The sequence below is a fragment of the Doryrhamphus excisus genome, linkage group LG1 (assembly GCF_037039965.1).
Source record: "Doryrhamphus excisus strain RoL-2023G ecotype Guam linkage group LG1, RoL_Dexc_Guam_v1.1, whole genome shotgun sequence".
NCBI lineage: Eukaryota > Metazoa > Chordata > Actinopteri > Syngnathiformes > Syngnathidae > Doryrhamphus > Doryrhamphus excisus.
In genome coordinates, this window is record NC_136357.1 from 25438118 (window position 1) to 25544511 (window position 106394).

At 43.7% G+C, this 106394-nt stretch overlaps 3 protein-coding genes across 8 annotated transcripts; 1 reads left to right on the top strand and 2 right to left on the bottom strand.

Annotated features, from left to right (window-relative positions):
* Positions 1-460: 460 nt before the first annotated feature.
* On the bottom strand, positions 461-1296 carry LOC131132341 (uncharacterized). The gene is made up of 2 exons (XM_058077879.2): positions 604-1296; positions 461-514 (listed from the first exon to the last, which is right to left on the bottom strand). The coding sequence occupies exons 1-2, from the start codon at positions 1294-1296 to the stop codon at positions 461-463; spliced, it is 747 nt and encodes a 248-aa protein (XP_057933862.2).
* Positions 1297-7077: 5781 nt separating this feature from the next.
* sv2ba (synaptic vesicle glycoprotein 2Ba) lies at positions 7078-23931 on the bottom strand. 3 transcript variants are annotated; one of them, XM_078792742.1, is made up of 14 exons: positions 23632-23778; positions 23469-23552; positions 21304-21914; positions 15212-15392; positions 13748-13899; positions 13484-13617; positions 12140-12229; positions 11816-11929; positions 11647-11735; positions 11418-11582; positions 11206-11339; positions 9686-9886; positions 9437-9596; positions 7078-8430 (listed from the first exon to the last, which is right to left on the bottom strand). In XM_078792742.1, exons 3-14 carry the CDS (start codon positions 21797-21799, stop codon positions 8247-8249), a joined length of 2100 nt encoding a protein of 699 aa, XP_078648868.1. In that variant the 5' UTR covers positions 21800-21914; positions 23469-23552; positions 23632-23778; the 3' UTR covers positions 7078-8246. The 3 variants fall into 3 exon arrangements, with proteins under 3 accessions (XP_078648868.1, XP_057934808.2, XP_078648866.1); XM_058078825.2 differs by lacking the exons at positions 23469-23552; positions 23632-23778 and adding an exon at positions 23795-23931; XM_078792740.1 differs by having other exon boundaries at positions 23469-23781.
* Positions 23932-43220: 19289 nt separating this feature from the next.
* On the top strand, positions 43221-102536 carry akap13a (A-kinase anchoring protein 13a). 4 transcript variants are annotated; one of them, XM_078792720.1, is made up of 37 exons: positions 43221-43405; positions 45367-45530; positions 45592-45751; positions 47877-48060; positions 49319-49514; positions 49733-50900; positions 51323-51396; positions 63369-63429; positions 67089-67237; positions 69679-70040; positions 75349-75523; positions 75588-75690; positions 76090-76215; positions 76860-76902; positions 76981-77092; positions 80331-80493; positions 83655-83722; positions 83798-83864; positions 83954-84104; positions 84186-84298; positions 84367-84513; positions 84621-84883; positions 85060-85185; positions 85272-85389; positions 86294-86542; positions 86628-86704; positions 88408-88589; positions 90483-90565; positions 90674-90862; positions 94991-95143; positions 97044-97117; positions 97763-97807; positions 99023-99073; positions 99165-99437; positions 100794-100973; positions 101047-101311; positions 101430-102536. In XM_078792720.1, exons 1-37 carry the CDS (start codon positions 43261-43263, stop codon positions 101474-101476), a joined length of 6306 nt encoding a protein of 2101 aa, XP_078648846.1. In that variant the 5' UTR covers positions 43221-43260; the 3' UTR covers positions 101477-102536. The 4 variants fall into 4 exon arrangements, with proteins under 4 accessions (XP_078648846.1, XP_078648848.1, XP_078648852.1 ...); XM_078792722.1 differs by having other exon boundaries at positions 101047-101299; XM_078792726.1 differs by having other exon boundaries at positions 67089-67210.
* Positions 102537-106394: the final 3858 nt, after the last annotated feature.

The following is a 106394-nucleotide window of genomic DNA, read 5'->3' on the forward strand; positions in this document are numbered from 1 at the left end:
TCTTTTTGTGTTGTTTTTTCTCCATCCATAGGTTTGAATGTGAGCGTGGTTGTAGAGGTATTATTGTGGTTGTGTACTGATGGAGGTGTACAAGTACACTGCAGTGCTAATATTTAGCTAGCATTATACACTTTTATAATATATGTAACATGTACGATTCCATTCTATCAGCCAAATGGCAGCATTCTAATCATGGGACCCCAAACAAAACTAGTTTTGCACATTTTTATTATAAATAGTGTCATTTGAAGAAGTATATAAAAATAAGCTGTTGGTATTTACAAGACAGGACAGCAATAAATACACGAAAACAAATAAATTAGTCCTTTCACAGTGAGGCGCTTTAAGACAGGAAGTAGCCTGCTCAGGTGGCGGCGGCCATGTTTTGAAGACAGGAAGTAGTATGTTGTTGGATGACGGCGAGACCTGGGTTGGGGTGGCGGCGGTGGTGGCCATGTTTTTAAGCCCAGTAGTGTCTCGGCACCAACGGGATGCAGTAGTCGTTGGCGTCCATCTGTATGGAATATACAAACAGGATGTTGAGTCAAAAGACAGGAAGTAGCTGATGTTTGCTGTTCAAAAGTTGACCTGGTGAGGACGTACCTGAGAAGATGATCCCGCAGGCACCATGGGTTCCCTCTGAGGGGCGCTGCTCAGTCCAAAAGTACAGTTCCCAGAATGCAACACTCCAGGCTGACCCTCAGAGGAGTACAGGATTTGGCTCTGGTTCAGGTTCTGGCCTTGCAGCGGGCTAGACTGGACCACGGGGGGTCCACGCTGGAAGTAGGCAAGGATGTCCGGTGAGGAGGCGCCGCTGGCCGAGGTGTCTCCTTGCTCCCTCCTCTGGAACAGGACCTCCTCGCTGAGGCCCAGCTGGGCGGACAGGAAGGAGATGTAGCGGATGGCCAGACGCAGGGTCTCGATCTTGGTCAGTGTCTGACCCGTGGGGGCCACCGAGGGCGGCAGGTAGGAGCGCAGGTGGTGGAGCGCTTTGGTTAGATCCCTCATCCTCAGCTTCTCCTTCTCGCTGGCGCTCTCCCGCTGTTTGCTGCGGGTTCTCGTGGCCCGGCCCGTCTTCCGCCCCGACCCGGAGCGGGAAGAAGCCTTGATCGCCGGGGAGTATCCGGACTTGGTGGTTTTGGGGGCGGACTGAGGCGGCTGCCGGTAGGTCGGAGACAAGCTGGAGTCCATGGAGTGAACCGGGGACAAAGTGTCCGGGGAGGAGATGCCGGAGAGGTCCGAGTCGGAGAACCACTGGTACTGAATGCCGTAGTTGAGGACAGGAGAGGCGTCCATGTTGGCTGGGCGGACTGAGGCTGCGAGTGCTGCTCGGCTCCCAACTCCTGCTCTTTAAGTCCAGGCTGGGCCCACGAGGTGCCAAGTGACACCTCCGCACATTCTCCACTACACGCGCGCACACACACACACACACACACACACTGAAGGGGGCTGCAGGGTCTCAGGCTGGGAAAGAGGAGCTGCAGAAGCAGAGGTGTGAATTTTGACTCCTCCTCATAACAATAAACACTTTTTATTATTTTTGAGATGTCTTTGGCACATGTCCCTAGTTTGGGGGTGTTCCGGATTCCGCTTGCATTCACTTCTTTTTTTGACTTTTTTTGTGTGTGTGTGTGGGGGGGTAAAACAGTGAACAGAGGGTCACAACAGGAGACAGTGGCGGGAAAGTGGACGCTTCATTGGGTACACCTGTTGCTGCGGACACGACCGGTTAAGTTTACACACTTTGTGACGGACTGCCAATAATCACGTACTGTACCTTTAAGGCCAGTGGTTATTTACCCCTCTTCATATGCCCAGGTTAGGTCGGATCAACCTGCTTGGCATCATCAGATGTGGAAATGTGGTCTGATGGCGGACGAGTGAGTGATGGAGGTGCCGGGCTTTCATGCTGATGAGAAGGTGTCGTTTCACACCTCAGCTGTGAGAACGCTCAGGAACCTCCGCTAACCTCCTCTAAACCTTGCCGCCTCCTCTCGTTGTGACGAGGCTGCATCCCGCGTGCGCGTACATGGAGATGATGAAATTCATTCATTTTCTACCGGGGGTGTTGGAGCCTATCCCAGCTGTCTTCGGACGTGAGGCGGGGTACACCCTGGACTGGTGGCCAGCCAATCACAGTGCACATATAGACAAACAACCATTCACACTCACATTCATACCTATGGACAATTTGGAGTCGCTAATTAACCTAGCATGTTTTCGGAATGTGGGAAGAAGAGTACCCGTAGAAAACCCACGCATGCACGGGGAGAACATGCAAAACTCCACACAGAGATTAGCCGAGGGTGGAATTGAACCCTGGTCTCCTAGCTGTGAGGTCTGCGCGCCAACCACTAGACTGCCGTGCCGCCCCGAGATGATGAAATAATTATATAAAACAATGATAACTTATTAAATAATGATATTAAATATTCAATAGTAGCGTGCAAATAGACTAGAATTATTTAAAATGACTATACATTATTGTTTATTACTATTATATTTTAAAAATGAGTGCTTTTCCTCAATCAAATAATTCTGTATAGTATACTGTATACCGTATGATAAGATGCTAACTGTATAGTATAATGTATGATAAGATGGTAACTGTGTATACTATACTGTATAGAGATGGTAACCATGATGGTAACTGGAAAGTATACTGTATAGCAGGGGTCTCAAACATGCGGCTCGTGGGCCAAATGTGGCCCACAGGACACTGGTTTGAGGCCCCCACCTTGATATGAAAGTTTAATGTTAGTGCGACCCGCGCAAGTTTGATATGGATGCTGTATGGTATCATGTACCCAGAAAAAATTATTACGTTTGATTAATGTTCATGTTAAAGGTTAAATAACTGTTAATAGTTATCCTCCCTATCCGTGTGGAAGTGGTACGTTTTTGGCTGTTTAAGTTTAAAGGAAATAACTTGGAGGCTACCGTTTAGGTCGCTAGCTCTCTAGTTTGCGAGTTAGCATGTGTCTCAAGACCCTGCAGTTGCGCAATATGTTGTAAATAAAAAGAGTATAAATGTGACTATAGTCGTGTTTTGTCATGTCTACAGGGCTCTAATAATGCTTTGTTCATTTTAATCTGAAAAAAATCATTTGTCTACCCACCAACTATATGTGGTTTCTTAAGTTTTTATTATTATTATATTTATTTATTACTGATTGATTGATTTTCTTTATTTTTGATTTGTTTATTTATCTTTTATCTTATTTTGTGTAGAAAAATAAAAATTAAGATATTTGAGAACAGTGGAATGTTTTATCAGAGCTTTTCTTGTAGAAAATCGTAACCAAAGCAAAGTTGATTCATTTTTCTGTTTTTAATAAATGTGTTTTTTTTGGGGTGCGGCCCAGCCTCGCCCAGACCCTAGCTCCAGTGGCCCCCAGGTAAATTGAGTTTGAGACCCCTGCTGTATAGTGTATGGTAATATGGTAACCGTGTATGATATAATGTATGTTATATCGCATGATGCCAACCTGCAGTATGAAGTTGGCCAACAAGTACATCGAAATATGAAGTATGCTTGGAAGTACTATCTAGTTAAGGACGCTACGACGCTCGGCTGCTGTGTCAAGTGGAGGGCAGAGCCAACCGGGCTTGAACCCGCAGAGCGACCCCGGCCGTCCGCCCAGCCGGAGGTGAGGCTGTGGGAGTTTGGCGGACAGTTTGGCACCTCTCGGGGGTGAACGCCCACCCACAGCAGGCTCTGAGGCCGGGCTGCCTGCCACCTGTCTGGACCTCCACACACAGACCTCCAGCCAGCCCCCATGTGACCTCCAGGGGCGGCCCGGGGAGGGAGTGGAAAGGGGGGGGTGAAAACATTCTTGGAATGATCTGGAAGGATGGGAATTGCTGGGATTTCTGAGTTGAATATAGTTGGAATGATATATGGTATATACTGTATAATATGTATTCATTATTCCCAAAATATGCCTCACTATTCTTTGCAGTTAAAGTGGAAATAATGCAAGAAAGAACAATAAGAAAATGTTATTATAATTAAATAAAATTAAAAATAAACAACAAATATATGATTAAAAATGTATGTAAAAATATCAGGTTTTCCCCCCAAAAAAACAAAACGCATTTATTAAAAACAGAAAAATATACAAACTTTTTCAGTGCTTTGGTTCTGATTTTCTACAATAAAAGCTCTGATAAAACATATATAATATTTTAATATATATATATAATATTTTAATTTTTATTTTTCTGCACAAAATAAGATGAAAAATAAATAAACAAATCAAGAATAAAGAAAATCAATCAATCAGTAATATAGTACTATTAAAGCCCTGTAGACATGACAAAACACAACATAACAACAATTTATACTTTTTTATTTACAACATATTGCGCAACTGCAGGGTCTTGAGACACATGCTAACTCGCAAACTAGAGAGCTAGCGACCTAAACGGTAGCCTTCAAGTTATTTCCTTTAAACTTAAATAGCCAAAAACTTACCACTTCCACACGGATAGGGAGGATAACTATTAACAGATATTTAACCTTTAACATGAACATTAATCAAGCGTAATAATTTTTTCTGGGTACATGATACCATACAGCATCCATATCAAACTTGCGCGGGCCGCACTAACATTAAACTTTCATATCAAGGCGGGGGCCTCAAACTAATGTCCTGCGGGCCACATTTGGTCCGCGGGCCGCGTGTTTGAGACCCCTGTTCTAAACTTTTGATCAGCTAACAGCTAACCCCCCCTTCTTGCCTTAAATATCATAGCTCAACTTAAAGCCTTGTTAAGATCCTAACCTGCACAAGCTACATTCTAGCTATTGTCATTTTATACCGCAGTCCTTGCCTCAATATGTTTCATACACGTTGGAAAAATAGGTATAAAACATAAAGCAGAAATAATCATATTTTTACAGTAACCTATATTTATGTTTTCATGATATCATTTATTGTGATGGTTGCAGGCATGCTGTTGTTTGTAATGGGGTGCAGGGGGTGGTGTGGGGGCTTGCTGTGAATGAAGGGGTGATATTAGGCACCTTAGGTGTGAAGGGGGGGGGGTAGCTGGAGATGGGCAATAAACTTCATTGTTGCACATGCTCAGTTTAAATTTCTTAAAACATACCAATGGAAGCAAAAAATACCACACGTCGATGATGGGGCGGATATCCTAGCAACAATACCACACGTTGATGATGGGATGGATATTCTAGCAGTCAAATGTTGATAAAGATGGTGGTCACATCATCATCATCATCATCATCATCAGTGTGTTTTTTGGCACCTGAGCCAAAGTCAACATGTCCTCCTTTTAGCACCACTAACTCACACCTGCATGTTATGTTAGCATATGATGTTCACGTCAACATAATGACATCGTGCGGGTCACATGTGACTTTCTTTATATTCATGTAGAAGTGGCCGTCATCAAGCTTGTACATGGGGTGCACCAGGGATGGCTTATATCATATTTTATGTTCTACACCAGGGGTCTCAAACTCAATTTACTTGGGGGCCACTGGAGCTCTTGTCTGGGTGAGACTGGGCCACATCAGGTTTTCCAAAAAAAAAAAACAAAAACAAATGAAGAATAAAGAAAATCAATCAATCAGTAATAAATAAATATAATAATAACAATAAAACGGCAAATAATAAAAACTCAAGAAACCACATATAGTTGGTGGGTAGACAGATTATTTTTTTCAGATTAAAATGAACAAAGCATTATTAGAGCCCTGTAGACATGACAAAACACGACTATAGTCACATTTATACTTTTTTTACTTACAACATATTGCGCAACTGCAGGGTCTTGAGACACATGCTAACTCGCAAACTAGAGAGCTAGCGACCTAAACAGTAGCCTTCAAGTGATTTCCTTTAAACTTAAAAAGCCAAAAACTTACCACTTCCACACGGATAGGGAGGATAACTATTAACAATATTTAACCTTTAACATGAACATTAATCCAACGTAATAATTTTTTCTGGGTACATGATACCATACAGCATCCATATCAAACTTGCGCGGGCCGCGCTAACATTAAACTTTCATATCAAGGCGGGGGCCTCAAACTAGTGTCCGTGGGCCGCGTGTTTGAAACCCCTGGTCTACACTATCAAGAATGATTTATTATACATGCTCTCTCTTGGATGTTGACAAATACCTGAGCTGTACTTTGAAATATATTTACTGTATTTATTTATTCTATTTTCTTATTTGTCTTATATCTCCTATCTGGGTTTGTTTTATTTTCATGATGACATTTTTGCAGAGGTTCTCTGAGATGAATGAAATATCTATCCAGTATGAGGTGGCAAACCCCCGGCTCTCCAGCCACATGCGGCTCTTATGAAGGCATGAAAGCATATCAAAGTTTAGTTTATGACGGTATTTGCGCATTGTATGAAAATAGCTCAAAGTGCCCCAGTCGGATCGTGATCTTTTGAGAAAATTATTTGTCAAATTTGCCATCAAAATTGTATGGGAAAATGAAATTAAACAAAAATGTGGATGAACTAGGGCTGGGCGATATGGACCCCCATATTTTTAGGTTGAATATCATCCACAAAGTTTACACAAAAGTTTTATTAAAATGTAAACAATCTTATAGAAAACCAGCTGCTGAAATAAAGTAGTATATTATCTTTATTAAATAAATATAGAAAAGGTTATATCTAATGTCTAATCTTCAGTGCAATCTTGCTGCAGTCACGGTTGTCTCCGTTGCCTGGTTAGCGCTTAGCGTTAGCGACGGTAAACATACTCGATACCGTCTTTTTCTCTGTTCACTCGCGCTACGCAGCCTCTCCTCCTTCATATCGCCGCGGGGATGCCCGGTCGCTCTGCGTAGCGAAGGGGTGCTCAATGCTAACAGCTGCTCCCGAGTGTAAACAATAGAGCAAGACTAAGGGGTCGGTATGGCACCAACAACAATAAGAAAGTCATAAATAAAGCACTACTAAACACTAAAAACAGAGCTGTTGTAACTAGCTTGCACACAAGGCGGCGCCATCTTGAAACATGACACCTACGCACCAAATCCAGTCTATATTATATGAACCATAAGAAGACGACACAGAAAGCTGGGATCCCTGGCCTTTATTCAAGTCATGACAGCGCTACTAGCATACAGCTAAGTCACACCACGCTACGGCATGTACAAGCACAAACAGCACGTATATCACACTCACACTATTGTGTTGAACACGCACACACACACACACACACACACACACACGGTCATGCCAAGAAAGTAACACACGCCTTAGAAATGTTGACACATGTTGTCAGAAGAAGAAGAAGGTTGTGTGAGAACGAGCATCATAGCAAAAACAACCAACACACTCGTTCCCATTAAAAAAAAACCAAACAACAACAAGAGAAACACAGAAAAGAAAGAGAAAGTACTAGATAGCACGACAAGGCTACACGACACAACTACCTCCGCTCAGGACCAGCAGGAAGGAGAAAAGGGACGTTTCCTTAGAGTGACCTTGAAGTCCATGGAAAAGATGCTAGGGTATTCATAAGTGCAGGCTTTTCATTTAGGAAAAGACGCATTCATGTGGTTTGCGTTTTTTGCTAGCTAACGTTCCACCAAGCGGTACACTTCCATTGACGTATTACTACACGCTACTACTTTCAATTTCCTCACGTCACAAAGGAAAAAGCTGAAAAAAACCCAACAAAAACCGTCTTCGCTACACAACTTAAACTAAAGCACTGCCTTGAGTCAGCTGGAAGTTTGATCCTTCAGCAAACAGGCTAACCTAGCTTGATGTTGCTGTGAATGTTAGCTCACATTGCTATGCTAGCGTCAGGAAAGCCAAAGAGATTAGCGTAACAGTGTTAGCAGCCAGCGAACAAAGGCCACAAATGGACGACTCGGTTTTTCGTATCGAACGTAAAAGTGGCCCCAAATCCTGGTCTGGATAATTCTCGACAATGGAAGCGTACCGCTTGGTGTTTACTTGTTGAAGCCAAGCTATTGCATGTAAACTGGAAAACAGGACAAGTAAAAAGACAAAACACTAGTTTCTTGTTCACGTATGATCCGGGCGGCAGCAGGAACAGGAAGTCAAAGTCCACGCAGGCAACCAGACATCTTGTAAAACATATCAATCCTCTAACCAACACCTTCTCCACGCCGTTCCTCCTCCTCTCCGTTAATGTTCCGCTTCTTGAAATGACTCACGGCCGTGGTTGGCGACCCGGCCTTTTTTTTTTTTGCGGTGGCGGGACTTTTTGGCTTTTCAAGAGAGGATCTTCTCCCGGGTCTCGGGCAGCTTGAGCGCCAGAAGACCTCCGCAGACGAGCGCAGAGAAGGCCAAGAAAATAGGGATGATCTTTGTGACACCCACAAACGCGGCGAAGATGAAGCTGGCGATAATGGCCGCCAGCTTGCAGACGGCGTTCAGGATGCCAAACGCTGTTCCCCTGCCGCAGAATTACAAAACGTGCATAAAAAGTTGTCTCTTTTTGTTTTTGAAATATTGCTCTAGTAGTGAAAATTAGCTCCTAGCTAGCTTTTCATTCATTTACTGGTATCATGCTAATAGATTTTCTCAGGCTAACATGGTCCCACCGGTCACCGGCCCAGGAATGATTCAGCACTTCTGTGGATACTAGCAGGTAAGCTAACACCAGCAATAGCTCTTATTTTTTTCCTTTTGTCTTATGTTTATTCCTTTAATTATTCTCCTGTTATTTTTTTTCCTGTTATTCCGACGTTTATTGCTTTAAAGGGGATAAGAATCCCATTGAAAATGCTATCGACTCAAGCTTCGCAAGCTACCATCTGTCAGCTAGCATTACCATGAATCTCACCAGTAAATGAATAATAATAATAGTAATGGTCATTGACAAAATGCTATTGACTCTGTCTGCTAGCATGAAGAATAATGGTTATTAAAATGAACCATCCGACAAGCATTTGTATAACTTTATATGGACGCTAGCAAGGAAGCTAACGCTTATGAAAGCTACCAAAATTGCGAAAATAAATAAATATAATAATAACAACAAAACGGCAAATAATAAAAACTTAAGAAACCACATAGTTGGTGGGTAGGCAAATTATTTTTTTCAGATTAAAATTAACAAAGCTAGCATGACCAAGATGCTTCTTTATTTTACAGCTGAGTAAATGAAGAATAATGGTTATTAAAATGAACCATCCGACAAGCATTTGTATAACTTTATATGGACGCTAGCAAAGGAAGCTAACGCTTATGAAAGCTACCAAAATTGTAACTGCTAGATTTTACTCTCTTATGTTTGTCTTTCAGGTGACGTTTGAGTATTTGTCTGCGTATGACGTAATTTTGCTAGAATGACAACAAGAATGGAAAACACGCTGGTCGTCGGCCATTTTGTGTTTCTGTGTCTTGGTGTTGTTTTCATACCTGCCAACATTTGCATGTGGAAATGAGTGAAATTGTACCTTTTAGAGGAGGGGTAGAGTTCCACAGAAATGACCTCTAATCCGTTCCAGGCCGCCACGCTGGCGCCGTAGAAGAGACACTGCCAGCATATCACGGCTCCTTGGCTGAAGCTCAGCAGGAGCAGGAAGGTACAAGCGGACGACGCTAGCATGGAACCACCTGTACACACACACATACACACACACACGTCACAGTTCAATTCCACTCACGTTTCCACCAACAGGTCCCGCCGGCGTCCAGGAACTGACCTATGATTCGAATTCTACCGATCTTGTCCATGAAGAGCGCGGAGATGATGTTGCCGGGCAACACGGCTAAGCTACCCAGGAAGCTGACCATGTAGATGACGATGTCGTTCTCCTCCTGGAAGTTGAGATGGCAGCCTTTCTTGGGATGCAGGAAGGTGGCGTTCTCCATGCGGCAGTTCTTGAACTTCTCCTGCCACAGGTCTGGTGAGTGACAACATTGCACACCACTTATGATTAATCGTGGTGCCTTCAGGGACCGCAGAACAAAGTGAAAAATATCCACGATTGACAACAAAGACACAATCATGTCAAAATTGAGACCTTTCTCAGACTTTATGTTGCACTTTTAGTGCAGGAGGAACTTTTGTTGTGTGCAGGGTTGTGTCGGGCCAAAGATGATGTGAGACACGCTTGGCCTCTGCAACCACTTCTGACTCCATGTTGGCTGGGCGTCAGTCTAGAAACGTCCTAATAGCCAGTAGTACATGTCAACATTTACACTTGGGGGCCACTGGAGCTAGGGTCTGGGCGAGACTGGGCCGCATCAGGTTTTCCAAAAAAAAAACGCATTTATTAAAAACAGAAAAATGAATAAACTTTGCTTTGGTTTCGATTTTCGACAATAAAAGCTCTGATAAAACATTCCACTGTTCTCAAATATCTTACTTTTTATTTTTCTACACAAAATAAGATGAAAAATAAATAAACAAATCAAGAATAAAGAAAATCAATCAGTAATAAATAAATAAATAAATACAATAATAACAATAAAACGGCAAATAATAATTTGCATATAGTTGGTGGGTAGACAATTATTTTTTTCAGATTAAAATGAACAAAGCATTATTAGAGCCCTGTAGACATGACAAAACACGACTATAGTCACATTTATACTCTTTTTACTTACAACATATTGCGCAACTGCAGGGTCTTGAGACACATGCTAACTCGCAAACTAGAGAGCTAGCGACCTAAACGGTAGCCTTCAAGTTATTTCCTTTCAACTTAAATAGCCAAAAACTTACCACTTCCACACGGATCGGGAGGATAACTATTAACAGTTATTTAACCTTTAACATGAACATTAATCAAAAGTAATAATTTTTTCTGGGTACATGATACCATACAGCATCCATATCAAACTTGCGCGGGCCGCACTAACATTAAACTTTCATATCAAGGCGGGGGCTTCAAACACGCGGCCCGCGGGCCAAATGTGACCCTTGTTCTAAACTTTTGATCAGGTAACAGCTAACTCCCCCTTCTTGTTTTAAATATCGTAGCTCGACTTAAAGCCTTGTTAAGATCCTAACGCGGCCCGCGGGCCAAATGTGGCCCGTAGGACACAAGTTTGAGACCCCTGATGTATGTGATCCCTGTTGGTATTGGTATCGGCCGATTTCACTCATGGATGATCGGGATCGGCAGCATGAAACCTGATGGGATCATCGCTGATAATAACAATGCTTATTTATTTTCCAAGGCAATTTGACAGGTGAAAAAAAGTGGGCGGGGCGTACCTGTGTTGTAGAAGACAGTGTTTTTGATGGTGCAGTTCTCAAAGAAGGTGTTGGTGGACTTGATGTCTTCAAAGTAGCAGTTCTCGAACAACGACTCTTCAAACTTCACCGACTTAATCTCGATGTTTTCAAACCTGAAACAAAAACGGTGCACACCTCAATTCCCGTTCCGCCTGGATGTCAAGCAAATGGGCGAAGGTTCGGCGACGTACTTGTCATGAATGTACTCGCCCTCGCGGTGCACCTGGTTGACCAGCGAGAAATTGAAGTGGAAACGTTCCACGCGTTCCCGATGGAAAACGCGTACTTTGGACTCGTACTCCTCGTACTGCATGTACTTGATCATGTCAGGGAACCACACTCCTAGTCCGTGGTAGCTGACACAGACCAACAAAGATGTTTGTCACGCTTCCAACGACAATGAGCTTCTGAGTGGAGTACCTGAAAGCCAGACAGAACCAAACGATCACCAGGAAGAGGCCTTGCAGTCGCAGCTCCGCCGCCGACAACGACATCACGTTCGCCATCACCTGAACGGGAAAGCCCACAAGGCGTGAGGCGGGAATTCAGCCGACCCCCGGGCAAAGGGCGGCGTGTTGCGTGTGTCCACCTGCTGCAGCATGGTCAGGTGTCTGACGGTCCAGCGCTGGAAGGCGGTGCCCGTGTCGCTCTGGATCTCGATGAACTCATCCTCCTGCGTCTGCGGCGTCTTGATGTTGGTCACCTGCGTCGCAACAGCGGCTTTCAGAGCTGACACGACTTTTCATGCACTCCATATCATGAAGGAAGTGTTTGTGTAGAGTCAAAGCTAAGGGAAAAGTTGCCTCAGTCTTCATACGGGTTCAAATTTTTATAGAGAAATGTGAAAATGAAAGTGATGCTGCCCCCTGCTGGTATGGAGTGGACTATGTTCTACGTCCACAACTGAACTCACAGTGAAGACTCTTTCCGGCTCGCCTTTGGCCTTCCAGTTGGTGTCGTGGACCTGACGCAGGATCATCCATGCCTCGTCGTGTCGAGCGCTCTTAAAAAAAAACATTTTTATCATTAATTTTTTCTACTTATTCATGCTTTATACACTGCTTATTCATGACTTATTAAGCCTTAATTAGCTGCCACTAAGTCATATATGTTGCCTATATTGAGAAGGTTGTAAACAGGTTTTCTGTGGTCTAAGTAGCAAAATATTCGGCTGCACAGTGGTCTAGTGGTTAGCGCGCAGACCTCACAGCTCGGAGACCTGAGTTCAATCCCACCCTCGGACATCTCTGTGTGGAGTTTGCATGTTTTGTTTTCGGTACTCCGGTTTCCTCCCACATTCCAAAAACATGCTAGGTTAATTAGCCACTCCAAATTGTCCATAGGTATGAATGTGAGTGTGAATGGTTGTTTGTCTATATGTGCCCTGTGATTGGCTGGCCACCAGTCCAGGGTGGACACCGCCTCTTGCTCGAAGACAGGGATAGGCTCCAGCCATCCAGCGGAAGAAAATGAATGAATGAATAAATAAGGAATGCTATTTTGAGGAAGTTCACTTATCACTGTGATAAACGAGGGACCGCTCCAGCTTAGTTTCTTTCAATTGCATTTTTGGAGAAACACGGCCCAAACTTAAGCAGTTAAGCCCCCCCTCCCCCACTTAGCAGCAAGGAAATAGAAGAATTGAGTGCAGTGGTCTATTTTTGTGCGCCTGGGTGCAGCCAGGTATGCAGTTGTGTAAGCGTGTTTGTCTTTGTCACACGTATCCAATACCGCATGTGGTGAGAGGCCTGACAATGTGCTGCATGGGCCCCGCCACGGCCGCGTGGTGTTCCGCTGACTGCTTAGCAAGCCTTCGCTACCTTGGCATCGCCATGGGGACGTTGCTGTGACGGAGCATGGCTGAAAGGAAGTGCTAAGTATGTTGGTGGCGAGGCAGAGCACGCCAGGCGACGCCACACATGAGCAGATACGCCGTAGATCAGAGGTCTCAAACACGCAGCCTGCGGGCCAAATGTGGCCCGCAAGACACTAGTTTGAGGCCCCCGCCTTGATATGAAAGTTTAATGTTAGTGCGGCCCGTGCAAGTTTGATATGGATGCTGTATGGTATCATGTACCCAGAAAAAATTTGATTAATGTTCATGTTAAAGGTTAAATAACTGTTAATAGTTATCCTCCCTATCCGTGTGGAAGTGGTAAGTTTTTGGCTATTTAAGTTTGAAGGAAATAATTTGAAGGCTACCATTTAGGTTGCTAGCTCTCTAGTTTGCGAGTTAGCATGTGTCTCAAGGTCTGACCTCCAGAAGGAATCGAGGGCTTTCAGGCATGAAGACGACTCCGACGAGGGCGGCCATGGCGGGAAGGAGACACACCAGGATGAAGAGCCTCCAGCTGTGCATCTGGAACTCCGTGCCGATGGCGAAGCCCCAGCCTGCAAAGACGGAAGGCGTCTGATGGACCAAAGTCTACTCGAGGTAAGATTTTTTCCAGGGTTTTCTATTTCATGTAGGGCGGGGCCGGTCCAGAGCGTAGCTCGGTCTATCTACGTGCGCGGTGCCAACCGTAGTGCGGGATGATTCCCCAGGCAGTGAAGGAGGCGTACAGGCCCCCCAGCATCCAGAACATGCAGAGCCAGCTCAGATGTTCGCCACGTTTGTCCATCTGCAGGAACTCGGTGAAGTAGGTGTACACGATGGGGATGGCGCCGCCGATTCTGCAAGAGAAGATGATAAGCGTCCATCAGGTACGACCTCACCGCACGTGCCTGCTTTGCTTTTGCTTTGGCTTTGCGTTGGCACTTGCTAACTCATGCAATACCGATAAAAATATTCATGTATGGTCTTATATTGGGGTCAGTAAGCTGGGCATGCCGTCTTATATTCATGTATGGTCTTATATTGGGGTCAGTAAGCTGGGCATGCCGTCTTGTATTCATGTATGGTTGTCTTATATTGAGATCAGTAGGCTGGGCATGGTGTCTTATATTCATGTATGGTTGTCTTATATTGGGGTCAGTAGGCTGGGCATGCCGTTTTATATTCATGTATGGTTGTCTTATATTGGGGTCAGTCGGCTGGGCATGCCGTCTTATATTCATGTATGGTTGTCTTATATTGGGGTCAGTTGGCTGGGCATGCCGTCTTATATTCATGGTTGTCGTATATTGGGATCAGTCGGCTGGGCATGCCGTCTTATATTCATGTATGGTTGTCTTATATTGGGGTCAGCAGGCTGGGCATGGTGTCTTATATTAATGTATGGTTGTCTTATATTGGGGTCAGCAGGCTGGGCATGGTGTCTTATATTCATGTATGGTTGTCTTATATTGGGGTCAGCAGGCTGGGCATGGTGTCTTATATTAATGTATGGTTGTCTTATATTGGGGTCAGCAGGCTGGGCATGGTGTCTTATATTCATGTATGGTTGTCTTATATTGGGGTCAGCAGGCTGGGCATCGTGTCTTATATTCATGTATGGTTGTCTTATATTGGGGTCAGCAGACTGGGCATGGTGTCTTATATTCATGTATGTTTGTCTTATATTGGGGTCAATAGCCTGAATGACTTGGAAGTTCCACTGTCTTGGAAGATGATGTCATAAGGGGTAGATTGTGGTCATCTACAAACGCAAACATTGCATTTATTTGGAGCTTATGATATATTAGGAATATATTATCATCATTATATTGTGCTCCACTCTTCATGCAAAAGATTTATAGTTAATATTCCAATGCTATCTCAACCATAAAGGGAAAAAAATCACATTGTTATATATTTGTTAAAAAAAAAAGATTTGTGGCCTCTCTGCAGTAAAGATGACAATGTGGATGCATTCATGAGCTTCTCATTACTCATCCAAATCAAATGTCAGGGCTCCGCTCATGCTGCAGAAATGCGGCTTCCCGTGCAAATGGAGAAATAGAAGACAATCAGCGACTCGAGCCCGAGCATTACTGACGCTAAAGGTCAGGCAAGTGCGAAAAAGCTGCAAAGAAGAGGAAATGAAATGTACATCTCATCTCTCACCCCAAGCCGGAACAGAACCTGAAGAAGAGGAAGAAGCCGTAGCCCTGAGCGAAGCACGACAGGAAGGAGAAGACCAGGTCGACGCTCAGGACGTAGATCAGGCACTTCCTGCGGCCCATCTTGTCGCACAGACCCCCCCACACGAAGGCGCCCACCATCATGGCCACGTACACCAGCAGGCCTGACGACAAAGCAGGTATTGTGTTGCTCACACATGATACGGCATCGACTGTGCATCACGTGATATCACACCTAGACGGTCCACTGCAATCACACCCAGCACGACACCTCCAGCAAACATCATCATGCTATGCATCATCAGGAAACATCAACATGGGCGCTTTTCATTTCAAAACACCGCCAAGTAGCATCCAATAATAACCATGGAAAATACATTTTTATACATGTTTTGTATCTGTATTGCTACAGTATGAAAACACCACACACTATGACATCTATATATTTTATTTTCTTTATTAAAATATTATTCTTGTTATTTATTATTTAGAACAAAGACATAGTTTTTCTTGTTGGACTAATATATATTTTTATAATTATTATTATGATATTTGTTACTTTACATTCTTTAAAGGGCCCCAATAAATGAATAACTGTTGGTGACTTAGGGACCAACAGACCAAGTGACCAACAAATGAGCGAATAAACTTTTAGGGACTTAGGGACTGACTCAAACTGACTTGAACTGACTTAGGGACGAACAGACCAAGTGACCAACAAATGAGCGAAGAAACTTAGGGACTTAGGGACTGACTTAAACTGACTCAAACTGACTTAGGGACCAACAGACCAAGTGACCAACAAATGAGCGAAGAAACTTTTAGGGACTTAGGGACTGACTCAAACTGACTTGAACTGACTTAGGGACCAACAGACCAAGTGACTAACAAATGAGCGAAGAAACTTTTAGGGACTGACTTAAACTGACTCAAACTGACTTGAACTGACTTAGGGACCAACAGACCAAGTGACCAACAAATGAGCGAAGAAACTTTTAGGGACTTAGGGACTGACTCAAACTGACTTGAACTGACTTAGGGACGAACAGACCAAGTGACCAACAAATGAGCGAAGAAACTTTTAGGGACTGACTTAAACTGACTCAAACTGACTTAGGGACCAACAGACCAAGTATTTTATTTTATTTTATTTATTTTATTTATTTTATTTATTTTATTTATTTTATTTATTTTATTTATTTTATTTATTTTATTTTATTTTATTTTATTTTATTTTATTTTATTTTAATATTATTCTTGTTATTTATTATTTAGAACAAAGACATAGTTTTTCTTGTTGGACTAATATATATTTTTCTAATTATTATTATGATTTTTGTTACTTTACATTCTTTAAAGGGCCCCAATAAATGAATAAAGAAATGACTGTTATTAGTAATATAATATAACAATACGGTTTATTCTTTTCAATATTTTGTTGATTATTTTATTTTGAAGATGGCTTTATTTAGTATTTGTTTTGTTATTTTTTTTGTTTTATTTACATTTAATTCATGCTTAATTTCTGTTAGGGGATTAATAAAGTATATATAATCTATTAATCATTTTTTATTATCATAATTATGGTGTTTTTAATCCTCTGTAGCACTGACAAATTAGCGTGAAATATAAAGTGTTACAAATCAAATCAAATAGAAAATTAATTATTTATAGTTTCTGATTATTTATTATTACTGATGAGTTAGTAAGTGGAAGTAGCTCATCAGTAATTATTCTATTATACTTATTATTATTATTATTATTATTTTTATTATCTTAAAATCCTGTTTGTGAGCTGTGAGTGCACAGCAGCCATGCAATACCTGTGATGTCCACAGGGGGACGTCATTTAGCCATGTATGGTTGCAGAGATGCCCATAATGAAGTTTGATATGGTGTGTTTTATCACAGTAACTTGATGAAGAATGGTGATATTCACGCGGGAACGTGAACAGCGGCGACATTTGCACAAATGTGAGTAGGAAGTAAAGGTCAGAGTCATTTGGAGGTGAAAATATGGAAGTTGGGCTCCCGGCGCTGGTGGAAAATGTGTTTTGCGACGGTTAGCGTTTGTTAATGGCCGGCTCACACGCTTTGGGAATCAGTCAGCAGGTGGTTGAAAGTCGGCCATCACGGCCCCCCAAGCAGCGAGCGGCCGCGTTGGCCGTGATAAAAAGCACGGTGCCAATGAGCGTCCTCTCCAGACCTTTACTTCGCCGTCCGCCCCCGCCTGCACGGTGTTTTACTACACAGCCCTAATTACAGCGGGCCTAAGCGGCTTAGCGGCACGTGGAGCCATAGTGTGCGTCTTCCTGTGGATTAGTGGAGCGTCCAAATGCTGCGACGCTCCACACGCCAAAGCGCCCGTCTCCGTAAGGCCCAGCCCGCTGGGTTCTGGTGTGCACATGGCCCCTGGGATGAATGCTAGAAGATGCGCTCCGTGGGTCGGAATCCAGCCTACACCTGACGTGTCAGCTATGTGAAGCACTACACTTCACATTATGCAGCATTTTATGGCCCATCAGTTCTTCTCTGTAGTTCTTCATGTGACCCGGGTCCAGTCGTTCTAGCCTCAGCTGCGTGGCGAGCTAACCCTTGTTGTCTTAGCTTTCTTGTTTCAACTCGGGGAGCATCGGATCGGAGTTGCTAACGGATATATGTCCAAAGTGTCAATATGTTCTCTTTCATGATGTTCTTGTGGCTTTTGTCACAGAAGGTGTTCGCGAGCGGTCTGAGATGCGTGCCAGCTTGACATCGTGACGTAAGGCTCGGTACGCCTACATTCCAGACCTGCGGGCGGCAGTCGTGTAAAATGAACGTTGCCCAAATGCAAACAAGTCATTGGGTTGGTCGTCTCCAAACCTCCATGGCTGACTGATGTCGTTTCAACCATGAACGAAGGAGTGAACCAAGGAGCCAGTGAAGGAAAGAAGAAGCAAATGAACAAATGAAGGAGCCATGGAAGCAGGGCGGGAACGTACGAGCAAAAGAATGTTCAAGGACGAAGCATTACAGCAAACAAATGGAAGAACAAAACAAAAGAATGCAAAAACGGAGGAACAAATGAGCGAAGAAACTTTTAGGGACTTGGGGACTGACTTAAACTGACTCAAACTGACTTATGGATCAACAGACCAAGTGACCAACAAATGAGCGAAGAAACTTAGGGACTGACTTAAACTGACTTGGGGACCAACAGACCAAGTGACCAACAAATGAGCGAAGAGACTTCGGGACTGACTTAAACTGACTCAAACTGACTTATGGACCAACAGACCAAGTGACCAACAAATGAGCGAAGAAACTTTTAGGAACATAGGGACTGACTTAAACTGACTTATGGACCAACAGACCAAGTGATCAACAAATGAGCGAACAAACTTAGGGACTGACTTAAACTGACTCAAACTGACTTATGGACCAACAGACCAAGTGACCAACAAATGAGCGAAGAAACTTTTAGGAACATAGGGACTGACTTAAACTGACTTATGGACCAACAGACCAAGTGATCAACAAATGAGCGAACAAACTTAGGGACTGACTTAAACTGACTCAAACTGACTTAGGGACCAACAGACCAAGTGACCAACAAATGAGCGCAGAAACTTAGGGACTTGGGGACTGACTTAAACTGACTCAAACAGACTTGGGGACCAACAGACCAAGTGACCAACAATTGAGCAAAGAAACTTAGGGACTTAGGGACTGACTTAAACTGACTCAAACAGACTTAGGGACCAACAGACCAAGTGACCAACAAATGAGCGAAGAAACTTAGGGACTGACTTAAACTGACTCAAACGGACTTAGGGACCAACAGACCAAGTGACCAACAAATGAGTGAAGAAACTTAGGGACTGACTTAAACTGACTCAAACTGACTTAGTGACCAACAAATGAGCAAAGAAACTTTTAGGGACTTAGGGGCTGACTTAAACTGACTCAAACTGACTTAGGGACCAACAGACCAAGTGACCAACAAATGAGCGAAGAGACTTCGGGACTGACTTAAACTGACTCAAACTGACCAACAAATGAGTGAAGAAACTTTTAGGGACTTAGGGACTGACTTAAACTGACTCAAATGGACTTAGGGACCAACAGACCAAGTGACCAACAAATGAGCAAAGGAATGAATGAGTGAATTGGGGAAGGAGCAAATAAGCAAACGAATGGAAGAACAACCTGACTGAGGGACGAACAGCGAAGGAGTGGAGGAAAGAGTGACGTAGGGAAAGAACGGATGCAATGGGGAACAAAGGAGCGAACAAGCAAACAAGGATGAACAAACAAACGGATGAAGGAACGAACCAGCAAAGAAACAAGTCAAGTGGAAAAGGAAGGAATGAGCGAAGGAAAACAACCAGCTGAGAAACGAATGGAAGAACAAACCATTTGTTCTCAGGGACAAACTGGCGAACAACTGAACTAAGGAATGAACGAACCAGCCGTGTGAAGGAAGGAAGGAAGGAAGGAAGGAAGGAAGGAAGGAAGGAAGGAAGGAAGGAAGGAAGGAAGGAAGGAAGGAAGGAAGGAAGGAAGGAAGGAAGGAAGGAAGGAAGGAAGGAAGGAAGGAAGGCGCAAACAAATGCAAGAAGGAACAAACTGATGACGAATGAAGGAGCTAAGTAAATGAATGAGCTGAAGAAGGAACGAGCAAAGGAACGGTAGAACAAAGGAGCTGACCAAAGGAACAAAGGAGCCGAGGAAGGAACCAGCAAACAAATGGAGGAATGAACAAACTGACCCAAGTACGAGCAGACCAAGTGACAAACAGATGAAGGAAGGAAGGAACAAAGGAGCTGAGGAAGGAGGGAGCGTAGAAAGAAGGAATAAGTCTGACGCGGGAACTGACTGAATTGACTGAACAAGGAAGTAACGCATCAACAGACGGACCGACAGCCCAAGCAACACAGGAACAAACCAAAGACATACGTGGATGGGTTTGAATGGGCATTAAAACCAGGGGTGTCCAAGGTGCGGCCTGGGGGCCATTTGCAGACCACGCCGTCTTTTTTTACTGACCTGCACCACATTCTACAAATCTCATTTATCGAGTAAACAAAAACAACAAAAAAACAAAAAACAGCAAGAAAATAAAGCCAAAATATGAAAACATCAGCTTATGTAATATTATGAGGAAAAATTATATAGTAAAGGAAATATTTGTCTTAACAAGTTGTAAGATTTTGAAAATTCAGTTGGACAAAAACTTGATGATAATAATAATAAATAATAATAATAAAAATCAAAAATAAACATACAAATACAAATACATACATACATACAAATAAACAAATACATAATAAAATAATAAAAGTAAAATAAAGTAAAAAAATAGTATTGTAATAATCAGTTGAAAAATTAATTTAAAAAAATCTGTAATTTCCATAGAATTAATAATTACCATGAAATATTACCAAAATGGTCATATGCGAGTCAAAAAGTTGCAATATTATGGGAATAAACTGGTAATGTTATTTTAATGTGAAATAGAAAAGACACTTTTTAAAAAAAAATTGATATTATAACCAAATAAAAAAAAATATTTTTTATTTTTTAAAAAAGAATTATGGGAGGAAAGCCAAATATTATGGAAATAAAGTCATAATATTACCAAAATAAAACTTATAAAGAATGGGAAACTTTTTCATTCATTCATCCATTTTATCCTCACAAGGGTGGGAGGGGCTGGAGGTGCTGGAGCCTATCCCAGCTGTCTTGGGGGCAAGAGGCGGGGTCCACTCTGGACTGGTGGGGAGCCAATCACAGGGCACATATAGACAAACAACCATTCCCACCATATGATGGGACAATTTGTTTTTGGAATGGGGGTGGGGGAGTTGGGGGGGGGGTACCCAAAGAAACGGGGACAACAACCTTGATGCCCGAGGGTGGAATTGAACTCGGATCTCCTAGCTGTGAGGCCTGCACGCTAACCACTTGAACACCATGCAGCCATATGAATAACATGCCAAGGTGAATAGTGAAATAGTACTATATAGTACTTCTATGTAGTATTTCTAGTCAAGTGGAGCGCACATCTGACAATGTTTCCCCCCGCCCACTTACCCAGCAGGCCCTTGTTGGCGTTGGAGATGCACATGTCCTTCTCGGCGCTGGGCAGGACGAAGCCCACCACAAAGCCGTCCACGCCGTCGGCCATGAGCGCCAGCCCCAGCACCAGGAAGAGCATCCACTGGAAGCGTCCGTGGCCGCAGTCCTCCATGATGCTCTCGTACTGCTCGGGTAGGTTGTCCTCCTCCTCCTGCTCCTCCTGCCGGGCGGCCTGCCGGGCCTTCCTCTTGGCCTCCAGTCGGGCCGCCCGCCGGGCCTCCTTGATCTCATCCGGGTGCGGGATACCCTGGTACTCGCCCTCGTACATCTGTTCGTCCTCATCTGCGCCTTCGGTGGCGTCGCTGGCGGCGTCCTCCTCCTGGGGTGGGTAGTCCGTCTGGTAGGGGTACCCGTCCCGCCCGCCGCCGCCGCCGCCGCCATCTTGCCCGTAGGTGTACTCGCCTCCTTCGCTCACCTGCTGGCTCACGTTGTTCTGGTAGGGGTCGTTCATGGTGCCCTCTGGGGGGAGACTCGCCGGTCCCGCTGCGGCTTTGCGATGCTCCCGGGAATCCTCCTGGCGCTCGGCGGCAGAGACCACGAACTATGACCTTCCTGCCACGATCGAGCTGACAACACAAACAGTGTCACAGTCACTTTCATCAACCTGCAGGGGTCAAAGGTTAAGAGGTCTAATCCCGCCCGCCTGTGTCACTTGGAAATATTTCTTATTCCGATTGGATTTATTGGACGCTGTTATGAGTTACAGTATTTTAATGTGGTTTTGGTATGCATGGGTGGATGCCGTCAATCATAATCATGATCATAATAATCATAATAATTGTTTAGTCATGCAGGATTTTTTCTATTTGGACATTTTGACGTCTTCTTTGTGATTTTTGAATCCCTGACGGCAAACACTGCATGTTAATCCGGGACAGGGTGGTCGGTCCACATCTGGCTCTTACGTAACGTCCGGCGGCCGCTCCAAGGTTCTCCTAAACGAACGTAACGACTTCATTGTATCGGACATGCCAGTGATGCTTCGCTTCTTTTTCCACTTGCATGTTGTAGAATTAGTGGAGAGAACACATTTTATTTCTTATTTCTACAATTATGTTGGTTATTTATTATTTATTATTATTATTTATTTTATTTCATTATGTTATTGAATTCATTTGTATTATTAATTATTTATTTCTACTTTTGTCTTCATTATTATTTTATTCTATTTTTTCATATTATTTATTTTAATATTTGTCATTTTTTTATGATTTATGAATTGTTTTATTGATTTATTTGGAATGATTTAATCACGTCAGTCAGGGAAAAACAAGCTTCTTTTTACACTTGCATGTTGTAGAACACATTTTATTTCTTATTTTGTAATTATTTCTTTTGTTATATTTGTTTGTTTTATTTTTCATTCCATTCATTATTTATTTTATTTCAGTCATTATGTTATTGAATTCATTTGTTGAAATTATTTTATTTCTACATCTGTCCTATTATTTTATTATATTTTTTAATATTATTTATTTTAATATTGATGCCATTTTTGATGATTTATTTATTATTTTATTGATTTATTTGGAATGATTTAATCACATCAGTCAGGGAAAAACAAGCTTCTTTTTACACTTGCATGTTGTAGAATTAGTGTAGATCACACATTTTATTTCTTATTTTGTCATTATTTCTTTTGTTATATTTGTTTGTTTTATTTTTCATTCCATTTATTATTTATTTTATTTCAGTCATTATGTTATTGAATTCATTTGTTGAAATTATTTTATTTATACGTTTGTCTTTATTATTATTTTATTCTTTTTTTCATATATTTTTTTTGATGATTTATTAATTATTTTATCGATTTATTTGGAATGATTTAATCACCTTAGTCGGGGAAAAACAAGCTTCTTTTAACACTTGCATGATTGTTTGCATCATATATTTATCATATCATATATTTATGATATGTGGCTGCTAGCACAGCTTAGCTTGCGCGGCCATGTCAGCAAATGTTTACTATCCTTAACATTTCTACGGCTTCTTTTTACACTTCTTTGAGGAGAATATGAAAACAATCCTCCATCTTTGTCACCAGTCAAGTAATGCTTAATATTAGCGTGCAGTTTGACCCTGGAACAGACCATTTCACTCTGGAATTCCAGATGGCGTACCTTTGCCACTTTTAGTGATGGTGGTCCAATAAAAATCTGTCATTGATGATTGACGGCACACATTTAGAAATATGATTTCATAACCTGAAAAAAAAAAACGTAAAGATTTCACAAGTCCGTGACCTTAAGAGGTCAAAGGCCGCCATGGCTGATGTCTGCTCACCTGTCAGGTACGTTTAGGAGATCGTACGTAGCGGTTATTTGACATTTTAACAGGAGCTGGCTCTCACGCCGGCAAGGGCGGTCTAATGACGGCGTTGCTTTGACAGGAAGTCGACGCGTTGCTTCCACCTGTATGCACACACACACACACCTGACGGTCTTACCTGCCGCTGCCGTCCATGAAATCAAGCACAAAAAAGTCCAGGGAGCATTTTGCATTTTCAAAGGTCCAAAGCCGACATGTCCGTGATGATGCAGTCAAGCCTGAAGGATTAGGATCCGACCTCAGCGTACACCCCCCCCCCCCACCACCACCCCGCCCCCATCACCCCTCCCTCGCCCAGGATCATCCCACCCCCTCCCTCCCTCCCTCCTGGGACAAATGGTACGCTCCCAGTTAACACATGCATGGAGGTCAGAGGTCACGGCTAAATGCTAACCATGCAGCTAGCTAGTTTCCTTTTTTTTCACTAGTGTACACATAAGCATCGCTTGTGTTGTCATGGAAACACAACACTCAACATCCTCTGTATGGCTAGTCGAAGATCCTCTATATAACAGGAGCGCTCTGCTGTTTGACTGTAAAAATGCTAGTCAAAGATCCTCCAAATGACAGGAGCGCTTTGCTGTTCGGCTGTAAAAAAAAATGCTATTCAAAGATCCTCTATATGAGGAGTGCAAAGATCATGTGCAAAAAAGCATTTTTGTTGTTTTTTGATGTCTTTGCTAATCAAAGATTAGCCTACTGTATAAAAAAAAATCCTAGTCGAAGATCCTCTATATAACAGGAGTGCTCTGCTGTTTGACTGTAAAAATGCTAGTCAAAGATCCTCCAAATGACAGGAGCGCTTTGCTGTTCGACTGTAAAAAATGCTATTCAAAGATCCTCTATATGAGCAGTGCAAAGATCATGTGCAAAAAAAGCATTTTTGTTGGTTTTTGATGTTTTTGCTAATCAAAGATTAGCCTACTGTCAAAAAAATCCTAGTCGAAGATCCTCTATATTGCAGGAGTGCTCTGCTGTTCCAATCAAAGATTCTCCAAATGACAGGAGTGCTTTGCTATTCGACTGTAAAAAATGCTATTCAAAGATCCTCTATATGAGGAGTGCAAAGATCATATGCAAAAAAGCATTTTTGTTGTTTTTTGATGTTTTTGCTAATCAAAGATTAGCCTACTGTCAAAAAATCCTAGTCGAAGGTCCTCTATATAACAGGAGCGCTTTGCTGTTCGACTGTAAAAATGCTCGTCAAAGATCCTCCAAATGACAGGAGCGCTTTGCTGTTCGACTGTAAAAAAAATGCTATTCAAAGGTCCTCTATATGAGGAGTGCAAATATCATATGCAAAAAAAGCATTTTTTTTGGTTTTTGATGTTTTTGCTAATCAAAGATTAGCCTACTGTCCAAAAAAATCCTAGTCAAAGATCCTCTATATTGCAGGAGTGCTCTGCTGTTCCAATCAAAGATCCTCCAACTGACAGGAGCGCTTTGCTCTTTGACTGTAAAAAAAATGCTATTCAAAGATCCTCTATATGAGGAGTGCAAAGATCATATGCAAAAAAGCATTTTTGTTGGTTTTTGATGTTTTTGCTAATCAAAGATTAGCTTACTGTCAAAAAAAAAAATCCTAGTCGAAGATCCTCTATATAACAGGAGCGCTCTGCTGTTTGACTGTAAAAATGCTAGTCAAAGATCCTCCAAATGACAGGAGCGCTTTGCTGTTCGACTGTAAAAAAAATGCTATTCAAAGATCCTCTATACGAGGAGTGCAAAGATCATGCAAAAAAAGCATTTTTGTTGGTTTTTGATGTTTTTGCTAATCAAAGATTAGCTTACTGTCAAAAAAAAAATCCTAGTCGAAGATCCTCTATATAACAGGAGCGCTCTGCTGTTTGACTGTAAAAATGCTAGTCAAAGATCCTCCAAATGACAGGAGCGCTTTGCTGTTCGACTGTAAAAAATGCTATTCAAAGATCCTCTATATGAGGAGTGCAAAGATCATGTGCAAAAAAAGCATTTTTGTTGGTTTTTGATGTTTTTGCTAATCAAAGATTAGCCTACTGTCAAAAAAATCCTAGTCGAAGATCCTCTATATTGCAGGAGTGCTCTGCTGTTCCAATCAAAGATCCTCCAAATGACAGGAGTGCTTTGCTATTCGACTGTAAAAAAATGCTATTCAAAGATCCTCTATATGAGGAGTGCAAAGATCATATGCAAAAAAGCATTTTTGTTGTTTTTTGATGTTTTTGCTAATCAAAGATTAGCCTACTGTCAAAAAATCCTAGTCGAAGGTCCTCTATATAACAGGAGCGCTTTGCTGTTCGACTGTAAAAATGCTCGTCAAAGATCCTCCAAATGACAGGAGCGCTTTGCTGTTCGACTGTAAAAAAAATGCTATTCAAAGATCCTCTATATGAGGAGTGCAAATATCATATGCAAAAAAAGCATTTTTTTTGGTTTTTGATGTTTTTGCTAATCAAAGATTAGCCTACTGTCCAAAAAAATCCTAGTCAAAGATCCTCTATATTGCAGGAGTGCTCTGCTGTTCCAATCAAAGATCCTCCAACTGACAGGAGCGCTTTGCTCTTTGACTGTAAAAAAAATGCTATTCAAAGATCCTCTATATGAGGAGTGCAAAGATCATATGCAAAAAAGCATTTTTGTTGGTTTTTGATGTTTTTGCTAATCAAAGATTAGCTTACTGTCAAAAAAAAAATCCTAGTCGAAGATCCTCTATATAACAGGAGCGCTCTGCTGTTTGACTGTAAAAATGCTAGTCAAAGATCCTCCAAATGACAGGAGCGCTTTGCTGTTCGACTGTAAAAAAAAATCCTAGTCAAAGATCCTCTATATTGCAGGAGTGCTCTGCTGTTCCAATCAAAGATCCTCCAAATGACAGGAGCGCTTTGCTATTCGACTGTAAAAAAAAAAAATGCTATTCAAAGATCCTCTATATGAGGAGTGCAAAGATCATATGCAAAAAAGCATTTTTTTTGTTTTTTGATGTTTTTGCTAATCAAAGATTAACCTACTGTCAAAAAAAATCCTAGTCAAAGATCCTCTATATTGCGGGGGTGCTCTGCTGTTCCAATCAAAGATCCTCTAAATGACAGGAGCGCTTTGCTATTCGACTGTAAAAAATGCTATTCAAAGATCCTCTATATGAGGAGTGCAAAGATCATATCCAAAAAAAGCATTTTTGTTGGTTTTTGATTTTTTTGCTCATCAAAGATTAGCCTACTGTCAAAAAATTCTAGTCAAAGATCCTTTATATTGCAGGAGTGCTCTGCTGTTCCAATCAAAGATCCTCTATATGACAGGACAGCATGCTTGCGAAACGCACGACTGAAGGATGAATGATGACATAAGAAACTAATCACGCTAATATCCATATCACCGCTCTACAAGTCTTTACTTATTGTGCCCCCCATGCATGAAGTGAGATGGTTGAGTCCTGGGGGGGTTGGGGTGGGGTGGGGGGGTGGTCCATCATTCCAGAGAGTAGATGTCTTGCGTAGAAGCAAAGCTCTCTAATCCCAAAACCAGATAATTCCAGCGCAAAGAGGATTAGCTCCACCCCAGCAGCAAAGCCATTGGCTAAATTTAGCCTGCCCCCCCCCCCACACTCTGTCTTCATAGACTTCATTTGACCCCTCCCCCTGCCAACCCAAAAGACACGCCCTCACTTCCTGTCTCGCCATTTTGACCACCACTGCCTCACAAGGCAGATAAAGGACAGGGAAATACGGCAGGAAAATTCACATATCAGCAGAAAATCCCCATGTTTATTCGCCCATTCTATTCTATCTTCATGTTTTAATGTCTGGGGGGGGGGGTCTGGACGAGGTGGGGCGCTGCCCCGTCAGGCCCGATTGCAAGGAAAGCTCGTCACGGATGAATGACGCCGCCATGGCGCCCTTGCAACATTTTAATCCCTCGTCCTCTCGTGAATGGATGCAGAACAGGTGAGTGGGCGGGATCAAGTGGCCCAACGCAAACCCCATTCTGATTGGGCGACTGGTCTATCAGTCACCTGACTTTGATTTGTGTGTATGTGTATGTGTGTGTGTGTGTGTGTGCTGGCTGACGTGCACGCACACACACACACACACACATCATGATGACTTAGTGACAGCTGTGTAGCGTGAGTGTTTCCACGCAAGGTCAATAAATCCCAGCTGATGGGATCAGCAACACGCTCAGGACGGGCAGGAACACACACTGCCCTCCTGTGGTCATCACCGGAACTGTTCTAAGGACGCTGGGCAGGACGTCATTCCATTTATTATTTATTTGATTTCAGTCATTATGTTATTGAATTAATTTGTTGAAATTATTTTATTTACACCTTTGTCTTTATTATTATTTTATTCTATTTTTTCATATTATTTATTTTAATATTTATGTCATTTTTGATGATTTAGTAATTATTTTATTGCTTTATTTGGAATGATTTAATCACCTTAGTCAGGGAAAAACAAGCTTCTTTTTACACTTGCATGTTGTAGAATTAGTGTAGATCACACATTTTATTTCTTATTTCGTCATTAATTCTTAAATTATGTTTTATTTTTCATTCCATTTATTATTTATTTTATTTCAGTCATGTTATTGAATTCATTTGTTGAAATTATTTTATTTACATGTTTGTCTTTATTATTATTTTATTCTTTTTTTTCATATTATTTATTTTAATATTTATGTCATTTTTGATGATTTATTAATTATTTTATTGATTTATTTTGAATGATTTAATCATCTTAGTCAGGGAAAAACAAGCTTCTTTTTACACTTGCATGATTGTTTGCATCATATATGTCATATATTTATCATATCATATATTTATCATATGTGGCTGCTAGCACAGCTTAGCTAGGATCCGACCTCAGCGTACACCCCCCCCCCCCCGGTTTAGATACAACAAAGTTCATACATTTGTTAGTCGGACACACCCAATGAATAAATTACTTGTAATAAACTTGTACGTGTACATATAATTAGCATATAATTATAATTATTTTAGTATGATTATTTGTGAGTAGTGCCATTATCGTTGGTTTTTTCAATGGGAGGGTGAGTGGGCGGAGCCTGGCAGTGACCTTATGAGAAAGTCAATAAAACCACTTCATCTTCTTGATATCCACCCCCCCCCCCCCCCCATCTTGAAAGTCCAATCTGGAGTGTTTACTCTTGTCTATTAAGGGAGGGAGGGGGGGCACTATCTCTTCCGCCCTCTGCAGAGTAACAAAACCTGCTTTTGTAGTCCGCACAAAGGCATCTGTGTACTTCTTTGTGTCTCACTTGTTTGCCCCCCCCCCCCTCAAGTTTAACATTCAGGCCACGTTTAACGACGCTAACCCCCTCCCGGGGTGCTGAAGTGCAGATCATGATGTTGAAAAAAAGCCTGCGTTGTTGTTATCCTGTTAGCATGCTAATTGCTACACGCCTGCTGCTTGTGATTATGCTATTGATCACATGACCTGGAACCAACTTTTACCAACTTTCAACCCCCCCCCCCCAACTCCAATAATTGACTTCTTAAAAAAATATTTTCATCGGTTTATTCTAAAAGCCTGTAACCAAAGTCAAAGATTCTCAAAAGGACAGGAGCGTGCAACTGTTTTTTTTAGTGATCAAACACAAAAACACAAAGATCCTCTACTCGGCAGAAGCACTCTTCTCCTTTTAAGGACTTGCTGCAAAAGGCCACAGTCAAAGATCTTCTATATAACAGGAGTTTTTTTTAGGACCTAATGTAAGAACACTGTATAAGAAGAGCTAGTGAAAAAAACAAACAACACCGGTCAAAGATCCTTTATATGACAAGAGTGCACTGCTGTTTTAAGAGCCAACCGCCAAAATGTCAGTCAAAGGTCGTGTATTTGACAGGAGCACTTAGCTGTTGTTTTTAAGAACTTATAAAACCCGAGCTGCAGTTTCTCGGGACTATGTGGTCAAAAAACACTAGTCAAAGATCCTCTACATAACAGAAGAGCTAGTCAAAGATGTTCTATTTGGGAGGAACATTCTGTTGTTTTGGACGATAAGATCTATTCTATGTATTCGGAATAAAGTAAATGCTTTATTATGTTTGTGCTGTTGTTTGACCAGGCTGCAGGAGGCGTTCTCCACCAGCAGAGGGCAGCATAAACCACAAATCACAACAATAAAAACATTTATATTGCCGTGTACCTGATGTTAAGACCATTGTACATACATACATACATACATTGGTTAAAGACGGAGTACAATAATACTCTGACGATATTATTTTCAGCACATTTTTGTACGACAAAGGGAACTTTTATTGAAGTTTATTTACAGATTCGAATGTCTTTAGCAGGAAACGCCAGTGGCGCAGTTGATTTCGACTTTTATTGTTAAAATATATCGCCGGATGTGACGTTTTGATTAGGGGAACTCATTGAATTGCGGTAAGTTCAACCAATGCACGCGACAAAATAAGATGCAAACCTTCTTAAAAACAAGACTACGATACCAAATGACTTATTTGCACATTTAAACTTACTGTAAGCCATTTTGATCGCAATACTTGTAAAACGCTTTCTTATGTTGACTTAATCGTGAAAGTCAATTAGCGGAAGTGACTCTTGTGACTGATTATTGTGAAAACCCCTGAGCGGATATGTTGTAAATTCAACTCTCGAGGTTTACAAAAGGAACGGCAAACTTTAAACGCAAACATTTACACTGCTGAAAACGACGGACATCATTGCGCATCGCTAACCACATAAGCGTTATTAAACATTTAAATTACGAAGAAGTTGAGAGAGGTGATGACTGACTTCCGGTGTTAGCCTCCTGGTGGCTCCGCCCCCTAAGTTCTCCTGGGAGACGCGAACAACTGCGTGTAAAAAGTGCAGTCGACACTTGGGACACTTTTCTTTTAGTCCCGGACACCCGTTTAAAGGGACAACTTTCAAGCAAGAAAGGAGCGGCTTCATCCAACCGGATTATTATGTGCCAAAAACGCTTCTAAGTATCATCTTGTTCGAGGTAAGAAACGCAAACGCTGCAGTTTGAACTTCCTCGCCTCCTCGCCGCTACTGCTCTTTTTAAGCTAGCTTCCGTTCCGGTCCGGTGCAAGAACCTAAATTTAAAAAAACGCACTTTATTGTCTTCGAACTCGAAGATTCTTCTCACTTTTGTGCTTGGGGTTTAAGTTTATTTGAAGGTAAGGCGTTGGTCGCGTGATAGGAAGTGAACCGCAAAGTCGGTTTGTGTTCAGAGGTTAGGGACAGAATATTAGGAACACACCTAGCACCGTTAAACAGGTGCAATAATAGCCACAAGCTAACTACTACTGCGTCTAATAAATTAATATAGCAGTAACTATTTTTGTAGCCTAGCTACAAGACTTCAATTTAGCCATGCGTATATGTTCTATTACCTCAATCACAGTATGCAATATGAACGTTAATGTATGTTAATATAAGCAAGCTTGGTTGCAGTGACAGGATGTGCGCACGTGAAAGAGGAAACAATCTCGCGCTAATTCATTTGACCTCGCTTGACCTGACACATTGAAAGACACGCAGCTCTTCCGACCCCTCCCACTGGATGAAGCCCATATTCATATTCAGAAGACACAGTCGCCACTTATCAGCGTATCATCTCAGGTGCAACGTGTGTTTACAGCTGCCAAAAATTGAGAGCGTTTGGGCCCCCGCCTTCCGAGCCCTGTAAATTACCGCCAGGATTCCAGAGGCTCCGCTCGGAACCCGACCGAATTTCTCATCCCCGCCAACCCCCTAATTTAACCATGATGGAGGTACGGCGGTGCAGCGTCAGCCTTGTAATTACGTCCCGTTCGCCGTAGAATGAGTTACACGCTCCAGCCTCGCCGGTTCCTCTGCGTGGTGTCGAAACGCCGTCATGTGCAGACATCTCTCCGGGGTCATGAGCCCATTATGACGGGACTGTGAACGGAGCGTTGTTATTGCTTTGTACAGCAGCAGGTGGCGAAGGAAGTACTCTTCATTGGCGGGTGTCCGATTATCAAAATAAAGTTATACACGTGAACAAACAGGCAAAATGACACCTCACTACACACAGCAAGGTATGCTGGGTAACCAGGAGGTTGCTTACAGCCACAGCTATTAATGCATTGTTTTTTTTATATACAATGTTATGAGGGTAAGCCAAAATATTATGGGAAAGGTAAATAAAATAAATACAAGAATTTAAATTTAGCAAAAAAGTAAATAAACTACCAGAATAAAGCCAAAATATAGGAGAATAAAGGGGTCATATTATGACTAAAATAATCTATCTGTCCACGCGTCGGACTTCCCGGCAGACACCTGACCAGCGGGGCTCTCAGGCTCCGCCCCACCACCCCCTCCCCCACTTGGTGACAGCGGCCCGTGTTGGCGCAAGGCCATATTTAGCTCCAGCGAGAGCTGACACGCCTCGGCCAGCGCCGAGGACACCCGCCGCGTAAACACACCCGCTCCGCTCCCGCTAACGGACTTAAGACGGAGGCCGCGTGCGTGAAGGAGTCGGACGTCGTCGCTTGGCCCGTGCGGGTAAGGTCCCAGCCGTGGCGTATGCTCGCATCTTAACTTTTCGTACCGCCTGAAGTCCTAACAAAGGCCGAGGCTTTCTCTCTCTGACGTGGTAGTCCACAGGATAAAGTCCCAACTGGTCGCCTAGCAACGCTGATAACACTCCTGCTGGGTTTCACAACACATCGACTTGTAAATTGTCTCCGCTCACGTGACCCGATGCTGCTTTCAGACGGTTACGTAAGCGTGCGGGAACGCCGGAGAAAGACACAGCTCGGTCTTCCGTGACATGATACACCTTCATGATCAACATGAGTGATCGTTCTAGCAGCTGTCATAAAGCTGCCGCTCCTTTTGTCACAAACGCTGTGTCATGCTTTCCTGTTTGACGAAAGGCCGTGTGCTTCCTGATGGCGCCCTGGCGTTGGGCCGAGCACAGGAAGTGAGCCGCTGGAGCACGAGACGGGCGGTTCTCTTCCCAGAAAAGGCCGCTCTGCATCTGTGGCGGGTTTCCACGGTGACGGAGAGTGACGCCCCTGGCCGTACCCGCGCTCTAACAAACGCCCGTTGCTTTTCGTTTACCGTCAGGTGCGACGGGGGTGATATTAATCTGATCAGGCTCGCTGCACCCGAGAAGGCGGGTTAGCGCTCGCCACGCTAAACCTCTTAGCTCCCAAATGGGACTAGCCCGCACTTTCTCCTGCTGAGATACCGCTCTGCCGTCTCCTCCGACGTCTCCCACGTCTACGTCACTGACAGGAAGTCACGTGTCAGCTGCTGCTGCTGCTGCGGGCTCACGTGATGGAGTGGCTAATCAATATATTGCCATGTGCGCGCGTGTCAGGCAGGAGGAGAGTTCACTCTGTGCATCGCTTCCATGGACGAAGTGAGCCCTTCCTTCAGTCATACAGGCTCTTTGTCTGGGTGGGTGGAGGCGGGGCCGCTAGCATACACACACAGTGCAGAAGAGATTTACCTCGTAGAAGTGAAATGAGTAAATTGCAGTATATTGGCATGTATTTTTTTTATTTGTGTTGCTTTTTTCTTTCTTACCTTGCCTTTTTCCTGTGCTAATATTCCAAAAATATGAGAAAAATGTAATTGAATCCTGACTATGCACATGCTACATGCTACACAAAGATTCCAGTGATGATGGAGGAGCTTCTCTAGCCTCCAAACATCAATAACTCATTACTGTTTTTGTTACATTTGCAATATTATTGAAATGATCCTTGAATATCCAAACGAAGGCGGATCCTTTTGGGCTCTTTTTTTTTTTGCATCGCAAACTGCTTGCAAACTTTTTGCAGTGTGGCCCTCATCGCCCTTCGTAGTCTTTCGATGCACCTTTTTTTTTAATGTTATTTGCCCCCCCCCTCCTCCCCCATGGTCCACATGATTGGTATCCATGTCTAAAAACGTAGCTTGTGTTTGCTTAGCAACGTCTACAAAGTGCCTACATGGCTGAATGAATGGCGTGGAAACAAGAAGGGGGGGGGGGCACAGATCAAGGCCCCGGTCCTGGTTCCAGGCCGGCCCCCGTTGTGCCTCTCACAAGAAGATAGCGCTATCTGGGCCAGCGGGTATTTGGTTTCAGCGGTGAGGGTAATAACTGTCACCAAACACGGAGGAGACCTTTCATCCCGTAGCCCCCCCCCCTTCGCACACAGGACGCTTTTGTCAGGTCGCCACACCGGCGCGCCCCATATCCCCCGTCCCCAAGTACACGTATGTTGAGGGACAATGGGCGGGTTTGCTGAAATCAAAACAGCCGTGACTATCTCAACTCACACAGAAGGGGGGCGGGGTCAACCATCCCCAATGTAGCTTGAAGGCGGCGCCGATGGCCGCAAAAGTGAGAACAAGCTCTCGCGACTTCGGCGCTCCGCCTCCTCTGGAGTGTTTTGCGCGACGGCGAAACTGAGGGCAGGATTTGCGGGAGGTTAAACAAACGGCGAGTTAAACATCAAACCCCGCGCAGAGCCACGCCGGTTCCCCTTATCGCCCCCTTCTTCACACATAGCTGATGCCGTGTCCCACTGTGGGACTGGCCTGTACTCAGGAATTCACACTACGGATGCTTTCCACAGTGAGTCACGCTCCATCTTTGGAAGTGAACTCACCGCTTTGGGACAAACACAAACGTTAGCATCCAATCACTGGAAATGACCCCGCCACCCCATCCTGCTAAGATGCTTAGCTTGATGGCGGCCATGTCTTACCACCATTTTTGTACACAAGCGATTGATGCAGACGTACAGTTCGTTGACTATGGCGTCTTATTATTTGACTAAAAATATCGACTAATATTGTGGTCGCTAGGCACCAGGATGATGTCATGCACATTTTGGCCCAATCAAAGCCTGAAAAAGCACCCACGGCTGATTTGGTGGCACATAGTAACACCCCTGTTCATCAGCATCGTGATAGGTTGGGCGTACAAGGACGTGCACTTCATCCTTAAAGCCAGGAGTACATCCGTGCATGTCAATAACTTTGTTCTAACAAGGTTTGTAAACACGAGCTAACCTTGCTCATTTGCACAAACCAAAAAGCTAAGTTTCGTCTCGTCCACGCGGAAGCCGCACTTTTTGGAAAAACCTGCTCTGGCGGGACTTCACCAACGGCTACATATTATAGGATAAAAACGTACATTTACGAATATAAATCAAATCAATAAGCCTCACATGACATAGCCCAGGATAGAATAGCATAGTTAGCATCGCATAGCGTAGCATAAGGTAACATAGCATAGTGTAGCGAAACATAGCCCAGCATAGCATAATGTAGCATAGTGTAATGTAGCATAGCATAATGTAGCATAGGATAGCGAAGGATAGCTTAGTGAAACATAACATATCCCAGCATAGCATAGAATAGCATAGCACAGCATAACATGGCACACTGCAACATAACAGCATAGCCCAGCATAGCGTAACGTACCATAGCATAATGTAGCATAGTGTAACGTAGCATCGCGTAGTGTAGCATAGGATAGCGAAGGATAGCGAAGGATAGCTTAGTGAAACATAACATATCCCAGCATAGCATAGAGTAGCATAGCTTAGCATAGCACACTGTAACATAACAGCATAGCCCAGCATAGCATAACGTAGCATAGCATAATGTAGCATAGTGTAACGTAGCATAGCGTAGTGTAGCATAGGATAGCGAAGGATAGCTTAGTGAAACATAACATATCCCAGCATAGCATAGAATAGCTTAGCTTAGCATAGCACAGCATAGCATAGCACACTGTAACATAACAGCATAGCCCAGCATAGTGTAACGTAGCATAGTGTAGTGTAGCGTAGGATAGCTTAGTGAAACATAACATATCCCAGCATAGCATAGCATAGCATAGCAATCATCCAATTCTATCAAGTGTATTTGTCATAGTTTTTGTATAAAGCTGCTATTTATTATCAGTGTGTGGTGGCAACACACGTCCGCCATGTGACCTATGACCTTTTACCTCGGTTGGTTTGTTTTTTTCCATTGCACCTCTTAGTAGTTGTAGTCACTCATCCCATAGCATTTGAATGCAACACCCACCCACCCGCCCAGCATGCTCAGGTGTTATTTTATACAACATGTGCAATCGTGGTTGATGGTCCCTCCTTATCTCCACGAGTCGTGTTAGCCGGCACGTGGCCGCAGGGACTCGTCCAGGAGGCCGGGTTGCTAGAAGTGGGCGATGCTCATGAAGCCATGGTCGTGGATGCGCACGCCAGGTGTGCTTCTCACGGCCTTTTGGACGTCCGGATGCTGACGGTCCAGATGGTCTTGATACCGTTCCGGGCTGCTGTGTTGTTACCCACTGAGGAGCTTATCGCCGTTCCTATGCCAGGTCTTATCTTCCCTTCTTTAATGTTGCTTTGGTCTCCATGGAGTATTTATTTATCTTGGTGGTCATACGCCTCCCTACGCCCCGCCTCTTTATAGCCCTTTTTTCTTTTTGCTCACCTGCGGGCGTGTGAGTGCAGGTCAAAGTTCGAAGGATGACATCATTGCAGCTTCTTTTCCATCCTTGTTTTATTGTTGCTAAAGAAAGGTAGTTTTAGAGCAGCAATGTTCAAAGGGTTTCAATAATAAAATGTTATAAAAATTGAGAAAAAGTAGTCCTATTCTTACAAAAATAAGAAAATAATTTTAATCCCATTATTTGGAAATACTAAGGAAAAAAGATGCATTTTTTTAAAACCATACTTTTATGAGAAATAAACAAAACAGTCAAGTTGTCGTCCTTGGGAAAAGAGTTGTGATATTATGGGAATAATTTCACAATAATGATTTTCACTATATGCGTTAACATTAACGCCCAGTTTGGACTCTTAGGAAAAACAATCAGACTGCACTTCCGGATTAACAAACAAAAAACAGACTGTGTACATACATTTATACTGTGTATTCTGTATATTTTGTATTTTTCATTCTTTTTTTAATTCCCAGTATGTGTTGATCATACCTGGCAATAAACCATTGCTGATTCTGATAAATTCAAAACATGAACAGAATAAGTTGTAATCAAGCAAAAGTCATAATTTTACAAGGATGACGAAATATTAAAGAAACAAGAATTAGTTTTTAAAAGCCGTCATAAAAAAAAAACCCCAGAAGAAAGTCATTTTTGGAAAAAGTTACATATGTAGACAAAATAAAGCCTAATTACTATGGAAATAAAGTCATAATTATGACAAGGTTGTTATCAGGAAGCTGAAGTTGAAATAATTGGACAAAAAAACACAAACAGAAATTAAAAAAAAACAGCTGTAATTTTTTGAGAATAAAGTCAGGAAATAATGCAATTGTACAAGACTAAATTAATATTCTCAAGCAATATAATGTCAGTAGCATAGAGTTGCAATATTAACAATTTGTTTTTAAAAAGCTGTCGTGTTATGTAAAACAAAATAAAGGTGTCATTTTTTGGAAAATTACGTCGGTAAAAAGTTAGAATATTCTGGGAATGAAGTATGAATATGACCAAAAGAACATTTTGGAAGATTATTATGTAGGGAATGTAAAAATTCAGACATCCTGCTTGTTGATACGAGATGAACCATGACTAAGGAACGCCAGCAAGGACCTCCCACTCCTCGAAGGACTCACCGCTGCAAGGGAAAGGCTCTAAAGGACCCGCATGGCTGCAGCCGCCCTTCAAGCGGGTGTCGGGTGGCCAGCGGCCTTGCCCCGTTCCCATACGTCTCCTCTTACCCACGTGCTCTCCCATTACCCGCTTCCACTGTAAGCGTGTGAATCAGGAGCTTGGGACTTAATGTGGTTCATGTGGGATTTCACATCTTCTCTACGACGTCGCTTAGAGCCTTGGTCGTTTCTCTTGGTTCCCCCGTGGGTCCTTACTAGTGCTGCACCCTAATGATCAATTAGCAGTCACTGTCAGGGAGCTACCACCTCATACCATCCATTTTCTGTACCGCTTATATTGGACGAGAGGTGCAGCCAATGGCAGGGCACATATAGACAGACATTGGTACCCATGGAAGAGTCCAAGACCCGCGGCCACATTGTCTGATCAAAGTTGTGCACGCAGCGAAGAAGCCCATGTCTGTCCCAGTGCACTTAAGGCAAGAGGATTAGACTCCAGAGTATTATTAGAACCACCGATTATCCCCCTTTACCCTGAGCCGTCTAATTCTCACTGGGCCCTTTTCATGATTGGCCACCAAAGTGGGGAGAAATGTTTGCAGAAATGGTGGCGGGGGCCTGGAAGCTCTCATCGGGTCCTCCTTTTCAGCTTCAGGATGATTGGCCACTCCTAGTCTTGCGTCCACAGTGGATGGTCATCTTGACCACCCGGACCCAAGATCCCGCTAGACTCCATGAACAAAAAAAAAATTCATACTAGAGCAACGAGCAATGAAATAGTCATTTATGGAAAACTGGGTTGCAGCAAAAGTACGAGAATGTTGTGGGAGTTGAGTCGGAATTAGGAGTTGAAATAGTTGGAAAATGAAGCTGACGAAATGGGACAAAACAGCTGGAATTTAACGGAAATAAAGTCAAAATATTAGAATTAATAGAATAGAAAAAAAGTCATATTCTAACTTAAACTTCATCTATTAAGACTTGCAGAAATCATAAATAATATACGATTATATCATTTTTAAACATGTGATCATTTTTCTTTCATTCATTCATTTTCTACCGCTTTTTCCTCACGAGGGTCGCGGGGGTGCTGGAGCCTATCCCAGTTGTCTTCGGGCGAGAGGCAAGGTACACCCAGCCAATCACAGGGCACATATAGACAAACAACCATTCACACTCACATTCATACCTATGGACAATTTGGAGTGGCTAATTAACCTAGCATGTTTTTGGAATGTGGGAGGAAACCGGAGTACCCGGAGAAAACCCACGCGTGCACGGGGGAGAACATGCAAACACACACACAGAGATGGCCGAGGGTGGAATTGAACCCTGGTCTCCTAGCTGTGAGGTCTGCGCGCTAACCACTCGACCGCCGTGCCTAATCATTTTTCAATTACAGTAAAAATTTTACCTGTGAAGTTTGTTAAATTAAAAAGTAAAAAAAAATTATCCACTTAAATGCAAAAAATATGAATTGATATTTTAATGAAATTATAATGTTTTTTTATATATATAAAAAAGAAAACAACAAATAAAGTTGTCATTTAAAAAAAAAAAATTGGGTTGCAGAAAAAAAACAAGGGTGTCTGCAAAGGAATGACGGCCTGCTGCAAATATCCCAAAATGTTTTGAGACGTTCCGGCTTGCTCGGTTCCAGGAGATCTTCTGCTGATCCACCTTGTCTTTTGTTTTTGCAGTTCCCGGGGGACATGAGACTCACTCCCCAGCAAGCTCCGCTCTATGTAAGTATCGTTCCGTCATTCCGCCGAATTACGCCGGCCTACTTGGAAAGTCAAACCGCCGTAAATGTTTACACCAGACGCTGGCAGTCAGGAATGTTGTTAAAGATGTTTGGTCATCCTTTTACCTAAAACGTATCATTCCCATGTGCGTATCTTTCCCTGAAAGAAGCCCGTATCAGACTGGAGGAACCCCGGCTGGTTCGGTACCACGCCAGGTTTCTTCCAGGCGGCGTCTCCGGTTATCCCGTGCACACGTTACCGCTGCAAAGCCAAACACGTCACGGGCGAAGTGCAGCGACAAGACGTGGCGGCGGAAGAGTAAACACAAAGAACAATATGGAGCTGATCATAATTGCGTCGACTTCCTGTTTGGTTTGCTTGCACGATGATGTCCAGTCATCGGTACGCTAGCATTGTCTCTCCGTGCTGCTGGCGGCGGCCGCACTGGGCGGGCCAGGAAGGCACGCAGGAAGTCAGATGTGTGTGTTTGTGTGTGTGTGTGTGTGGCTTGACACTTGACAAGTTTATCTCCCATTTCCAGCCCAAGGCTGTGATTTCACGGCCAACTAGTCGGGCCTGATTAGGCCTTTAAGAGCAGCTCTTATCAACGCTTTACAAATGTGCTAACTTGTATGTGTTAGCTCTATGAGGCGATGTGATGTTTGCGTTTACCGACGCGGGGCCGACAGCGGTCACCGTCTTACGTATGTCGTCTACGTTTCACGTCATGTCGCGTCGAGGAGCAGTGGTGTCGGGAGGTGTCGTGGGGGGGCTCTTCTCTGCGCTTGCTAAGAATAAGCGTCCCGCTGGGCTATTGAGCTGCTAATCACGGTGCTGCAAAAGACGGGCGCAGGAAGACTTGAAAAGAACAGCTGGGGGGCTACCAAGCTGACCCCCGCTTCTTTTGGTGCACGTGTGTCAGGAAAACACCCCCGTCATCCACGCGACACTGGGCCCTGTACTCCGGTCACTCTGCTTGAACTGGATGTTGGAAACATACTGTGTATTACTACTCTATAGTACTGCAGTATACAGTACATATAGCCAATGAAATCAACATTATACAGGATGTTTACCCCAGATCCATCCAACAGGAAGGGTACCAGACTCTTTCATGCCCTCATGGAAAGTTATGGGTGGTTACTTTCATTTTCAAACTCAATTTACTTGGGGACCACTGGAGCTCGGGTCTGGGTGAGACCGGGCCGCATCAGGTTTTCAAAAAAAAAAAATAAAAAAAACTTGCTTTGGTTCCAATTTTCTACAATAAAAGCTCTGATAAAACATTCCGCTGTTCTCAAATATCTTAATTTTTATTTTTCTACACAAAATCAGATAAAAAATAAATAAACAAATCAAGAATAAAGAAAATCAATCAGTAATAAATAAATATAATAATAATAATAAAACGGCAAATAATAAAAACTTAAGAAACCACATATAGTTGGTGGGTAGACAAATGATTTTTTTCAGATTAAAATGAACAAAGCATTATTAGAGCCCTGTAGACATGACAAAACACGACTATAGTCACATTTATACTCTTTTTATTTACAACATATTGCGCAACTGCAGGGTCTTGAGACACATGCTAACTCGCAAACTAGAGAGCTAGCGACCTAAACGGTAGCCTTCAAGTTATTTCCTTTAAACTTAAATAGCCAAAAACTTACCACTTCCACACGGATAGGGAGGATAACTATTAACAGTTATTTAACCTTTAACATGAACAGGAATCAAACGTAATAATTTTTTCTGGGTACATGATACCATACAGCATCCATATCAAACTTGCGCGGGCCGCACTAACATTAAACTTTCATATCAAGGCGGGGGCCTCTAACTAGTGTCCTGCAGGGCACATTTGACCCGCGGGCCACGTGTTTGAGACCTCTGCTCTATAGACTACATGACACGAGCACTCTGACGGTCTTAAGGACCGACTACAGAAACGCTAGTCAAGAATCCTCTATGTGGCAGGAGCACTCGACTTTTAGACTTTTGGAGACCAACGTCAAAAACACTTGTCAAAGATCCTCTATGTGATCATATGATGCTGTCACTCTGCCAGTTTCAGGAGCGACTCCATAAACGCTAGTCAAAGATCCTTTATGTGGCACGAACACGCTGCTATATTTAAGGGCCGACGTCAAAAAAACATCTGTCAAAGATCCTCTACATGACAGGAGCTGGTGTAGAAGTGCCGACCAAAGATCCTGTATGTGGAAGAGGAGTCCTGCATGTGTGACAGGTAGAAGGTTGGCCTGGTGGGTGAGTGGTACAGATGGGGTCATCAGATGGGATCCATGGCCGCTGAGGCTGCAGGCGTCCGTTTCCACACGTCTCCGCCTTGTCATGGTGTTTATGATGATGGATTTGGACGTGGAGGCAGGAAGCAAAGAGAACAGAGAATTGTTGCTGTCGGAAATCATTTCAAGCGCCGTTTATTTATTTGCCCGAAAGCGCCTCTGCTTTACTCAACCACCCAGCCACCCACCCAACCACCGCAGGCACTCCCGTGTGGAACTTATTTCCCCGCTAATACCTTTTCATTCCGGCACAGAGTGCCGAGTCACAATTCCGCGGCGGTTTCAATCTGCTCAGCAGCAGCGAAGCCTAATTTCCAATCCGGGCCCGAGATAAGAGATGAGTTTTTAATGGAGAGAATGTCATGGCTGCCGGCCTTCCACCTATCTACATCTCATTTACCGCACTAATCCACCCTCGGCGTGACCAGCAAACACTCTCCCCGCATACCAAGCTCTCCATCCGACACCCTCCTACTCCACCATATCTGTCTTTCTGACCAATACCCGTAACTTCTCAACACCCATATCCTGTCTATAACCCATCTGCTTCCTTAAAATCAGGGGTCTCAAACATGTGGCCTGCGGGCCAAATGTGGCACGCAGGACACTCGTTTTTGGCCCTGCCTTGATATGAAAGTTTAATGTTAGTGCGGCCCGCGCAAGATTCCGTTTGATTCATGTTCATGTTAAAGGTTAAATAACTGTTAATAGTTATCCTCCCTATCCGTGTGGAAGTGGTAAGTTTTGGGCTATTTAAGTTTAAAGGTAATAACTTGAAGGCTACCGTTTAGGTCGTTAGCTCTCTAGTTTGCGAGTTAGCATGTGTCTCAAGACCCTGCAGTTGCGCAATATGTTGTAAATAAAAAGAGTATAAATGTGACTATAGTCGTGTTTTGTCATGTCTACAGGGCTCTAATAATGCTTAGTTCATTTTAATCTGAAAAAAATCATTTGTCTACCCACCAACTATATGTGGTTTTGCCGTTTTATTATTATTATTATATTTATTTATTACTGATTGATTGATTTTCTTTATTCTTGATTTGTTTATTTATTTTTCATCTTATTTTGTGCAGAAAAAATAAAAATTAAGATATTTGAGAACAGTGGAATGTTTTATCAGAGCTTTTATTGTAGAAAATCGGAACCAAAGCACTGAAAAAGTTTGTATATTTTTCTGTTTTTAATAAATGCTTTTTTTTTTTGGAAACACCTGATGCGGCCCAGTCTTGCCCAGACCCTAGCTCCAGTGACCCCCAGGTAAATTGAGTTTGAGACCCCTGCTTTAAATGTAGATGGAGTGCAGCTGGTGGTCACCTGGAGGTAAGAAGGACTGGATGAAATTAGGAGTGTAGCAGAGGGGGAGGGGCCACTTGCTGTGGCCCAGCAAGGTGCACCGTATTCGGGCACATTCGCTGGTGCAGCCCCAGTGACACCACGGAGGTCTCTGGCGAACCTTTTATACTTCTCAAACATTGCGGCGCTGGTGTCTCCGGTGGATACGTTTTTGTGAGTGTTACACAAGAGGAGTAGGAAGCACCCCGAAGCGGTGCTTCCTACTCCGTGCGTGTCGGACGGCGATGGCGACGGGGACATTGTCACATTTGAGGCGCGATGAAGCGTCCCATTATCGTGCCTCCTCCGTCCGTGTCAATAAAGCTGCCGTCCCTCGGCGGAAAGAAGCTGCTTCCAAACAATCGCCCTCTTTCTCTGGGCTCTGCCCTCGGGTGACATCACGCCATTCCACACGCTGCTCAGACACAAGCCGGGCCATTGTGACTTTGGGAAAACAGCCGGCTGCTCAGCGGAGTGTGCACGCGTGTGTTTTGATGTTGCAGCCCTAACAAGTAGCGTGGCATCACCGTAGCAACCTGCCCGGCTGATGTTTCAGTCAGACGTTTGCCTAACCGACCACGTTTCATCCCGCAGGGCCGCTGCATGATCACGGTGCAGCTCGCCGATGAGGAGCTGGCTGTGGACGAGGAGGGTGGCGACTACTTCCTGCTGTTTGCTGGCAGCACGCAGAGGCACCTGACCAGCACCCTGCGGAGCGGCCATGACACCTTGCAGGCGCTCTGTCCTGGTAAAGCTGCTCACTCGCTTTAAACTATAATGGCTCCACTGAAAGGGCAAAAGAATAAAGTTGGACACTGTAAATGCTGAACTTTTTTACATAAAAGGATAAAAAACAGGTGCAGACCTGTTTAGGACACACCTAGAGTCACCTTTACATTCCTAATACTCATTACAGTAGACATAATAACATGTATGACACATAGAAAACCTTTTTAACATCATCAAGGCTGTCTAGACATGGAATAACATCCCTATAGTCACCTTTACTCTCCTATTACCATAATAAGTCATAATACTAAGACATACTAGCATACAAAAAAATGTTCATTACCATCTAAATACACTTTCTAACATTATTAGAGCCCTCTAGACATGGAATAACATCCCTATAGTCACCTTTACTCTCCTATTACCATATTAAGTGATAATACTAAGACATACTAGCATACAAAACATGTTTATTACCATCTAAATACACTTTTTAACATTATTAGAGCCCTCTAGACATGGGATAGCACCCCTATAGTCACATTTACTCTCCTATTACCATAAGTGATAATACTAAGACATACTAGCATACAAAAAAATGTTCATTACCATCTAAATACACTTTCTAACATTATTAGAGCCCTCTAGACATGGGATAACATCCCTATAGTCACCTTCACTCTCCTATTACCATAATAAGTGATAATACTAAGACATACTAGCATACAAAAAAATGTTCATTACCATCTAAATACACTTTCTAACATTATTAGAGCCCTCTAGACATGGGATAACATCCCTATAGTCACCTTCACTCTCCTATTACCATAATAAGTGATAATACTAAGACATACTAGCATACAAAAAAATGTTCATTACCATCTAAATACACTTTCTAACATTATTAGAGCCCTCTAGACATGGGATAACATCCCTATAGTCACCTTCACTCTCCTATTACCATAATAAGTGATAATACTAAGACTTAGTAGCATACAAAACATGTTTATTACCATCTAAATATAGTTGTCAACATTATTAGAGCCCTCTCGACATAAAATAGCATCCCTATAGTCACCTCTACACTCCTATTACCCAATATGGAAGACATAATAAGTGATAATACTAAGACATACTAGCATACAAAACATGTTCATTACCATCTAAATATAGTTTTTAACATTACTAGAGCCTTCTAGACACACAGTAACACCCCTATAGTCACCTTTACACTCATATTAGCCGATAGAATAGAAATAATGAGAGAAAATAAGATATAAGTTAAACATGTTCCTTTTGAAAATGCCTAACTTTAAATACATATGCTATATACATATGTTAATGGAAGTTATGCACGGCATAAGATCCACATTTGCAATAAAAGCGATTGAGCAGGATTTTTGCAACCAAAAAAAAAACGCACACGAAAAAACCTTATCAGCCACCTGAAATGCCGCAACATTAGAAAAGTGCAAAAGCTTTGTCAAAGAACTCTGTGGCGTCGCAGCAGCTATCCGGAACGTGTGCCCGAATACAGTGCACCTTGCTGGGCCACAGCAGGTGGCTCCCTCCCCCTCCATACTCTGCTTCTTCTGGTAGTCCTGGTAGTGGTGATGTGCTAGTAGTCATGTCAGGATGTTTCATGCTCTCTCGCTCTCTCTCTCTCTCTCTCTCTCTCTCTCTCTCCAGTCCAGCGCATATTTGTTGAAAATGGAGGAGAGGTGAAGACGATTAATCATTGATTATGTCTTCTCAGTGTGGCTGAGTCTTTGCTATAATAACGTTGCCGTGCTGTCTGGGTGATGTGAGGCCAGGATAAAGCCTCCTCCAATGTGAGAAGGATATGGAAGACTGAATATATTCTTTTTTTTTTTTTTAACTGTCTCCTCCTGTCCTCACTGAAGTACAGAGCAGCTTATCGTAGCTCAGCACTAAGTCAGCTGTCGTACTTTTAATGAAAAACCTTTTTCCTTCTTCCAGCTCACGACTGCTGCGAGGAGGTGTCTGTCACCCTGTGCTTGGCGTCTCCTGGCGACCGGGAAGCCTCGGAGGATGTGAAGACGGGCCCGGCCAGCGTAGCTCCCGTGGCCGAGGACCGCTTCGGCTTTGTCCAGGACCTGGCTTTCGACATGGCGCAGTTTTTGGTGAGCACGGCACCACACGTCCCAAGTGGACACCTTGTTGACTTTCACGCGCCCCTTCCAGGTGAGCACGGTGGGCCGCAGCGACGGCCTGGATGGGGCGCTGCTCCTGGACGAGTGCCACATCCCCCTGCAGGAATGCGAGCGTCTGGACGAGAGTCTGGCTCTGGCCCTCCACCACATCGCTCTGCCCCCGGGGTGGAGCTTGCTGGGGGGTAACACAGGTAGGACCCATGCTCTCTAGGTTGGATAGACTCCAGCTAAGGAAGGTTGGACATCAGATATGACAACACAACACGACTCCTGCAGAAATCAAACAGCAATAAATGTCATACGTCATTAGAGTATAACTCCACTAATGTTGGCATGAAAATGCGATACCATCTGATAATATCTGGATCATTTTATTGTCATTGTTGCGTGAGCGAGTGTAGCAAAATTATGAAAAATGGAAAAAACCCTACCCAGTTATAAGCATTTTTTAAATATTTGTACTTTATGCCATTAAAATTACATTATTTTTCCTCATAATATTCTGTTATTCTTGTAACATTACAGCTTTTTCTTTTTTTAGATTAATTATCTAATTATTAATTATCTGATTTGCCATTTTTTTCTACAGTTTTCTTAATAAATTCTCCTTTTAGAATCTGCTGCGGGCCAATAAAAACCAACCATGGGCCGCACTTGGGAGGCCCCCCCGCAGTCAGCTGACAAACTTTATTCTTGCATGACTTTATTCCCATAATCATGACTTTATTCCCATAATACTATAACTTTTTCTGCAACCTAATTTTCCAAATTCATTGTTTTGTTTTTTTTCCGTATTAGAACTGTAAAAAAATATCTGAGGTTTATGAGTGTGAATGGTTGTTTGTCTATATGTGCCCTGTGATTGGCTGGCCACCAGTCCAGGGCGTATCCCACGTCCTGCCCGAAGACAGCTGGGATAGGCTCCAGCATGCACGCGTCCCTCGTGAAGATAAACGGTAGAAAATGAATGAATGAATCTGTTTTTGTTAAAATGATGAAAAAAGTCAACTGAATCACATTTTTACAAACGAATCAATCGCCATTTTCACCTATACAGTGAATACAAATATGCATATTTGTGGTATTTTTGGACCAAAAACATGTGAGATATTTGCATGAACTGCAAACAAACGATGCTGGACGATACTACACGTATCTGAGAATCTTAAAGCCCAGTCCCTAGACTCACACTTCAAAGGTGTTACTATGAGCCACGAGGCGTTGCGTTCAAAGACATCACGGAATTTGTCAAGTTGAATTCAGTGTTTTGGCTGTCGATTGTATTTTCGGGGATTTCTGAGCTTCTTCAAAGCAGAAAAGCGTCCTCCCGCAGTGCGAGTCACCATGGTCAGTGATAGGAAGGTCCACTTCCTGTTTCTTCGTGACAATGAGAAGGTGTAGTTCCGAGGAGGACCAGATCGGCGTGTCTGTGAAGTGAACATACTGTACTTACGTACACTGTCCGCTGACAAAGTGTTGAGGCCTGAATTAACTTATGAAGGAGCGTTAGACCCTGTGGGGGCGCTACTGTGCCTCTACGTGGGTGAACAGCTGTTTTTGACAGCCCAATAAATGGCGCCCGCGCCCCCCCTGCAGTAAAAGCAGCACAAGGCGCTAAACTCGGTGCTGGTAATCCTTCAGCCTTAAGGCCTACACTAATTATCATCATAATAATAACGACAACGGTGATGGAGATGCAGTGGTCTGTTGAGGACTCCTCCATGGGCGACGTGTCATGGCGGAGGATGACGGCGGCCCCGGGGGGGGGTGACAATAACGTGTCAGTGGGAGTTAAATGAGGTCTTTTAATGAACTGGAGATGTCTCAGCAAACATGAAAGCCTTGGCACCGTGGACCGGCACGTGGCGCTCTCTCTCAGTTCCACTTCCTGTTGGCGATCGCTGCAGACGCCTTGTTACAGGCGGGCGGCGCTGGCGGTTCTATCACTCAAGCGGTCGTTGATGGTCAACATGGAAAAGCGGAGACGTGTTCATGCTTGGTCAACCTACCTTGCTGTCATTCACACCCAATCTACCTGTGTGTACGCTTGTCATGCTGGTCAACCTACCTTGCTGCCATGTAACATATATTTTTTTGGGCTGCACTTTGTGAGAAATTTCAAGTCCAACTTTGGGCTTTTGGGCTTTGAGCTTCCAGTTAGAAAGAAGAGGAAGTCAGCCATTTTGTCGCATTACCCACAGGTGGTATGTTGACATCAGTTGCCAAAAAAAAAGCAAGGATGTGGGCGGAGCCTTTTGAGTTGCTCTCCATATAACTCCATCTTCATCGTGTTTTAATTCAACCTTGTTTCCGCAGATCTGGATCCCCGCGAGACCCTGCTCCATTTTTCCGCCCGCCGGGGCCTCGTCCGCGTCACCGACTTCCTCCTACGGCAGCCGGGAGCCGGAGAAGCTGCGCGGCTGGCAAACAGGCAAGGTCACACCCCCGCCGCCGTGGCGGCGATGCGGGGCCACGACGGCCTCCACCAGCTCCTCGCACGGTGAGTCCTCCGGATGGACCACGGTGTAGTCCTCATTAATTAAAGTACCCGCAAGTTAGCGTCCGCGTTGGAGTGTGTCTGCGTTGTGGATACGCCACGACTCGGGCGCCGTTGGCCGTGGTGATGATGAAACTGTTTCTAGTCTGCTAAAGGGCAAAGTCAGTCTTTCAGTATTTTTCCATGGGAAACCATAGAGATGGGAAACTATTCCACCCCACAAAAGCCCGGGTTACGACTTGTGTGTCTAATGATGTGTTGTACCACACACACACACACACACACACACACACACTGCAGAGTGAAATGGCAAAAGGACGGCATGTGTTCCCTGACATGGCTTCCTCTCCCCGACTGGCTAATGAGGTCAGACTGTTTTTATTGCGTAATATTAGCGTCTCCGTTGAAACGGGCTGAGCCCTCGGCATTGAACGCCGATCCTCTCGTCGTAAATCTCACCAGCCTCTCCGCCCTCAGGGGTAAAGCGGACTTTGCGTTCTCCCAGGGGCGAGCGGTGTCATTTTCCTCACTAAGGAGTGAGGTCACTGGCGGACCGGCGACGTCCGCTAGCGGTCCACCCAAGTGTTGCGCAAACGCCCGCTGCCTGGCTGGGCGGTGTCCGGACAAAAAGTCTGCAAGTCATGGCCTGCTGCTAGAACACTAGAACAGACGGGAGCCCCTTCAGACCTGAGAGGGGGGGGGCTCGCACTTTCTAACCGACTTGGTTCAATCCAATGGCAGAGCGCCATAGTGATCTGTCGCCATGTCGCCATTCCGTATGTCCAACCAAAACACGCCTGGAGTTTGTTTCCCAGAGAGAAGACGCCCGTAGCCGGGTCTTATGTGCCGAAGTGACAGACGTTTTTCATCTTGTCGGTCACAGCCCGACGGTAACGCACACCAGCTGCATCATGCGGTGTCCAATCATCACTGCTGTTATCGCTCTAGTGAATGTTTATGTTTTTATGACTTGGCGCCGATGGAACAGGATCAGGTCTACGGTGGCTCGTCAGGTGTTTTAATCGAGAGGAAGCCTCGCATTAGCGTCATGTGACAGAAAGCTCGTTTGCATTTCACAAAGGGGTGCCGCTTGGCATTTTTATTGCCTGACGCGGTATCTTCCCCGGCATCTCGCTGTCACCGTAAACGGATTAGGGCAGCAAAAGGGGGGGAGTGCGGATCAGCTGACCTCACTGCTAAAAGCCCTCCAATCAGGGCCGAGGCTGCTTCGGGATGAGCTAAGTGTTTATTTCACAAGCAGGGCCGAGGCGGCCGGCGAGTCGGACGAGGGGCCCGAGCGCGCCCAGCTGGTCCCGGCGGACGCCCGCGTGGCTTGCCACCTCCCACGGCTGCGCACGCACACGCTAACGCAGAGCGTGCGCCCGGGCCGCGACCCGCCGACCCTGTGCCGGAGCGTGGAGCAGCTGCTGCATTTGACGCGTCATCTCCACGCCAAGGTGAGTCACGCCCTCTTTTTTTTTGGCACCCCCCAACTCTCTGCAAGAACTCCACTTGTTGTTTGTCTTTTCCCGGGCCCTCGGCTTTGAACCCCCCCCCCGGGCTTGTTCCGCTGAAGGTTACGCAATCAGGCGGTCGCTGCCGATTGACTGCTGGAGAGCATGTGTGTTTGTTTCCTCTCCAGAAACTCTTATCCAGTTCCCTTGCTTTTCCGCAGAGGCTTTCTGTGCTGGAGCTGCACGCCGACTCTCTGCACACGACGGCCGAGTGCTGTGAGGACGTCGACGCCGAAACAAGCTGCCCCCACGTGGAAACGTCAGAAAACTCCAACGGATCTTGTGGACACGGCGAGGAGGAAGACCAGAGCCTGTCTGTGAGCACCCAGGAGCCCTGCCCTGTCCCCCCGGAGGATCGGGTGTGTCTCCAGTCTGCGAGAGATTATCAGCCCTCGGCGGAGGGAAGGGAACGGCCTGCTAGAGCACACAACTTGAGCGAGAGTGCAGGAGAAGGGGGGAGCCTGCCTCCGGGAGGGTGGGGTGAGCAGGAAACAGACAGAGAGGAAGAACGGGTGGCCACAGAGGGAGAGGAGGTATCTGAGCAGGAAGCGGCAGAAGAAGAAGAAGACGACAGAGAGGAGGAGACGCCCGGTGGAGATTTAGTCATGGGCCAGTCCCCGTCCGCCGACTGCTCTGAGGAGCCTCAGCGAGACGACGAATCGTCGAGTCACACCTCGGAGCTTCCTGACGATGAGGAAGGCTTAGCTAAGTCCTCCCTATCAGCCCAGGAGGACCTCCCACTTCCATCCGGGGTCGCCTGCGATGACGTAACCACAGAGTCAGATGTTCCACCTTTTAGCGCCGTACAGAACTTGGAAGAGGACCAGGAAACAGCTGCCGAGGATTACGCTGCAGAGCAGGAGCGAGACCCTGCTCGGCATGGAGCTTCTCCTATGGCAGAGGAACCCCCTGGAGATGCGTCCATGTCCTCACACTTTGCAGATGAAACTCCGACGGGTCAGGACTCGGCCGAGCGCTCGCCCGAGCCCGCAGCCCGGTCTGAGGCTGACCCGGATTCGGGCCTCACCCACGGTCTCTCCAGCGACGACGATGTCAGCTTCCAGTCGGTCGGAAGTTCCACAACGGACATATTCCACCCCACCGAGGAAAGCGCCTCCCTCGAGGAACACGCCGAGACGCCGCATGACAGCAACACGTGTTCCCCGCCCGAGGAACCGGCTGGTGACGCCCACTTGGGTAGTCCCTCTGAGCCTGAAGAACCGCCCTCACCCGGCGGCCTAATATCTGAGGCGCCGGAGGAGAAAGGTTCCCCAGTAGAACCGTCTGAGGAGGGGATGGTGGAAGATAGAAATGCCGACCAGAATGAAGGTAACCACGAGATTGGCGACTAAGGCTGTCTGTCTTGTAGGGGGCGGGGCTGATTATGAACGAGACTGATGTTTTTGTCAGCCGTAAAAAGCCAGCACGGGATGTTTTTGTTGTGTCGGGTAGTTAGCATACATTGACCCACATTGGATTGCTTTCATGTTTCTCGATGTAGCAACGTAGTCCCGCTTGACCCGCTGCTTTTATGACCACATGATGATAAATCAATGGAGCAGAAAATGAACACATAGATCACATCTCTGCAACAACAAAGTTATTTTAGCCCGAGGCGACCATATACCCGCCGTGTATTTGCAGCCGGGATGAAAATGTCTCACTTGGCTTGTTATTGATTCTTTTCCGTGCGAGGGCTTTGTCATCGTACTTACTGACGCCGTGCTCTTGTGCTCTGCGCATTTCTCCAGAGGGGGAGGCCAGCGTGTCTGAGCACGCCGGGACCGGTGAGGCACAGGAAGGAGATGAGCCCCATTCTTCCACGGTAAGCGTCTCCCTGTTGTTGTTGTTGTTGTTATGATTGATAATGCTAGCTCGGCAAAACTGTATAATGAAGGTGCTATGAACAAAAAAATCACCAACCTGTTGATTCTCAAGACAAAAGTATTGGGACAGTGGTGTTGTTGGGTGGAAGGCCAAGGTCTACACGACAGTCATTCATTCATTTTCTACCGCTTTTCCTCACGAGGGTCGCAGGGGGTGCTGGAGCCTATCCCAGCTGTCTTCAGGCGAGAGGCGGGGTACACCCTGGACTGGTGGCCAGCCAATCACAGGGCACATATAGACAAACAACCATTCACACTCACATTCATACCTATGGACAATTTGGAGTGGCTAATTAACCTAGCATGTTTTTTGGAATGTGGGAGGAAACCGGAGTACCCGGATGCACAGGGAGAACATGCAAAACTCCACACAGAGATGACCGAGGGCGGAATCGAACCCTCGTCTCCTAGCTGTGAGGTCTGCGCGCTAACCACTCGACCACCGTGCCCACATGACAGCCATCTGATCTTAAATGTTAATTGTCCTTGTTAGTGTAGCGGTTCACGTAGAGTAGCTTGGTTTTGACCGGATAACAATGGAATTGAATCCCGGCTCGGGACGTCTGATGTCACTGGATCCACACAGCAACATGCGCAAATTTTAAATATTTGGGCTGCACGGAATTGGGACTCCAATAACCAATCATTTAAAAATATGATTCAGTGTGGTGAGATTACCCGTAATGTGCAGGTGAGCCAATCAAGCGCTCCTTTTTAGATTATAGCTGTGTTTATCGATATCTATATGGGTATGTACTGTATGTGTATGGGTATATATGCATGTATAAGGGTATTTATATGAATATGTATGTACAGCAGGGGTGGGCAAACTTTTTGACTCGCGGGCCGCATTGATATGACAAAATTTACGGGGGGGAGGCAGACTATAGTTCTAATAATTATTATAATAATCTAATAATAATAATAATAATTATTATTATTATTATTATTATTATGTGCTTGTGTCCCTTTTTTCAGGAGCACTAAACAACAGACCATGTCAAAAAACGAAATTGATAAAACCATCAAAAGGTTGGCTCAGGCCATGATGCCAGGTTGTATGTTGAGTTTAAATGAAATACTTTGGAAAGATTGGGCGGGCCGTATTCAAACACTTGGCGGGCCGGATGTGGCCCCCGGGCCGTAGTTTGTAGATTCTACAGTATATGGGTATGTATGTCTATGGGTAATGAATTGCTGGAGAATGTGTCTGCGTAAGAAAGCCCCCCCCCCTCCCTGCCAGGATAAGCGGGCTAGAAAAGATGCTCGATTGATGCAGCCCCCCCCCCCCCGTCCATGAGAGCATGTCACCCAGCAGGGCCTTAATTCCGCTGCGTCAACGTAGGGCTTCTGGCTGGCACACCGGGACCCAGGCATCAGGGATAAATGGGACTTAGTCGGTCTGGGGGAATGTTGTGCGAGAATGTGGGAATCAGGAGGCAACTTTGCTGACGTGCACTTTTCAAGGTGCTCGTTGACGCTTTCTTTCAGCCTTCCTTCCATTCGGTTACGGGAAGAGAGAACTTTTTGGTGGAGTTGACGTGCAACAGGATCCCCCTTCCCTCGGCCGCGGGTTTATTTATGCTCCCCTCCCCAGCCTCGTCGAGCAGGAGGCCATCTTTGACCGAGACGAGCTCCCGATTGTTGCTGACTGACAGATTCCTCAGCAGCCGAGCGCTGGAGCGGCTTTGCATATTCCGGGGCTTGCGGTCCGGATTGGCGGTTTGTGCTGCCGAAAGCCAGATGTTTCACACGCCGCACGCAGGAGGCTGGGCCGACCAGCAGAGGGCAGCGTTGCCTTGTTTGGTGGAGTCACCCCCCCCCCAACCCAACATATGATCCTATTTAAATGTGCTGTGTTTTCAATGAGGGACATGCTGCTGGGTGGGGTGGGGGGGTGTAGTGGCGACGCCTGAGCTGCATGATCTCATGGTGTAGACGCAGTGGAACAAGCATGACGTGCTTCTTCTTATTATTATTATTATGGTTATTATTCTTATTGTGATGTCATGTGTCAAAGCAAGCCAGATAGCAATCTGCATGCTATTAGTTGGCGGCTGAAGCCCTCTCCACGATTCCTAAAAGTCAACATCATCTTCATTAGAATTGATTAGAAAGGTGTTGCTAGCAGCCCTGCAGAGCAACACCTCCGCACTGAATGGAATAAAGGAGGCGCCACAGCGTGCGCTGCATATTGAAATATGCTAATAGCCACGCGGCAACAGCAGCACATGAAGCCCAAGCGCATCAGGACGCTACGGGGGAAAAAAAAAAAAACAAACAGGCGTGGGAAGGAGGCGGGCCAAGCAGGAGCAGGTTGGCCTTTTTTCACTTCAACGCCTGAACGCATCACTCAACCTGCAAGCAAAACTGCTGAGCTGTTCCTTTCCTGGCAAACACCACCGCACGGTGGCGCTCTTATTCAACCCCACACGTTGGACGCACTTAAAATGTTCCACGCAGTTTGACCCACTCGCCCAAAACACCCACTGTAACTCGACGGCGTTATTTACCATGAAGCAGACATATGCCTGTATTATACAGCATCTTAATGATCTTGGTGATTGTTATTTCAGCTATTTTACTATCAAAAGTTGCTATTCAATAATCCCTCGTTTATGGACGTTTATTGGTTCCAGACGTGACCGCGATAAGTGAACTTCTGCAAAGGAGGATTCCTTATTGAAAAAAAACAATATTTTGCCAGTTAGAGCATATAACACAGGTTTCAAACATGATTAGAACCCTCTAGACATGAAATAACACCCCTACAGCCACCTAGACACAAATTCCTATTACCCAATATACAGTAGGAGACATAATCACAGAAAATAAGATGTCTTAGGTATTTTATTTCTTACTTTTTTTTTTTAAATATGGGCCTTAATATGAACCCTCTACACATGAAATAACACCCCTATGGTCAATATAGTGGACATGATTAGAGAAAATAAGATATCTAAGACATAGAAAACCTGTTCACCACCTTCTAAATATGGCTTTTGTCATTATTAGAGCCCTCCGGGCATGAACTAACACCCCTATAGTCAATATAGTGGACATGATCAGAGAAAATAAGATATCTAAGACATAGAAAACCTCTTCACCGCCTTCTAAATATGGCTTTTAGCATTATTACAGCCCTCCAGGCATGAAATAACACCCCTATAGTCAATATAGTGGACATGATTAGAGAAAATAAGACATCTAAGACATAGAAAACCTGTTCACCACCTTCTACTAAATATGGCTTTTGGCATTATTAGAGCCCTCCAGGCATGAAATAACACCCCTATAGTCACTATAGTGGACATGATTAGAGAAAATAAGACATCTAAGACATAGAAAACCTGTTTACCGCCTTCTAAATATGGCTTTTGGCATTATTAGAGCCCTCCAGGCATGAAATAACACCCCTATAGTCACTATAGTGGATATGATTAGAGAAAATAAGACATCTAAGACATAGAAAACCTGTTTACCGCCTTCTAAATATGGCTTTTGGCATTATTAGAGCCCTCCAGGCATGAAATAACACCCCTATAGTCACCTTTACACTCCTAATATAGTAGACATGATCAGACAAAATGAAAGTCAAAGCCGGAGAAAGTAAATGGTCTGAGCGGAGATGCAGTGATCCATCACGGTGATGGTTTGCGTATTTTATTCTTCAGTACCTGGACGGAGCCCAGCCAGGCCTCGTCCAACACCTGTTTTGCTCGCCAGCTTTGCCAGTTTGCGTCTCATTTGTTTGGCGGCCGGATGCCAGCCGGGGAGCGTCCTCGCGCGCCAGCACCTGAGGTCAGACCGACGTGTCGGGGACGGGTCCGTGGGGGCCACGCCACATGTTTGCATGGAATAGAGTCTTGTTTTCTGATGCGTGGCCGCCACCCTTTAGGGAGTCTGAGTGGCCTTGGATGTTTGTCAGATTGTTGCGGTTCGTCTTGTATTTGTGAGGGTGCATCAGTACAGTCCAACATTGTTTATCGTAATATTAGGACTTTATTATGACTCCTAAAAACTTTTTCAAATATTTTCCAAAAATAAAATAACTTTTTTTCCTCATAATATTCTGACTTTTAAAACAAAAACATCTTTATTCTGTAATATTTCATGTTTATGCTACTAAACTGACATTATATTTCTTTAGAAAGTTTATTCTCAAAAAGTACAAAAAAATTATTGTAAGAATACAACTTTTTATAATATTGTGAATATTAATTAAACAAAACAAATATTAATATTTGGACTTTATTTTCTTACTTTAATTTTCTCATAATTATTACCTTATTTCTGTAATATTTTGCCTTTATTTTCATAACATGATAAATTTTATTATTTTGTTATTTGTTGTCTTGTTTGTTTCCCGCAATATTAAGAATTTAACCAAAGTCAGAGATTGTTTTTATTTAATATTTCAGTTTTATGTTTCTGTATTCTAAAAGTTATGTAGAATTAATTTTGTGAATTTCTTTAATTTTACTTAGTAAAATTACGACTAAGTTACTATTAAGTTAAGTTACTATTTGTTTTAAAAATTACTGCTGTTTTTTTTTAGAGTGTGCCGCAGGTAAGTAAGCAAAAAAAGCTTCTGTGGTCCACGAATGGCTCCTGGGCCACATGTTGGAGAGCCCGGTATCAGTCATAGATTACTACGAATTATAATGTCGTTACACGGATTGAGTCTTTGTGGTGGAAACTCGATCACATACGCTTATTTTTCCCAGCGCTCCCTCCGACAGGCAGCACCCCCGGGACCTGCCCCTGGGTCCTCCCCATCCAGTAGGGGGCGCCGAGTGGGAGCAGCTGACCTACATGGGACAGCTGAGCTCACAATACCCATAAGTGTCATCTGTCCCGATTGCAACACGGTGGTGTTGTGGACACAGAGCGACATTCAATCCCTGGCTTTTATAGGCAGAGCCAGAAAGGGGGGCGGGCGGACAGAAGTTTTTCTTTTTTTTTTGCAGGGGGGAGGGAAGGAGAAATCAAGGCGAGGGGAAGGGAGGGTGCACGGGAAGAGGCTTCTGTGTCCAGATGTGAAACTCGGCTATCGCTTTTCCTTGCGTCCTCTCGCTCTGGATATACTGTACATATGTTTTTTTGGGCTCGCGAGGAGGGGACAACATGTACGAACGCCACAAGAAGAGGTACAGCCTCTGTGCCAAGGGGGAGAGACCAGTAAATGTTGTTTTGGTCAAGGTAGGCCACCCTTCTTCTTCCACTTTGGGAAGTGTTAGTCGGATGAAAAGCGGAGGACGAGCTGGGAAGTACTTAAACCTTCCCAGATAAGTCACAAAGTTTAGCATCCCGAGCTCCTACCAGGCTTTGTAAAAGCGGGGGTGTCCCTACACTTTTCCATCCGAAGTCGCCAAGGGCCCCCCCCCAAGGGGGGGGGGGCGCTGTGGCTGATATTCTTCCTACCGTTTGTTTTTTATTTATTGATATCGGCTGTCATCACAGCAGAGCCAGAGGGTGGTTCACGAGAAAATGTTACCTGTATCATAAATGTCAAAATATTCCGGAAGAAGACTCTTTGTTTTGTCCGGATGCGTACCAAACAGCCAAAACTTCATTTTTAGATTGAAAAATCGAGTTGAAAGTCACACGTGTGTATTTAATTAGTCTGTGGTCGACACAGCAGCTGCGATCTCCTTGTTACTTCAACTCAGGCAGCCTCAGCTAAAAGCTATCGTACTGTATGAGTACTGTACGCAGACGTTACACATTACTTGCAGACACGCACTTACTTACAGACAAGTTAACATTAGCATGTTAACATTAAGCATAATAATGTGCACCTATAAAAATGGCGAAAAATGCTAGTGTGCAAAATTAGCATGCTATCAATGCTAACATTAGCATGCTAACATGTAGCATAATAGCGTGCACTTATGAAAATGGCAAAAAAAATGCTAGTGTGCTAAAATCAGCATGCTATCAATGCTAACATCAGCATTCTAACATGTAGCATAATAGCATGCACCTATGAAAATGGCAAAATAAATGCTAGTGTGCTAAAATCAGCATGTTATCAATGCTATCAGCATGCTAACATGTAGCATAATTGCGTGCACCTATGAAAATGGCAAAAAAATGCTAGTGTGCTAAAATCAGCATGTTATCAATGCTAACATCAGCATGCTAACGTGTAGCATAATAGCGTGCACCTATGAAAATGGCAAAAAAATGCTAGTGTGCTAAAATCTGCATGCTATCAATGCTAACATCAACATGCTAACATGTAGCATAATAGCGTGCACCTATTAAAATGGCAAAAATGCTAGTGTGCTAAAATCTGCATGCTATCAATGCTAACATCAACATGCTAACATGTAGCATAATTGCGTGCACCTATGAAAATGGCAAAAAAATGCTAGTGTGCTAAAATTAGCATGCTATCAATGCTAACATCAGCATGCTAATATGTAGCAAAATAGTGTGCACCTATGAAAATGGCAAAAAAAATGTGAGTGTGCTAAAATCTGCATGCTATCAATGCTAACATCAGCATGCTAACATGTAGCATAATTGCGTGCACCTATGAAAATGGCAAAAAATGCTAGTGTGCTAAAATTAGCATGTTATCAATGCTAACATCAGCATGCTAACATGTAGCATAATAGTGTGCACCTATGAAAATGGCGAAAAATGCTAGTGTGCAAAATTAACATGCTATCAATGCTAACAACAGCATGCTAACATGTAGCATAATAGCTCAGTGAATCATTGTGACCACCAGGTGTCAGCAAAAACACCACTGCTTCCCTTGTGTAAAATAGGCTAACCAGACAAGAGAACAAGCAGTCTGCTGGGGGGGTGGGGGGGGGGGTTGTTAGTGGATGTGACCCCTCTCTGGAGGAAGTTTTGAGCGAGAGCCAACGAGGCTTGGAGCGTTTTAGGGGCTTTCTGCGGGGTTATGCGGTCAGGACGGCGTGCCGTTAAAGCCGTTAAGTCTCCCTCTGAGGTGCCGTTACACGGAGCTTCCGTGCGCCACTCTGTGTAATCCCGCTAAATGGAACTTTCATTGCACCCCAAAGTGCTGCTATTTCAAGCCGCCGCTGCCGCCTCTCCGCTCAGCGACACGTGTAGAATCTCTTTCCACCGCGCCTCACATTTTCCTGGTGGCTGGAACGTAGCGGCTTGTTGGGAGCACGGATCCTTTCCAATCACTTCTTTGCCCTCCTTCTTCCTGCTGGTCTTCCTGCTCGTCAGCAGAATTCCACATGACGATACCAGCCTCGTGTTTTCCTTCTTCATAACACGGCGTTGAGCCGCTGACGTTTGAACGTCCACGTGAGCATCTCTATGGAAATGGAGATGATGACCATGATGGTCGCTTCTCACTCACGTCATCTCCGCCTCATCCCTTCTTCCCTCCATCTAGGGCCCATCTATGGTGGCACTTCCATATTGTTGACATCTCAGATGGAAAAACATATTAACTTCATACTCCCCACCCAATTTTCATCATTTCCTAATTCTATTACTTATTCCCATAATATTTAAAAAAATAGTTTTTTTAATATTTCAGTTTTATATACCATAATTCAATATATTTCATTCAATAAAATGCATTTTTCTGCCTTTTTTCTTTTTAGAAAGCAACTTTATTATTTTTTATTTCTACTGTTTTTTTTATATTTCCAACAATTTCCACTTTTTTTCTTGTAGATGTTCTTATAATTATGACATCATCCCCGTCATATTTTGGTTAAATTGTGAGAACTTTTCCCCCAGTGTAATTTTTCAAAAATTAAAATTGTTTTGTTTATTTCTCCTGATTTTACACTTATTAAAAATAACTTTTCTTTAATATTTAAACTGTGTTAAATATGACATTGATGGCATTCCTGTTTATTCTATCAAGTTTATTCTTGTAAAAATAGAGATTTCATTTTTAAGAGGAGAGAGGCGGGGTACACCCTGGACTGGTGGCCAGCCTATCACGGGGCACATATAGACAAACAACCATTCACACTCACGTTCATACCTATGGACAATTTGGAGTGGCTAATTAACCTAGCATGTTTTTGGAATGGTCGAAGAAACCGGAGTACCCGGAGAAAACCCACGGGGAGAACTTGCAAACTCCACACAGAAATGGCTGAGGGTGGGATTTTTTCATGTAGAATTTATTCTTGTAGAATTATTCATTATTATTATTATTTTGTTTGGTTTGGGGGGGGTGTTTTATGCAGTTTTTGCAGAGGCCTGACTTGGACTCAGCTGATGATGAAGGAAAAGTGATAGAAAAGGCCTAAAAGGATGGGAGAGTGAGGGGGGGAGGGGGGTATGGTGTGTGTGTCCACGGCAGTTGGCACGAAAGCTTCTTCACACTCACTAACGACTCCCGCTCAACGACGTGATGATGTGTTTTATGGCCGTGCGTCGTGTCGTGTCGCGGCGCTACGCAGGGAGGGATGCTGGGATGTGAAACCGGCTGGAATGAAGTCATTTGGCCCAGCGCCCGTCTTCTGTCCCGGGCGAGAGGAAGCACTCTGCTTTTTTTCCCACGCTACGATATCCACGCTCAGCCCCCCTCCCTTTTTTTCCCTCGTGGAGCACCAGGGGGTGAAAACGGGAGGGATCAAAAGGATCGTGACAAAAGGGAGGAGGTGCACTTACTTACAGTCAAGTTAACATTAGCATGTTAACATCTAGCATAATAATGTGCACCTATAAAAATGGTGAAAAATGCTAGTGTGCTAAAATTAGCATGCTGTTAATGCTAACATCAGCATGCTAACATGTAGCATAATAGCGTGCACCTATGAAAATGGCAAAAAAAATGCTAGTGTGCTAAAATCAGCATGCTACCAATGCTACATCAGCATGCTAACATGTAGCATAATAGCATGCACCTATGAAAATGGCGAAAAATGCTAGTGTGGTAAAATTAGCATGCTGTTAATGCTAACATCAGTATGCTAACATGTAGCATAATAGTGTGCACCTATGAAAATGGCAAAAAAATGCTAGTGTGCTAAAATCAGCATGCTACCAATGCTACCATCAGCATGCTAACATGTAGCATAATAGCGTGCACCTATGAAAATAGCGAAAAATGCTAGTGTGGTAAAATTGGCATGGTGTTAATGCTAATATCAGCATGCTAACATGTAGCATAATAGCGTGCACCTATGAAAATGGCAAAAAAATGCTACTGTGCTAAAATCAGCATGCTACCAATGCTAACATCAGCATGCTAACACGTAGCATAATAGCGTGCACCTATGAAAATGGTGAAAAATGCTAGTGTGGTAAAATTAGCATGCTGTTAATGCTAACATCAGCATGCTAACATGTAGCATAATACTGTGCACCTATGAAAATGGCAAAAAAATGCTAGTGTGCTAAAATCAGCATGCTACCAATGCTAACATCAGCATGCTAACATGTAGCATAATAGCGTGCACCTATGAAAATGGCAAAAAAATGCTAGTGTGCTAAAATCAGCATGCTACCAATGCTAACATCAGCATGCTAACATGTAGCATAATAGCATGCACCTATGAAAATGGCGAAAAATGCTAGTGTGGTAAAATTAGCATGCTGTTAATGCTAACATCAGCATGCTAACATGTAGCATAATAGCGTGCACCTATGAAAATGGCAAAAAATGCTACTGTGCTAAAATCAGCATGCTACCAATGCTAACATCAGCATGCTAACATGTAGCATAATAGCATGCACCTATGAAAATGGCGAAAAATGCTAGTGTGGTAAAATCAGCATGCTACCAATGCTAACATCAGCATGCTAACATGTAGCATAATAGCGTGCACCTATGAAAATGGCAAAAAAATGCTAGTGTGCTAAAATCAGCATGCTACCAATGCTAACATCAGCATGCTAACATGTAGCATAATAGCGTGCACCTATGAAAATGGCAAAAATGCTAGTGTGCTAAAATCAGCATGCTACCAATGCTGAGTCTCGCCCGAGACTCCTAAAAATATATATGGATTTTCCTGCTGATATTCTTGGAAAATTGCTACATTTTTCTCATTAGAAAACCAACATTCTCCACATAGCTGGCTGTCGTTTGACGCTCCTGCACCATCTGAAGCTCCATTGTTCCACTGAGAGGATTGGTTAGCATTTGTCCTGCAAAAGTTGTCTCATGGCCCCAAACGTACTGCTGCGATAACGTCAGCAACATAACATTTTTCTATAAATATGTTGACTTCATTTCTTTCATATGTCCTGGTCAATGTTCCGACTATTCCAACTTTTTCCCCATAATTATGACTTGAACCCGCGTCGTTATTATTTATTTATTCTCCATTATGGTTGGTCAGGTGGGAAGACAGGAAAACGGCGGTGAGGGGAGGAGCCAACTGTACGCGTGTGATGTTTCAGGCTGTGTGTGCGCGCGCGTGCAAGGTCTCGTGCACGTGGAGCCTCCGAGCGGCGGTGCGGACGGCGGGGCGTTTGAGGGCTGGGTCTCACATGGAAGTCATGGTTTTTGGGGTTTTGCGTCTTGGGTCTGGGTTTAATCAATGACTGCAGTGTCTTGGTCTATTTCTGCTAACCTTTCATGTGACATCACTGCCTTTTCATGACCAGACCTGGCCCGCAAACCTACTTTCTCATGGGAAGAACAGCAAGTGGAGTTTGTGTATGAGGCGTGTTTCCTTAAAATGGCTTGGCTCGTCCCTCGTCGCTGTGGATTATTTCCCACTTTCTTTGATTTCCATCTGGAAAGTGGCGGCTGTCACTCACAAAGCTATGCTTTCATGCACGACGAAGGATATCGAAAATTGAAATAAGAGGATATTAGAATACCAAAATAGTTGTTGATGAACTAATTCAATAGTTTTTAAAAGTTTTTTAATGAACCCGGATTATAAATAGTTGATCAATTTAATGGAACGATAAACAGTCCGGTAATTATTGAAAGAGAGTAAGCATCCTCTCAACTATTAAGCCTCTTTGCGGAGGCGGGGCTACACTGAGTCCTAGCAGTTAGCGAGCAGACGTAAACATGTGGACGTGCAGCACAGCCTATAGACGACAATAATCTGGGGGCCCTGGAAGATCAGTCCAGATGGCCGTCTTTTTTTTAAAAAATGGCTGTGATCAAACGAGTGAATTAGTTAGTTGATTAATCGTCGATTAATCGCTGCAGGAGGCCAGGCTGCCGATCAAAGCCAAAGTCCACAGCAGCCGCCTGACCCACATTCGCCGTCAGAGTTCCTCCAGCCAAAAGTAACGTTCCATGTAGAAGTCCATGACGGGATGGCTACCTAAACGGTAGCCTTCAAGTTATTTCCTTTAAACTTAAATAGCCAAAAAACGTACCACTTCCACACGGATAGGGAGGATAACTATTAACAGTTATTTAACCTTTAACATGAACATGAATCAAACGTAATAATTTTTTCTGGGTACATGATACCATACAGCATCCATATCAAACTTGCGCGGGCCGCACTAACATTAAACTTTCATATCAAGGCGGGGGCCTCAAACTAGTGTCCTCAAACTAGCGGGCCGCTTGTTTGAGACCCCTGATCTACATCATCATCATCACCATCATCGACATCTGACTTGCCTCAGGCTTCACAACCGAACCCGCCACTCGCATCGTGGCACCTCCATGGGGCCCAGGCTGAGGGGGTGGGGGCTTTTTCAGGGACGGGGGGAATGTATGTGCTGTAGCTAAAACCAGCACACACACACACACACACACAAACACACACACAGCTGTCATACAGTATACACGTAGTCCTCGCCACAGAGGAAGCAGAAGTGCGTGTGTTTCCAGCGTCACAGCGAACGCGAGAGCGCAGAGCCCCGTCCCAGCCGTCGCCCCCTCGGTGACACCACGGACTTAGTCACAAGGCCGCCACCAGCGGGTCACATGTCGCCGAGGCTGATTGAGTGTCTTCCTGTTTCTCCTCAGATCCATCGAGACGCCGGCGAGGCTTCCTTCCCGCAGCCCCCACCCAGCGCTCGGCACTCAGGTAAGGGACGCTTTGCTGCCTCGCTCGATGCCTCGATGATGTCGTCTTTGTGTTTGCGGCAGCTGTGACTTCCCACATGAGCAAACGATGGCGCTAAAAGAGCGCACGTGTGTTTGGTCGTAGGCCTCAGGCTGCGTTGTCTTCCTACACACCACCTTTACTCTTCAACGAGTACCAGAGCTTTCCGTATCTGTCACACACGTACGTGTCAGACCCCTCAGTTGGGTTTGGATCCAATACGGGGTAGAGTTCAGGCTGGTATCGGCGATAGGGATACCGATGCCATACATCCCATTTCCACAGACAACCTCAAATGACTGAAGAACGTAAAGGATGGATTTGAGAAGCATGAAGAGCCGGTGTCGCTAGTCTGGATCCGCACATCACATGCAAAGTCAGACTCGCACAAGAGGGCAAGAGGACAAGTCTGCGGTGGCGACCTCGCTAGCAACCCTGCTAGCTAACTCCTGCTTTTAGTGTCTCTCTTGTGTTTGGGACTTGTTGACGTGGAGCTACTACGTATTAAGATTCATTCATTCATTCATTCATTTTCTACCGCTTTTCCTCACGAGGGTCGCGGCGGTGCTGGAGCCTATCCCAGCTGTCTTGGGGCGAGAGGCGGGGTACACCCTGGACTGGTCGCCAGCCAATCACAGGGCACATATAGACAAACAACCATTCACACTCACATTCATACCTATGGACAATTTGGAGTGGCTAATTAACCTAGCATGTTTTTGGAATGTGGGAGGAAACCGGAGGACCCGGAAAACATGCAAACTCCACACAGAGATGGCCGAGGGTGGAATTGAACCATGGTCTCCTAGCTGTGAGGTCTGCGCGCTAACCACTCGACCGCCGTGCCGCCACGTATTAAGATGATTATTATTATTCTTTTCCGCACAGATTGAATTTGTCAAGTCCTGTGAGAAAGCGAGCGGGGTGGGGGGGGCAACAGTCGGGTAGACGGCGGCGAAATAAATGAAGGCTTTATCTGCAAGCCGTGTCTGTCTGAAGAAAACACTTAAGGGGGCGCCTCGGAGGGCATGGAAATGTGCGATGTGGAGCCCCCTCCCTGCGATAGGAGGGCCTCCACAGCTGCTTCATCGGCCGGGTTTTTTTTGCCGCCTTGGGACGTCGTGATTTGTTAGCATCATATCTCGTCAGACATTCGTTTTTCACTCTGCCGCTTTTTTCCCCCTTATTTTTTTGAAAAAGTTAATAAAGTTAATGTTCGGACTAGGAGAACAAGGTGGGGGTGATATGTGGAAAGCTAATATTTCAGTAGCGTAGAGTTGAAATATGAGAGAAAGTGGTAATATTCTAATTCTCGTTTATGAAGATTTATGAAGATTATCCGTAATCAGGAAAAAAGCCAAAAGAAACAAACACAATCTGGAAGAAAGTTTTCACCCATATGATATTTATATTTTATGAATATGTAGTATATAGTGTATAGCTAGCTGGCTAGCATAGCCACTGTACACTGTGCTCCCTTCCAAAATATCATCCTTTCATTTCTGCCGACGTGGCCCTCGCCAGGGGAAGTAGTGTGCCGTAAATGATCGTATGACATGAGCAGAAACCCAACAGCGGAACAGTCTTGTCACCTGTTGTGTGTGTGCGCGTGCACGTGCACGGGATGACGGCTGTGAAAAGTGTGAGCGCCGTGCTAGTTTTGGCAGACGGGCGCGAGAGGGTGGAGACGGCATACGCTCAACCGTCATGGTGATCTTTTTTCACGCCTGGTCTTTATTTGTGGACGTGGTGGCCTTTCGGCCGCACGGGGGTGGCGGCCCATCAGATGATACCCAGATCTCCTTCACGGGTCCCAGAAACTACTGTAAACAATGTCACTTCCTGCTGGTGTCCATTATTCAGCCTTCCCTGCCTGCCACCTCCCCCCACCCCACAGTGGGGGGCTTTCTTTGCTCCTCACAGCAGCTGACTGGCGCTGAAGTCACTTGTTTTCTCCGCCGCTCAACTGCCGCCAGCGTGCCGGTACAACAAATCTTTTCCTTTTTTGGCCTGCATGGCAGAGTTCCAGGACCAAATCCACTGCTGAACAAAAAGGAACATTACAGCTTGTCTGATCCCCGAGACCTTTGATAAAATACCAGAAGACGTGCGTCCCCCATACCATCTGGCATTAGAGAAGAAGAGGGGTCAAACGTGGTGGTGGTAGTGTGATGGTCTGCTGTGAGAAATGGAAGCGGGAATTGTACTGAAGGAGAATGTACGGCCGTCTCGAGCTGAGAGCAACATTAAGGAACATTACGGCTCGTCTGAACCCCGAGACCTTTGATAAAATACCGGAACACGTGCGTCCCCCTTACCATCTGACATTAGAGAAGAAGAGGGGTCAAACGTGGTGGTGGTAGTGTGATGGTCTGCTGTGAGAAATGGAAGCGGGAATTGTACTGAAGGAGAACGTACGGCCGTCTCGAGCTGAGAGCAACATTAAGGAACATTACGGCTCGTCTGATTCCCGAGACATTTGATAAAATACCAGAAGACGTGCGTCCCCCCATACCATCTGGCATTACAGAAGAAGAGGGGTCAAACGTGGTGGTGGTAGTGTGATGGTCTACTGTGAGAAATGGAAGCGGGAATTGTACTGAAGGAGAACGTATGGCCGTCTCGAGCTGAGAGCAACATTAAGGAACATTACGGCTCGTCTAAACCCCGAGACCTTTGATAAAATACCGCAAGACGTGCGTCCCCCATAACATCTGACATTAGAGAAGAAGAGGGGTCAAACGTGGTGGTGGTAGTGTAATGGTAGTGAAATGGAAGCGGGAATTGTACAGAAGGAGAACGTCTGTCTCGAGCTGAGAGCAACTTGGCTTCTACAGCTGGACAACGATCCAAAACACACGAATGAAGACTTTGGAGGGGGCCAGTCCGAATCCTATTGAGATGCTGTGGCATGACCTTCCAAAGGATGGATGCTGGAAAAGCCTCCAATGTGGCTGGATGCCTTTTTCACACAGGGACCGTGTAGCTTTGCCGGTTTTTGCCGGTTTTTCACCCTTCATCCTAAAAGCTTTCATTGAATATTTACATTTATAACATTTGTTTAAATGGTCTGAAACATTGAAGCGGGTTTGAGACCATTTGAGGAGGACCCGGCGCTGTGGAGGTACCAGGGTATGTCATAACGTGGTACGTTAGAAAGCCTCATCCCTACAATACATGGTTGTACACACACACACACACACACACAGGACCTTAAACTTCCTTTCAGGACTGCAAAAATACTCCAGTGGGACGAAGAATAACTTCCCCTTCTGCAAAAATGAAAAACCAAAACACAAATCATGGACGCCGGCTAAAGAAGGCCCGGTGTTCTTCCCCTTTTTTCGGATGTTGTCCTTACATGTCCATAAACGTGCCGCTTCCAAGGAAGGAATCCTGGCCTCGTCCATCAGGTCCCTTCAAGGCAGGCAGCTCCACGCCTTCCATTCCCACAGAAACAAACCCAAGCATGACTTGTTTAAAGTGGGTGGACAGGCGTCCATTGATCCGCTCAGGCCTTTCGCATCTTTCTCACGTTCCCACAACTCGTCCATTGTGTTTGTGTTTCGCAGGTGAGGACGGGTTTTCATGACGGGAAATCCAAGCTGCATTCACGTTGTCGTGCGAATTGTGTCTTTCAGGCTCCTCGCAGGCGTCCACCTTGCCCGCTTCGTTCGGGGGGACCGCCAGTGGCGGCAACAGCTGCTCCCCAGCCTTGCACCGAGACTCGGGCAGCGACGCCGAAAGCTTGCTGAGCGCCGAGGTGGGATATGACAGCGTCTTCGTCAAGGTTTGACCCTTTGCTGGATTTGTTGATGAAATATAATATAAACATGGCCGCCATCAGTCGAGTGGTTAGCGTGCAGTCCTCACAGCTAGGAGACCAGGGTTCAATTCCACCCTCGGCCATCTCTGTGTGGAGTTTGCATGTTCTCCCCGTGCATGCGTGGGTTTTTTCCGGGTATTCCGGGTTCCTCCCACATTCCAAAAAACATGCTAGGTTAATTAGCGACTCCAAATTGTCCATAGGTATGAATGTGAGTGTGAATGGTTGTTTGGGTTGTGAATGTGCCCTGTGATTGGCTGGCGACCAGTCCAGGGTGTACCCCGCCTCTCGCCCGATGACAGCTGGGATAGGCTCCAGCACCCCCGTGACCCTTGTGAGGAAAAAGCAGTAGAAAATGAATGAATGAATGGCTGCCATAATGAATGTACCATAATTGCCAGGGAATGATTAGCACACCAATCAACTACAGCACGGGACTGGTTTCCGTGGTAACAAAGTTAGTCGTCGTCACTGAGCGTGTGACCCGCTCGTGGAGGCTTGAGCGAGACACGTGTTTGAAGATCTACCCCGGTGGTGCTGAGTGAGGATAACAACATTAAGTCCTTAACCGCCACTGATTCCTTCTTTTAGCTAAAGTCATGTGACTCGCCCAAACGCCAACACACACACACACACGCACGCAGTCGTCATGCGATCCCTCTCGTGTCTCCCCTGGCTTTCCAGAGGAAGCAGGGTCGGCTGGCGGGAAGCCGACCTCGGAGTCCAAGCTCCCCCCCAACAGAAGCGTCTCTATGCTGGCCAGCTGGCGGCACAATAGAGCCAGTTACAGCTCACACCTCCGCATGAACCCATCATGGGCATGCATGCAGCGCCTCCTTCCCGCCGGACCCGAGTGACTTTCCCACTAGCGCCACCAGGAGGTGAAAACGTCTCCAAGATATGCGGACTTGTGGAGCATCAGCTTGTCTTTCCAGCATTTCCAAGGCCTATTTTTCATCACCAGCATTGATTTTTGACTTGCAAATGTGCTGGGGACATGCTGACATGCTGGGGAGGTTGATGCTCCAGATTTGGTGATGCCGTGTCTTTGTTTGGGACCGTGCATGATATGCTGCTTGCTCCAGCGCCTCGCCGAACTGTAAAGTCTAATTTCATCGATGCATTGCTTCCTCAGTATAAAGACGTACAACTCTGCATTTTATTGGCGCGCACAAGTAACTACTTTGTTTTGTCATACAGCATTAATCATTAATGGGCGTGCAACATAACAGGATATACCATAAGTTGAAACATTGTATCATGAAACACCATAACTAGGAAAAGTCACCTTGACTGGCTTTTCATGCATGAAATAACATGAAATACCATAACTTGAAACATAATAACATGAAATACCATAACTTGAAACATCATAACCTGAAATACCATAACGTGAAACACCACAACATGACATACCATAACGTGAAACACCACAACATGACATGCCATAACGTGAAACACCACATGACATACCATAACGTGAAACATCATAACATGACATACCATAACTTGAAACATAACATGACATACCATCACTTGAAACATCATAACATGACATACCATCACTTGAAACACCATAACATGACATACCATAACTTGAAACATCATAACCAGAAATGTCATAATGTGAAACATCATAACCTGAAATGCCATAACGTGAAACATCATAACCTGAAATGCCATAACGTGAAACACCACATGACATGCCATAACGTGAAACATCATAACACGGCATACCATAACTTGAAACATCCTAACCTGAAATGCCATAACGTGAAACACCACATGACATACCATAACTTGAAACATCATAACGTGACATGTCATAACTTGACACATCATAACCTGAAATGCCATAACCTGAAACATCATAACCTGAAATGCCATAACGTGAAACATCATAACCTGAAATGCCATAACGTGAAACACCACAACATGACATACCATAACTTGAAACATAACCTGAAATGCCATAACGTGAAACATCATAACCTGAAATGCCATAACGTGAAACATCATAACCCGAAATGCCATAACGTGAAACACCACAACGTGACGTGCCATAACTTGAAACATCATAACGTGACATGCCATAACTTGAAACATCATAACCTGAAATGCCATAACGTGAAACATCATAACCTGAAATGCCATAACGTGAAACATCATAACCTGAAATGCCATAACGTGAAACATCATAACCTGAAATGCCATAACGTGAAACATCATAACCTGAAATGCCATAACGTGAAACATAACACGACATACCATAACTTGAACCATCATAACATGAAATACCATAACGTGAAACACCATAGCACGGAACACCGCAACAAGAACTAACACAACTTGAAAGTTCGTAAGCCAAACATCTTATACCCATGTCTTGTCGGCGGCGTTCGCAGAATGGCGAGCCAGTGACCGGCGGCGACAGCACCAGCGAGGTCTCCATCTCCTGCTCCTCCACGGACGACACGGCCAGCGTGGGCCCGTCCAGCTCCAGTCCCGACGACGGCAGCCAGGGTCTGGGCAGCAGCTGGAGCCCGGAGGAGGTCATCCCACCGCGAGGGTCCTCCGTCTCCACGGACGGAGGCGGTGGAGGAGGACTGGGCGGGGAAGCCGAAGAGGAGGCCAAAGACAGAGTGACGGAGGTGCCGCGCCGTTCCTCTCTCTTCCGGAGCAGCCTGCGCTCCCTGTCGCCTCTTCGCCGCCACAGCTGGGGACCCGGAAAGAACAACGGAGCGGACGGGGCCATGAACCAGAGGAGGTAAAGCATCTATTTAGGAGATTTATTTTTTTTTTTTTAGGTTTTAGTGTAAGTCCAAAGTTATACATACCGTATTTTCTGGACTATAAGTCACTCCGGAGTATAAGTCGCACAAGGCTAATAATGCATAATTAGGTATGGAAAAAACATACATAAGTCGCATTTTTGAGGGTAATTTATTTTGAACAGAAAAGCTGTCCAGTAAACACTTTTACGTACACTAACTTTTGTTTTCTGCTGCTCGATGACTGTTTTCAACTGCTCATAAAATATGATTTTTTGGGGAGGGGGGTATTTGTGTTCTGTCGTTCTCTGTGTGTCTTTGTAAACTAGCTCCTGTTTAAATATAGAATTGTTAAGGAGTAGGAGATATTGGTACAAAAGTCTAGAGTGCCCTCTTGTGGCTGTCTGTGGAATTATGTACCGTATTTTCTGGACTACAAGTCGCACTTTTTTTTCATAGGTTGGCTGTTCCTGCAACTTATACTCCAGAGCGACTTATAAATGAAAAAACTGTTTATGTTACATAAACACTGGACACCTGTTTTTGTTCATGTTTATTTTTGGTGTAGCTGAATAAGCATTGTGTTAGCGTATCTTACACCTATTCAGCCCGTTCTCTATTCTTTTATTGTTAGAACTTGCCTTCCAAGAGGACGTAATGCAGGGATCTCAAAGGAGCTAGGGTCTGGGTGAGGCTGGGCCACATCAGGTTTTCAAAAAAAAAAAAAACTTTTTCAGTGTTTTGATCTCAGTCATGGATGATGAGAGAAAAAGCAAAACAGGCGGGATCGTTCGCTTGCATATGGGCAGGGCAAAATCGCGCCAATTGTGTGCGGTGTGCATGCAGCTTTTAAGCTGTCATTTCTGGGTTCATGAAACCATATGGCATCCATATCAAACTAGGCGGGGGCCTCAAACTAGCATGCTGTGGGCCGCATTTGGCCCGCGGGCCGCGAGTTTGAGACCCCTGAGGTAATGTCTGTTTTGGTCAAGTAGTTTGCAAAATAAATTACCTGCAAAAAATGCGACTTATACTCCAGTGCGACTTATGTTTGATTTTATCGACCTAATTATGCATTTTTGGCCTTGTGCGACTTGAGTGACTGATAGTCTAGAAAATACAGTATATATATATATTTTTTTTTTTCATTTATAAGTCGCTCTGGAGTATTAGTCGCAGGAACAGCCAACCTATGGAGAAAAAAATAACGGGACAACAATCTTCAAATGCCATGACACAAAAAGCTGCAACACAAGAAATGTAACTTGAGGACTTTACTTTTTTCGCTTTTCCTCACGAGGGGTGCAGGAGCCTATCCCAGCTGTCTTTGGGGCGAGAGGCGGGGACTGGTCGCCAGCCGATCACAGGGCACATATAGACAAACAACCATTCACACTCACATCCAATTAACCTAGCATGTTTTTGGAATGTGGGAGGAAACCGGAGTACCCGGAGAAAACCCACACATGCACGGGGAGAACATGCAAACTCCACACAGAGATGTGTGGAGTGGAATTGAACCCTGGTCTCCTAGCTGTGAGGTCTGCGCGCTAACCACTAGACCGCCGTGCCGCCCCTCCAAGCAGCAACTAAAGTATCTAAACGTTGCCACATGAAGCGCCATAACTCGAAATGCCATAACTTGAAAGGCATAACAGGACACCAAATAGCACACAACTCTGCAACCAAGAAACGTAACTGGAAGGCCGCCTATTAGTCCATTTATCAAGCAGGAACGCCATCTGACTTGAAGACTTATAAAAACACCATGTGGGTTTTTGCACTTTGACCCCTCTGGTGATGTACTCAGCTGCCCGTGCGAGACCCCTGATGTAGCTACTAAAGAGGAGGAGGATGCCGGTGGAAGAATCCATGCATTATACACAGATAAGAAGTCCATGCATGCCATGGGTAGCAATGCTGTCGTGCACGTATTAGCCACCGGGATGAGACGGATGAGATGCAGCGGGATGCTGTCAATGCATCAGTTGCTTGTTATCGCCGGCGTTATTAGAGCCCGACGACGCCATTTGTCTGGCGCTGGTCAGGAAAGCCCGCAGGAGTGAGACCGAACTCACGACTCGTGTATAGACACCCCTGTCAGGACTTTGACACGCACGGCAACCCCGACTGCTAGGCTTCCCGTTCGTTGTTGAGTTGAATCATTCATAAGCTGGAGCTCATACACAAGCCTGGAAATTCATTCCAAAGATTGGAAAAAATGACCCATATGATGAACAATGCTTGCCTTTTTCCTTCATGAACAATCACCCTACTGTTTACTCCCGGCAAAGAACTGTCATGCACATCATGGGAATGACTATCCATTAGAATTCACGCATTTCCAGAAGCCAGGCTAGCAGGCTAGCTACCGCCTCCTCGCCATTAAGTACTCATTAATGTAGTAAAACCAGTACTCCACCTCATTGACAGTCATGAAAACAAAACCAAAACCTGTGGTTTCACAGTTGATTGCCAGTGAGAGCAAAGTCCAGGATTTGGACAGTTTACTTCCTGGATTTGCTGCCTAGCAGCCAAGAAAGAACCTTCTGTGGAACAACGGATCCCGGCATCAAGTCAAATCAGTCGGCGGTTGCTCGCCGTCACTTCCTGTCTTTGTCTCACCCGTCAGCTCCGGCTGTTGTGCTGGAGTCGTGTAGGTGTAGCCCAGCTAGCATCCGACTTGATGGTTTAAGTCAGGGGTCTCAAACTCAATTTACCTGGGGGCCACTGGAGCTAGGGTCTGGGCAAGGCTGGGCCGCATCAGGTTTTCCAAAAAAAAACCCAAAATGCATTTATTAAAAACAGAAAAATATACAACATTTTTCAGTGCATTGGTTCCGATTTTCTACAATAAAAGCTCTGATAAAACATTCCACTCAAATATCTTAATTTTATTTTTCTGCACAAAATAAGATGAAAAATAAACAAATCAATAATAAAGAAAATCAATCAGTAATAAATAAATATAATAATAATAATAATAATAAAACGGCAAATAAAGAAACCACGTATAGTTGGTGGGTAGACAAATTATTTTTTTCAGATTAAAATGAACAAAGCATTATGAGAGCCCTGTAGACATGACAAAACACGACTATAGTCACATTTATACTCTTTTTATTTACAACATATTGCGCAACTGCAGGGTCTTGAGACACATGCTAACTCGCAAACTAGAGAGCTAGCGACCTAAACGGTAGCCTTCAAGTTATTTCCTTTAAACTTAAATAGCCAAAAACTTACCACTTCCACACGGATAGGGAGGGTAACTATTAACAGTTATTTAACCTTTAACATGAACATTAATCAAACGTAATAATATTTTCTGGGTACATGATACCATACAGCATCCATATCAAACTTGCGCGGGCCGCACTAACATTAAACTTTCATATCAAGGCGGGGGCCTCAAACTAGTGTCGTCCGGGCCACATTTGGCCCACGGGCCGCGTGTTTGAGACCCCTGGTTTAAGTCATTGTGAGTGGTCAGTATCCAGCATCCCTATCTACCTGTGCATGCGCTTTAGGTTGGTAGTTCCATATCCACGTCCACCCTGCCGGTAGTGCAGTATATACTGTATACTCTGTACTACATATGTATATATGATATGCTGTATGATGTGCTAGCTAGGAACACATTAACTGACTTTGATTTGTTCTTATTTGTGTGAGTGTGGTTGTAAGCCCCGCCTTCTCACTTCCTGAGTCAGCCTGCCAGTCATTTAGCGTTTTCATCCTCTGCTGTGATTCATGTCAGCCGGCGGCCTGGGGGGCCGGGCAGAAAGTCTCGGTCTCGCCGTGATAATAATAATGTCAGGAAGCAGGCCTCAGCGTGACGGATACGTTGGCGGCGCCGCCAACCCGAGGATAGGTGAGCGCTTATCGGGTCTCCGACAATCACAGAGTCACGGGTTCCTCCGGTCCACTTCAGGTTAATTACGTTCCGACGTGACGTGACGATGATTTGCTGGATAATGGGGCTGCCGTGCGAAGCTCAGGGCGGGAGATAAGACAGATTTAGCCGCCGCGCCGCAGTCGGACAGCGTGGATCATCCTGAAATGGAGCTGCAGGTGTTCTTGCTGTTTTTTTTGTTGGTGAAGATAGATGTGTGGAGTTGGCTTTGTAATGGACGGATATCATTAGCATGAGGCTTCAGGGGCCAGTCAGCTAAGTAGCTCCAGGAGAATAAAATGTCTATTTTTATATTCAATAACACACTTGGCAATATATATATATATATATATATATATATATATATATATATATATATATGACCTTTTTGGGAGTTCTTCCACCCTGCAATGGGTTAGGGTTAGGGTTTCCTCCTGGCTCTTTTTGTGTAGACTTTCGTCTTGGAAACACCTTTTATTGATATTTGATTTTTGGGGGGGATTTTTAGAATGTATTTTACAATTGTGTTTTGTATTTATAAATGATTGAAATAATATATAATTTATTTTTAATCATTACTATTCCATTAAATATATTTCATTTTTACTTCACATTTGTATTTAAATGGTTTATATGTAAATGCTTAAAATTTTGTATACATATATAATTATTCTAAATTATATTTACATTTTAATGACTTAAAATGATAATAAAATTAAATATATTAAATATACAAATATTTCAATTTTAATCAAAATGTTAATAATTGTAATTATATATATATATATATATATATAACATGATATAATAAAACATAAAATTAGGGGAGACCAGGGTTCAATTCCACCCTCGGCCATCTCTGTGTGGAGTTTGCATGTTCTCCCCGTTCATGCGTGGGTTTTCTCCGGGTACTCCGGTTTCCTCCCACATTCCAAAAACATGCTAGGTTAATTAGCCACTCCAAATTGTCCATAGGTATGAATGTGAGTGTGAATGGTTGTTTGTCTATATGTGCCCTGTGATTGGCTGGCCACCAGTCCAGGGTGTACCCCGCCTCTCGCCCGAAGACAGCTGGGATAGGCTCCAGCACCCCCGCGACCCTCGTGAGGAAAAAGCGGTAGAAAATGAATGAATGAACATAAAATCATAATTAAAACATTAAAATTTTAGATTTTTTTTAGTTGGATATATTCTGTATGTTTTATAATTTTTTCATTAATATTACATTTAAATCAATTTTATTTTTATTAAAAAAATGTTGAATGAAAAATGTTCTTTATTCAAATATTTTTTTTTCATTTATTCATAGTCATTCTAATAATTATGTCTTTTTGAATGAACGAATGTATTCCGGGTATTTCGAGTGTTCATCTAACAGGGGATGGTTGGTTTCTCCACATGTGCTACAGCTACAGCCTGGAGGGCCTCAGCGGCCAAGAGGAGGTGCGGGGCCTCATGGGTCCGGGTCCCCGCATCCAGGAGCCCTCCGGTGTTCCGCGGCACGACACAGACGATCGGGGCTCCTTGGTGTCGCTCACGGAGGAGCAGGAGGAAACGGCCATGGTCGGCAGCCCGGAGAAGCAGGTGAGAGGACACCGAACCGACGTCACTTGGAACTTAGGTGAACTTTTGGCTCTTTTTGCTGCAGAAGTCCAGGCGCTATCGTCCCCTGAGGAACAGCTGCCCCCCCATGAGCCTGCCCCTCACCAAGTCCGTGTCCATGCTGGCCATCAGCCACAGAGACATTGACGGTGAGTCCCGTCATTTTTTGGTGCTTTTTAAAGTCTATTTGTCCAGAATGAAATCATTTTTATTTATTATTTTTATATGATATGATTTCATTATGAATTAAAGTAGTACAATATGAATATGACTCTTAGCTAATGCCTTGTTTGGCCTTTTAAACACCACACTGGAGGTCCGCTTTACAGATGCCATGTGAGCAGGAAAGTTACATAGCAAAAAGGGCCCCCCCTCCAGCCTATTTGAAGCGTGGTTATGAATTGGGGTGTGGCGTACGTATCCCCCCCCCCCTCTTAATGTTTACAATGCTCCATCACGGACTCTTGTCATCTTGCTGTGCTTGATCTTGTTTGTTGAGGTCTTGCTCTGGTTTCTCTCCCTTCTCCTGCCCTTCCGCCGCCCCTCAGTGGTGGGACGTCTTCGGCGAAGGAGGCGGATTTCCTTCTCCTTCAGTCTGTCCCCCATCCTCACTAAGTCTAAGTCTCAGTTCCTTTACGGGGACTCCTCCACTAGCGATGATGAGGATAGCTACAGTAAGTATGATGGCGGCGTAGAGTTCCCTGTAGAACCCGCAGAAGCAGCCATCCCGGTGGGGTGGGAGGTGGGGGGGGGGGTTGAGGGCGAGTTTAATAATGAATGAAAACATGAATTATGAATTTCTGGGATGTTATGATACACTTGGCAGAAATTCCACAGAGCTCAGCGAAATCTGAATGTGAGCCTCTGACATTTGGCGGTTTGGATTTTTTGGATTTCTCATGAGATGCAGAGGATACGGTAAAGCCGCCAAACCGTCCCGTCGTGGTACTTTACCTGTGAACCCCCATCATGGACCGATGTTTCAGCCTTTTGGTTTCGCCGCCGCCGCCCGCCTCCTCTGCTCCGGAGTCATTTTCAGACTTGCAAACTAGCTTTAGCCGCTCGGGGAGTGGAAGCCATGGATTATCGAATTTCCTTTCCTTACTTTTAGGAGCCAGGACTCCAAAACGTGCCCCCCCCCCCCGATAACACCTAGTACCTCTCAGAGGTCCACTGTACCGTTTGGGACGTGTTCCACTAATAAATCCCGCTCCAAAAAGACGCGCTGTCCATGTTCTCATCCATCCCCACTTCCTGTAGACACAGCGACTTGGGCCCAAGCCCCGCCCACTTACCCTTTGTTTGTCTTTCTACGCAGGTATGAGGTCCTTCTCCAGCACCTCCGGCTCATTAGCATACAGGTCAGTGCTGTGCGTATCCTGTTGTCATGACGGGTGTTTATATGTTTCTTTGGTTTGTTTTTTTTTTTTGCTCCACAGCATATCAGAGGAGGAGCCCGGCCCGCTGCGGAGCGACACCGAGGGGAAGGGCGTCACCAAAGTCAGCCGCACCTTCAGCTACCTCAAGAACAAGATGTACAAGAAGACCAGGGTGAGGAGATTTATGAATATACACGTTTAAGCCATAAATAAAAAATAAATATACAAATATGAACATGAATATAAATATTATATAATATTAATATTAATATAAATATTAATAGTAATATTGATATTAATAATTTAAATGTAAATGTAAATATAAATATTATTTTATATTTATATATTATTTATATATTTTATATTTTATAATATAAATATAAAATAATATAAATAATAATATAATATAAATATAAAATAATATAAATAATAATATAATAGAAATCTAAAATAATATAAGTAATATAAATATAAAATAATATTATTTTATATTTATATTATTTTATATTATAAATATATAATATTTATATTATATTATTTTATATTTATATTATTTATATATTAGTATTTATAATATAAGTATAAAATAATATAAATATAAAATAATATTATTTTATATTTATATATTATTTATGTATTTATATTTATAATATAAGTATAAAATAATATAAATAATAAAATATAAAATAATATGAATAATATAAATAATATATTATTAAAAAATAATATAAGAAAATTTAAAAATAATGATTAAAAAAAAAAAAAAAAATATATATATATATATATATATATAGGGGGTGTTTACAGCATACAGGTGAGAGGTGAGCTTTTAGAGGCAAACAGTGGGTAGGTGTACCTAATGTATTGTCCGCTAAGAAGGCTGTTTCGGTGTGGTCGTTCCTCACATGCAGACAAGCAAGCGAGGCACCGAGGGGTGAAGAGGAAGTAAAAGAGGAAGTGTTTTTTTTATGCTCTCCTAGCGAACCTCGCTCATCGCTTTGCTTTTAAAGGGACAGGCGACATTCTCGAGGCCCCCGAAAACCGTGGCCGCCTTGCATCGGTTGTCCCGCCGCAAGGGCGCTTTAGTGTAGTGGAACTGCCGAAAGTAACCAAATCGGTCGTTCCCACCCGAGCTGCCGGCGTTGCGCAGGAAGGAGTGTGCGACGGTGTCGTCATACCCCGCAGACCGAAGAGTCATTGCAGAAGTGTCAGCCGGACCGCTCGCTTCCTCATTCGTCAGCCCCCGATGGCGTCCGAGTGCTGCCGCTAGTCGCCTCTGCCGCTCAGGGATGTCATGCAGGAGGCTGAAGCGGGGCCACGGCTTCTCGCTGCGGTGGAAAGGGTGGCTGCAGGTAGGACGCGGCGTGGGGGGGGGGGGGTCGTAAGGCGGACCGTGGCGGATGCTGATCTCGTGTTAAATGTGTGTATGTTCATGCTCGTCGTCTTGGACGACGGTCTCAGTGATGTGGCGTTCTCCAGCCTCGTTGGCGTGTTTTCATTGTTAGCTAGGTTGCTAGGACGTACAGTGGAAGCTCCTAAGTATTTTTCCCATAACACATGATGGAAATAAACGGTCTGTTCCGGGGTCAAACTGGAGCCACACTAACAACACAGGCCGTGTTTTAGTACCACAGACTTAAAGTACTCACCCTCGGGTGCCCTGTGATGAAAGCCTAACTTTTAAGGAAGTGCAGAAGATGATGCGTTTGTCTTAGCTCTCTGAGTCTTAAAGTGTAATAAGAAGTTAAGCAGCATAGAAGCGCAAATATGGCATGCCTTATATATATTTATATATTTACAATACAACATTTGTCGACTAATCAATGTGGTGAAAGTGCGTTCACGGCACTCGCCATAACTTCGATGACCCGTGACGGAGACGGGGAATTTCAGGAAGTGCAGTCAGGCATCATGTGTCACTTTTGTTTTTGTATTTACTGTCCATTCCGATGTAAAACTAGCGTGTGTGCTGGGGTGATATTCTTGGTTTTTGGAATTATGAATGTTGTACTTTATTTATATTTACTGTACTTACTGCTGTAAGTATTTATTGTACTTCATTTATCATCATCATCATGATGCTAATAGGTCAAAGCGGTAGCCTTCCATGATGGCATCGCCATTATTTAGTTTCAAAAAGCCAAAGAAAAAGCAAAACCCTCACTCAGCTGATATTGTGGTCCTTTTAGAGGTGTTTTTTTTCCTGAAATTGTTGCTTATTTCCCCAAATGTTGGCGACTTTAGGGTGTTGGAATGTTGGTCTTCCACTCCTGGAGTCCAAAGCATGTGAAGAAAACACGCTCCGTCTTTTCCGAGCTTCGCGGTTCCCCCCTCAAAACCGAGAGGCCCCGGGGGCTCGCCTGTTAAACCCAGCTCGGAAAAACTCTGCCCTAACCCCCCCCCCCCCCCCTCGCCCGCCTTCATTTCCTTTGGGTTTGGGTGGACGTGTGCGTGACGTAAAGGCTGGGAGAACACCAGCTCTGTTCTTCACCTCATCGGAATGGTGATGACCAAACGTCGCCTCGCCACAGCTGCTCAGCGAGGCGGAAAGGAGACGGTTCCCAGACTCCACGTCTCCCGCCGGTCCAGTCGAGTTCGGCGTCACGCTCCCGTGTCATTACCGCCTCATACGCTACTACATGAGTCCTTATCCACGGCGGAAGGCTGCCATGTAGTCCCCAAGTGTAGGCAGCACTCATGTACACTACTACCACCACCATGTATGAATGTCAACGAACGACACGATTGACTTGCCAAAGAGCTGCTGGGCGATGAATCGTCACACTACATGTTGGAATTCATCTCTCTCCATTGTGAACCATAGCTCCCACGATGCCGGCAGCACTCATGCAGGCCCAGACAATGCCGCTATCATGCTTGACTTTAAGCAAGACACGTTTTTTCCTCACTATGAAGACCCAGCTGGCAGCACTCGTGTTTGACTGCAAACAAGACACCCAAATAGCCGCTAGTTGCCAATTTAAGCCGCTTAAAATGTATGAACCAAGTGTTCGAGTCCGATGTCCCTGTCAGGAAGACAGTGCATGATATGCTGCATGCCGCAATGCATCGCTAAAGTGGAGAAGCAACAGTGAGGGGTTGATGCCGTGCTTCAGTGTCACAGCATGTGTTCGTCTTTCCATTTTCGGGGGTGGCGGCACTCGTGCACACCTGACTGCATGTGTTACAATCCTCCTGCCACTGAGTAGTGTTGCCAGTGTAGTGTTGTGGGTAGGAAGGTAGAGTGTTTGGTGTGGCATGGTGAAAAAGGGCAAATGTGCACGAGTCCTTCCTTCCTTGTAAATGTTTCAGGGGTGTTTTTTCTTACCTTTAAAGCCTCCCTCTCCCCAATGGGCCAGTAATAAACACACTATTTGTTTTCTTTTCGCTTCCTTCACGTTCTCCTCCAGGAAAAGGAGCGAGACAAGAAGGAGAAGGAGACCAAGGAGAAGGAGAAGAAGGCGGCGAACGGTCATCACTTCAACGCCGTGGGGTCCGGCCAGGCGCTGGCCTGCTCCCAGTGCTCCCAGTGCAATAAGGCCTTGAGCAGCAAGGAGACGTTCCAGTGCACGTGTAAGTAGCCTCGTGTCTCTCCCGGCCAGATGCCACCACATTAGGTACATTACTATTACTATTACTATTACTATTACTATTACTATTACTATTACTATTACTATTACTATTACTATTACTATTACTATTACTATAAATAACTGTCTTATTTATAGGCATGTCTGATAATGATGGGACATTTCATCCCCCAATAAGAAAATGAACAACAATTACGTAGCGTGGTAATAAACATCCCTAGAAGCCATCCTTCCAAGTGTCTTCATGGTTTGTTTTACGCCGCTAAGCTGCCTCAAGGGACAAACTGAACACCGAAAGAGGATGTAGCTGGTTGCGCAATAGCACCCCCCCCCCCCGCCCCCGCCCGTAAAATTCAGAAAGTAGCTGCCCGTATGAGGACGTCGCTTATGTGTGTTGCTCGCGAGGGTGTTTTCCAGCAGATGTCCTGGAAGACGTTCACGCGTCCAGCACGCCGCACACAGGCGCTCTTTTGTTTGAGGTTGTGGGCTGCCACTGGCGGGGGCCTCCGCAAGACGCCGTAAAAGACCTCGTAAAACACTTTAAGAGGAGAAAATGCCCGCGGGGACTCCGGGATGCTTTTTACCGTGTGGCTTATTATGAGGAACATTGCATCATCTCCCAGGTCGACACTTCACTGACTGACTTACTTATGTACATATGTGTACAGTACATGTATATAGTACATATACATGTATAAATATACATGTATATGTACATTTGAATGAAAAAATGCACAAATTACAGGCTTTCCGCTATTATAGCCTTACTAAATGCCTGGTACTCTCTGCAGTTGAATGTGGAAGGACAGACATAAATAACAGGCAAAAATCTATATATTATTGAAATTAATAATAATTATTTTAATAATAAATAATTCTTTAATACAATAATTTTCTACATAATATATTTTTTCTTGTATATAAATTGTATATTTTATACTAATATACTATACTTTATACGAACATTTATTGATATATAATAATTAATATAATATATATTTAAAAATGTTTTATTGTATATGTTTATATCCAGTATATTTATATAGTACGTATATATGGCGTGTATACATGTATAAATATACATGTATATGTACATTTGAATGAAAATTATGGCCTTACTAAACGCCTGGTACTCTCTGCAGTTGACTGTAAAAGGACAGACATAAATAACAGACAAAAAATTATATATTATTCGAATTAATAATTATTTTAATAATTATTTAATAATAGTTTAATACAATTATTAATATTATATTAACAATAATAAACAAAATTTAATAATTATTTAATACAATAATTTTCTACATAATATATACATAATATATTTTTTCTTGTATATAAATTGTATATTTTATACTAGTATACTATACTTTATACTAACATTTATTGATATATAATAATTAATATAATATATATTTAAAAATGTTTTATTGTATGTTTATATCCAGTATATTTATATAGTACGTATATACGGCGTGTATACATGTATAAATATACATGTATATGTACATTTGAATGAAAATTATGGCCTTACTAAACGCCTGGTACTCTCTGCAGTTGACTGTAAAAGGACAGACATAAATAACAGACAAAAAATTATATATTATTCGAATTAATAATAATTTTAATAATTATTTAATAATAGTTTAATACAATTATTAATATTATATTAACAATAATAAACAAAATTTAATAATTATTTAATACAATAATTTTCTACATAATATATACATAATATTTTTTCTTGTATATAAATTGTATATTTTATACTAATATACTATACTTTATACGAACATTTATTGATATATAATAATTAATATAATATATATTTAAAAATGTTTTATTGTATATTTTTATATCCAGTATATTTATATAGTACGTATATACGGCGTGTATACATGTATAAATATACATGTATATGTACATTTGAATGAAAATTATGGCCTTACTAAACGCCTGGTACTCTTTGCAGTTGACTGTAAAAGGACAGACATAAATAACAGACAAAAAATTATATATTATTCGAATTAATAATTATTATTTTAATAATTATTTAATAATAGTTTAATACAATTATTAATATTATATTAACAATAATAAACAAAATTTAATAATTCTTTAATACAATAATTTTCTACATAATATATACATAATATATTTTTTGTTGTATATAAATTGTATATTTTATACTAGTATACTATACTTTATACTAACATTTATTGATATATAATAATTATAATATATATTTAAAAATGTTTTATTGTATATGTTTATATCCAGTATATTTATATAGTACGTATATACGGCGTGTATACATGTATAAATATACATGTATATGTACATTTGAATGAAAATTATGGCCTTACTAAACGCCTGGTACTCTCTGCAGTTGACTGTAAAAGGACAGACATAAATAACAAAAATGTATATATTATTCGAATTAATAATTATTTTAATAATTATTTGATAATAATAATTTAATACAATTATTAATATTATATTAACAATAATAAACTAAATGTAATAATTATTTAATACAATAATTTTTTACATAATATATACATAATATATTTTTGTTGTATATAAATTGTATATTTTATACTAATATACTATACTAATATACTATACTTTAAACTTGATGTATAATAATTATAATATATATTTTTAAATGTTTTATTGTATATGTTTATATCCAGTATATTTATTTATGATGTAATATCTATGATATTTCTGACATGTTTGTCTGTGCTTTGTAAGGTGCCCTGCTGCCCCCTACAGGCCTGGAGGGAAGCATGCATGTTTATTAGTTGCGTTTATGTTCTGATGTTGAAATGCTACTTTCAAGGAAAGTAGCGTCCCCGGGGGAGGGGGGCCGTGTTTGTTCCCCCGTCACGTCCAGAAGAAATGCTCCATCGGCCATCTCCTCCCATGCAGGCTCGGCCTAATGTGTTTGTCAGCCATCTTGGATAGATTTCTTTCTTCCATGCGGCCAGGCGTATTACTCCCCTGTTGCATCACACGCTCCCAATCTGCTTTCCATTAGCGGGCTGGTGGAGTTTCCTGGCCCCGGCCGCCAGTACCAGTCCCTCGCTTCCTCACCCGCCTCTTCTCATCTCCTCTTTCGCTTTGTCTCCCTCCTGTCAGACTGCAACGCCTGCGTGCACAAAGGCTGCAGGGAGGGCCTGCCCGTCTGCGCCAAGGTGAAGATGAAGGTAAGGTCCCCCCCCCCTTCCCTCAGCATGATCTTGGAATATCACACTGATGGCGCCGTGCTTTCCTTCGCCAAGGTGCCCAGGCAGCAGGTCAGCGTGCCGGACTCCAGCTCCTTCCCCGGAGTCACCATGAGGAACAAATGTGAGTTTGCGCCGTCGTACTGCGCTGCACGGCGGACACGACATTAGGTACACCGTACGAGGTTGGGAACTGACTCTCTTTGGTCGCAGCGGGGGGGACGAGGGAGCGGCCCTGGTCGGCCATCTTGACCCCGGAAGACCACTCCTCGCTGGCCATGCCGCCGTCGCGCAGGCACACCAGCCTCATGCCTTTCCACGGCAACAACCTGTCCAAAAGTCTGTCCATCAGCAACATCGCTGGGTTAGTGCTTTCGGACCGCATCCACGCTGCCCCCAAAGGTCGGCCATGTTTATATATATATATATATATGTGTGTGCGCAGGCCGGTGTTTGACGAGATGCCCATCAAAGGCCTGCGCTACCTGTCCCAGTCCACCGACTCCCTCAACAGGACCAACCAGGTCACCGAGTCCATGGAGTCCCTCACCGACGAAGGTCGCTTACACACCAGGAAGCAGGTGACGAGACGGACGCAGGCGTCCTAACTGTTGCCAATGTCTCAGGGACGGAAATGATGGACGGGCAGCTGATGGGCGAGTTCGAGGGTGACGCCAAGGAGCTGGAGGCCGACTCCTGGAGTTTAGGCGTGGAGCAGCAGTACCTGCAGCAGCTGGACCGCAACCTGGTCAAGAGGCAGGACGTCATCTACGGTACGTGGCGCCCGCACTTCCGAAGTAGTGCTGCAGAGGCGGAGGGGGTGCATGAGGGAAGGAAGCTCACTTCCTGGGTGCTGTAAGTGACAGGAAGTGCTTTGCAGAGCTGATGCAGACGGAGATGCACCACATCCGCACGCTGCGCATCATGTCGGAGGTGTACAGCAAGGGCCTGCAGAAGGAGGCACAGCTGGAGCAGCAGACGCTGGAGAGGCTGTTCCCGGCGCTGGACGAGCTGCTGGAGCTCCACACGCATCACCTCCTCCGCCTCCTGGAGAGGAAGAAGGAGAGCCTGCCGGAGGGCGGCGGGCGCTCCTCGGAGCGGGGCGTCGTCGTGCACAGGATCGGCGACATCCTCCTCAGCCAGGTGGGAAAAGCTAACCTGCCGAAGTAGGACTTTGTGGAGGCGGGGCTTCTAGCGAGTGGACACGGAGTGCTAGCGGTTAGCCTCGCAAGCCCAGCCAGGCCCGCGTTGAACGCTGTTTTGTTTGTTACGCCATGTTGGCGTTGCCTCAGCGTAACATCCGTCCAATCCGTTCCCAGTTCTCGGGGTCCAACGGTGAAAGCATGAAGAGGATCTACGGCAGGTTCTGCAGCCGCCACAATGAAGCCGTCAACTTCTACAAGGACCTGCTGACCAAAGACAAGCGCTTTAAGGCCTTCATCAAAGTAGGTTCCTCCGCGAGCGATGCCGCCTGTGCACGGCGCAGGCGCCGCTTCGTCACCTTCCTGTTTTTTTTTTTTTTTTCCCACAGAAAAAGATGAGCAGCAGCATCGTGCGGCGGCTGGGCATCCCAGAATGCATCTTGCTGGTGACGCAGAGGATCACCAAGTACCCCGTGCTGATCCACAGGATCCTGCAGCACACCATAGGTGGGTCGTCATGGCGACCGCACGTTGTGTGTGTGTGTGGATTTGTGGTCAACTTTTAAGATATATTTTAAAGAATTTAAGATTCTTAATCTGTCAAGTGGAACAAGATATTGATTGATGAGATCGGTGTTCTTCAAATTAATTACTATTCAGTAGTCCGTTCCTCTTCTTTATTGCCATATTGTACTGAGCAGCCAGGACAGCTTTACACAGGCAGTATGACGCAATAGCGTCCATTTTTGCAACTGCCGTCGCCGTCACGGTTTATTGCCCTCTTCCTCTGATGGCAGCAAAAAAGCAAAACAAAGAAGAAGCACAGCACAAATACATAAAAAAAGAAGAAAAGAAATTATAAATATTAATAAATATAATATAATTTTATAATATTAATATAAATAAAATAAATATTACATACACATTTGTATTTTTACAAAAGTCAATGTACAATTTTTAAGAAGCTCATGATAGTATGTACGACTTGTATATTTTATTATTATTATTATTATTATTATTGTTAATCAAAGCCATGCGTTTAATGTTGCAACAAAGAAATACAATTAATGGGAAAAAAATATATATAATACATTCTAAATAAAAATAAAACTAATTTGAATGAAAGAAATTACATAGTTGATCTTTTCAACAACTAAATAAATATCATAGTATTAGTCTTTTTATGAGAAGAACATTAGGAATAATTACTGTAGCTATTATTTATTGTTATTATATGGGTATGATTATTATTGGTAGTAGTATTGAACTAGATGAGTAATAATAATAATAAAAGTGAGGAGTTAGAAAGAAATGAATGAATGAAACAAGAACAGAAAGAAACAATATCATAATTATATAATTACCACATGACCACGTAACGGTCACCAAACTGTGTCCTTGTTCTTGTCAGTGGGTGAGGAGGACTACGAGGACCTGGCCGAGGCGCTACGGCTAGTCAAGCAGGTGATCGCCGCCGTGGACGCCAAGGTGAACGAGCACGACAAGCGGCGGCGCCTGAAGGACTTCCACGGCCGCACGGACAGCAAGTCCATCATGATGATGAAGAGCGGTCAGATCTTCGCCCGCGAGGACCTCCTGCGGCGGCGGCTCATCCACGACGGAGCGCTGCAGCTGAAGAGCAGCCAGGGCCGACTGAAAGGTGACGCTCCCGCCGCACCTTGTTCGAGGAAGACGCCACGTGACCTCACGCGCCAACACACCCAACAACCTTTTCCTTCTCACAGACGTCCACGCTTTGCTCCTCTCCGACGTCCTGGTCTTCCTCCAAGAGAAGGACCAGAAATACGTCTTCGCCATGCTGGTAGGCTTCCTCTCCCCTCAAATGTGCACCTCGTAAACTTGGTGTTGGCTCGGGGGCGTGTGAGCCAGCTGTAATAGATCACCTATGCACGTAGCCATGAGCTGCTTTTTCCACCTTTTTACACACGCACGCACACGGTGGGGGTGGGTGGGCCGGGTGGATGCTCATGCGGGGCGGCCTGGGGAAAGCAACCACACTCATGATGAAATTGCCTCAGCCTGTGTGAGACAAATAAGATGTTTGGACGCCACATTCACGTCATGACCGTTGCAGTACGGGCCTGCGGGGGGTGTGGTGTGGGGGTGGGGTTAAAGTACTCTTCTGTACTCCTATAGTATAAGCGGAATATAGAAGCAATATTCCTGACTTGGATGTATTTATTTGACTCTGCTTTTAGTCCACTCCATCTTTATAGACACATTTTACTCAACGAATCAGAAATATCATAAATTATCATTGGATATATTGTATTGTATTTCATTATGTGTCATGTATATGATATTTAAATTATATTATTAATGGCTCAAATAAGAAATCAACAATGTTATTATCAATAGTTGTTATTTATTCACATATAATACAATATACAGTTACCCGTTTAATTATTTATAATATAAATATTATGCACATTATCCATTTGTATATATTATAATTTATATTTCTAAAATTTCTCTGAAACTTTATATTCAAATATTTTTTCTCATTTTTTTTAAATATTTCTTGTATAAAATATACATTCATTAATTCATTCATTTTCTTCCGCTTTTTCCTCACGAGGGTCGCGGGGGTGCTGGAGCCTATCCCAGCTGTCTTGGGGCGAGAGGCGGGGTACACCCTGGACTGGTGGCCAGCCAATCACAGGGCACATATAGACAAACAACCATTCACACTCACATTCATACCTATGGACAATTTGGAGTTGCTAATTAACCTAGCATGTTTTTGGAATGTGGGAGGAAACCGGAGTACCCGGAGAAAACCCACGCAAACTCCACACAGAGATGGCCGAGGGTGGAATTGAACTCTGGTCTCCTAGCTGTGAGGTCTGCGCGCTAACCACTAGACCGCCTTGCTGCCCCCTGTTTAATTATTTATAATATAAATATTATGCACATTATCCATTTGTATAAATTATAATTTATGTTTATATTTATAAAATCTCTCTGAAACTTTAAATATATTCAAATATTTTTTCAGATTATTTTTTTTATATTTCTTGTATAAAATATACAATTAGATACTATTATTATATATAATATGTATCCTTATATATGATGATTATCAATGATTAAATGCAGGCTGGGTGAGTCAGCAGGCAAACGAGCGTTTGGTCACATGACCCAAAATGAACCAAAGCGGGGGCCTATAAAGCTGCGGTTAGACTGTCCAAGATGGGGAGTGTTAATATTTATCATGGCGGCAAGGAGACCCGACCCCAGACGCCACCCTCAGGCCAAAGATGATGATGATGATGATGAAACATTTTCTTTTCTTTTCATCCATGCGACACCCCCCCCCCCCCCGCTACTATCATCTCCTCCCTGCTTCTTCTCCTCCTCATCACATGTGATGCTTGCCATCATTTCTCCTTTTCCACTCACTGCTTCATCAACTCACCCAATTTCCTGCCTCATCATCACCATTTGTCTTCCTTCCTCCCTTCCTCCCTCTGTCCGCCCCCCCACCCCACCCCACCCAAACAGGACCAGCGCTCCACCGTCATCTCCCTCCAGAAGCTGATCGTCCGCGAGGTCGCCAACGAAGAGCGCGGCCTCTTCCTCATCACGGCCGGCATCGAGAAGCCGGAGATGATGGAGGTGCTGGCCAGCTCCAAGGAGGAGCGCAACGCCTGGATGCAGCTCATACAGGACGCCATGCAGTCCATGTGAGTAGCCGCTGTTTGATTCCCGCTTCCTTCTTCGGCTTTGCCAGGAAGAACATCACGTTTAGTAGTAGCAGCCAGCCCAGGCCGCGTGTCCGGTTTTAAAAATGAATCTGGGTGCTTCGGTCTAAAAAAAAAAAATGACATGAAAAATCTTCAGCGCAACTTTTTCTTCGCACGGCGACATTTGTCTTGGGTCCGGTTAAACTTCCCGCCTCCTAATCGGTCATCAGCGCGTTGATGAATACGCGAATACTCAAGCAGCAGAAGCATCCATCACAGGAGGATGCTTCAGACATAAAAAAAGCCACTTCCTGTGAATTCAATGGAATCTTACATGGATGTCTTTGGAGGTCATCGCCCCAAACACCCCCCCCCCCTCCCCGGTCATTTTGGGGCTAAAACTGAGTCATAAACGTTCTGACAAATAAATGAAGTAGCTTCTTTCCGTGGCTTCGAGGAAGACCACCGCACTGCTTCGTTCTTACGGCGCCCATGTGCTGAAGTATGGTCATCTCATCCCTTTCCCTGGCCGTGCCCCCCCCCCCCCCCCCCCCCACCACCAGCACTAGGGAGACGAAACGAAGCGTGGAAAACTCATAAGCCATAAGCGAGGTCCCGTCTTGACCAACCGATACAAAGTCCGGCGTGAATTTAGGGGGGGGGGGGGGGGTTGTAAACATCCAACACCAGATTTTGACCTTGAGGAAATAATGAAAGTCAGTTTCAAGTGCGTTAAAAAAAACTGCGCAAATGTCAAGTTTCACATGAAGTGGTAATCACCCCGCGATATGATGCATAAACATAGGAAATATACACTTTATGTAAGATTACAGAGATTAAATCAGTGTAATAATTCTAAAACTGGGGTCTCAAACTCAATTTACCTGGGGGCCACTGGAGCTAGGGTCTGGGCAAGGCTGGGCCGCATCAGGTTTTCCAAAAAAACCCCAAAAAAACGCATTTATTAAAAACAGAAAAATATACAAACTTTTTCAGTGCTTTGGTTCCGATTTTCTACAAGAAAAACATTCCACTGTTCTCAAATATCTTAATTTTTATTTTTCTGCACAAAATAAGATGAAAAATAAACAAATCAAGAATAAAGAAAATCAATCAGTAATAAATAAATATAATAATAATAATAAAAACTTAAGAAACCACATATAGTTGGTGGGTAGACAAATGATTTTTTTCAGATTAAAATGAACAAAGCATTATTAGAGCCCTGTAGACATGACAAAACACGACTATAGTCACATTTATACTCTTTTTATTTACAACATATTGCGCAACTGCAGGGTCTTGAGACACATGCTAACTCGCAAACTAGAGAGCTAGCGACCTAAACGGTAGCCTTCAAGTTATTTCCTTTCAACTTAAATAGCCAAAAACTTACCACTTCCACACAGATAGGGAGGATAACTATTAACAGTTATTTAACCTTTAACATGAACATTAATCAAACGTAATAATTTTTTCTGGGTACATGATACCATACAGCATCCATATGAAACATTAAACTTTCATATCAAGGCGGGGGCCTCAAACTAGTGTCCTGCGGGCCACATTTGGCCCGCGGGCCGCGTGTTTGAGACCCCTGTTCTAAAGTATACTGTTATTATCTTACCGTTATTTATTTAACCTAAAAATGAGGAATACATGCCTAAACATATGCTTTGAAATACAGTCCTTCATATTATTATTATATAATTTCTTGAGTAATAAAGACTATGATATGTGATGTCCAGTACAGTATTAGTGTTATTAATATCAACATGTTAGCTTTTTAACATTTTGACACTTTTAGAAAGTGTCTCGGCGCCCAGAAGTCGAAAAAAAAAAAAAAGCCGGGTAAGGTGAGTTAAGCGTGTGAAGACATGCGTGTGTCGGCAGGGAGCGGGACGAGGACGAAGGCATCCCCAGCGAGACGGAAGACGACAAGAGACAACTGGAGAGCAAAGCCAAAGAGATGAGAGGTGAGACCGTCTCCTCCGTGGCCCCGTCAATGAAACACCACAAATGTACTGACAACCCCCCCCCCCCCCTTTCCCCCCCACTCCCACCCCCACTCCCACTCTGCCTAGACCTTCTGAGGCAGAAGGATTCCGAGATCATGTCTCTCCTGGAGGAGAAGGTGCGGCTCTTCAGGGGCATGTGGGAGGGCTCCAGTCCGGCCGAGGAGGCCTGTCGGCAGGCCGAGCCTTTCTTCAGGTCGCACGGCGGCCCGGAGCCCCCCAGGGGGGCCTGCATCATGAAGGATGCCCTGCAGGAAGGTAAGCGGTGGCGTGGGTGCGTTATTATCCAATATCACTTTTTATAATTAACATTTATTAATCATGCAAATATTATGTCAATAGCTATGAATATATGGACCCAAATATTCCAATTGCATTTGGTTTATTTGCTCAAACGGAAAGAATTGAACAGGGGTGGAATATTCCTTTCACCAATCCGATTGAGGTATCTTGTACCCGCTCAAACGGAAAGTTGTCAGACTGCGTTCTTCTTCATGGTGTTTTTCTTCTTCTGTTGTTTATTGGCGGTTGGCAAGCAGCTTTCATATGCATTAGCGCCATCAGTGGAACAGAATCTAAACATTTCTATACTTTATTCACAAGTGCAGTTTTATTAAAAAAGAAAATATATAATTATAGTTTAATTATAAAATATTAGTAAGATTTAATTTGATCTTTTCCTGTTTAAATTGATCCCGGGTTGCGTTCTTTCAGCGCATGCTCAGATGTGACGTAACACGCAGATCCAGACGTTCTTCACTTTTAAAAATGGAGGCCAGCAATCGGCACTGGACTAAGAAAAGTTTGTTTTTGATTCAAACTAAATTTCAAGACTGGACAGACGAAAAAGTGTCAATACGGAGTTATTCCAACAAGTGAAAGAAAAACTCGGGAGAAGCCGGTATCATGTGATGTTGATGTTTACGTTTTACTGGGCATGCCTTATTGACTATTCTGGTTGATTTTCACGGCGCATGTAGACAAGAGATTGGAATATTCCTTTCTATGGATACCATTGTTTTGGGAAAGGTCATTCGGAAAGAGAAAAAGTGGTGATGTAAAAACGTGGCTACTGTGGAGTGTCTGTGGTGTAAAGACTGGCAGAGCAATGTAATATTGGTCCGTGTGGCAACACCTGCCTTGTTCCTCCCATAGACTTATTGATGCACGTGTGAGGTCGTGGTGACATTTTGGAACATTTTTGGTTAGTGGTGTGCCACAAGATTTTTCCAATGTAAAAAAAAAAAAAAAACGTGCCGTGGCTCAAAAAAGGTTGAAAAACACTGCTTTAGGGTATGGCCCCGTCAGCGCTCCTTGCTAACACAATCCCACGGGTTGACACGCTAAAGTGACTTTTAACGTCTTTACAGCAAGCTAACTCTTCTGTCCCGGGCGTTTGTCACTCGGGGAAACGCAGGCGTTCAGCATCCAAGACCGGATGAGTCTTAAATATGCTGCCTCGGCGTCATTAGAGTATTTTTATTTTCAGATGAGCGGAGTACTTCTTTGTACAAACACTGCTCCGTATCACTTCAGCATCTCCTCCGCATGCCGTTATTGTTGCGATGTGCGTATTTTCTATCACATCCGCTGCCTCGTTTTCCTCAAAGCACACTCACAACTCACAAGCAAACAACATGGAAAAATACAGGAAAAAATACCAATCCAAACTCAACTTTTACTCCCTTATGCCTTATCCGTTGTCCACCACACACCTCAACAACTGCAGCGCATGCAGAGGTACATACAGTAGGGATGCTGACCCTTCATCAGACCGCTACTGCCACCTTGTGGACCAGCCAGGTCTTCAATCTTACAGGTCTTATATATATCATACAGATTGTAGCCGCGACAGAACCAATGTTGGAACCGCAGAAAGGAAGAAACTGATCTGTCAGCATTAATGGCGCTCCTTATTTGGGCGTATGAGAAGTAGAACACATGGCATGATAGTAGTGATGAGGTAGTACTCATGTCGTGATAGTAGTAACGAGGTAGTAGTCATGTTGTGATGGTAGTGACAAGGTAGTACTCATGTCGTGATAGTAGTAACGAGGTAGTAGTCATGTTGTGATGGTAGTGACAAGGTAGTAGTCATGTCGTGATAGTAGTAACGAGATAGTACTCGTGTCGTGATAGCAGTGACAAGGTAGTACTCGTGTCGTGATGGTAGTAATGGGGTAGTAGTCATGGCATGATAGTAACGAGGTAGTAGTCATGTTGTGATGGTAGTGACGAGGTAGTACTCATGTCATGATTGTTGTGACGAGGTAGTACTCATGTCGTGATGGTAGTGACGAGGTAGTAGTCATGTCGTGATGGTAGTGACGAGGTAGTACTCATGTCGTGATAACAGTGACGAGGTAGTACTCATGTCGTGATAACATTGATGAGGTAGTACTCATGTCGTGATAACAGTGACGAGGTAGTACTCATGTCGTGATAACATTGATGAGGTAGTACTCATGTCGTGATGGTAGTGACGAGGTAGTAGTCGTGTCGTGATGGCAGTGACGAGGTAGTACTCGTGTCGTGATGATAGTGACGAGTTAGTACTCATGTCATGATAGTAGTGACGAGGTAGTACTCATGTCGTGATAGTAGTGACGAGGTAGTAGTCATGTCGTGATAGCAGTGACGAGGTAGTAGTCATGTCGTGATAGCAGTGACGAGGTAGTAGTCATGTCGTGATGGTAGTGACGAGGTAGTACTCATGTCATGATTGTTGTGACGAGGTAGTACTCATGTCGTGATAGTAGTGACGAGGTAGTAGTTATGTCGTGATAGTAGTGACAAGGTAGTAGTCATGTTGTGATAGTAGTGATGAGGTAGTAGTCATGTTGTGATAACAGTGACGAGGTAGTACTCATGTCGTGATGACAGTGACGAAGTAGTACTCATGTCGTGATGACAGTGACGAAGTAGTACTCATGTCGTGATGACAGTGACGAAGTAGTACTCATGTTGTGATGACAGTGACAAGGTAGTACTCATGGCGTGATGGTAGTGACGAGGTAGTACTCATGGCGTGATGGTAGTGACGACGTAGTACTTGTGTTGTGATGGTAGTGACGACGTAGTACTCGTGTCGTGATGGTAGTGACGAGGTCGTACTCATGTCGTGATAACAGTGACGAGGTAGTACTCATGTCGTGATAACATTGATGAGGTAGTACTCATGTCGTGATAACAGTGACGAGGTAGTACTCATGTCGTGATAACATTGACGAGGTAGTACTCATGTCGTGATGGTAGTGACGAGGTAGTAGTCGTGTCGTGATGGCAGTGACGAGGTAGTACTCGTGTCGTGATGATAGTGACGAGTTAGTACTCATGTCATGATAGTAGTGACGAGGTAGTAGTCATGTCGTGATAGTAGTGACGAGGTAGTAGTCATGTCGTGATAGCAGTGACGAGGTAGTAGTCATGTCGTGATAGCAGTGACGAGGTAGTAGTCATGTCGTGATAGTAGTGACGAGGTAGTAGTCATGTCGTGATAGTAGTGACGAGGTAGTAGTTATGTCGTGATAGTAGTGACGAGGTAGTAGTCATGTTGTGATAGTAGTGATGAGGTAGTAGTCATGTTGTGATAGTAGTGATGAGGTAGTACTCATGTCGTGATAACAGTGACGAGGTAGTACTCATGTCGTGATGACAGTGACGAGGTAGTACTCATGTCGTGATGACAGTGACGAAGTAGTACTCATGTTGTGATGACAGTGACAAGGTAGTACTCATGGCGTGATGGTAGTGACGAGGTAGTACTCGTGTCGTGATGGTAGTGACGACGTAGTACTTGTGTCGTGATGGTAGTGACGACGTAGTACTCGTGTCGTGATGGTAGTGACGAGGTCGTACTCGTGTCGTGATATTTGACAAAGACGCATCAACAGGTACTCGGTCAAAGCGGCATCTCCAAGTCGTGGAGGCGTTGCTGCAGGCATCAATGCTAGTTTCACGCCAAACTGACTTTTGCTTGCTGCTCAAGCGGCGTATAAAAAATGTAAAAATCCAGCAAGCATGAAGATCTACGCTTTAAAAAGTGTCTGAACTGAAGTATTTTTCCACTTGTACGCCCCGAGGCGGAGACCTGATTCTATATGCAGCAGTACTGTGATTACACACACACACACACACACACACACACTGGTAGGGGTGAAGTGGTGCAAACATATTTGAATGTGAAGCAAATGGATGTGTGTGTCGCTCAAACAGGTTGTTGCCTGGCAACCGCAGCCCGGCTGCAGGCTGGATTCACCGGCTCAGCTCTAACTCTGTTAGCCAGATAATTCCTTTACTGACCGCACATCCATCCCCGCTTCTTCCTCTCTCTCTTTGTGTGTGTGTGTGTGTGTGTGTGTGTGTGTGTGTGCACGTGTGCAACAGTGGAGACGCTGCAGGCCCTGGTGAACGGAAGCCTCGGCGGAGCGATGGCCAGCGTGCAAGACGGCGGCGGCGGCGCGGCGGGCCCGGTGTGTTTGCCCCGTCGGGCCGAGACGTTCGGCGGCTTCGATAGCCACCTGATGCACGGCGGCAAAAGTGAGTGTTCGCCGGCGAGGGTCCCCTAGGTGTGAGCTGGAGCCTACCCCAGATGATTCAAAGCAATCAGCAATATCTTGACTAATCACGCTTTGGAAGCACGCAGTCCATGTCACAAAGATCAACACCGGATCGATTGACCCGGCTTGGTTTCCATGGGAACACGTTAATTACACTTCAGCCAAGAGTAGACGTGGAAATCGATGCATTTTCTTTCTTTCTTTCTTTATTTAAATGACTTTATATAAATCCCAGACATCAGAGGGTGGGTGTTTATGACCCTGGAGGCTTCTTTCAGCCCACGGAGTATTTGAAAAATACAAATAACAACCTTTAAAAACGGGACATCGCAATGGAATATTCAAAGAAAATCATTCAAAAGCTGCAAAGTTCATTCATTCATTCATTTTCTACCGCTTATCCTCACGGCCTTTGTATTTGGAAGTACTACCTCGTCACTACCATCACGACATGACTACTACCTTGTCAGTACCATCACATGAGTACTACCTCGTCACTACCATCACGACATGAGTACTACCTCGTCACTACCATCACGACATGACTACTACCTCGTCACTACCATCACGACATGACTACTACCTCGTCACTACCATCACGACATGACTACTACCTCGTCACTACCATCACGACATGACTACTACCTCGTCACTACCATCACGACATGACTACTACCTCGTCACTACCATCACGACATGACTACTACCTCGTCACTACCATCACGACGTGACTACTACCTCGTCAGTACCATCACGACATGAGTACTACCTCGTCACTACCATCACGACATGAGTACTACCTCGTCACTACCATCACGACATGAGTACTACCTCGTCACTACATCACGACATGAGTACTACCTCGTCACTACCATCACGACATGACTACTACCTCGTCAGTACCATCACGACATGAGTACTACCTCGTCACTACCATCACGACATGACTACTACCTCGTCAGTACCATCACGACATGAGTACTACCTCGTCACTACCATCACGACATGAGTACTACCTCGTCACTACTATCACGACATGAGTACTACCTCGTCACTACCATCACGACATGAGTACTACCTCGTCACTACCATCACGACATGACTACTACCCCGTCACTACCATCACGACATGACTACTACCCCGTCACTACCATCACGACATGACTACTACCCCGTCACTACCATCACGACATGACTACTACCCCATTACTACCATCACGACACAAGTACTACTATTCGTCACTGCTATCACGACATGACTACTACCTTGTTACTATCATGCCATGACTACTACCCCATTAGTACCATCACGACACGAGTACTACCCCATTACTACCATCACAACACGAGTACTACCTCGTTACTACCATCACGACACGAGTACTACCTCGTTACTACCATCACGACACGAGTACTACCTCGTTACTACCATCACGACATGACTACTACCTCGTCAATACCATCACGACATGACGACGACCTCTTCACTACTATCATGCTGTGACTACTACCTTGTTACTACTATCATGCCACGAGTACTACCTCGTCACTACTATCATGCCCTGTGTTCTACTTGTCGTACGCTCAAAGGCCAATGAACCTGCATGTTTTTGGAATGGGGGTGTGAAAACTCCACACAGAGATGGCCGAGGGTGGAATTGTGCAGCCCAAAAGTACATCAGTCAGGATTATTGTTCAGCAGAAAAAAAAAAAATCTATTTCCAATTACTATTTACTATTTACTATTTACACGAATACCAACACACAAACTGCGGAGCTTAATCGAGGCTACGTCCTGCTCCGTGCCGCCGCATGCGTGGCGTTGACGTGCATCAATAGCTACATGTTCACATCTGCCGTCTCTACATTCTCCCTTAAAGGTGTCGAGAAGGATGAGAGCGAGGACGCCACAAGAGACCTGCGCAGGACCGAGTCGGACAGCGTGTTAAAGAAGGTCAGCATGGCATCGTTTAGGCGTGGACATTAATTAGCCAACGATATTATATATTAATATATTATATTATTAATTATTATTAGTCATTATTAATTATTATTAGTCATTATTAATTATTATTAGTCATTATTCATTATTATTCATTATTATTCATTATTATTCATTATTATTCATTATTATTCATTATTATTCATTATTATTCATTATTATTCATTATTATTCATTATTATGTCAACATTTATGATAAATCCTGTACTAACCGATGATAAAAAAAAAGGATCCAATGAGGTGTTCAAAGTCCAAAAGGTTTGCCCAGAGACCTCCGTGGCGGTGCACCAGCTCCTCGGAGCGTGTGCCCGAATACAGTGCACCTTGCTGGGCCACAGCAGGTGGCTCCCCTCCCTCTGTACTCTGCTTCTCTTGGTAGTAGTGATGTGCTAGCAGTCATGTTAGGAATAATCAACAAATGTCCACATCAACACAGTCATGAGACTTATATAGTTTTCTGGTAAAGTTTTGGACTTTTCTTGCATAATTAGCGTATCATCATCATCATCATCGTCATCATCATCATCGTCGTCATGTGCCAGTGGGTATGTTGGTCACACAGCTGATTGTTGTCCCGTACTGTGTGGTGTCTGACAGGGAGGAAACGCCAACCTGCTGCTGCTGCTGAAGAGGAGCAGCGAGGTAACACACCCACTTCCTGTCGCTAACCCCCTTAGCTGTTGGCATGGAAACCAGCCTCACTCTCTTTCTCATCGCTTGCAAGACCGACTGTCGGGCTCGTTTCTTCTCGTCCTTGCTCATTTACTCCTTATTTATCTGGGAGTCTCTTCAACGTCTTAAACATTGACACGCTCAGCCGTCCTCCGTGGTGGTTCTCCACGCCCACCGTGATACGTCACTTCCTGTCGTTCCTTATTTATAAATGCAATCTTTGATGGTTTGGTCCTCTTTACCACCTTCTAAACACTTTTCCGCGTTATTAGATACCCCGATTACCTATTGTAGCAGACATAATCAAACCTGTTTACAACCTTCTAATACATTTTTAACAGGATTAGAGCTGTCTAGACATAAAATAACACCCCTATAGTCACCTAGACACTCCTATTACCCAATAAAGTACGCATAATAAGAGAAAATACGACCTTTAAGACATAATAGACCTGTTTACAACTTTCTGAATATTTTTTAAAACATTATTAGAGACCTCTAGACATAAAATAACACCCCTATAGTCACCTAGACACTCCTATTACCCAATATAGTGCGCATAATAAGAGAAAATAAGACCTTTAAGACATAATGGACTTGTTTACAACTTTCTGAATATTTTCAAAAACATTATTAGAGACCTCTAGACATGAAATAACACCCCTATAGTCACTTAGACACTCCTATTACCCAATATAGTACGCATAATAAGGGAAAAGAAGACCTTTAAGACATAATGGACCTGTTTACAACTTTCTGAATATTTTTAGAAACATTATTAGAGACCTCTAGACATGAAATAACACCCCTATAGTCACCTAGACACTCCTATTACCCAATATAGTACGCATAATAAGAGAAAATAAGACCTTTAAGACATAATGGACCTGTTTACAACTTTCTGAATATTTCTTAAAACATTATTAGAGACCTCTAGACATAAAATAACACCCCTATAGTCACCTTGACACTCGTGTTACGCTATATAGTAGACATAATTAACTTGTTTACAACCTTCAACCTATTATTTCCTTGGGGGCCAATACCTGGCCACTGTAAGTAGTCAGGTACTAGCGTGGAAACAGGAGTTCAGAACTCTTGTCTACCGAAGCGTTCCTTGTGTATTTCTTTCCGTGGCACCGCTCACGTCTCTTGACTGTCTCTCCGATGTCTCTGTGCCAGCAGCAGGTCCTCCACAGCGTCTCCAACCTGCACCTCCTGCTCAGCACGCTGCAGGTAACCGCCAGGGGAGCATTGTCACACACACACACACACACACACACCACAGCGCCACAGCGTGCCCTCGCTTCTTCCTTTTGTGCGGCAGGCGGTGGTGGTGCAGCAGGACAGCTTCATCGAGGACCAGCGCCAGGCCCTCAGCGAGCGCTCCTCGTCCTGCTCGTCGCTGACGCGGCCGTCCTCGCGGCCCGGCTCGCTCATCGAGCAGGAGAAGCAGCGCAGCCTGGAGAAGCAGCGGCAGGAGCTGGCCTCGCTGCACAAGCAGCAGGCGGCGCACGCCGACGAGCGCCGGCGCAGGGAGAAGGAGTGGGAGGCCAGGGAACGCCGGCTGGGAGAGAAGGAGGCGCTGCTGCACGTGCAGGTGAGGACGCCTGCGGCTCCACCGGCTTCCTTTTTTCTTCTTCGGTCTTTTTTTTAATTTTTCTACATTTTCTTCTGGGAATATTACTAACTTTATTCCCATCAGATTATTATTTTTTCATTTTTTGTTTCTTCTTTGCTATTTTTCTTTACTATTTTTTCTTGATTACTTTACTTTTCTTCTTAATATTACACATTTATTCTTGTGAAATCATTAGATATTACAATATTAGAACCATTAGAATAACTTTTTTCTCTTCATATTTTACTGACTTGACTTTAGTCATTTCCAGTTGTTTTTATTTTCTTATCATAATTACGACTTTCTTTTTATTCTTTCCCCCGACATAATTTTCCAAAAAATACAACTTTATTTGTTTGTTTCTCAGAATTTAATAATTCCATTATTTAATAAAATATTAATTCATATTTTGCCTTAATAGTAAAAAAATTATTTAAAATAAAATTATTCCCAAACTTTTTTCTCTTCATATTTTACTGACTTGACTTTAGTCATTTCCAGTTGTTTTTATTTTCTTATCATAATTACAAGTTTGTTTTTATTCTTTCCCCCGACATAATTTTCCCAAAAATACAACTTTATTTTTTTGTTTCTCAGAATTTAATCATTTCGATATTTAATAAAATATTCTTTCATATTTTGCCTTAATAGTAAAAATAAATTTAAAATTAAATTATTCCCAAACTTTTTTCTCTTCATATTTTACTGACTTGACTTTAGTCATTTCCAGTTGTTTTTATTATTTATTATCATAATTACAACTTTGTTTTTATTCTTCCCCCCCGACATAATTTTCCAAAAAAAAACATTATTTTTTTGTTTCTCAGAATTTAATAATTCCATTATTTAATAAAATATTCATTCATATTTTGCCTTAATAGTAAAAAAATAAATAAATAAATAAAAATTATTCCCAAAATATTCTTCAACTATTTTTCAAAAAGTTTTTTTTGTGGTTTGTTTCTCAGAATACTACACCTTAAAAAAACAAACTATTTTAAATTTTTTCATAATTTATTTTTTCTTCATCATAAAACTTTGAGAATGCAACTTTTTACTCTTTGTAAATTTAAATTAAAATGTATTTTTTTCCTCCTAATATTATAACTTTATTGCCATTATTGTATAACTTTTCCCAACCTAATTTTCCAAAATTATAATTTTGTTTTGTTTCTCAGAATATTAAAACTTTAAATCAAACATTTTTATCTTGACTATTTCAAGTTTTTTTTTCATATTTTATTTCAGTTTTCACATTAAATGCTATTTTTAGAAAGAGCCAATAAAAACAGCCATGGTGTGTCAGTAAATGTCCCGGTTGTGACGTCCCTGCAGGAGGAGGCGCTGAGCAAGCAGCAGAAGGAGCTGGAAGACGAGCGTCGGGACCTGCAGAGCAGGAAGGAGGACTACCAGCGGGACCTGGAGAGGCTGCGGGACGCCCAGAGGAAGCTGGACAAGGACAGGGAGGCGGTGCAGAGGCAGCTGGAGAAGATGGAGGAGCTCCGTCGGGCCGAGGTACACTCATTGGTTTAACGCCGCCTGTCACGCCCCCATTCTGACATCAACACGTGTCTTAACGTACTTCCAGAGGACGCCGTCCACCACGTCGGATGAGTCTCAGTTAGCCGGCAGCTCCCAGTCCCTGGAACTGGACCCTCTGGACGTCTCGTCGTCCTCGTCCTCTCAGCGCTCCAAGCCCAAAGTGCGAGGACTCAACCCCTTCACCTCGTCGTCGTCCAACCTGAAGGGGGGCGAGCCCAACAACCAGCTGTCCAAGAGCCTCCTGCAGCTCACCAAGAACCGCAAGGACGGAAAAGACAAGCGGAAGAAGAAGGTGAAAGGTCAGGCTGCAGGTACGCTCCTGGATATTTATTTATTTATTTACTTACCGTCATGCTGATATTGTACCTAAGATCTTGCACTTCCTGTTCTGTGGTTATCCCCCCCCCACCCCCCCGCTTCCTCCTCCAGAGCATCTCCCGGAGGCACCGCTTGACGGAGAGATCTTCTTCTGCTGAGAGTCGCCACCGGGAAGAAGATGGCGTCCTAGCTATAGCCTGTGGTAACATAGCGCTCCTTATCCCGCACGGGAAGTGGCGCTTCCTTTGCCCCATCCGCTTTTTTTTTTTTTTTTTTTTAAACGACGAGGACGCCTTTCCGCACACACGGGCGCCCCTTCGCCGCCACGCTCGGCAAACAGACGGAACGTCCACAAGAATCCGATAAGCAATTCCAGCTGGGCTTGATTTTGGGGAAAAATGAGAAAGGAGTTTGGGAGTCCATTTAGACATCTGAAGACCAAATGGGGGGGGGGCGCGTTTGGCCATCTTTGACGACCGCTCTGTGGACGTTTCATTCCTTGCTTGTTGCCGCCATCTTGAATGCGATGATTTCATTTGATCCACAGCCGCTCACTTTGCTCTAATTGACGTGTTTGCACGTCCTAATCCCCCCCCCCCCCCCCCCCCCCGTGTTCCGTGATCTCTGGCGGAATTTTGATGCCCCCTTGCAAAAAAAAAAGTTGGGAAGATGCCCCGTTTTTCCTGGCGACAGGACATGGCTTACCTGCGGGACAGGTAGGAGGCAAACAGGAAGTCAAACAGCTCCCCCTTCTGGTAGATTCTTGTCACGCTAAAGTGACAGCCAACCAGCTTTAATGTGGATATATAGGGGGCGGAGCTAACATGTTGCTCCTCCTCCTTCTCCGAAAGGGACAATCAGCTGATGACGCCAGGAAACAAAAGCTACCTAGCCTTGTCGCTAGCATGTTAGCTAGCCTGTTAGCTAGCCGGTGGCCAAATGCACTAAAAAAAGCTTTTCTAACAGAAGGACGCGTTTGTACGAAGAAAATAGAAATGTAAATATGATCTATGTATAAAACAAATCACATGTACAAAAACAAAGTCACTTTTTGTGATTTATTACAATATTTTCTAAGAATGTTTTATTTATGTTTTATTCTCTTCCGGAATGAGGGGGAGAACATGTAAAAGTGATGTTTCTCTCCTAATTAAAAAAAAAAAAATCAACAAACATTTTAATTGCTTTATTTCTTCCAGTGTGCAAATATGTACCTCTACATGTATATTTATTCATAGTATATCATATTTAATGTTTGTTTTATTGATTTATATTTACAGTAAGTGCAAAATAATAAGCTTTTCCTAGCAGTAATAGCAAGAATAAGATAAGGCCTCAATCGTTGCTAGCTTGATTTCAGGCAATACAATATAGTTTTTATGTACCTCTTTCCAGGTGTTTATTAATCTATTTGGGTATGTTCAATAGCACTTTTAAACATTCGATGACACACTCGTGAGTGTATATTCTTTATATGGAGGAACAAAGTATTCTGTCGTAATGACAAAAGAGCTAATGCTAAAGCTAACTGCATTGCCAAACGAGCTAAAGTTAATGCTAATGCTAACATTAAATCTCCGTCTAGGTGTAATAATGTGCAGGGAAAGTACGCAGATAGGGTTGTAGTTTGTTGGGATTGGGTGGGTTTGTTGTTTATTGTCCTTTATTGCTTGAATGCTGAAGTTTCTTCCAGAATCATCTCTTATTTCGCTATGGCGCCAGATGCAGTTACCCTGTGCTGCCAGTAGGAGGCAAGATGGCGTCATCATTATCAGCAGGCAAGTAGAGACAACATTTTCATACCGAAGAAAACAGCTTTGTCATTTAAGTGAAAAAGTGTATTGTTAACATCACGTAAAATGTTTGCTCTTTTCCCAATTTTCACGTTTTTTTTAATTTGGCAAATAGTTAAAACGTTCTTCTTAAAGAAATGCTCCCTTTTTGTAATATAATGACGTATTCTCACACTATTGTAGCTTTTCTTAACCTAATTTTCCAAAAATGGCAATTTCATTTTGTTTTGTTCTCATACTAAGAGTATAAATTGTATCAAATGTATTAATTGAAGAGTAAACACTTGGCAGAAGAAAAATATTCGTCATATCCTGAAGTTAGACCCCTTAAAAAAAACAACCAAAAAGACCAAGTGGTGCAGTACCAGAGTATTCCGGAAGGGGTCAGTGTGGCAGTGCTTTACGCGGCTCCGCTTGGCTGCGGCGAGCAAACGTGAAATGTGACTTTCTCTCTCAGGAGGCTTTTTGGTGTCTGCCAGAAGAGTCGCCGTGTTTGCTGATGATAATGAAATTCATTAAACAGACAATCATTTTTGCACAGACACCATGCCACTTCCTCTTCTTCCTCCTCTTCCTCTCCTTCTCCTTTTCCGCTTCCTCTTCTCACGCGTGTTTCTTCTTCATTCACCGCCGCAACCTCCTTTTAACGTCATTGCATGCCAAGATCCTCTATATGACAGGAGCACTCGAATGTTTTTAAGAACCAAAAAAAAATGTCACTCAAAGATCATCTGCTGTTTTTATCAACCTATTGCAGAAATGCTCGTCAAAGATCCTCTTTTTAATGCTCCTGCAAAAATCACTAGTCAGAGATCGTCTACCTAACAGGAGTACTCTGCTGGTTTTGAGGAACCTACTGCAAAGATCTTCTTTTCAACAGGAGTGTAAAATGTCTGCCAAAGAGCCTGTATGTAAGAAGAGCACCAGCTGTCTTTAAGAAGAGTGAAAGACATCCCCAATGGCTTCCTTCAATCATTGCTGACCTGATTTCAGGTAATACACGCTAGTTTTATGTTCCTCTTTCCAAGTATTTGTTCCTCCATGTGAATCATTTATTTATTAACTCATGAGTGTGTCACTGAATGTTTAAAAGTACTGTTGAACATATGTATGTGTGTTAAGTTAATGAGTTAATTAAATGTATCATGACGAACAAGCTAATGCTAAAGCTAAATTCACTGCCGAACGAGCTAACGTTTATGTTAACGTTAATGCTAAAGCTAAATGCACTGCTGAACGAGCTAACGTTACTGCTAATGTTAATGCTAATGCTAAAGCTAACTGCACTGCTGAACGAGCTAACATTAATGCTAACATTAATGCTAAGACTAAAGATAACTGCACTTCCGAGCGAGCTAACATTAATGCTAAAGCTAACAGCACTGTCGAATGAACTAACATTAATGCTAAAGCTAACTGCACTGCCGAACAAGCTAACTTCAATGCTAACGTTAATAGTAATGCTAAAGCTAACTGCACTGCAGAACGAGCTAACGTTAATGCTAACTTTAATGCTAATTCTAAAGCTAACTGCACTTCCGAGCGAGCTAACTTTAATGCTAATCATAACGCTAACTGCACTGCCGAACGAGCTAACATTAATGCTAACATTAATGCTAATACTAAAGCTAACTGCACTTCCGAGCGAGCTAACATAATGCTAAAGCTAACAGCATTGTCGAATGAACTAATGTTAATGCTAATGCTAAAGCTAACTGCACTGCTGAATGAGCTAACTTTAATGCTAACGTTAATGCTAATCCTAAAGCTAACTGCACTGCCGAATGAGCTAACATTAATGCTAATACTAAAGCTAACTGCACTTCCCAGCGAGCTAACATTACTGCTAAAGCTAACAGCACTGTCGAATGAACTAACGTTAATGCTAATGCCAAAGCGAACTGCACTGCTGAACGAGCTAACTTTAATGCTAACGTTAATGCTAATGCTGAAGCTAACTGCACTGCCGAGCGAGCTAATGTTAATGCTAATGTTAAAGCTAACTGCAATGCCGAACGAGCTAACATTAATGTTAATGCTAAAGCTCCATATGGGAAAGCACACAGATGGGGTTGTAGTTTGCTGGTTAGCATGCGTGTGTATGTTTGTTTTTTATTGTTTATTGTATGTTGAAGTTATTTCCAGAATCATCTCTTATGTTGCTATAGCGCCAAATGCTCTTAATAATTTACTGCAATTTTTTTTTTAGTTTTTGCTGGGGTTTTTTTGCTGTTTTTTTTTTTTTTTTAGTGTTTCTTGTTAAATTATATTTTTCTATCGTGTCGCAGGCCAATACAAACCACACGGGGGCCGCACTTTGCACAGCCGTGTTGTAGAGCAACGTTTACAGTCGGCAAAGCGGAAGATGACAAGTCGACTATTTTCTATTTTCAAGGCTGAGCGGGAGAAGACAATAAACGTGTTGAACACTCGTCCTGGGAAGATTAGCTCATTTGTGACACCGCGCTCATGCTAATGTTGTTAGCCAGACAAAGAAGCTAGCAAGCGTAAAGACAACAAAGAGTCTTGACGACGGAAACCACAATAAGCAGGTCTCGCTGTTTTGTTGCATGCATTTTGCCTCGTTACTCCGACGTTGGAGCCAATCATCAGCTTCCTTTTCTGGATGCTAACATCCCGGAAAAGGAATAATTGACACCAAAAAGTGCGTCCATTTCATTTTATTTTTGGAGGAACGTCTGGCAACCCCACTGTAGTTTAAAGACAAATGAAGCTTTCTACGATTCATTTTCAGAAAGCACGTTTTCTTTGTGTGTTGTTGTTGATGTACAACACGCAACACCTTCATCAAGATGGATCGCCGATCCTGGCAAAGTATGCTCTACAGGCGACAGCGCCGACGCGTTTACAAATGGCTTTCATCACACGTAGACACCGCTGGATTTATGGGCGAGACGCCGACATGGACGACACCATCTCGTAGCCTTTTCCAACGCTCACTTCAGATGCGCTTTACACATAGACAAGCGTATATTACATACAACACGGATGTCCACTCTGTGGGCTTTTTAGTGGGCCCGGGAACCTTCCCAAAACTATCACCACACCACTAAGGAAAAACAACAACAAAAATGGAAATATCAAGAATAAAGTCAAAATATTATGAAAAAAAGATTTTAATAATTTTAATTAAATATTAGGATGAAAAATGATTTCCTTTAAGTAGCAAAGTTGAAATATTGAAAAAAGTTTTTTTTATTGCAAATTCTTGTGTTCTAATGTTCCAAGAAAAAAATCATAATATGATGGCAATAAAGTTACA

Excerpts from the sequence above, each read along its gene's own strand:
- LOC131132341 (XM_058077879.2), bottom strand. The coding sequence starts at position 1,296 with ATGGACGCCTCTCCTGTCCTCAACTACGGCATTCAGTACCAGTGGTTC. Across the intron at positions 515-603 it reads CTGCGGGATCATCTTCTCAG|ATGGACGCCAACGACTACTG; the intron begins GTACGTCCTCAC and ends TATTCCATACAG.
- sv2ba (XM_058078825.2), bottom strand. The coding sequence starts at position 21,799 with ATGAACGACCCCTACCAGAACAACGTGAGCCAGCAGGTGAGCGAAGGA. Across the intron at positions 13,618-13,747 it reads GGGAATCATCCCGCACTACG|GCTGGGGCTTCGCCATCGGC; the intron begins GTTGGCACCGCG and ends CCGTCTTTGCAG. Across the intron at positions 11,930-12,139 it reads AGCCGGAAAGAGTCTTCACT|GTGACCAACATCAAGACGCC; the intron begins GTGAGTTCAGTT and ends GTTGCGACGCAG.
- akap13a (XM_078792720.1), top strand. The coding sequence starts at position 43,261 with ATGATCACGGTGCAGCTCGCCGATGAGGAGCTGGCTGTGGACGAGGAG. Across the intron at positions 45,531-45,591 it reads TCGACATGGCGCAGTTTTTG|GTGAGCACGGTGGGCCGCAG; the intron begins GTGAGCACGGCA and ends CGCCCCTTCCAG. Across the intron at positions 86,705-88,407 it reads AATACGTCTTCGCCATGCTG|GACCAGCGCTCCACCGTCAT; the intron begins GTAGGCTTCCTC and ends CCACCCAAACAG.